This window comes from Vulpes vulpes, chromosome 1, assembly GCF_048418805.1.
Source record: "Vulpes vulpes isolate BD-2025 chromosome 1, VulVul3, whole genome shotgun sequence".
Taxonomy (NCBI): domain Eukaryota; kingdom Metazoa; phylum Chordata; class Mammalia; order Carnivora; family Canidae; genus Vulpes; species Vulpes vulpes.
The window spans coordinates 151,299,146-151,428,419 of NC_132780.1; the positions used below are offsets into that span (position 1 = coordinate 151,299,146).

At 35.8% G+C, this 129,274-nt stretch overlaps 1 protein-coding gene across 1 annotated transcript; it reads left to right on the forward strand.

Annotated features, from left to right (window-relative positions):
- Nucleotides 1-2,716: 2,716 nt before the first annotated feature.
- Nucleotides 2,717-121,206, forward strand: HCRTR2 (hypocretin receptor 2). The gene is made up of 7 exons (XM_025991231.2): nucleotides 2,717-3,287; nucleotides 75,688-75,866; nucleotides 83,007-83,250; nucleotides 90,745-90,860; nucleotides 110,545-110,765; nucleotides 114,236-114,357; nucleotides 116,445-121,206. Exons 1-7 carry the CDS (start codon nucleotides 3,065-3,067, stop codon nucleotides 116,672-116,674), a joined length of 1,335 nt encoding a protein of 444 aa, XP_025847016.2. The 5' UTR covers nucleotides 2,717-3,064; the 3' UTR covers nucleotides 116,675-121,206.
- The last annotated feature ends 8,068 nt before the right edge of the window (nucleotides 121,207-129,274 follow it).

Below are 129,274 nucleotides of genomic sequence, written 5' to 3' on the forward strand. Positions count from 1 at the left end.
AGTAGAGTACCATGTATTTAAAATAAAACACCTGATAAATTATGGACAGAGAGAAATAGAATACTTTTCAAGATGAGGCTTGTCACAATATAAAGCAGTTATTAGAATAAAATCTTGAAACTATTCTCATTTCTCCTTATTTCTACTTTTAATAAAGAGTGATGATTAATTGCAGGTAGAAGATGTAACAAGAATAGACTGAAGTATAAACAAGTTGAAGTGCCACACACACAAACCCCCAATGGCTATTAGTACTTAAAAAAAGAGCATACTGGGTCCATATTGTGGATTGTCAATGACAAGAAATTTGAAGACAGTAATGACTATAGACTGCAACTAAAGTAGCAACAATCTTTCCCATTTTTAAAAGAATTGTACATGGAAGAGGAAAACATAGACATTAATAAATCAGAGGGACACATTATACCACAAGTTAGCAGATTTTTATCAGTGAACTTGAACAAAGCCACAGAAGGCCTGCTTGTCAAATTTACTGATGACAAGAGGTCTGGTGAAATGGCTAATGCTTTGGGTAATAGCAGCAGCATTTAAGATCTGGTTAAACTTCAAATTAACAAAATTAAATTAATATATGCATACATCACGCGGGTATCCTACTTAGCTGTCACCTCTTCACACAGGCCTTTTTGACCATCTGTTTCTAACATGGCCTTTGGGATTCTCCACTCACCATCACTTCACCCTATCTTGTTTTCATAACAGTTATCCCTTCCTATTATTTTCTTAGGTATTTATTAGTTGATTTGTTCACTTTCTAACTTCCTTGGAAAGTAAACTATATGAAAGTGGTAACATTGTTTAATTTGTATCACTGAGAGTGAAATAGAAATACTGAGTAAATATTTGTCAAAGAAATCAAATGCCTATTTATTTTCTTCTCTTAAAAAAATGAAGAGTGTGGATTAAAAATATATATAACAATAGCATTTCTTATGAAATATGACATCTCTAGAATCATAGAAACCCCAAGCTGGGATCAGAAGAACTGAATGGTCTTGCCACAGATTAGTCACTTGACCTTTGGTAAATCATTTAATTTCTCCAGAACAGTTTCCTCACCCGTAAAACAGGCTAATCATGTCAGTCCCTCAGAAGTTTTAAAATAACATGTATGAAAGAATTTTGCTACCTATAAAGTACAAAACAACTGTAAAGAATTATGACTAGGGTAGGGCTAGGGGGGATGACTTAACAGTCAGTATGAGCCAACAGTGTCTTGTGACATTTGAAAAAAATAATTAGATACAGATATTGGGTGCATCCGCAAGATCATGTACATTTGGTATCAATAAGACCCAAGCCAACTTCCTGCATCGCTTCCTAGTTTTATATTATGTAAGACATTGACCATTGTCTAAAGGAAGACCAAATGAGTGGAGGTCTTGGGGATAGTGTCATTTGAAAAACAGTGGAAATAATCAGGCAGAAAGCAGAGGAAAGGGAAGGGGGGTATGATACTTATTTTAAATATGTGACGAATTGTCACGTGGAACATTTATTCCATGTTGCACCAAGAGGCAAACTGGGATTTTAGGTAGAAGACTAAGAAAGTTATATGTCAGTTTAAGACCTTATTTTAATGTAAACTGAGGTGCTCCATCCAAACTAAGTGGGGGAACATCAGCAATGTTATTAGAAGTTTTCTAATATTAACCTAAGTTCAAGTTAGGTGATGTCCAAGTCCCTTCCATGCCCTATCATGAATATTGAGAATGAAAGGATCCTGGACGCACACTATCAGGAATCCCAAAATATTCTTCTTAGACATGAAATCAATTTCATTCCAGTGGCAGATGACATCAGTCCTGAGTCAAGAAGAAGAAAGATCAGTGGGGTGTGATATTCACTGGAGAGCACTTGTGCTTCCACCACTGTATCCTCCTAAGAATCTGTTTAACACGTAGGTGTCTCCTTTGCTTGATAACATTAACTCTGAGAACATTTATGACCCTAGTGCCCTTCAAGCTTTTGCTGCTGTGTTTCTTATTACACTTAATGTTGCAAGTGCAAATTCCAGCTAAATATATCCTTCGATTCAAAAATGGTCTCATTCCCCAATTTGGAGAAGGGGGGGAGCGGAGGCGACATCTCAGATTCAGCAAGTGCTAAGTCGGCAAAGCCAAACAAATATGAAAACGTTCGCCTGAAATGACACTTTTGCATAGTCCTGCTTGAGGAGCAGCGCGCTTTTATGTTTATTACTTCATTACTTTTATGCTTACATTAAAGAGACAAACGCATCAACAGAGCCTGTATTGGGATCCCTGGGTGGCGCAGCGGTTTGGCGCCTGCCTTTGGCCCAGGGCGCGATCCTGGAGACCCGGGATCGAATCCCACGTCGGGCTCTCGGTGCATGGAGCCTGCTTCTCCCTCTGCCTGTGTCTCTGCCTCTCTCTCTCTCTCTCTCTCTCTCTGTGTGACTATCATAAATAAATAAAAATTAAAAAAAAAAAAAACAGAGCCTGTATTAACCATGTGTGGACGTGCTTGCCCGGTCCATAGACCTACACCTGTCCATGTATGGGTTATGGAAACCGCACGTGAGCGATGGAGGGGAAAAGTAGAAGAGAGGGAGATTTAACCCACGGAGAAATAGGTTCAGATAATTTTCATGACCCCCCCCCCCATGCACCCCCCTCCACCTCCCCATCCACCCCCCGCCGGCTTCTGCTCTCCCTCGGCGCGGGCGGAGGCTGTGGGCTGCAGATTCAGCGCTGGAATGAGGAGTAATTGAGCCTGAGCTGAGCCCGAGGTAGCTTGCTCCTCCCGGTGTCCCCGCTGCAGCCTCCAGTGCCGGGTCCCTAGTCCCTCAGCCGCCTGTCTTCCCGGTGCAAAATCGTCTGCAAAGACCGAGAAGCCGCCGCCGCAGAAGTTGCCGGGCACAGGACTCCGGAGGCATTGGCTCAGTAACTTTTCACGTCATTTTCTGCTCCGGAGCCTCCTGTCGCGTCTCCGCGCCGCCTTTCGCACCGCAAATCCCAGTGCTCATGGGGCAGGCGGAGAGCGGCTTGCGGCACTGAGCGGAGCCGGACCCGAGCCCGTGATGTCCAGCACCAAACTGGAGGACTCCCCCCCTTGTCGCAACTGGTCATCTGCTCCGGAGCTGAATGAAACTCAAGAGCCCTTTTTAAACCCCACCGACTATGACGACGAGGAATTCCTGCGGTACCTGTGGAGGGAATACCTACACCCGAAAGAATATGAGTGGGTCCTGATCGCTGGCTACATCATCGTGTTCGTGGTGGCTCTCGTCGGGAACGTCCTGGGTGAGTCTGGCCCCGGGCAGCCCCCCGGAGGGCGGTCACGGCCCCTCTGCGCCCGGCTGCCAAGGCTCGGAAGACCCCTCCCTCCCCCTGGGAGGCAAACAAAGAGGTCGCTGCTCTCGGGGTGGGGTTTTCCATTAAAGAAAAAAAAAAAAAAGTTTTCTGATTTTAGGAACCAGGAGCGAGCCCTGGAACGGTCACCCCTTTCTGTGCAGGGGGAAGCGGGGAAGCGCGTTCTCTTTTGCCATCACCTCGGTTGCAAAGCGCCCAGACCGGGGCAACGCGGCAGGGTCTCCAGGTGGATTTGGTTGGATGTGGGGAAATTAGTCATCCTTTTGTGTAACGTAGCCGGGTGTTTCAGGGGGGGCTTTCTGGAGAGGTAAAGCCGACAGAATGCAAAGCTGGGCTCCTAAGGAGCAAGCTCTCTGTGGCCATTGAAGTCACAAAGGATTTGTGAGCTCGGTAGAGTGCCCTTTGGAGGTTTAGGCTCTGTCTAGAGGTGGGAATGGAACGGCAGGGAGTGGAGACAGAAGCAAAGCACAGAGGGGCACTCACGCACAGAAGCTGAATTAAACAGGAACCATGCTAGGAGCCAGCAAGAAGGAGGGGCATCTGAGAAAAGTACCAAAGAGATCTCAATCATTCATCTGCCTATCCATTCATTCATTCATCCGCTCAACATATATATATGAGCATATATATATATATACACACATATATATATATGCAGAGCCTGCTTGTTGCCAGGCTTGGGGAAATTTTATAATGGGTCTTTTCCCCCCAAAGATGAGAAAAGCTTAACGCTGGACTCCCTGTCTGCCCCTGTCTGAGTTCCTATGCAAAGATAGATATTCCAGTCCGTTTCCCACCTCAGCACAATTTCTGAGTGCTGGGGAGGGGTTACAGAAGGGTACAGGGCTGTAATGATGGAGTTTATTAGGGCTGCTGGGGAATCCACTTAAAAAAAAAAAAAGCTTTGGAAGGGAGGGACGACTTAACATGAATTGTGAATGGAAGGAGAGTGTACCTTGATGAATGGAAAGTGGGAGGTGTTTCAGATGCAGAGGGCAGTGTGGAGGCAATCTCTGCTGAAAATGACAGGAGGAGATGGGGGAAGCTAGGAGAAGAGGCTCTTGATTTTCAGTTATAAAAAGGGAAGATGAGTGAGGGGAGATAGGCTGGGTGGCTTTGAAGTCCAAAGCAAAGAATTTGTAGCTGCACTGGAGGATGATAAGGAACTTACTGGGTTTCAGCACTGATCTGATTTTTACCTTCTCTGCCCAAGTGTGTCAGTCTGGGTAGGAAGCATTCAAAGCAGTCTCTCACCAATTCAGCAGGCAGAGTAGTTGGTAGTATGTGACTGAGAAGCATTCTGTGGAGAGTTAGTAGAATCTTATTTTTCAAGAGAGATATGAATCCTCTGAAAACTTTTTTTTAAAATAATACTGTATTATTTTCAAGCTACTTCTGTTTTGCTGATGTTTTAAAGGTAAACATAAGGGAATCTCTCTCTGGGTGATGCAAACAAGGTGAATGAAGGTGAATGTACACATGCTTAAGGTCCTTTGCTATAAGGATAAGTTTGTTCATAATCGTGCCTTTCTTGCTTCTCTTCCTGGCATCCGCTTTTAGAGTTAGAGCTATTAAAACATATGACCATCAGCATAGAAACATATCACTGTACTATGCCAACACTTAGTGATAAGTAAGTGATCTAAATTTAACATCCAATGAATACCTACCATGTGCCAGACCCCTTCACATAAACCCTCACAGAATCCTCAAAGTAACCCATATTTGACAGAAGAAACAAGACTTAGAGAAATGAAATGGCTCATTAAAGAACATGATTCACATTCAACTCCATTTCTTCTGACTTTAGATCCAGAATTCTCCATGGATACTCCACTCTAGAGCTAGAAAGTATAGAGAGAATGAATTTGCTCCTGTTGTCTGCAAGCATAGAAAATGTACTTCCTGTTCTCTCTCGCATCTATGTCTACTGTTAATAAGTTACCATGAAGGGTTAATAGCTCTGTCATTGTCTCCAACAAAATGCTATCCAGAGAGGAATGTTATTGCATTGCAGTAAAAATTTGACCTGTTTTGCAGGAGTAACTTAACTGCAAATGATAACTATTTCCCTTCCCTGATTTATTTCTCAGGCTTAAATAATGTGATAAAATTTGTTTCCCTTTGCTTTTACTTTATTCTGGTTTTACACAGAATGTTGATGCATAGTCTTCAGCTTCTAATTACATAGTTTAGGGGTACATTTTTGTTAGCCTGAGGAGTGTTTTCGCCTCCAGAAGGAAACACTTCTACCTGTTTCACAAGGTCAAGGAAGAGAGCACTGTCCACAGCCCCAAGTGCTGAAATGGCCAATTCATTCAGCTTAAAAAGAAAAATTTACACAAAGCACTGTGCTCTCAAAATACTGTCAGCTATTTTCTTCAGGACTAAATCTCAGTGAAATCCTCTCTGGGTGAACTGAAACCCTTTCTTTCCTGACATATTCCCTGAAAGTTGATGAAGTTTAAGTTTGACATTTAAACAAATGATCAGTGTGTCATTACTCACAGACAACTTCCTGCTCTTTGATATCACTGTCAAATTTGCAAAACGGATTAGATTGAGAATTGCTTTTTTGCCCCTTTGGTAAAAGTAATCTTATGCATAAAGTGGCAGGACAAGGAATCACATTATTCATGCAAGATAAAGAGGCAACATTAGATATGAAGGTGAAAGACCACAGTGTAGGCAGCAGATGTAATCCCTGACCCTTTGGGTCCATTCACCATTTGTACTTTCATGTAACTGACTACTTGGAAAATCTCAACCTTGTTGAACTTTCAAATACAATATGATCAATTAGAAGTCATTTCCCCCACAATGTCCTTTTGTAAAGTGATGTAACAGGATATGCCCTGAGCAGAATGACAAAGTCTTGATCATCTCCATCTCTTTTTCTTCTCTCCACAGTTCATCTCTCTCATTGTGTCCCTTCTCCTATTTGTATCAGATATTTCTTCCCAGTGATGGAAAGCAGTTTTCTTTGAAAAAAAAATGCAACACAAGTCATTAAAAATAAGACAAAAATTACTCTACATTAAATGTCTTGAGTGTATGTATTCTAATAAAAGACATATGCATGTCTACTTATAGAATTTTGGGTCATAGAAAAGATGATAGGACAGAGTTCTTTTTGGACAGTGTTTTTCCAGTATCTTCAAAATTATGATACATATAACCTATTCCTAAGTATGTCTTGTACTATAGCCAAATAGATGCATTCAATTATTTGACCAGTACATTTTGAGCAATATTATGTTTTTAAAATTGTGTATTGGGGGGGGAGCTTTTCAGGACACTCATAGGAATATATTTGATGTTATTTCTACTTATTTTTCCTTGAGTTAAAACTGGATAGAATGATGGGTTCTATTCAATTCAAACATTAAACAGCTGGAGGAAATGAGTAAGTCTATGCCTCTCTTACTTCTGCATTCAAAGATATCATGATTTTTTTTACCTGGAATACTTCTATATTCCCTGTTGTTGTCTCCATATTAAAAATGAGGAGAACATTCAACAAATGACATCAATCCAGCTGTGCTTCTTGCTTCTTGTGTAACCATTAGCAAGCTCTTGAACTCTTTAAGTCTGTTTTTTCTATTTGAAAATTAAGGTTGATAATGCAGGCCTTGTAGAAATCTTGTAAGAATATCAAATACACAGAGGTACACACACACACACACACACACATCTGTGTGTGTGTAGTTTTATTGACACCTAGTAGACACTGAATGCCAATTTCTATCCCTTCATTCCCATTATTGAAATCTCTCCATGATGTAGTTTGCAACCATCTTCTGCTTCCATGGCCAGTCTGTGGCTCTGTAGCTCTGCAACTCTTTGTGACCTCTGTTCTAGGCTTTCTCTCAGTTGAGAGGCTTCCTAAAAACTATTAGCAAAATGGAGTTGGCAGATGTTGCTCGCTTTTTCCATACCAGCACCACCCACTCATCCCATAACAGGTGTTTAGTGCCTTCATACTACTGCTTTCCTTACTGTCAGTAAAAAGCCTTTGCTAACCATCACTATAAAATTCTCTGTCAGCTTAAATTTGCCTGTACAATGTCCCATTTATTTAGAGTTTTGGGTGGTTGTTGGGTTGTTGTTAGGTCTACCACTATTAATGTTTTAAATAGCATGTGTACACACACGTACACAGGTAATGTGTTGATTTAACTCAGCTGAAGCACACTGCCTATTAAGAAATTTACCTGATAACATTTAAACTAAATGGAGTGGATGAGGAATATCTGTAATGGGTTGCTTCTTATGGAGCTAATCATATGTCCCAGATATGGAACTGGCAGAGTTACAAGTTCCCGCTACTTCTAAGCCTAAGAAACATTTATTTCCTGTTTCTCCTAATGCCCAATTCACATCCGTGGGTGTTTCTAAACCCACCCTTTCCTACACAGGAGACAGAAAGAGGTTAGACACAGGAGACAGAAAGAGGTTAGAGATAATACATTACTCATTTCTGTCACGACCTGATAGAAACATGAATAATGACTGTAAAAGGTAACATTAGCCACTGAGCTTTAAATTTGTGTGTTTTTGGCAACAGAATGTAACATATGCTTATCTGAATAAGAATTAAACTGATGCTGTCACACTTTTACTAAAACCGTAACTACTGTGGGTGCCTGGGTGGCTCAGTAGGTTAAGAGTTTGCCTTCAGCTCGGGTCATGATCTCAGGGTTCTGGGATCTAGTTGCTTCAGCCCCTTAGGGCTCCCTGCTCAGTGGTGCGTCTGCTTCTCTAACTCCTTCTCCCTCTGAGCGTGTTTGAGCTCTCTCTCTAGCTCGAGTTCTCTCTCAAATGAATAAATAAAATCTTACCAAAAAAGTATACCCACCTAGTTTTCCTGAGTAAAATAAACCATGTTTTTTATTTGAACAGAATCTCAGTGATAACTTTTTAAGTGGCTACTGCATAGATAACGGCAACATTTATCATGTACAGACAATAATGAGATAATATGTGCTACTGATAATTTAAATGTAATGAATTTTTCCTATATTTGGAAAAAATGAGGAAAATGAAATAATGAAAATAATACCAATTTTCAAAAGAGGCCAAATTCAACACTCAAATACAAATACAATATTCCAGTCTTTAAAATTTTTATTGATTTCATTAGGATATACATATGCATTTACATTCATTTTCATCCTTCTATATTCTAGAATATATTTGCAAATCCTCATGTACTACAGCTGTGTTAGCATTCCAAAGCTCCTAAATTCTCACTCAGCTCCCCATATTTCAGGAGTATACACTGCTGGTGTTCTTTTGCAAGTGAAAGAGGATTTTTCTATCTTTCTTCTTAGAGCATTATGACATAGACCAAAATTGTAGGTATATAGGTTCTGTTAACTACTGGCTCACTAATAGGAGTCAGTCAGTGACCTGTGATAGGGGAAGCAAGGATTCATCTCTAGTTCCCTTTCTCACTGAAAGGCAAATATTTATTGAGTACTATATGCTAAGTCCTGAATGCTAAGCTCCACAATGAATATATATATTCATTTATTCAGAATGTATCTATAATTGATGCCTTATAGCAAACTTATAAGAAAGAGAGTAATAGCTTTGTTTTACAAATGAGGAAAATGAAATTCAAAAGCTATTTTAACTTGTTCCAAAGTTTAATCAGTTAGGAGCAGAACTAAGTTTCAAATATGGATTGATCAGTTCCCATGATCCAGCTGTGTTCCATTACTTCATCCTGCCTGTCTTGTTTCTAATCTTGACTCAGAAATACAGAAGAAAAAAGAGTGGAAGTGATGCTTAGATGTGCCCTTTAGACAATTTACAGAGTTGTTCTGGCATGTTGCCATGCTATATCTCTGATAGACTACAGTTCTTCAGCTATGTGGATGAGCTCATTTGATAAGCTAATCAAGGTCAGGCTAGGGTTACTTTACAAGAGAAAATTTCAAGGTAAAATAGGTGCTGCCAAAATAATACACTTTTGCCTGTTTGGGATGGGGGTGGAGTGACTCACTGGTAAATGTTAGATAATTGTGGCCAAGGATTATTTTATTATTGAATGTGCTGTCTTTAGATACAGCTTAAGACTGAGAAACTAAACATTTAACATGTCAAATAATCTAAAGATCTCTTTTTTTTCTTCGTTTTTGGTCTTCAAACCACCTACTCACGTATTTTATTTTTTTTCTTTTATAATGACTGTTAACTTTTCAAAAAATCATAAGTTTCTATTGATGTGATTAAATAGTCAATCTTTATATCACATTATGGTGTTCCTGGAGCATAATGGTGTTCTGTATGTCCAAAGAGCATTGCCCATCACACCAGACATGAAATGACCTTTAAATGCAGACAGTGGAACACTTTGAGATGCTATTGGATGAAGTACATGACATATATGATCAGTCTTTTGAATTGCTGACTCTTTGGACTGAATTTATTCATTATACTTTTGTTCTCAATGAAGGATTATCTTTTAACCAAGTAAATGAATATAGGATATATATTTTGAATAGCATTAAATTTGTTTCCAACAGAACTATTTTCTCCTAAAGAAAGCAAACTGCTCAGAATAAATATGTACTTAATTCTTTAAAAATATTTTGGGTTTATCATCACTGAGTATTTTTCTCTCCAGTATTTTTCTTTCAATATCAAATATATATAACAATGTTTAATAATTACATAGCATCTTACCCTTCAGAAGACATTAGTACATTTATATTGTATCACTTACTCTTCACAACAATATTATGAAATAGGTCTTATTTCATGAATCAAATACTTGAAATGATTTAAAAATTATTTTAAAAGTTTGAGTAACTGGAAATATCAAAGCGTTGTGTGTCAGCTTGAGAAAAGCTTGTCAGTTTCTTGTATTCCAGGAAACTACTGTAAGGGATGCTAACCACTTTTGTTTGGCCTTCAGCTATGTCTTTAATACCTGATTTTGTTAATGTTCTGAGTATAGGTGCACATTAACCAAATTCACGAACCTGGCAAAAAAGAAAAGGTAATAATTCCAGTGTTTTGATTTAAAATACGGAGTTATTTTTACAAATCTTAGAATATTTGAAGTTCTTTCAATCATCATAGTCTCTTCCATAATAGTCATATCTACATGAAGAGCTTTAATGGTTGGAATTGCTAGACTATGCCATAGTAGCAAGTAAGCCTGAATTTTCATTGGCTTTATGTCACAGAAGTTTATTTCTTGTCTGCTTAACATTTAATGTGGGTTAGAGAGTCTGTTTCATACTGACTCATGGGTGAAGAGTCCTTCATGATTTATGTACCACCTCAATGTGTGGCCTCCATCATAACTAGCCTACAAACTGGCTACCACCGTTCCCCCGTCAACTCATAGTTACACCCTGTGTAGTTCCCTTTCACACTGTGCCAGAATTGGTCTGGGTGACCAGTAATGTACATCAAAAGTGATAGTGTGTCACTTTCAATATTACATTATAAAAGGTTACAGCTTTTGCCTTGAGTTCCCATTTTCTCTCTCACTCTTGGATTTCTTGATCTGGAGAAAGTAATTGCTCTGCTTTGTGAGCAACTCACAGAGTAAAGAATTGAAATATCCAGCCAACAACCATATAGGAAATGTGGCCTGCAAACAACTCCATATCTTGGAGACAAATCCTTCAGCCAGTCTGAGAGAACATAACATCATCATGTCGCCAACCCCTAGCTTGACTGAAACTTAATAACATACTCTGAGACCGAATTATCTCACTACATTTCTCATAGACACTTTAGAAACTGTTAGATAATAAAGTTTCTCATTTTAAATTTTTAAATTCAGGGATGAGTTATTAGGCCTATAAAGTATCAAGCAGCCTCATAGTAGAAGAGTAAACTGGAAAAATATACTGGCTCTAAACTACCTTTGCCAAGCGTTGACAATGTCAGTCATGCCCATAATCATTTGGTCAAAACCAATCATATTCTACCAACCTAACTGCAAGCAGGACTGGAAAGTATAAAGGAACACTGTCTCTGTTACAGAAAGCATGAGGGAACACTGTCTCTGTCTAACTATGCAATAGTTAAAAGTATTTTTAAAAGTCTTTTTAACATGCATGGAATCTGAACAAGGGGAGTTAGAGGAATCAAGTACCTAATGGCATAAGCCTAAAAGAAGCTGATAAGATATATCCATTTCACATTTTGGATCTCTGCCAATGGAAATAACATAAATATTGGGAGACTTTGTGCCAGTTATTGTGCTAAGAATCAAGGGTATAAAAAGATAATAGAAACCAAGGAGCCTGTACTTTGGTTGAAGAGATATACATGTTAACAGATAATCTCAGTAAATTGTGACAAGTGCTCTGATAGATGGGTAACAGGATGCAGTGGAAGCATATAAGAAGGACACTTAGTTCCATTTGGGGGATTAGAGAAAGATTCAGAAGGAAATGACACCCATGCTGCGTATTAATGCATGAATTCAAGTTACACAGGTGAAAAAAATTGGGTAAGGATGTTCTAAGCAGAGGAAACAACATGAGCAAAATCAAAGAGGCGTGAAATAGAATGGGCTATGAAGAGAATGCTAAGCAATTGGGTAACTCCAGTGTAAGTAAGTGCAGATGAGGAGAGTCTAGGAATGAAGCTGGAGCAGTATCTGAGGACTGGGTTATTAATGGCCTTGTGTATCATACTGGAGATCTCATCTAGCTTTGACATTGCAGTTTAGAGGAGGCTCTGAAGACTTAAAGGATAGCGCTGTCGTTAGTTTGCATTTTTCATAGAGCATTGTAGGTATAATGTAAAGAATAAACCTATTTGTGAATAACATTTGTAAAAGATATTTATAAAAGTTTTCACTGGGATTTGTGTTTTGTTTGGGGCTCATTTAATCAAGCCTGCTTCAATGAAAACAAAAATTGATAATACAGGACATAATCAATATTTTCTAGATAATCACTTGTAGGATACTAGAAATATCACTTTTCAGATCTCATTACAAACGTTACAGCTTTGCCCTGAAGCACCTACTTTCTTTCTTACTCTTGGATTTCTAGTGATTATGTTGCATAAGGAAGGAAAAGAGAAAAGCAGAAAGTGAGAAATGAAGAGGAAACAAAGGAAGGGAAGAGGGAGATGACTAAAAGCAAAAACTGTTGCTATGTTTACTTTGTAGACTATTTCAATTTGAGAAGTAATTTCTCATTTTTTAAAGCTTTTTTTAAAAAATATTTATTTATTTATTTTATAAAGAAAGAGAGCAGGGGGGAGGGGCAGAGGGAGAGCGAGAATCAAAGCAGACGCCACACTGAGCCTGGAGGCCAATGTGGAGCTCAATCTCACAATCCTGAGATCATGACCAAGCCCCAACCAAGGGTCAGACACTCAACCAACTCTGCCACCCAGACAGGTTCTTTAAGAAGCAATTTATCTTTAAAATAATTTTCATACGTCTTTCCTGAAGACTCTTACATGCCATAGCTCTATTAACATTTTCCAAATTCTGTATAGTTTTTCACTGAAATGATTTTCGTAATAACTTATTTTTGAGTTTTGATGGGTCACTATATTCCTAACTATCCATTTTTTTTGGCTTTTAAATTATTTCTGACATACTGAGATACAAAGATAAAAATTTGAGATCTAATGAAAGTTTTTCATATTTTCCAACTAAAGCCCCAAAATTTTTACTCCAAATTATTTGTAACTTTCTAAATATGTTCGTTTGATATTTTATCTTAAGTAGGTATTTCATCATTCAAATAATCGAAGATGATACTATATTGACCCCAGGGCAACCATTAGGGAATTACAGGGAACATTTCTCCACAAATTGACATGGTAACACTTAAAAATTTCTAAAGCTGTTAATTTAAAACCCTTTATTTGCTATTCTAGCTCATAATGGGAATACAACAGTGATTAAAAATTGCAGCATCCTTTTCTAGATTTTCAGTGACTTTTTATTCCTACTCAGTGACTATAAAATGAATTTATAAGATACATGGTTTACAACCATGCCTTTGATGTTATCACTACATTGCTAGAAATGGGGTCAGAAAGCCATTGTCTATAATAATTTATTTTATCAATTTAGAATGAATTTGATGAGTCATCCAGTTTGGTAGAGGACTATATTCCTTATAAATGCCATTTCGAAGCCAATTTGTCTTTCTTAAAATGTGCAGATTATTCTGGTCTTTCAGAGACAGAAGTAGAGAGGTATGGTTAAGTGCTTATGAAACAATTCTGTGATTAGGTGAAACTGAGTCAAATTTGGTTATAAAAGAATGGCTAAAAACTTAATCTCTCCAATGAAAATACTTACTATAAAAGTTCCCCAATCCTAGAAAGCTCAAAAAGAAATTCATTAACAAATTTCACCAGCTGGTTCAGGAAAAAGTCTTCATAATTATTAGGACATTTATGGGCTTGGACTTGATTTATATTTTAGACTCAGGAAAGCCTAGAAAGACCTTGTTCTTTGAAGTCATCAGAGATGGTGATGGTGACTCATAGATTCCTGAAAGTCAATAAGATTACCTAGTTTATAAATCTATGTGTTTTTCCCCCAGGCACGGTGAATTTTGCAACTGGTCACTGTTGGGAGGCAAAACTGTCTCAGTGGAAAAGGGGAAAATAAGAATTTAAAAACTTAAAAACACATAAAAATAAAAACATTAATAAAAACATAAAAATAAAAACATGTGTATCCACACACAGGTATTTGCATTATATGACAATATGATTTTAATGCACAGTAGTTTTTTTCTTGCAGGATTAAGAAGCTACCTTCCAAATTTGAAAAATTCTAAAAACTCTGTATATACCTTGACTTTGATAAACTTAAGAGATACTTTCTACTATTCCCTGAGTAAATGAACTAGCCTTTAGGGAAGCAAAAAATATATATACATCAGAGATAAGTCCTTGGATAAGCATCTGTATAAGGAGTATCCTTTGGACAATCCATCATTGTAGCAACATGTATTTTCCTTGAACTGAGTGAATGTTTTCTAGCTTTAGAGTCTTCACAATGTCTAACTTCCTCTGACCCCCTATAGCTAGCTCCTGCTTAGCTCACTTGTCACACCCTCAAAGAAAGTCTCTAAGAAGGCCTGCTCTGGATCACTCTGAATCCCTCTTCATATCTTATGATACCATCCTTTTTTTTTGTCATAGAACTTATTACTATTTGAAATTATATTGTTGGTTTTTCAATTTCTCTATTGTCTCCCTCAGGTAATGTGTAGTTTCTGTTAAACCAGTTTCTTTATTTTCTTTTTGCAGGTGCATCCTCAGTGTCTAGAACAATGCCAGGCATACAAAAATTTGTAACTACCAAATGAAATACTGGTTTTCTACCAGGAGGAATTCCTTAGGAATAAGTGTGAATAAATAAATAAATAAATTTAAATATTTAAATTTATATATATTAAATATATTAATATATATTATATAATATATAATATATAATTTTTAAATTTATATATTTAAATTTAAATATATATATTTAAATATATATTTAATATATATTATAAAATAACATAACAATAATATAATAATATAATAATATAAATATATATATTTAATATATATTTATTTATTTTTATGTATATTAAAATCAAACATTGCAGGCTTTACATTTCTTTTACATAAAAATTAAAAATAAAACCTTAATAATTTGAGTTTTCAAATATCTTAAGGAACACATGCATTAAAATAATATATGATTATGAGACTAATAACTATGAAAGACCAACTGTAAAAATCCTCTCCAGCACTGAGATCCCCTTGATATTACTATGAAGCTATTTTGCTCTTCCTGTGAAAAGTAAATGGGATTTGTAAACCGTGGCAAGTTTCTTCATTTTTTCTCAAGCAAGTTACACCCAGATCCTTCCAAATAACATGCCATATTTCTGCAATAACTGAGAAGAACGTGTAATATACAAAATCCTTACTTAAGCTGTGTTTGTTTCAAATTAACTTTTAGTTGTCTTTTATGTTTAATAAAAGTCTAAGGAAACTTTTGACCCTTGATGTTTCAGATTAAGTAAGAGAGCTGAGACTGAGTATTATGGTGATTCCCTACTTCCTGCAATTAAAAGGACTAAGCATATCTCCCTCTTAACCCAGGATGTTTCAGAAGTGCCCACAGTCTCAGGTTTAGGAATTCTTTGTCATTCTTTCCCATTGCCAGTGACATGCCAACTCTGATACACTAGACTGTCCAGACAATTGAAAAAAAATTTCTACTTTCAGGTGAAATGTAAAGGTAATATTGGTCAGAGCTGGATCATTCTAGACACTTCATTTAATGGGGAGTAAGGGGACAATAAGCCCTTTTGACTAATTTCAATCTTCAGGTTCCTGAAATATCCATCATATTATAAATTTTTAAAAATTGAAATGCAGGGGCAGCCCGAGTGGCTCAGCGGTTTAGCACTGCCTTCAGCCCAGGGTGTGATCCTGGAGACCCGGGATCAAGTCCCATGTTGTGCTCCCTGCATGGAGCCTGCTTCTCCCTCTGCCTGTTTCTCTGCCTCTCTCTCTCTCTCTCTCTCTCTCTCTTTGTGTGTGTGTGTGTCTCTCATGAATAAATAAATAGAATCTTTAAAAAAAATTGAAATGCAGTCTTGGGGTATCTGGATGGCTAGGTTGGTTAGGCATCTGACTCTGGATTTTGGCTCAGCTCATGATCTCAGGATCATGAGATGGAGCACCATATTGGGTTCCATGCTCAGTGGAGTCTGATTGAGATTCTCTCTCTTTCTTCTCTGCCCCTCCCACCACTCATACAGGCATGTGAGTACACTCTCTCAAATCAATATATAAATCTTCAGAAAAAAACTGTACAAATGTACACTCTTACCCAGGCATGGAAAGTATTGTAATTCTACCAAACCATTGACCTATTGAACCAACTGTATTAATATTTCTCATATTATGAATCAAGTGAATTACAGTAGAATTTACATGTTAGGTTTTTTAAAAAATTGTTACATTGTCCTAATTATATAACTCTTCAACAAAAACATTTACCATCTGTTGTCTTAGTTAATCCTACAACCACCTGTGTGATATGGGTGTTATTTTCTCCTTTTTCCCACGTGGTGAAATTTAATATTAGAGAGTTCCTATCATGTTAGTTGTTTGAATAGTTTTACATATTATCACTTAGCTTCCCCATTTCTGAACAGTAGATAAATATAAATCTCTGTTCTCCATTTCCATTCCTCCTTTGATAGGGCAGCTATGCTAGTATGCATAGCAAGTTGAAAAATATGATGTCCACAATGTAAGGAAAATACAAATTCTCATGCACATTTTTTTGGTAAACTCAGCTGAAGTTTCTGGTTCTAATCACCAGAGCCTTAGTGATCTATAAGTCATTGTTGGTACCTGGCCACAGAGATTAGAGGAGAAGAGCAGTAGCAAGTCAAGCCTGACATAGATTTTCTCTCCTGGTAAATAGGAATTCATTAAGCCTCTCTAAGTGCTGAGTCACCATCAGCTACAATGGCAGTATCTACAGATTATTAGTCTGAAGTTATTCAAATATATTTTTATGATCCGAATGGAGGTAAAAGTAACATAGAGAATCAGTGGTCTCAGTCCAACTGTAACAGCAAAAGGCAAATGCACCAAAAAATAAAGCAGCCTGCACCAACACACTGGTTTTCTAGGGCTTATCTAATTTGAAGCTATTTCCTTTTCTTATTTCATTCAGCAAATATTTATTGAACACCCACAATGTGTAATCTGTTCTATTACATTGTGTGGAGGAAATACAGAAGTGAATGAGGCATGGTCCTTACCTACAAGGAATTTCTAATCTTGTAGGAGAGACTAACATGGAAACAATAGACTATAGTATGAGGGTTATTGAAGAGGCATATGTTAGTTAGAAATCAAAAGCATAAAAGTTGGATCTTACTTAGGGTAGGAGGTACTTCTTCACTGAGGAGTTACCATTTGAGGTATTTTTGATATGAGAGTATAATTTTGAAAAGTTCTAAAGACTGAAAAGAAATAAATTGATGAAGTAGTAAGAGAAAATTTATGATTGCTTGCATATATATATATATATATATATATATACATACATATATATATGTCAGCTATGTTGAAATACCATCCAGTGAATTCCATTAAAACACAGCATTTCATGAACTTTTCTGAGAGGTTTCAAAAAATGACTTTAAATCATCTCCCTTGATGCTTTTCTTTACTCCATGGTCTTCTTTATTTGTTGATATCTGCCCCAATCTTACCAGTAGTGTTACATCATGGTGGATTGGATTTTAAAGTTTGACATCTTGGAGTAATTTGAAAATGAGTTCTAATATATCAGAGCTTCCCAAAGTAAAATTGACCTGAGACAATTGTAACAATGGATTGAAGTTATGAGAGAACAGATACTGGGAAGATAGTTGTAAGTCTGTTGAGACTATTCAAGAAAGTGATTTTGAGGACAAAACCAAAGCAGTAGAATTGAATATGGGAAAAAAAGGAAACAAATATGAAAGACGTTATGGATATAGAAATTAGCAACTCATCAGATGTAGAGATTGATAGGAAGAGTGAAAATCTTCTGATTAACAGAAATTTTTAGATAAAGCAAGTACATCGATTATCTTATTTGTCTTTTTCGTAACATAAGAACATATAGAAAGAAAATCAAGTGTCATTAGTAGAGAAATCATTATGAATTTGGCCAAAGCAGGTTTAAGTTTGAATTGCTAGATGAATATACATGTAGAGCTGTCCAGTAGCCTTGCTCCCTCACATGCCATTCACAATTACTCTGAGTGATGTTTTTCTTTGCAAGCAACGTATACAGTTCATGTGAGAATTTCTAAGGCAATGTCTTTTGGAATAATTTAAAGCTACACAGAATGTAAATTTCTTGATGGGCAAGGCATTTGTTGCAACACTAATTGAATTCATTTGTTCAAAAACATTTATTATGTGCTTACAGCAGCAAACAAAATAGATAAAGCTTCTTCTCTTAGGAAACTTATATTCTAATGGTGATATTTAGGACATATATTGACAATAGAACCAACAGGATTTGTTGAGGGATTACATATGGGTGTAAGAGAAAGAAAGGAGTCAATTTTCATTTTAGGATGGATAGTGGTACTGTTTATTGAGCTATAGGACCCTGGAGAATGGGGCAGATGTGAATCAGGGAAGGAGAATCAAAAGTTTGGTGCTATACATTCTAAATCTGAGATAGTAAAGCTAAGTGTATGATGAGCATTTGAATGTGAAATCAGGAGGTTAAGTAAAAAGTCAAGCCAGGGCATGAAGGAGGGAACTTGATGTAATGACCATAGGTGTTATATGCAACTGATGAATCACTAAACTCTAACCTCGAATAGTTTAACTAAATTTAAATAAATACAATGTATTAAATTTAAATTTATTAAATTTAAATAAATTTTAAAATTTATTAAATTTAAATATTGCATTTAAATAAAAAATCTAAATCAAATAGTAAATAAATAAGGTTCTAATACACTGAATATGAAAATCCTTGCCATAGGAAAATGTAAAGGTAAACCCCCTATTACTTGAGGCCTCCTATTTTTGGAAGCCAACTTGAAAGTCAGGTGCTTGTGCATCTGACCCAAATTCAGTTGTGTTAATAAAGAGATATCAGAGGAAAGAAGATTAAAAGATATGCTTTGCAATGGGATTAGGCAGAGAAAACAAGAAAATGTAGCATGATGGCCAATAGGAGGAGTTAGAGAAGAAAAAGGAAAGGCTGAATGCCCAATTCTTGCAGTGATAACTTTGAAGTTGTAGGGATGGAAAAAATTTCCCTTCTTCCTTTCCAAGTTCTTTGGCTGGTCTAATAATTAAATTCTCATAAAGCAGATTATAAGAGAAAAACAAATTTAATTTCATAGGTATGAGAGCTCCAAAGATATGTAACCCAAGGCCAAGTTGGGCAATTGAGGCTTGCATGCTATCCTGAACTAAGGAATGGGATAATAGCCTGGGACTTCAAAGGGGAAAAGGGTGACTCACAAGGCAATAAGAAGAGCAGATGTCTGATAATTGGATGCTTGTGCTTCCACAGAGATAGGCCTTTCAAATAAAAATTTATCTCTAGTGATAGATTTCTTTCTGGGCCAGGCCCCCTATCCAAATTCTTTTAAATAGTTACTGAAGAGATACAAGTTTTTCTTGAGTCCTCTATATCTTGATTATCATCAGCTCAAAATAATCCAAATGCTATGTGGTATATTTTGGGGTCACATATTCTGCTTCCCATCAAAGTAATATTTAGTTATGTAACATTTTAAGCAGAAATATTAGTGTGCATATTGGCTCAACTTATTATTATAGTAGTCAGTACACAATTTTTGTTATACAGCTTTTCCAAAAAAGGACATTTCAGAAGTTTGACATAATAAGCAGAATTCACTGCTTGTAGAATTCATAATGCAAAGTTTTAGAAAACTTTTAGAAATCTAGAGGAAAATAGAATTAGTAATGCAACTCGTTTTCCTGTATTTTCTAATTTATAATTTTCTGTATGAAATCTTTGCTTCAGGATTAAAATGAAATTTATATTCTTTTACTGTGTGTCCCCTGAATCATTAAATAGAATCTACAGAAATATTGCTAAATATAATAAATGTAGTTAATTAATTATGTCAAGGAAAGGACTGGAGGGTTGTTATGAGAATAAAAGGTGTTTGGTGAGCCTCAGTGGCTCAATCCACTAAGTGGACTCAGGTCATGATCCCAGGGTTGTGGGATGGAGCCCCACGTCAGGCTCTCTCCTCAACAGGGAGCCTGCTTCTCCTTCTCCCTCTGCCTGCTGCTCCTCCTGCTCATTCTCTTTCTCTGTCAGATAAATAAATAAAATCTTTAAAAAAGAAAAAAAAGTATTTGACCACACAAAAGCATGTGAAGAACTAGCTCTGATTTAGAGCTAGTGGTGCTGATTTATTAAATAATAAATATTAGGAATTGCTGGTCACAGAAGAGATAGTAGGATTACATGAAATTCTAAAAACATCAAACACTTTTTGGCAATGATATTGAAGATATGGAAATAGTGGGTAGATATGGATTAAGACAAGGAATAAAAACTCTCCTCCAAGGACTTGTCTACAAGTCTATATCTGTGACTTTAGAAATGCAATTTTTCACTGAGATATCCTTAATCCCCTATATGGAGACAAGGAGGAAACATAAGACTCTTTAGCATGCTCTATGTAATCCACTGCAGACAAATGGTTACTTACCTTTCTCTTCAATATATTGGAGTTTACAAATATTTCACCTCCAAAGAGTAGGTGTTACAAGAGTGTTGTAAAAAGTTTATAAGGCTTGAGACATATTTGGCTATAGTAGCTTAGAGAAGAAACATTTTTATTTTGGACTACAATCGCTCAGATTTGGAACATGTAAGTCTAAATGTTTTCATGTAAATTATATATATGTATATATATACACACACAATAAGACTAGTAGATGTTTGATACTCTTGTACATAAGAACTTATGTATACTAACATGTACTTTAAGAAGTTATTAGTGTCATTAGTTACAGATAATTTGATTCTTTTATATTCAGCTCAAGCAACTCAAATGTAAAGCTTCTATTTTCATTTCTAGATAAATATTTAGCATCCTTTTGTTTCTTAACTATCTTGACTTTTATTAATAAAGGCATTATCCAAAAAAAGAAAGAAAAAGAACAAAAAAGAAATAAAACATTATCTTCAACTTCCCTGTAATTAGATTCCAAGTATGATTTTGTGTTTACTTAGAGTATTGATAAGTAAGATAAATGTAGATTAATAACACAGTTTTAATTAATTCTATACAAAATCTAGCTGTCCTCCTCTTTTGAAGGCAATCTCTAAGTATTATATATTAATCTACATACTCTGTATATAACACAGGAACAGGATAGATGTTATAGTTTTTATGCTCATTTTTCTATTAAGCATTATAATTAAGTGCTTAAATTTCTATTTTTAGAATAGTGTGAGTATAAGAAAACATGATCTGTGCTCATATTTAAGAAGTAAAGAGATTTACTGAAGATTTTTGGGTAATAATTGCAAATTCATAGGCATTGATTCCTTTAGAAGATCATGGAATACCATTTTCTCAAGAGAAAATGTCAGTATCCTGCAGCCTGGATACTGATGTTCTCCAGAGATCTAATCTGGGTGGTATGCTACTGTTGAATGAGTGTAATTAAATCTGAATAATGAGAGAACCTTCATTCATTCATTCATGAAATAATTATTGAACATCTTTTTATTGCCAGTCATTCTCCTTGATACTAGAACAAACAAAGATCAAAGAGATATCATTATTTTCCTCAAAGAGTTAATGATCTCCTGGAAAGGACAAAAATGCAATATATTACATAAAACCACAATGTGTTATCTCCTATTAAACAGATATGAACAGCATACTGAAATATATGAACATCTGAATATCTGTACAAAATTAGCTTAAAGGATGGGAAGGAAACAGTAACACAAAAGATGGGACATCAGGAAGTGAATGACAGGAGGGACAGAAGATGGAGCAAACAGTGCTGTAGAGACACAGTCCAAACAAGCTAAACTTTCACACATTTAGCTTTTCATAAAATGTCCTTGAGAATATTTTTCTCCCTTCCACTCCAAATATTTTTCTCCCTTGGGGTTTAATCACCTCCCTGGCAAACCATTTTATCCTATCTTCCTGTTTACCTATGAGACTTGACTGAAATATCATCAAATTTAATAGTTTGGCTGTTTTATTATTACTTTTTTTAAAATCGATTTTTAAAAAGTTATTAGAGCTAGCATTGCTCATTTTATCAGTGTAGGACTACAATACTACAATGTTAATTCCTTTAATGGCTATGTTAATACCATTTGCTTTCTGACTTTTGCCATGTCCTTTCTTTCTCTATTGCTGTCTTAATACTGGTTCTCAGCTTGTTAGCACCTCAGCAATGGAACAGAAATGAATAAATCTCGAATTCATTGTCTGCCCCTCCAATGCTAGATAAAGTTTTACTTTTTTCACAACCATTTATTTTATTTTTTAAAGATTTTATTTATTTATCACGAGAGACACAGAGCACGAGAGAGAGAGAGAGGCAGAGACACAGGCAGAGGGAGAAGCAAGCTCCATGCAGGGAGCCTGATGTGGGACTTGATCCTCGGTCTCCAGGATCACAACCTGAGCAGAAGGTGGCGCTAAACTGCTGTGCCTCCTGGGCTGACCTCACATTTTAAAATAGTGTCCTAAATAAGGTTTTTGATTCACTTGTTTAAATTCCCTTTATTTTCATGGCCATAGAGAATTGAATTAAAAGGACAATATCTTCTACATTATATTAGTAGCTTAACATTAGGAAAGTGAAATAAAATCTTGCATATCTTAAAATAAAGTCTATATAGCTAGCTTAGACAATTGGGTTTTCCTTATTTGCAGTAACTTTAGGAATCATATATTATTGGAGACATTGGTCATTTGCAAGTTCATTTAATTAAAGTTCTAATAGGAGAAAATTTTATTTTGCATTTTTAAGTCATTATATCACTTCTCTCTATAAGAAAATAATGCTTTATTTTTAAACAACACTAATAAAGGAGGTAGAATTTATCTTAAAGATATACTTTTATATGCTAGCCCATTCTGTTTAAAAAATAAGTATGTCATATGGAGAACCTCCTCATGTAGTGGAATTTTGAAAACAATTAAATATATAATTAAATATAGATATTCATTTTCATGTTTCAATGTAGAAAATATACCTGAGATGCTAACTCTAGTTATGTTATTCCAATTTTACTATCAATACTATAAACCTTAAAATATTAATATTAGAACCTAATTTTATAATAAGCATGATGAACAAAGTCACAGAAATAAATTTGAGATTTACCTTGGGAGATTCTGTTCAGCTCCCTAATATTCAGTTTCTGCAAGTTTGGTATTTAATTTTGTGTCTTTGTCACTGAGTGGGCTGGAAATATGACTATTGAGACACCAAAACAATGAGATATTAATGATAGTTCTTTATCATCGATTCTGGCACTTTTTAAATGAAAGAGATTTTAGCCTCTTGAGTTTCTATAAAACTAAAAATTTTGTTGCTTTTAATGAAAATACAATCATTTGGGACGACAAAATTAGATTAAAAGCAAACATAGAGTGATTCAAAATAAAATATTTAAAAATTTAATAATGTAGAGACACTTTGTTTCTACTAGTCTTGTTTTCCAGTAAAACAATCACCAAAAACATGGTGAAAATGATAATTTTGAAGACATTAACTTTCAGAATAAAAGACAGGAAGAGAAAAGAATGAATGAAGAAGATACTCACTAATAATAGAGAAGAGAAAGGGTAAATGAAAGAAACAAAAATCTATACGATATTGAATTTAAAAAAAATACAGAAATATCACAATATAAAACACCTCAAGGAGGAAAACATTACACACACGGGCATACACACACACACACACATATACACAATAATAAAATGAAAGGGAAAATGTACCAAAATTATTTGAAGACTAGCTTACAACTTTTAAAATGTATTTAGATAGAGGTATTTTGAGAAAAATGTTTTATCAAGTTCTTCCAGGTGCCCACTGAATATGAAACCAGAGGAAATGGCTTAAATTAAAATCAGAAAGAGTAAGAGTAGTGGAAACAAGCATAGAAAGAATATAGAAGTTAAAAAAGAGAGATGCCTAGGTCCCTCAGTGATTGAGCATCTGCCTTCAGCTCAGGTCATTATCCTGGGGTCCTGGGATTGAGTTCCACAACAGGCTCCCAGGGAGCAGCCTGCCTCTCCTTCTGCTTATGTCTCTGCCTTTCTCTGTCTCTCACAAATAAGTAAATAAAATCTTTAAAAATGTAAGTGAATGAATGAATGAAAAAGAAAGTAATTTCTATATATCTCAAAAATGCCTAAAATGGCAACAATTTTAAACATAACTATTACATAGAGATCTGTAATAGATACCTACTTTTTGTCTTTCCAGTAACCACATTTGACCTTTTTTTTGCATATCAGTATTACCCCTTCCTTTTGGAAACTCATTTCATGTAAATGTAGTGGGAGGGAGAAGAAATCATCAAAGTACTACCTCACTCTCAAAATCAGAGTCAGAAAGAGCTCATCATTTTCCATCCCTCAACCATAGTGCTTGGCAAAGGGATGATAATTTGACCCAAATGGAAACAATCAAAGTTTGTCTGTTGGATTTTTCATGTGACTTAAGGGAGATAAATGAACTTTTTTTTTTAACCTAAGATTTTGCTGCTTAGCATGATTAGATCTATAGATGCTAAGATCTTTCCTTTTGCCATGTAGAAGAAAATCATCTATAGTGGGAGAGTTAGGTGCACTTCCAGAGATACAGACCAAGAGATGGAGGGAACCCTAATGATGTTGGAATTTCTAGATCCAGTGAGACTACTCCTTTCCAGTTAGTTGAGCTTTATTTTGTTTATACTCATTAGATTTGGATAGTCAGTACTGAAAACTATGAATTAAAACAGCAACCAACCTGCATTATACAGGAAAGTGAGAAGAAAAAAAGTGAGAAGAAAAAAAGGAAAAAATGAAGAAGGAAAGTGAGCCCTAGGATCATCTTTATTCTCTAACATTGTTTATACCTCAGAGATTGTCCTTCTCTGTTTCTGTAGAAGGACGAAGATGATACATGTACTCACACCTGGGTGGTCTTCTAAGGAGCCCTGACTGAATGTGTCAAGGAGTGTGTTTCCTCAGGAGCCTCAAATCTACCTTTAAGCCTAACCATACTGTAACACTAACAAGTAACCTGATCCTTCCTATATACCTACCTGTATCATAACATTAACAATCCTACCTCTAAGCATAACCTAATGTTAACCCACAAACTAACTCTGATTTTGCCTATAGCCATAACCCCATCCTAACTGTGACCCAAAAACCACCTATAAAACTAAACCCAACCTTACCTCTAAACCAAGCCTGAAAAGAACCACAATTCTGTCTCTGTACCTACTCACAAAACTGGTCCAACCATACCTCTCACCAAAATCCTAAAGCTAACCCTATATCTATCTCTAATTCTACCACTAACTGTAACCCTAATATTAACCCCAAACATACCTAACACAAGCCCTAATCCTAATCACAATCCTAACATCAAATTTAACATTGATCACTCAAATTCCAATGTTACTTATTGGCTCAAAGAACCATAAAATCCAGCACTGCATTTCACAGGTAGCTAGATTCAGAGGTCCCAATGCTACCATTAGGATCTAATCTGTCTCCAACTCCCGACTCCTCTCTTCTCTTTTGGCTTCGTTTTCTAGTTCCCTGTGACAAGATGCTGCCAAGAACTCCAGGCCTATAACACACAAGATTCGATCTCAGTGGGAAAAAAATCTTCCCCTTCTTTTGGTTGCTCATACCTAAATTCTAGGATTGATTTAGATTGAACCCAGTTGACTTTGCTTGGGCCAACATAACATCCTTAACTTATGAATACTAATTTGAAATGAGGCTCTAATTGGCCAGCTCTACATCATGTGTCCAGAGAGTGGAACAGAGCAAAGCAAGGCCACTGGATGCATTCATCTGAAGAGTGAGATGCTTGAGGGGTCCCCTCAAAGGAAAAATCAGGTCACGTACACAGGAGAGAGAGAAATGGATGCTGGATGGCAAAAAGCATAAATATCCACTACAAATTTTGAAAAAGAATTTCCCTTCAATATCATCCAGCCCAAATCTAATTTTTAAAAAAAATATTTTGTTTATTTATTCATGAGACACACAGAGAGGCAGAGACATAGGCAGAAGGGAGAAGGAGGCTCCCTGTGGGGATCCCGACCTGAGCTGAAGGCAGACTCTCAACCACTGAGCCACCCAGGTGCCTCTAAATATCTAATCTTAGAAATGAGGATATTGTGTGTTTTATCATTTTTAAATGTAACATGTCACAAAATTAGGGATAGGTCAGCCTTCTGAAAAAGTAAGGACTACTAACTAAAGATGTTTAGAAAGAGAAGCACTGAATACTTTCAGGAATGTGAACAGTGACCTCTTACTTGGGCAGTGTAGGTTCCTTCTAGGAAAAACTGAGTCATGACTGTTTCCTTTTGATTCTTTAATACTAGCTTTGTTGTTGTTGTTGTTGTTTTTGTCTGTCAAAGTATCTCCTTTCTCCTCCTAATGTATCTACCCCAGATACACATATGCAAATTAATGTATTTTATTGATTTTTCTAGTAATATATCTATCAAGAAAAAAGGCAATGGACAGAATACTACAAAATGCAATTATACATTTAAGGATAATAGTGTTAAATGCCTCTTATGTGTACTTTAAAATAATTACATTTGTTTTATTTTGAAAAAAATAGCAAGAACATGTAATTTGGGTATAATTTAAAGCTAGGGGAAAAAACATTCACTATAATTGATGATGAGAGAAAATATTATATTAGAATTCCAGGTTTCTCCCATTTGTGTGAATGAAATGAAAAATTCATAAGGGAAGGATTTAATCAGTCAATCAAAAATCTAAAACCATCAAAACATTATTCACTGCATACTCTGAATGTGCTCAGGACTTGAATGAATACATTTTAAAAATCTACATCCTGTGTCATGAATGTGAATGAGCAGAGTATAGTGGTTAAGGTTGGTCTTTGGTGCTTGAAAAACCTGAGCTTTGCCACTTACTGCCCCAGGTGAATATTTCCATCTGATTTTTCCACCTGGAAGATCCCTTGATTACAGCAATCAGGATGAAAATGCATATAATTCAAGATACTTTTATAAAGAATTTTAGCTTAATCTAGGTTTTTTTAAAAGATTTATTTATTTGTGAGAGAGTAAGAAATGCAGTGGGGGATGTGGGGGCAGAGAGAGAGAGAGAGAGGGAGAGGAAGAGAATCTCAAGCAGACTCCCCACTGAGCACAGAGCACTAGGTCCCTCTCATAGCCCTGAGATTATGACCTGAGCCAAAACCAAGAGTCAGATACTTAACCCTCTGAGCCACCCAGGCACTTTTAGGAGTTCTTTTACTATATATTTTCTCTATAATTAAAATGTCTTTTCCCCCCTCAATTTTACTATATATGTTTTTGAGTTTATTTATTCTCTTATCTACTTTAAAAAAAAATTTTTTTTAGTGATTTTGAAAGTGGGTTTCACAAGCTTGATTTACAATGGTTGTTTTTAAGTCTACCAATTGCTTAATAAATAAAGGCATTAACTGCCTTCTCTCCCTCTTCCCTGCTTTTGCTTTTTTATGATTCCATATGCTTCTTTACAATTTCCTTGATCCTACTCTCAAAATTAAAATCTACAGAGTAATTTCTGATTTTTGCCATTTATAACAAGACATTACATATAATTTTGACTCTTCTTATCTGCAGTATTTGACTCCTCCTGTCTGCTCACTATATTTTACACAATATTATTATATATTCCATAAAGCTTATTTTATACAATAGCTATTTCCTTTGAATTCTATATACATTTTTCAAATTATTTGTTGTTATTCTATGATATAATTGGTTTTCAATATTCACCTATAGTTATTCACACTTTTTTTTCCCAGTGTTGATATCTTGATTTTGATAAATGTATTGTTTTTGTGAATCCAAATTCTCCTTTCCCTACAGAGAGTACAATTTCACTAGTTTGCAAATGAACATAAGATTGACTGGACATAAAATTCTTCAGTAATAAATTTTAAAAATCTAATTGTATATACACTTTTTTCAAAGGTTTTTGCAAGTCAGGACTGTGAATAAATAATTTTAGCCATTTTTCTTTTTGAGATATATTTTCCTCCCTCCTTGGGAATCATTTATATCTGATGTTATATGAACATATATCACTTGATTTGAATTTTATATCTAGAAAACATTTCTATTATTTCATAAATTCTATTTGCTTATTCTTGAATTTTCTTCAATAGTACATATAATTTTTAAACTGTATATTTGTTCTATTTATTGTCTTCTCTTACGTATTTTTTCTCTTTCTCTTCTGAATTCTGAGATGTTTCTCTGCAGTGTCAGTTCTAGTTGCCAGTACCTGTAGCTTTTAAATTCTTGCATTGAATTTCAAGTCTCATTGTACAGTTTTATTTTGAATTATCTACTTTTTGTTCAGCTCTGCTTTGTTAATGAATCCTTACTCTTCTTCCAAAGAGGACACCATACTCTTCCATTTTTGGAAAAACTCAAGCAAAATGTTTCTCAAGATTTTCAACTGCTTTTAGAATAATTTTAAATTATGCCCTGTTTTTGAGTCTTCAGTCCAAATTCTTTTTTTCTTTACTCATATATTTTTCCTTCCCCTACCATTAACATTCATTTTTAAATTTGAGGAGTAATATGTCCCCCAAGTGCCACCCCCTTCCTGTCCACTTGGTTGCTGGCAGTTTTTCTTTCTCAGATTCAGTCTACAGGGTCAAGTTTATGGGTCCAGTACCTATCTAAAGGTGTGAAATACATAAGGCAGACTTTGGGGAGCTAGTATTAAAGTATTTGTATAGTAAAAAGTATGTTAAAATCTAACTCAACTAATTCTGCAGTTTTTAATACTTGAGATAAAGTTGAACCTAAAAGATAAAAGAGATTATTAAATCACCAAGCAAACATTGATTCTACCTTACTCTTTGCTCTCTACCTATTTGCAACTTTTTGCTTGCATAAATAAGACTCCTATCTTCCTTCTGCTTACTTCCATGTGGAATGCTTGCATGGATATAGAAAGAATTGAGCTGATGAGAGTAGAGATTAAGATAGATGTCGGTAAATTTTCCCAAATTTTAGAGATGACCATCTTTTTTTTTTTTTCTTTCTTGATCACTGAAGCACCTCATATCTTGGAATTAGGTATAGGCAGAGCAGATGTATCAGACTTTCTTCCTTGGTGCCATTTGTCCTATTCTGCTTTAGGTAGAGAAGTACTAGCCCAAGAATTTCCATCGAACAGCATCAACAATGCAATTAGTAAAATTGTGTTTAGACTTAGAACTTTGCTGTTCATTTTTCTTTGTTTCTGTTTAGGTCATGCTAATTATTCTGGAAATCCTGAACAGAAAGGCTTAGAGAAACTGCATCAAAATACACATATGTTCATTTTCAAAATATATTTGTGTGAAATTCTAAAAGTAAATTCCAATGATACAATTCTAATTTACAATGGAAAAATGAGATTTTTGGTGATTTTTTGTGCATTTATGAGTATATTATTAAATACTAGACATAATCCATAAATTATCCTTTTTATTTTTTAGCTGCACTGATTTATCAGTAGCAAAAAAGTCATGGAAAAGTAATTTTTCAAGAGAATAAATGAACTCATATATGACACATACAATGCTTAGGAAGAATTTACATAGATCTAAGAGTTGTATTCCACCTTCTACCTAACTAGAGATTAATTGAATATTCTATACTTCAGGAAAATTTGGAGTGGACCTAGTTTTTTTTCCAGACTATTTAGATCCACATACCATACAAAAATTTTATAACAAGTATTAGAAAATTAAGATAAAAATGTCTACTAACACCTATTTATATTTGTTCAAATTTATGATATGGTTACTGGTTTTATTGGTTTCAAAATTTTTCTTGGCCATAGATTTAAATAATATATTTCTTGAAGAAGCAATTTTAAGAATCTAATATTAGAAAAGAACTTGAGAAAAATTAAAAAGACTATCCCTGCACTCACAGTAGGGAGAAGTTCAAGGTTATATGAAAGCCCATAGCCTCTAAAATCTGGGAAAAAGAGTAGAGAAAATTTTTCAAGTCAAATAATATGTTAATTAAATTTTAAGGAAAAGCTTTGATAATCAGGATAATTTATTTTTTTTTAATTTCTATCTTTGTTTTTCAAGCAAGATATGATGACTACTTGATGTACAGATCTGTTCCTTTTCTTTCTACTACTTATTCTTATTCATTCCTTTTTGCCCAATTTTAAAATTTAATATCACTGGAAATATGTACTGAATATTCATAAGCAAGGTATCTCCTTTTTGTGGAGGTGATAGACCTCATTAAAGGAACAGTCAATCTGAATCCTAGACTTGGTGATCTTTGCCTTATAAATGCCTAACTTCAGGAGCAGATCTTTCTTCATAAGCATGGCTTTTTTCTGGATATGGCCCTGTTGAAAGCATGGAAAGGACAAACAGTATGGGGTGCAACACCCTTATACACACACACACACACACACACACACTCACACACTCACTCATGCCCCTTGAGCCTTGGCAGTTCTCATTTTATCTATGTAGTATTTGGTTGAACATCAAGAGTTGTTTAAATATATATTTAAATTGCTTTAAAATGTGAAAACAACTGCTTGAGAAGAAATAGTTAATTTTTATTATTTAGAGTTCTCCAGATTTTATTGATATGTCAAAATCAGAACTGAGAACAGCATAAATTAAATTATCCTCTAACATTGCCTCTAATGAAGAGATAAACTGTGTGCCCTAAGCTTTATAAAGAGATTATCTCTATATGAGTATATAAAATAAAATCTTTCTCAAATCTTTCTCAAATATTTTCATTTGACCTATATATAAAACCTTATTTGATAGCCTGCAAAGCTCAAGCTTGAAAAATATTTAATTTTTCTTGATTATTGGTTATCTCTCTTATTAAATAATGATATTCAATGGCATTCAATACTGTAGTCATGGTTTAGGCTTTTTGTTTTTGTTTTTATTTATTCTCTGGTGGAGCTATTATGTGCTTAGTTGTGTTAGAAGTACAGGAGTAAAGAAATAAACTAGAAAGAAAAAGTGACTGACCTTATGGAGCTCATTTCTACTGAGAGTTGAGACAGTCAACAAAAGTGATAACTAAAATACGTACATTAAAATTTTAGATGAGGTTAGGTGCTATGGAAAAAAAATAAAATGGGAGAGGAGTTAAGGAATGCCTAGGGAGGCATGGGTTTACCTTAAAATTGGATGGCCAGAGAAGTTCTCCCTGAAAAGTAACATTTGAACAAAGATTTTTTTTTGGGCGGGGGGGGGCGGGGAGTGAGAACTCATGAAGGTGTCCTAGGGAAGAACATTCCCAAAAAAGGAAACAGCTAGTGTAAAAGCTCTGATGTAGAATCATATCTAGGTTATATGAGGAAGAGTAAGGAATTAGTGGTGGGGAAAAGAGATGTAGTTGGGGAAAAGATGGAATATCTGATAAGAATTTATAAAGACCTAAGATTTTTTTTTGTTTCTTCAGGTGAAATGGGATTCCATTAGAAGGGTTTGAGCAGTAAAACACATTTCATAGGATCTCTGTGGCTGGGTTGAAAATATACTGTAAGAACATATCAGATGCTATATTGATTCTACTTGTATCCACTCAATGCTTAATATGGCAACTTAAGGTTTTTTTCTATATTCTCTTATAAGTGCTGAAAGTGCCACGGAGCACAGACCAGAGGCACTCTCAACCTGTAAGTCAAGGCAGTAGGTAGGTAAATAACACTGCTCTCTCTCACTCCTTGGGTGGGGTTACTCTGAGTTGTGTGTTCTACAGTATTACCATGAGAGTAATACTCTTAGGTAAGCTGAGGTTACGGGTATCTTGCTCCATGACATAATTTTTATTAGTTTTCCTCCTTCTGACCCCACTTATCTATTTCTCAACAGTGTTTCTGAGGAACATTTCCCTAATAAACTACATTTACTTGAATTCTTTTCTTAGAATCTTCTTCTATATATATAAAAAAATCTTCTTCTAGGGGAACCTGGGCTATGACTAGAGCCAATACCAGAAGCAGAGAATTACTTCATAGGCTATTACAATGCTTTCAGAAAGAACATATTAGCTTAGGTGAAAGTGGAAGCAATGGAGATGGAGATAGTGAGAACTATCATACTCTGATTATATTTTGAAAGCAGAGCCACCAATATTTGTTGACAAGTGAATTGTGGAAAGTGATTTAAAAAGAAAAAAAGAGAAAGAACTTAAGGATGTTACTAAAGTTGCTGTCCTAAGGAAGCAGAAGCTTGGATTTGGTCAAGTTCAAATTAAAAATACAAAAATTTTATTTTCAGATATTTGAGTTGGATATATCTATTAGCTATCCAAGTGGAGAAGCCAAGGAGGCACCTAAATATATGGGAATAGAGTTTGATAGAGAAGCACAATTTGAAGATATCTTTAGAGAAATATTAGAATGTACTTGGTATTTATTTATTTATTTTTAATTTTTTAAAAAGATTTTATTTATTTATTCATGAGAGACATAGAGAGAGATGGGGCAGAGACACAGGTGGAGGGAGAAGCAGGCTCCATGCAGGGAGCCTGATGTGGGCCTCAATCCTGGGACTCCAGGATCATGCTCTGGGCTGAAGGCAGGCGCTAAACTGCTGAGCCACCTGTGCTGCCCCTGTATTTGGTATTTAAAGTGGTGAGCCTGGATGAAATCACTAAGTAGGTGAATATGCAGAAAAGAAAACACCTAAGGACTAAGATGGGATGTGCTCTAAAAAATCTTAGGAAAACAATAAAACATGAGAGGAGACTGAGAAGAATGGTTAGTGAAGAAGAAATCTAAGGGAGCCAAGATATTTAACTGTTTTAAGGAGAGAGTAATCAGCTCTGTCAAGTGCTACTGAAAAATCAATAGAGATGGGAGGGGAGAAAACACCATGAGATTTAGGACTGTGAGCATCACTGATGATCTTTGGGAGAATGTTTTGGTGCATTATGTGGTAGGAAGAGGACAGGTAGAATGAATTCAAGATAGAATAGAAGAGATATTAGACACATTGATATAGAAAATTCCTTCAATGAGTTTTACAATTAAAGAAAATAAAATAAGAAATAGGAAGTACTTGGAAGGCAGAACACCCTCAAGAATGATTTCTTGAGGTTTTTGTTGGTTGGTTGGCCCATATATTTTATTTTTAGGTAGAGAAATAGAATCACTTGTATTCTTTTTTTTTAAAACTATTTACTTATTTATTTAACGGAGAGAGAGGGAGAGAGAGAGAGAGAGAGAGAGAGAAAACACAAGCAGAGGAAACAACAGGCAGAGGGAGAAGCAGGCTCCCCACTGAGCAGGGAGCCCAATGTGGGGCTCAATCCCAGGACCCTGGGATCATGACCTGAACCCAAGGCAGACACTTAACTGACTGTGCCACCCAGGCACTCTCATCAATTGTATTCTTATCCATGTTTTTATCCTTAATCTGGTTGCCTGGTATAACACATCTCTATTGTTTATCTATTATAGTTCACTTAGCTTGAATTTTCTCATATACTTATTGTTATATTTGCACTTCCATCTTTTTAAAATTATGAACTTTTTACATTTATTAATTAATGTTTACTAACCTTTTCATTTATTGAAAGCATTCTCTCAGTTTTTTGAAGACTGGCGCCTAAATAAATTTTTTTTTCTAAATAAATGTTTATTAAAACTTTGAGAAGCATTTAATAAGACTAAAAAAAGGCCAAGTATTGGTTGAAGAAAATTTCAGGTATTTTGAAAGTAGAAAGGAAAGACTAAAACAATTTTAATATACGTATGGGTGTAGTTTACAAATTAACAATTATTCTTATAAAAATTAAAAATTTTATTTGAATTCATATTTGAAATAATTTGAAAATTAGAGAAATGCTATGAATAATTATAAAAATGTGAAGTTGAAAGACACCTACACACACAAAAAAATGATCTCATGACTGAGGGTACACTTGGAAATTTTCTTCATCGTCTTTGAAAGAAAAATATTTAATCTCCTATTTATATTTATTTTATGAAACTAGCTATGTGTTCAAAAGATGACCTAAGGTAAAGTGTGAGAAAAGATATCGATTTTCTTTTTTGAAAAGATAGATTTTCACACAGAAACTGGAGGTAGTAGAAACTGTGTGAGACTATTAAGAATTTAGTAAGTATTTGTTTTATTTTAAAATAAAAACAAATGCAAAGAGTATGGTAAAAAATAACATTTACCTATCAGGACTTGCAAAAGCCACAGATGCTTTTAAAAATAGCAGCAAACTGAGAATTAAATTTCATGTCCTTGGCTCATCCTAATTATTTAAAAAATAATGGCTGCAAAAATAAGATATGTAATGTTTATGGGAAACATTAAAGGTTTTCTATGCATTATTATGTTAGAAAGGTTTTATCATTTAATTAATTTCAGAAACTTTTAACATGACCTATTCTTCTTAAAAAGATCACATCAGAAAAGGTAAAGATAATTGATTATTATAGAATCAATTTTGTATGTATAACAATTATCATTAACTTAAGGTAATTTTTCAAGTTCAGGATTTATCATGTAGTAAAAAAAAAATTTTGTCGAAAAGACAAGAGATGTCATTATATTCCTCTCTTTACAACTAATGGATATGTGATCATATTAAATACGCTTAACCCTCTTGGCCTTGATCTGCTTTTTTTTTTTTTTTTTAAGATTTTATTTATTTATTCATGACAGAAACAGAGAGAGAGGCAGAGACACAGGCAGAGGAAGAAGCAGGCTCCATACAGGGAGCCTGATGTGGAGCCTGGGTCTCCAGGATCATACCCCGGGCTGAAGGCAGCACCAAACCGTTGGGCCATCAGGGCTGTCCTGATCTGCTTTGCTACAAAATGGGAGAACTGAAGATAACTTCCAAAATATCTCATAAGTCAAATAACCCTGGTATTTAAATACAGAAATTTGTAGATTGTTGAGGTTAAGTCCTCTTACCATACTTTATCGCAGGGTTAAAAATTAATTCTAAATTCTCTCCAATTTATATTCATCAATAAATACATTTTACTAATAAGATAAAGACAGCTTATTTTATAGATGTGTGTGTTCCTAGCTTATAAAACTAAAACACTCAATTATCAAAATGTTTGTTGGCATTCCAAATGAAATATGTAATATGTAAAACAGAATGTTTTCTTTGCCTTGGGCTCATTTAAATATAGAAATTAATAAGTTAAAGATTTTAATTTTCTATAGATTTAATGATTAATTCTCTTTACAATGGCTCCCATATCAAGTCTGAAAAATATGTATGTGATTTCTTTTAAATTTGCCATTTGGAATAAACCTAGAAGTCCTATTTGATTATGAGATGTAAACAAAAACCAAATTCATTTTCTGTGAAGTTGCATTAGGGCAAAAGGGTGGAAACAGCAGGGAGAAAATTGTAGCTTACAACAGAGAACATATAAGAATTAAATGATAGAATGGACAGGAATGATGACATCAGCTCATAAACACTTTAAATGTTTTAACAATCCACTGTAATAGGGTTATTGTACTAAAGATTTTTACCTTGAATGGGAATTCAGACCAGATGACCTGTAAAATTTCTTTTAAGAGTAAAATAGCACAACTCGCTTTTTCTCTTTCTTCGAAAATAATCTAATATCAAGAGAAGTCATGCAATAAACTGTTGCTAGATATCTGTCTGTAGTCATTTAAAAAATATGATACAAGTCCAGATATTAAAAGAAATCGTTTGTAATCTGTGTGATCCTAGAACAAATTTAGCTTTTAAAATCATGCAACCTTTCTTGTTTTAATAGATCTTCCTTGGATCTAGCTGAACTTTAATGTCATCATCATGGGATATGGCTTGAGATTTATATATGTAAGACCTGTGAACAACTATAGATTGCTACCTTAAGCAACATTTAATCTTTTTAACAAGAGCTGCTTTTTTTTTGTTTAACAAAATAAGCAGAATTCTGATTCTATCTGGAAACCACCACTTAAGAATGCATTATTCATAAATTTGCCTCCTTGCTGATTAGATCTAATCCCCAAGAGATATATATTCTGATGGGAGCAAGAGGTTATTCCAGGGTGTTATCCATGTCATCTAATGATTTCTACTCTGATTCATATGGATCAAGTTGCATCTCACATTTTAAGCTGGTATCATTCTTGCCATTTTCTGCTGGGATGTGCAGTTCAGAACCTCCAGATTAAATCCGTAATGATAAATATGTATAGGTATATTTAGATGGACTCAATGATGAGCTATGTTTTAATCAACATTAGGCTTAGATGAACTATGTAAATGAGAGAATCATGCATTAAATTGTCATTTGTGCAAAAGCATTAGTTACTAGAGTTCTCAATGAGCTAAGCAAAGTACTTAGAATATAAGGACTATGTTGAATTACATTGTCATTTTAATCATGTCTTTTGGGCCTTAACTCAAGGCACAAATATGTTTACTGCTGCTGAAGCATCTGTCAGGAAGATGTGAAGTACTGAAAAATGTTTGCAAATTGAAAAATTATTTTTATTTTCCTTACTGTGATTATTTTATTATAGATATATTTTCAAAGTTAACTCTTTGGTATTAAGTTTTGTGCTACATTAACAGAATAATAACGTAAATCAGACTGTTTGCTAAATCCATTAAAGTAGAGCCCTCTAAGGGAATTCTAGACAATTATATCCTTCCATATGTTATTGGCATGCTTCATGAGGTAGTGATTTAATCTCTAAGCCACCTGAATTCATGTACTAATGAGTCAGATAATAAAGAAGGTTTAATCATGCTATTTAAGTGTCAGTGAAAAAGGTTTATTGAATGAGAAAATTGGCTTAGAGAGAGATTATAGAATACTTCATCGAATGGAACAGTTCTGCAAATGTCCTTTGGTTTATTTTTCAGCATGGCACCATTCAAAACTATCTAACTCAGTATAGCTTCTCTTATTTTAACTACTAAAATACATAGACACAGAGGATTATTAGAAATGTGTTATTTCTTAGGCTAACATAATCATAGATATAAGTATGGCTACATAATTTAAATAATTAATATAATTAATAACAATTATTAGAATAGGAGAAGTCTTTAGTTTGTTAGTACTGTAAAAGAATTTTGGGGTTTTTCCTTAGCTCAAAAGAATATCTTTTTGGGGAGACCTTTCTCCAAAACTGTAAGACTGGGTGGCCAGCAGATACCAACTCTGTGGCCCTGTAGTTTTGATCTTCACTGAATAGACCAGGGGTGGACATCTGCCCTGGGGACACTCAGATGTTTTCTTCTTAAAATTTACATATGAACTGAGAAGTTGTAGCTCCTCTCTGACATCACTTACATTAGAATGAGACAAGTACTCATATTCCACTGTTGCAAGGGTATCTGAGAAACCCAGGTCACAGAGAAAACAAAGAGAAAAATAAAATAGTTAAGCAAGGAAAGGAGAGAGAAAAAAACACACACAAATGGCCTTGATAGCTTTCTATTTCCTGATTATAGTCCCTTTTGGTGGCCAGATATGAACATGTCTCTGGGCTGTGTAAGACATGCTTGTATCCTTACAAGCACATTTCTACTTCTTTTCATAGAAGAGTTGTTTTCTTTAACTTACAACAGAAAGATCTTGACTAGTACAACTTGACTTTGTCACATTCTTCTGAACTTTAGAACCCTTTCAGACATCAATTGACATTGTTTTCACTTCTTAAGAGTATTATCAAGTCTATTTTATTTTATAGAATTTTATTGCTTCTCTGCTTTTTGGCTGAGATCAAATGTATTTTATAGAATTTGATCATGAGGTCATAAAAAATAAAGATTTTAAAGGTACAGTAAATTTCAAACTATGAATGTCCTGGACCTTCATTCAATCTTACAAGTATCTTGCAAATGATTATAATTCATCTTGCTACTAAAATGCCTGCAAGTAATACTCTGTTTGGTTCTGGAAAAGACATGGCCTAAATATTGACATGAAAAGATGGGCTCTTTTTTTTTTCCTATTCCTGCAATCTCCATTTTGCTCAATATTACATTTAATTCAGGCTCTATGTGTTGCCTGTCCCTTTCTGTTGTAGGTGGGGAAGAATTACAAATGCCTTGGGTTTTTTTTGTTGTTTTTTTTTTGTTTTTGTTTTTGTTTTTTTTAATTTTTATTTATTTATGATAGTCACAGAGAGAGAGAGAGGCAGAGACATAGGCAGAGGGAGAAGCAGGCTCCATGCACCGGGAGCCTCATGTGGGATTCGATCCCGGGTCTCCAAGATCGCGCCCTGGGCCAAAGGCAAGCGCCAAACCACTGCGCCACCCAGGGATCCCAATTGTTTTTTTTTTTTTAAAGCCTTCATGATCTAGTCCATCTTTCATGACTTTCTTTCCAAACTCTGCCATCCAACCTTATCGAATTTCCCTCATTTCCTTGAATAAACCATTCTTCCCTGACCTTTGAACATACAGTGATCTTCATATGGAGCTGCTTGCCAACGCTTACTTCTCCTTTAGGTCTCATTGGGTATCACTTCCTCTGGGAAGCTTTTAATAATCTCCAAGTGTGCTGGATATTTACAACACCTACCTTATTTTATTGTTATTTGTTCAATGGTATCACCTGACCCATGAGTGTTGTGAAAGTAGAAACCATGGCTATATTATCCTTGTTTAGCACCCGCTCTCTCTATAAGTGCTGAATAACAACAACAAATGTTAAATTCCTCCCCTACACACAGAGGAAATACCTGTCTTTACAGATAGCTGTATGCTGAATGTCCAGCAATTCCCATGCCAGTATTGAGGATGCAAGATGAATATGATATGTACTAAGAAGTCCTCGATGGCTACAGTTCTGAGTATGAGGTTTGTTTTAGTGTGAGTGGAGGAATTTTGCCCCTCAAGGCTATACATCTTTGGAAATGATACTAGGGTGGACATGGGTAGATAACTACTAATGTTGTTCCTCACTTTTCCTAGTATATCATCCTAAGTTTCTTCAAGTAGCAATACGCTCAGCTTCAGTGATGAATTATGATTTCTCTAAAGCAACTGTATCAATCCTGTTTCCCTTTCCCAATGATCGCTATGGAGATGGACATGCCAATAACTTGGCGAATTGGATTTAAATTTTGGAGATTCTAATAAAGGCTTTGCTGTGTAACAGAAAACAAAAGCACCAGGAGAAGAACCTCAGACTCTTCTCAGGCACCTGAGTGGCTCCATCGGTTAAGTGTCTGCCTTTGGCTCAGATCATGATCTCTGTTCAGTGGGAAGTCTGCTTCTCCTTCTCTCATTCCCTCTGCCCCTCCCCCTTACTTGTGCACTCTATTGCTCTCTCTCAAATAAATAAATAAATAAATAAATAAATAAATAAATAAATATCTTAAAGAAATGATAAAAAAGAAAAGGTTTTGGGATCCCTGGGTGGCGCAGCGGTTTAGTGCCTGCCTTTGGCCCAGGGCGCGATCCTGGGGACCCGGGATCAAATCCCACATCAGGCTCCCAGTGCATGGAGCCTGCTTCTCCCTCTGCCTGTGTCTATGCCTCTCTCTCTCTCTCTCTCTCTCTGTGACTGTCATAAATCAATAAAAATTAAAAAAAAAAGAAAAGGTCTTTTCTTCCTGACTTGGATGCAGTTATAAGAAAGTATGATATGAAGATTTGAGGTAGACATTTTATAACTATCTGATGACTAAGTTTAGGATAAAAGTCATATGCTGAAATGGCAGATTTGAAGAATAGAGATTGGGTTCTTTTTATTTCACAAAATGTTGACCCAACCTCGAGACAGAATTTGTCTGGGTTCTTGTTAAATAATAAGTGTCCTTGTGGTTTAAGCTGTTCTCTACTAACAAACATACCGTAATTGATGCAATATTTCCTTGGTCTAATAAAAATGTACCTGATATGGGATTGCCTAGTTTAAAAGTCCAGCTATTTAGGTGTCCTAAATAATGTCAGTGCCTCAAAGAGATACTACAAAAGTGCTCATTTGTTCAATGTGGATAGCTTGCTATGATGTTTCATTGACATTGTAACTGTGAATCTTGGTTTTTATTCCAGTGTGGATCAGATTATGTTTGGGTGACTCTCAAGGAAGAAAAGAAAATTAAAGGACATGAAATGAAAGAGAGGTTGGAGAATACAGGGCAGACAAGAAAAGAACAGCAGAACAAGTTCAAAGCCCTGGTAGGAACAAGAAAGTGTCATTACAGAGTGTAAAGCCCTGAGGTATTAGAGAACTTGGGAAGGTAGAGTAGAATAAAGAAGAAAGAACATGAAATAGCAACCTTAGAGTCTTGGTGGGTACAGAATTTTCTGCTGTTTATTAAAAGTCATGTTTCAATAAGGTGACAATGTTATGGTATCTTAAGATTTTTAACACATAAAACATACAACAATTATTTAAATTAATTGCCATGGGTTTTGCCACATTAAAAATTTGGGGAGAATTTAAAATGAATAAGTAACTGCACAGTGACATCAGCTTTCTATTGTATAATAGAAAGCCCCAGATCTTCCTTCTTCACCCAACAGACATACCAACTGGACAACACATGGACCAATTCCCTTTGTGACAAATTCAGAAACCTGTTAAGAGGTTCACACATCCCAGGCAAACATGAAATGAGCCACATCAAAACTGGTAGGAAAATTTGTGGCACTCCTTCACCATAGCCCATCTTCACAGCATGCCACAGACCAATTGGAAACAAATTTCTTCCCAGAAAGAAAAGAAGACTGAACTGTATGTGTAATATTCAGACTTCAGGGGCCGGCCAATGGGACTTGTTTCTGTCTTGCCTAAATCTAAGCACTGATAGGGAATGGCACCAGGTTGGGGGCCACTGAAAAAAGAGGCAATGTTCGGACTAGGATGCATTTACTCACTAGAGCCCCTCCCCCTAGTTTAGTAGGGAAGGGGCATGAGAAAATTCAAATACTCAGTTTCTCTCTGAGGAAGGAAAAAATTGGAATATATATGTAAAATTCCAGCTTCTTTGGTGACTGCTAGAGGTACTAGTTTTTGCCTCACCTGTCCCAGAGCATTGATAGAATTCCCATGTGTTCTAGATGCCTAAGAAAAACTGAGAACAAAAGAGAGCTTGGCAGCTTGCTACTGCTTACACCAAAAGACCCACAGTATGATACATAGGGGCTAGAAGGAATAAGAGATTACAATATTCTGGGGAAAAGGGGAGGAAGGAATTAGGTATTTACACACACAAGTCTAGAAGATCTTCCATAGACAAGGTATGAGAAGTCCCCAGAATCTCTGGACTGATTGGTGAAGGCCATTCTTTGAACAGAGCCAGTATGTAAAGATTGAGTGAGATTGCTTGTTTTTGTTTTTGTGTGTGTCTTGTTTTGTATGTTGGTTTGTTTTAACATGCAGATGCCAGCATAAAGTTATAAGACACATGAAGAAACAGGGAACATTGGCCCAATCAAGTATATTAAATTAATCCAGAAGCTGACCCTAGAGAAACAGGTATATGATTTTATCAAAGACTCAAAATAACCATCACAAAAATGTTCAATAGCTCAGGAAAACCAAGTATGAAAAAAATGAGAATATAAAAAAAGATAAAATTTTTAAAAGAACCAAACAGAAATTCTGAAATGAAGAATACAATAATTAATTAATTTATTTTTAAAAAAGATTTTATTTATTTATTCATGAGAGACACAGAGAGAGAGAGAGAGAGAGAGAGAGAGAGGCCAAGACACAGGCAGAGGGAGAAGCAGGCTCCATTCAGGGAGCCTGATGTGGGACTCGATTCCAGGACTCCAGGATCACTCCCTAGGCCAAAGGTAGGCCCTAAACCACTGAACCACCCAGGGATCCCCTAAAATACAATAATTCAATTTTAAAAATTGTTAGAGGTGTTCAATAATGAACTTGATCAAGAAAAAAAAGGTCAGTAAACTTGAAGACAGGTCATTTGAAGTTATACAATCAGAAAAGCAAAAAGAATGAATAATGAAAAAGAATAAGGAAAGCCTGAGAGATTTATATGGTACCATCAAACGACCAATAAATGAAAATGGAAGTCCCAGAGGGAGTAGAGAGAGAAATGATCAGAAAGCTAACTTAAAGAATTGACTAACATTTCCCAAATCTCAGAGGAAAATGAACATCCATATTCATGATGCCTAAAAGATTCTCAATAGAAGAACCCAAAGGGGACAACACTGAGAAACACTAAATTGTCAAAAGACAAAGACAAAGAATTTCAAAAGGATCAAGAAAAAAGTAACTTATCATGTATAAGAAAGCCCTGTAAGACCATCAGTGGATTTTTCAGGAGAAATCTTGCAGAACAGAAGAGTTTGTAAAGTATAGACAGAAGGAAACTATCAAGAAAGAATACTATACTTGGCAAAACTGTCCTTCAAAATGAAAGAGAGATAAAGACTTACCTAGAATAACAGACTGAGGGAGATCATTAAAATCTTAAAAAAAAGAAGAAGAAGAAGACTAAATAACACAAAAGCATAAGAAAATATCAAACTCACTAGTAAAGGTTAATAGACAAAAAATGAATAATACAATACTGCAATGGTAGTTTGTAAACAATTTTAATTCTATTATAAGTTGAAAGACAAAAGTATAACTATAAGATATATTAATGGATACATAATGTAAAAAGATGGAAACTGTCATACCAACAATATAAAATATGGGTTGGGGGGAGAATTAAAAGTGTAGAGTTTTTTGCATGCAATTGAAGTTAAATAGTTATTGGCTTCAAATGGATTTTTATCACCCTAAACTGTTATGTAAGCCTCATAGTCATTACAAAGAAAATACTTAAAGAAAATACACCAAAAAAACAAAGGAATCAAAGCATATCACTACAAAAAGAGAAATGAACAAATCAAAAAGGAAATCAGCAAGAGAGAAAAAGGACAAAAGCAAACAAACCCTATAAGACAGAGGAATAATCATATTGCAAAATAGCAATAGTAAGTCCTTTCCTATAGCAATTACTTTAAATATAAATGAACTAAACTAATTAAAAAAAACAGCCGAAAGGATTAAGAAAAAGAAAAACAAACAAGATCCATTTATATGATGTGTCCAAAAGATTCACAGACACTCATGGACTGAAAGTGAAAGGATGGGAAAAGATATTACACACAAATATTAACCAAGAGAGCCTGTGTGTCTGTATTTACATCAGACAGAAGACTTTAAGTCAAAAATTATCACAAAAGACAAAGGACATTACATAATGGTAAAAGGGTGAACTCACCAGGAATATATAACAATTATATATACACTCAACATTAAAAACAAAACTATATGAAGCAAACATTGACAGAAATAAAAGGAGAAATAGATAGCAACATGACAATAGGGTATTTAAGTATCTCACTTTTTTTCAAAGATTTTATTTAATTGAAAGAGAGTGCGTGAATGGGGGGGGCAGATGGAGAGGGAGAGAGAGAATTCTCAAGCAGATACCTCATCAAGTGCAGAGCCCCATGTGGGGCCCAATTCCATGACTCTGAGATCATGACCTGAGCTGAAACCAAGAGTTGGATGCTTAATTGACTGACACTCAGGCAACCCTGTGCCTCACTTTCAATAACAAATAGAACATCCATACAGAACATCAAATAATAAAACAGAAAACTTGAACATTATAGACCAAATGCACCTAACAGACATATACAAAACATTTCACTCAGCATAGCAGAAAACTTGTTAAATGCAATTTGAAACATTCTCTAGGAGAGAGTACATGTAAGACTGCAAAACAGATCTTAATAAATTTGAGACTGAAATCATGCCATGTATCTTTCTGACCATGATGAATAAAGCACAAGATCTAGAAGAGATATTTGCACTCCCATGCTTATTGCAGGATTACTATCAATATTCTCAGCGTTATTCTCAGTAGCCAAGAGGTGGAAAACCATGTAAGTGTCCATCGATGGATGAATGAATAAGGAAAATGTGACATATACATACATCTATTCATTCAACAATGCTCAAGTACCTGGTAATGCCAACAGTATGTTATAATTCCACATATACTTACATTTTTCCAATGAATGAAGAATGATGCTGTAATTAATAAATTGTAAGTGCATTTAAACATTTTATTATAATTAAATTGAAACTTCTTAACAGAAACTAAAATATAATTTCTATTAAGCATAATAACTTCTTTTAATTATAACTACTATTAAATGCTTTTGGCATTCTTTGCCTTATATAAGAGTCTTTGTACTTAAAATGCTTGGTAAGCCCTACTTCATATGCTTATCATTGACAAAACATTTTCATTCGGTCCTTAGGACATTGAGAGACAGGCCAGACGGTTTTGTCCTTACTTCACTGGGCATGAGTGTATAATGAGAGGGGTAAACAAGATGATTTTAAGTTCAGGGACATTGGGTTATGGAATCCTTGGAAGACCTATAAGAGCAGCAGTTAGCAAATGTCACCATGCATATGTTTTTAAAGACTGTGCTGATTCTTACACCTCCTCCATTCTTCTCAATTTTCTCCTTTCTTATTCTCCTCCTTTTTTTCTTCTGTGACTTTATAAGCTTGTTTAAGTTCATATTGTAAGATGAATTACTTTTTAAATATAAGATGAATTAAAGTGCTCTAAAGTGCTTTCTATTTGTTCAGGATGCAGTCATAAAGAAAAAAAAGAGATCAATATGCATAAGGAAAGTTTAAGGACACCTAAATTCATTTTACAAATGTCCAATCTCTGAGCTTTTTGAATTTGTAGAGTGATATCAAACCAGAAGATTGTTTGCAGTATCAAAGACCTGATGAAAACAGGACATAGATATTACTGAAGCATTTTTTCATTAAAATAGCTATTCTTATTTCAAATTTAATGCATCTACTTTATAAAAGTGATAGAATTTAAATTTTAAATATGGGTGAAGTAAAACAAAGAAAAATTATCATAATCTAAAAATAATTATGAATCATGTTTACTGAGTATTTCTTCTATATGTCAGACATTGTTCTGTTACTTGGATTTCTTCACTTAGCCCTTATGGACAGCATCTATGAGGTCAGTACTATATTTATCTCAGGGTTACCTTTAGGGCTTAAGAGATTTAAGTGTCTTCTAAGGTTATACTCTCGTAATAAGTGGTAGACACTTACTCAGTTGGCAAATATTTATCGGCTGTTTACTGGGAGTCAGGCATAGAGAAGTCAATATGTGTTATTTCTGTTAATTTTTACATTAATTCCATGTGGTTTGGATTAGTGTCCCCATTAGTTTTAGATCATTGAAATATGCTGACCAGAGTCACAGAGCTATTATGTATTTGCACGTGAATTGGAATTCAGTTCTGTCTGATTCCAGTTTCTTTCCCTCATTTCTTGAATGTGTGTGTGTGTGTGTGTGTGTGTGTGTGCGTGCGCGCATGGGTGCCCCCCCCAACCCATCCTAATTTTCTGTCATATAGAAAACATTAATGTTATAAAATGTGTGTTTGGACAGGGACTTTGGTACAGCATGAAAGCTATCCTTGCACAATATAGCTAGCCAGTCACACAGAATTAAATATTTGAATATTGATTGTCTTTGGATGTTCCTATAATTGTTTTCTATTCCTATGGAAACTATCCTAAGGACAGGTACTACATCATATACATCTCCAGTTTCTCCATGATGCATAGTACCTGATTCAAATTAGATGCTCTTAGTATACTTGATGACAAAATGGGAGGAATTAAAACTGAAGAGTCGATTTATATTGGAGGAAGGAAAGGAGAAAAAGGAAAGATAAACAGAATTAAACTTAAAATGAAATTGAGATTTAGGAATGTGGATTAAACTATATAATGAAGATATCAACGTCCTGGGACAGAAAGTTTAGAGAAGGTAGAAGGTAGATATACAAAGGTGGACATAAAAATTAATACTATCTAAGTTAGTAATAATTTGACAGTTGGAAGATAAGAGATTATTTAGGCACTGGTTAGAGTCCGAAAGATGTTTTGGTAGGTTAGTTTTGTTTGGGCCTAAGGCACTGTGGTACAAACAGACAGTGAGGGAGGAGTCAGTTAAGATTCAGAACAAATGCAGAAGTCATGGTTGAAGTAGTGAGAGCCCAGGGCAGTGATGAATAACAGAATCATAGCAGAAAGAGCATGTGGACATATAGCATTATATGAATAGTGATAGAGCAGAGGAAGATAAGACAAGCAGAATGAGGGTAAAGACAAAGGTTGAAATTTGTATGTATGAGTTCAAAGAGGTTAAAACCTGGCAAACAGACTTTTTTTTTTACATCCAATTTGGAAAGAAAACAGAAGGTTTAATTAGCAACAATCAAAATGTGAAAACCATATTTTATATTTTAGCGTTTGACCACCCTTAGCTTGTGAATTCATTTTGGTATATTGTTTAAAGCATCACTAGCTTGAAATATAGATTGAAATGTAGGACTTCCCACACTGTATAGTCTGTGACTATTGAGAAGTCAGATTATAATATTGATTACACCCATTAGTTTTCACTGAACCCACAATGATTTACTGATTTCTTCAGTAAACTACTAGTTATAATGTTGATAGACATTACGAATAAAACAAATTTTTTTCCAATAATGTCCCAATGTTTTGCAGCAAACAAAAAGCCCCTGATATCTCATCTACATTCCCCTTATCTGTTGAAGTCCAATTCAACTTGCTGTATCAAATGAAAACAAATTTCTTACACACAAAGGTCACTTGTATTCTTAAACTTTTTAAAGAATTGAATTTATCTCTATTCTAAGATGACATCTTTAACAAAAAATAGCTCTTTTTCAAGATCTCTTTACCCCGTTTTAAATTATGTAGTATAGATCTAAATATAACAAATGAGTCATATTTGACCAATGAACATAAACTTCATAAATGCTTTATATGGATGGTATTTGCACAAGTATCTCTAATAATAATAATAACAACAGTAATAACAAGAAAAGTTTGAAATGACAGGATCTTTAGAGCTTGATTACTCAAAGTCTAGTTCATGGACCAGTAGCAGTCATGACCTAATTCAGAAATTTCAAGGATTTTTTCAAAATGTATTAAATGGATTAAAGAAGAGTTTATCCATTAGTTTAAGGAGGATCCATTTAAATGAACTAAAATGAATTTCACATGTACAGTATGGTTTAGAGATGAGTTAGGGAAATTATATTATTTCTCCTGAATTGATCTATTTCAGTATGTGCAGGGGGAAGTATTGAAGGAATGACATCAGAACATTTTTCACCATCACCCAGCATAATGACTGACATATATTAGTTATTATATGAATTTCCACTTAATATAAGTGGATACTCACATATTGAAAATGGATTAAAATAACTCAAAGCACAGTAATGGTTTTGTATTTTGCATAAAATGAAAATCATGTGGCAAAACATGCCTAAGTTATTTTTCAAACCAAAATATCTTTAATAAATGTGTTGCAATAACAAATTAATGAATAAGAATTCAGGCAAAAACTAATGTGTAGCTCAGTCTTCTGAATGTTACTATCCAGGGAAACAGTACAAAGACTTCCTTTCTAGTTCATTTCTAGCCAACAAGACCAAGGCCCATACTATATATTGGCCTCTATATCCTGATTCAGAACCTGTCACTCCCCTCTAACCCCAACTTGTGTCTGGAATGGCAGAGAATTTGCTACAGTTCTGTACAAATCCTCTGCTAGGGGGTGGTGAGTCAATGAAAAAGATCAGATAATTTCATATTTCCATGGTTAGCCCAGGTAATTGCTACCTCCCATAACTACTATCCCCCTAGGCTCTTTCCCACCGCTTCCACATTGTAGTCTCATTCAGAGATGTGGTATCGGTAAGCACTGAGAAAAAGATGCAATTTTGTTGAAAAACATATCCCATCAGTATACATTAGCATCCATACACACATTTTGAAACTAAGCAAAAATCTATGAAAATTATAAATAGCACTCACTTTTAATAAATAGGCATATGCTTACATGTTCTATTAAGAGTACTTTTAAGGGCCTCTAGGTGGTTCAGTGGGTTAAACATCTGCTTTCAGTTAGGTCATGATCCTAGGGTTGTGGGATAGAGCCCTGTGTCTTTGGGGTCCCTGCTTAGCAGGGAGTCTGCTTCTCCCTCTCCTTCTGCCCCTGCTTGTTCTCTCTCTCTCTCTCTCTCTCACTGTCTCTCAAATAAATATTTGAAAAGAGTACTTTTTAATCTTTAACCATCAAAAATTTTCATTTTCTATAAAATTAAAATGTATAGTAATAAAATTAGGAAGAGAAGCAATAACAAAGTATCCATATGAAATTACACAGTGAATCATTCTCTCTGTTTTAATGGAGAATAGAATTAAAAGAAACATCCACTTTAACTTCTAATAGTGTTAAGATTCTTGATTTATCATTGAAACCAAGGCACATACACTTTTTAAGTAAAGGAAGCAAGAATTTGTACCAACAAATGTCTGCTTCAGGTCCTTTCAAATTAGAAATGTATGACCCTAATATAACAGGTTCAGCTATTTTAAATATTATATGACCAAAAAGAAAGAAAAAAAAAGAGAGAAAAAAGAAAAGAAGAAAATGCAATAAACTTATCCATCAAAGGAAAAAGATTGCCAAGGTTTGCAAAATTATGAGACAAGATATTGTGGGCTTATTTTGACAAGGCTTCCCTTCAATAAATGCTATATCACCTTAGATGACTCTTCAAGCATAGATTGAAGATTCTTTTGTTTGTTGTTGCTCTAAATTTAACTACACCACAGCACATTTCTTGATGGATATTCCTTTTTTTAAAAAAATATTTATTTATTTATGATAGTCACAGAGAGAGAGAGAGAGAGAGAGAGAGAGAGAGAGAGAGAGAGGCAGAGACACAGGCAGAGGGAGAAGTAGGTTCCATGCACCGGGAGCCCGATGTGGGATTCGAACCCGGGTCTCCAGGATTGCGCCCTGGACCAGAGGCAGGCGCTAAACCACTGCACCACCCAGGGATCCCTTGATGGATATTCCTTAAGCACGCCAAATTTAACATTTTCAAAATGAAACTCATAAGCTTCTCACCTCCACCCTTCTTTTCCTACTGTGATTACTTTCTCCATCTTTGTTAATTGTCCACCATCTTCCACAGAACAGATGTGTCCTAACTCATTTTCCTAAACATATTTTTGTGTATCAAATCATTTCCCTTTTTAAATTTCAAAGATCTATTCTGACAGAAACGTTCAGTTTCAGCATATAATTAAAAACTTAACAATACTAATAGTTGTTTCAAAGAGCATCCTCTCTTTGTCAATGTGCAACTATTTACATTAATTTGCATGTGATTCACTTTCATATCCATTCACTGGGGTATGAATATTACTTAGTCAAATGGACAATTAATTAATACAATCTTTACATATTCACTTATTAAAATGCACTACACAATTCCTATTTTCTTGGGAATTCTCACTGAATCTATGGGATGTGAGCTTTGAACAGCTGCAGCCATTTAAGCCATTGCTCTTGTCTAGAGGAGCCAGGTGGATATTCTTTTTTTTTTTTTCCTCTTGCATTAAGTTAAAATAAAAAATCACTTTCTCTGACATGCTGTCTAAAAGCATGTCATCTTACCTTACCCAGTGCGAGTTCTAAAACTAGGACATGTTTATTGATCACTGATTACAGGTCAGATTTTATCTATCCTGTAAAGATTAGAATCTCCAGTAAAATTTTATTTGATTTTATTTTTGTAAAGATTTTATTTGTTTATTTGAGGGAGAGAGAGAGAAAGAGCACTCCAGGGAGGAGGGGCAGAAGGAAAGGGAGCAGACTCCCCACTGAGCATGGAGCCCACACTGGGCTCCATCCCAAGATCCCAAGATGCTAAGATCATGACCTGAGCCCAAGGCAGATGCTTAACTGACTGAGCCACCCAGGCACCCCTCCAGTGAAATTTTTAAAAATATCCAATGCTAAAAGTCTTTGTTTTTGGATAAGAGAGATAACTTAGGGAGAATTTTAAGCTTCACTCTGTTGAAACCATATAATTTTTGTGGACATCTATTTTGCATTTATGTTGTCAACTCTGTGCTAAGAACTTTTATGTTCATTAAAACAATTCTATGAAGTAGATATAAGCATATTGATCCTATACATGTCAAAACTGAAGCAGAGAGAAGTTAAGTAACTTGCCAAAGGTTAAAAGATATTGAAGCTGGGATTTGAATTCGTTTTTTTAAATTCCAAAATGTGTGACCTTTACCTCCACAGCACCTATTTTTTTTTTGAAGAGAAAAATTTCAATATAAGTAGATTGATGATTTAAAAACTAGGCTACTCTCTTTCAGAAAACAATATTATTATATCATGCCAAACTCTTAGCAGCGATTTGGAGAATTGAATGTCTTATGATCCAAGAAAAGTAAGACACATTTTATATAGCCAAGTGGGAGACAAAGATACATCTTTGGATACTAATTAATCAGTTTTTAAAAGCATTATTACACAATGTTATCAAACTTCATGTGAATGTCAGAATCCAGGACAAGCCTAAAATTAGTAATACTTGGAAAAGATGCAAATAGTCCCCTTTTCCACTTCTTTACTCAATTATTGAAAATATATTCAATGGTGGCAAATGAAACATTGTTTTTAATTATTTAGTAAAGTTAAGCATGTAGTAATAAGCAGCAGATCTACTTATGTTCATTAAATAAAAATTATAAATTACAAACAGTATGCTTTGTAGCAGAGTGCACTTTTTATAATTATAATATACCTATGTCCCAGTAGAAAGGTTTTCTTTCAGTCTCTAGCTCAGGTGAAAATGAATTTCATGTGGTCCATCCTATTATCCAAAAGGTCATTCAATTGTTTTCAGATTTTATCGAAGATACTTTCAGACACTAACTCTTCCAAGGATTTATGTGACCATAATGAGATAAATAGTGCCAAAGTATAAGTAGGTAGTATGATTGTGAATTATTTTTTTTTTTAATTTTCTCTTCCATTTTCAAATGGCCAATAAACATATAAAAATGTTTAAACTTGATCCAATGGAATACCTAACATGAGAAAAGACTGAAAATACCAAGTGCTGGTGAAAATATAAAGCAAGTGAACATTCACACCTGCTGGTGGGAGTAAAAACAGGTACTGCAACAAGCGTTTTGGAAAACTCTTTGACAATTATGTAGAAATGGTGGTTATATGCATACTCTATGATTGCAGTTTCACTCTTAGATATGTAACTGACAGAAACCTATACATATGTCTGTCAAAGTAATATACAAGAATATTAATAGAGGCCTTGTTTACAATAGTCCTGAATTAGAACCAACCAAAATGTCCATCAATAGTAGACAGATGAGGGGATCCCTGGGTGGCGCAGTGGTTTGGTGCCTGCCTTTGGCCCAGGGCGTGATCCTGGAGACCCGGGATCGAATCCCACATCGGGCTCCCGGTGCATGGAGCCTGCTTCTCCCTCTGCCTGTGTCTCTGCCTCTCTCTCTTTCTCTCTCTGTGACTATCATAAATTAAAAAAAATAAAAAAAATAAAAAAAATAGTAGACAAATGATAATTTAATTATGCATTGGAATATTATGCAGTAATGAAAATTATATAACTGCAGCTACCCATATTATATGAATGAACTTGCAAACATAATGGTGAGTGAAAGTCAGACAAAATATAACACATGCATCTTGACTCCATTTAAATGTAGTTAAAAATAGGTAAAAATAGTCTGTGGTGTTATAAATAAGGTACAGATTCTTTTGGTTGCAGGGGCATACTGGTGGAGAGGAAATGTGAATAGAGCTAGAATTTTGGTCATATTCTCTTTCTTGGTCTGGGTAGTAATTACAAGGCTTTGTCTAGTGATATATTTTTGGTTATGTTCATTTTCACACTTTTCTTCAGTAAAACATATATTAAAAGCAACAACAAAAACAGAAGCAATAACAAATCCCATTAACAGCAAGAGATAATTATGCAGATTGACCTTTTCCAAATAAATGCATTTGAAATATCTGCTCTCACTTTGGGGCATGTATTTTTATGCTCTTTTGATGCACCTTAACTTCAGGATTGTTTAGCTGATCAAACTTTTCCTTTATGTTCAATATTTATAAGGGAATCTTTTGAAGAAATGCTTATCTATCCCAAGATCATAATGATGGGAGATTTTTCAGTCTTCACTGAAATAATGCTGAAATTTGATTGGAAGTGTATTGACTCTATACAAGTTTAGAGAAAATGATATCCTTATAGGAGTTATTCCTCTATGAATATGGCTTTACCCCCATTTATTATTTTTATTATTATTTTTCAGTTATTCTCATGATATTTTATAATTTTCTGTGTAGAAGTTGTATGAATCTCTCACTAAATCTTTCCTAGATAGTTAGTATTTTAATGTTATTAGTAATGTCATCTTTTTAAATTGCATTTTCTAGTTGTGAATGGTTTATAGAAACAAAATTTGTTTCTGTATTACACATTTTTGTATTGATTTGGTATATTTTATGTATTACTTCATATCCTAATGTGATAAATTCATTTAGTAAAATTAATAGTTTACCTGCTGATTCTTCTATAATTTTACTTGCAAAATTATGCATTCTATGGATAATAGTAGGTTTTATTGCATCCTTTCTAAACTTTTTATTTCTTTTTATTACTTTATTGTGCTAGCTCCAGCACAATGCTTAGTTGATATGGCCATTGGGAGGAATGATTTACTTATTCCTGATCTTTGGGAGAAAGACTATGAGAATTAGCAAATTTTGTTGTTGACATTATTTTTAAGATTGAGGAAGAGCCCTTCTATTCCTACAGTGCTAAGAATTTATTTATCAGTGGATGATGAACTATAACAAATGGTTGTCCTGCCTTTATTGAAAGATCATATAAATCTTGTACATTTTTTCTATTAATATTGTGAATTACATTGAGTGCCTTTCTTGCATTAATTCAAATTTATATTCCTGAAGTAAGCCCCTTATTGGTAGTAATGGATTATTCTCTTTACAAGAATCACTAGATTTGTTTTGCTGACTTTGTTAAAACTTTTAAAATTTATTTCAAAAGAGTTCATGAGATCATGACTTCCTTTCTTGAAATACCTTTTCCAGGTCTTTAGTACCACGATTTTATTGGCCTCATATAAGATTGGGAAGTGTGCTCTTGGGGAGCCTGGGTGGCTCAGCAGTTAAGCATCTGCCTTTGGCTCAGGGCGTGATCCCGGAATCCGGGATTGAGTCCCACATCAGGCTCCCTGCATGGAGTCTGCTTTTCTCTCTGCCTGTGTTTCTGCCTCTCTCTGTCTCTCATGAATAAATAAAATCTTTAAGAAAATAAATGTGCTCTTTCCTTCAATTTTGAAAAATTTAATTTATGCCTTTAGTGTTTAGAATAATTAATAAATAAAGCCATAAGGACTTGGAATTTTTTTTTTTTTTCAAACACACGAGGGTTTATTTACAAGCTCCAGCTTGGGTCCAAGTATACCCGACACAGCGGAGCAGGGACTTGGACCCCGAAGTGGGTTACAGCTGTTTTTTTTATAGGCTGGTCTAGGGGATTTTCAGAAGGGGTGGAGGAATTTCTCAAGTTCTGTTTACATTTTGATATGGGGTTTTCAAGGGCATTGAGCTCTGTTCTTATTCTAATAGGGGCTTCCTGCCCTAGGCTTGGGCTCCGCTCTTATTCTAATATGGGGCTTTCTAGAACGTTAAGCTGTAAGCTGTTTTCTTCCTGTAACTGAAGTAAGGTAAATCTCAGCTCTTATTCTCAGGGGCCTGGGATGGCTGTACTTGTGCTAACGCTAAACTTGAGGTGGAATGGCCTTGATTTTTCTCGACCTCCACATTTCTCCCTCTCAGAGGAACCTAAGGAAGGACTCAATCATGGGTCCAGGTTGGTCTCTGAGCCAGGGGGAATGATTAAATCATGATTCAAACCAACCTTGTTGCTGTTCTCGCTCCTGTTTACATCTAGCCAAACCTTTTCTGACTTTTGCCATAGATTTCTGGACGATTCCTGAGTGGTCAGTAAAGAAGCAACACTCCTCATTTGGGGCAACACATAAGCCCCCCCCCCCCCCTTGCTTGCAAAAGCCTCTCTACAGTTAAGATGCTCCCATCTTTTTAACCCTTAAAAGACTTTAAAAGCAAGGTTGAATTGCGTGCACATTTTTAAATGGCTAACAGGGAAGCAACATCAGTGGGGTAAGTGAGAACGGCACAGTCTTAGCTTTAGGGATTGTCCTTGTCTGGTTGGCCTTTCCATTCTGGAACAAAGTCCTTGAGAACAGCGTGTGGGTCAGCTGGCCAGACGTGGGTGTAGGGGACCCAGGGAGTAATCCTGTCGACCTTGAGAGCGGTGGGACTGGTCAGGATCACGATGTAAGGTCCCTTCCAGCGAGTTTGAAGTGTCTGGTGTTGGTATCTCTGCAGGTACACCCAGTCACCTGGCCGGTATCGATAGGGGCTTGGGGGTGGCCCGGTCTCGTAGAGGGCCCTCAGCTTAGGCCATACCTACTCATGGGTTTGTTTTAACATTTGGAGGGAGAAAAAGAGTTGGTGATCAAATTCAGCAAGCACCTCAGGTTTTAAACTGGTGATAATAGGTGGAGGAAAACCATACATGATCTCGTAGGGAGTCAGTCCCATCTTATATGGGGAGTTCCTCACCCTATATAGGGCGAAGGGGAGGAGAGTCACCCAGTCCCCGCCAGTCTCCAGGGCTAATTTAGTTAAGGTCTCCTTTAATGTTCTGTTCATCCTCTCTACCTGTCCTGAGCTTTGGGCCCTATATGCACAATGTAATTTCCAATCTGCCCCAAGTACTAGTGCCACTCCCTGTGTTACCTTAGAGACGAATCCTGGGCTGTTGTCTGATCCAGTCTTAACAGGAAAACCATGCCTTGGTATGATGTCTTCCAACAGTTTCTTGGTCACGGTCTGTGCTGTTTCATGTTTGGTGGGAAATGCCTCTGTCCATCCTGGCAGACAGTTTGCAGCTGTGGGATCCTTAAGACGGTTTCCTTCCATGCATCCATCCACCATCTTTGCCCATCCTTTAATTTGTACCCAAGGTAGCTCACATCTGCTCTGCAGATCTGGGCTTTTTTAGCTGAGGTCCAGTATCCTAGAGCTGCTATGGTTTGGAGCAAGTCCCTGGTGCTTTGCAGGCATGTGTCCTGGTCCTCTGCCACCAACAGGATATCAAATGAGGGTGCTCAGAACGGAACTCACCCAAGTCTTCATGTAAGGTCTCATTGAAGATGGTCGGTGAATTTTTGAATCCTTGTGGTAGTCAAGTCCAAGTGAGCTGACCATTGATGCCTTTCTCAGGGTCTGTCCGTTCAAAGGCGAAGAGGTCTTGGCTCTTGGGTGCTAAAAGCAGCTGAAAAAGGCATCTTTTAAATAGAGGAGGGGGTATGGGTTTGGGACTGTAGGGTGCATATCCTCTACTCGCCGGTTGACTTCTCTTAAGTCCTGGACTGGCCTGTAATCCTTAGAGTGTGGTTTCTGAACCAGCAGCAAGGGAGTGTTCTATGCCGATTGGCAGGGCCTCAATATGCCTGAGTCCAGTAGTCGCTGTATGTGGGGTGTGATTCCCCTATGCGCTACGAGAAGCATGGGGTATTGGCGGACCCTGACAGGGTCTCCCCCTGGCTTTAGTTCTATGTATATGGCTGGTCTGTGCTGGGCCAGCCCAATTCCCCCAGTTTCTGCCCATGCTTGGGGACATTCCACAGCCAATGGTCAATGTCAGTCATTGGGGCTGAGGGTGTTTGGTGGAGACAATATCCGTCTTCTAAACTCAGGAGAAGCACCTGAATAAGGTGCCCCTCCTTGTTTAGGACTTTTGCCCCCTCGGGGTGGAAACAAATTTGTGCCCTCATCTTGGTGAGCAAATTCCGAACTGACAACAGGTAGGGACACTCAGGGACCATGAAGGAGTGGGATACTCGGCCCATGCCGAGATACCCAGTTCTTCGGGTAGTCCATGAGTACTATTTGGTGCCCATGGCCCCTTGCACCCATGAAGTCTTATTTGCCAATTTCCCTTGGGGTTGTAATAAAACCGAATGTTGTGCCCCAGTGTCCACTAGGAATTCAACAGGTTGCCCCTCCACTCAGAGTTACCCTGGGCTCGGGGAGGGGTGTCGAACCCTGACTCCCCTAGTCATCCAGGTTCTCCATCTCCAAGATCTTGGCAGGGGCCTTAGGTTTTTTGTTAAGACAGTCTTTCACCCAGTGGCCCTCTTCTTTGCAATAAGCACATTGGTTTTTGTTCAGCTCAGGGCACTCCCGATGGGGACCAGGACCATCCTCCTTACCTGTCCCTGAAGCCAGCTTCTTGAGGTACCTCCGTCTTTCCTGTGGGTCATCCATGGTTGTGGCCAGCAGGATCTTGGCCAGGTTTCAGGCCTGCTGGTCACTTAGTTTGGTTTGTTGCTAAACGCTTTCTGCTACTTTAAGTCCTGCAAGCTCTTCTCTCCTAGTATTCTCTCTAGGAAGGCTGCTGGACTCTCGTCCTTACCCTGTCTTACATAACCATACCTCGGCCAGATTGGTAGGCTTGCGCGCGGCAGCCTGGAGACCTGCCCCTAGAATCTGGCGGTGGACCCAGAGTCTCTCCTTACCTTCAGCCGAGTTGTGCGCTTTGGGGAGTAAAAAATGGTTTTAGCCAAGGAGGGGAATTCTCGATCATGTCCTGCCAGATGTAGGGTACCTGGTCAGGGTGGCCGTCCAGTTTGTCCCTGAAGATCAGGGCCTTAACCTGTAAGATAATAGGTAGGTGGAAAGTTCCTTCTTGGGGCCATCCCACATCAAAGGTTGGCCATTCTGGTATGCAATAAATTTGAAATCTCCCTCTCCTTGTGTAAACAGTTATGACAGTTAACAAAGACACAGTAACACAGATAAATGCACAGTTAACAAGGACATAGTAACACAGACAAATGTTCCAATGCGGCCGCAGAGACAAAACAGAAAGTAACCCGAAGGGCTGGCAGCCGGCCCTCCTTACAGAGGAGGACCCCGTCCTGCAGGCGGGGGCAAGGGACGTCTCCTCAAGACCCCTGGTCATCGGTCCACCAGCGTGTCCGCCTAAGCCAATGTCGACCCAATACAGATTGGAATTCCTACAGATAAAAGTACAGTTTAGAGCTCTCAGAAAATATGCACACAAAAGGTGGAAAAAGTGGAGTGCACTCACCATGCGCGGAACCCTTTGGATGGGGTCCTGGGGGTTTCTCGGATCCCGGACAAGCCCCCAAATGTTGTGCCCAAGATTATGAACCCGAGAAACCACCAAGGAGCTGACACCGATGCAAACACACAAGGGTTTATTTACAAACTCGAGCTTGGGTCCAAGTGTACACGACACAGCAGAGCAGGGACTTGGACCGGACTTGGAATTTTCCACATGGAAAGATTCCTTTTTTCCAATTATAGATCCAGTTCTTTTTTTTTTTTTCCAATTTTTCAAATTGATATGACATCTCAGATTTTCTATTTCTTCTTGTGTCAGTTGTGATGAACTATAGTTTTAGGAAAATTATCTCATCTAAAATTTGAAATTTAATGACATATTTTTCTTATATTCTCTATACTTCATAGACAAAAGATTTATAGTAAAATTATATTTTTAGGGGGGGAGGGGCAAGATGGCGGAAGAGTAGGGTCTCCAAGTCACCTGTCCTCAACAAATTACCTGGAAAACTTTCAAATCATCCTGAAAATCTACGAATTCGCCCTGAGATTTAAAGAGAGACCAGCTGGAACGCTACAGTGAGAAGAGTTCGCGCTTCTATCAAGGTAGGAAAACGGGGAAAAAGAAAGAAACAAAAGGCCTCCAAGGGGGAGGGGCCCCGCGAGGAGCCGGGCTGAGGCCGGGGCGAGTGTCCCCAGGACAGGAGAGCCCCGTCCCGGAGGAGCAGGAGCTGCACCGACCTTCCCGGGCGGAAAGGGGCTCCCAGGGAGTTGGAGCAGGATCCCCAGAAAGGCGGGGATGCCCTCGGGCTCCCGGGGACACTAACAGAGGAACTGCGCCCCGGGGAGATGCGCCGAGCTCCCTAAGGGCTGCAGCGCTCGGCGGGACCCGGAGCAGCTCGGAGGGGCTCGGGCGGCGGCTCCGCGGAGGGGGCTGCGGGGCTCCGGGAACAGCTCGGCGGCGGCGGCTCGGGCGGAGGAAGAAGCTCCGCGCTTCATTTGCAAATGACGTATCAGATAAAGGGCTAGTTTCCAAGATCTATAAGGAACTTCTTAAACTCAACACCAAAGAAACAAACAATCCAATCATGAAATGGGCAAAAGACATGAAGAGAAATCTCACAGAGGAAGACATGGACATGGCCAACATGCACATGAGAAAATGCTCTGCATCACTTGCCATCAGGGAAATACAAATCAAAACCACAATGAGATACCACCTCACACCAGTGAGAATGGGGAAAATTAACAAGGCAGGAAACAACAAATGTTGGAGAAGATGCAGAGAAATGGGAACCCTCTTACACTGTTGGTGGGAATGTGAAGTGGTGCAGCCACTCTGGAAAACTGTGTGGAGGTTCCTCAAAGAGTTAAAAATAGACCTGCCCTACGACCCAGCAATTGCACTGTTGGGGATTTACCCCAAAGATACAGATGCAATGAAACGCTGGGACACCTGCACCCCAATGTTTCTAGCAGCAATGTCCACAATAGCCAAACTGTGGAAGGAGCCTCGGTGTCCATCGAAAGATGAATGGATAAAGAAGATGTGGTTTATGTATACAATGGAATATTACTCAGCCATTAGAAACGACAAATACCCACCATTTGCTTCAACGTGGATGGAACTGGAGGGTATTATGCTGAGTGAAATAAGTCAATCAGAGAAGGACAAACATTATATGTTCTCATTCATTTGGGGAATATACATAATAGTGAAAGGGAATAGAAGGGAAGGGAAAAGAAATGTTGGGAAATATCAGGAAGGGAGACAGAACATAAAGACTCCTAACTCGGGGAAACGAACTAGGGATGGTGGAAGGGGAGGAGGGCCGGTGTTGGAGGGGAATGGGTGACGGGCACTGAGGTGGACACTTGGGATGAGCACTGGGTGTTTTTCTGTATGTTGGTAAATTGAACACCAATAAAAATTAATTAAAAAAAATAAAAAAAATAAAATAAAATTATATTTTTAAAATTCTGATTTTAATATTTGTGACTCATTTTATATTCATCTTGTTATGAAGTTAATAATTTTACTGTTTTCAACTTTTGTTTTTTTGATTCTAGTTCTTATATATTTACTATATAATTATTTCAATCCTTTTTTTCTATTGTCTTTGGTTTAATTTTCTGTTATTTTTTACCATTTTGAAATGGATACTTACATCATTGACTTTCAGCTTTTGGTTTTTAATAGATTGATTTAAGTCTATTCATATACTTTTGAGCATAACTTTAGCTTATCCATTTCATGGATTTTGATAGTTTGTACTTTATTATTCAGTTCAAAATATTTAATTTTTATTTTGTCTTAGCTTATGTCTCATGAGTTTTATAGAAGTGCATTATCTAAAATTCAAATATCAATGGTTTTTTTCAAATATTTTGTTGTTGAATGTTAATTTTATTAAGTTCAAATAAGATATCATTTATGATTTTCATCCTTTGAAATCTGTTGACACTCACTTTATAGTCCCAAATATGGTGAATTTTGTTTCAGATACAATGCATACAGTAAAATAATGTATATTCTTCAATTTTGGGATATAGTGTTCCAGAGAATTGAGATTGAGATTGAAATTTACAAATATAAGCCAATTTTGTTATTTAAATAAAACTGAAATGTATTTTGTCGTGTTTATTCTATCATTTACTTATATATTTTATAATGTCTCTCTGTGAGTCCTACTTTGTATTATCTTTAGCTTTGTATATATATCATTGTGGCTATGATATTGGAAATTGTTATATCTTTCTGGTGGATTGATTCCTTCATTATTATAAAACTTCCCTCCTTATATTGAGTAATTCTTGTCTTAAAATATAGTTTGTTCAAAACTAATTTAGTTACATCAGCCTTCTTTAAAATAGTATTTCAAGGTAAATGCTCCCCACCATTGAATTTTTAGTTTCATTGCTTCCCGTTATTAAAAGTATGCTCCTTATAAGCAGCATCTGGTTGAGTTTTCTTTTAGTCCTGTTTGATAATCCTTGTATTTTAATTAAAGTTTCAGATCCCTTTATATTTAGTACAATTACTAGCCTATTTGGGATTAAATTTATCATTCTACTCTTTTTTTCTCTTTGTCCCATATGTTCAATTTCTTTTCTTGACTTCTGCCTTTTAAAAGGTATTTTCTCCCCCTTAGCTTTTTATTTATTCGCCTGTAATTTTTATTTATTTATTTATTTATTTATTTATTTATTTATTTATTTATTGAAAGACAGGTCGGTGAGGGGCAAAGGGAGAGGGAGAGAGAGACTCTCACAACACCGAGATCATGATCTGAGCCAAATTCAAGAGTCAGACGCTTAACTGTCTGAGCTACTCAGGCATACCTTGTTATTCTTACAGAGATTTCCCTGATGATGACAACTGTGTCAATGGCAATACATTTTAATATAAATTAATGTGTTTTAAATTTAATAAATATTAAATTTACTAAATGTTATCATTTTTATATAGTCCATCGTTATTGATGTTCATTCACATATTTATCATTTCCATTATTTTTCATCACTTTCTATATTTTGTACCTACACTTGAGATGATTTTCTTTCTAACTCCCTTTAGTTTTCCTTTCATTTGAGAATGCAGTTGACAAATTATTTCAGCTTTTGTTTGTCTGAAATTATCCTTTAGCTTCTTTTCTTTTTTCTTCTGAAACTTTATTTAGCTGTCAAGCTCATTATAATGCTTTGATAATGACACATTTTTTCCCTTGAATTAAGATTTTTCCCCTTTGTAACTGTTTTTCAACAGTTTTGCTATAATATAATTTTCTGTAGTTTTATATTTCCCCTGGTTGAGTTTGTAGCACTTTTGATATCTGTGGATAGATGTTGTTAGTCTTTTTTTTTTTCAGGTAAAATATAATACATCTAAAATGTCTTTTTGAACATAAGTGCAGTACTACATTTATTTCATAATAGCTCATATTAAGCTTCTCCCATTGCTCCACCCTGACAAGCTTTTGAGTCATGTGGAATCCAAAACATTAATCATTTCTCCCAGTTTTGTTCCATCTTCAAGTTTAACAAATATGCTCTTTTATTACATCTTTCAGTAACTACTAAAATATTTGAACAATAAGTTAATGTAGTATTGATTAATTACTAATTTAATCTGGAATGAGATTTCTAGTGATGTGTCCCAGGACTCTACCTTTGGCTTTTAATTCGTTTTCACTGTTTTTTTGTTTTGTTTTGTTTTGTTTTAAGATTTGTTTATTTAATTAAGAGAGAGAAAGAGAGAGAGAAGGAGAGGCACAGGGAGAGGAAGAGAGAGAAATCCAAACAGGCTCCCTGCCAAGTAGGTGTCCTGATATGGAGCTCAATCTCACAACCTTGAGAACATAACCTAAGATGAAATCAAGAATCGATGCTTAACCAACTGAGCCACTCGGGTGTCCCAGCTTTTCATTAGTTTTCACAAAACTATTGGATAATATCTTTTCCTGGCTACTGTCTTTTAAAATGTGTCATTCTTTGTCTTTTCTCACATATTGAGAATGCATTTACATGTATTTTAGAATTTGTACCATGAATTGTTCACATTCTTTCCTGTATTTTCATTTTTCTCTATTTTTTAGTTTGGATATTTTTCTATTAGATCTAGTTTGGATGGTCCTATTAGATAGTTCTGTCTGTCTAATCTTCTGTTAAATCCATTATCAAGTTTCCAGTTAACACATTTTTAAGTTCTGCAGTTTCCCTTTGAATATTTTTCCAATTCTTTATTAACATTCTATACAATATCATGTAATTTTTTCAACTTATTATTTAAATAATTTTCAAATTTCTGAAAACTTCATTATTTTTCTATAGACTTTGATCACTTGGTATTGATTTCTTGTATGTCTGATGATTATTTTTATTGAATGAGTAACATTTTATATGAAAACTGTAAAAATTATTTGAGGTTATAGATGATATAAACTATAGAGAATTTGCTTTTGTTTTGGCAGGCTGTTAGTGCTGGAACAGAAAACTTCTATTCAGTCAGTAAATGAAGACATTTGAAGTGAGGCTTCATTCCTTAGGAGATCTTGTTTTCTTCAAGTTTATCCTTACTAGAGTTTGCTCTTTGGGGTTGTGGCTGAAAGCCAGAGTTGTTTACCTCGATGGCGGAATTTGAACTCCGATATTGCCCTCTGTTTAGTAAGACTAGTCAAGTTCCTGCTTGGCTTCTCATATTGTAGGCTGCTGCTTTTTCTTCTGTACTTAACTGGAGCTTGCAAATTGCCAAAAGCTTTGAGAAAAAAAGAAGGGCTAAATATCAGGTGAACAGCTGTCTTCTTTTCTTTTTTCCAGGATATTGTCCCTTCCACTTATTGCAAAAGTAGTGTTCCAAGGTCTTAAAAAGATACTGGTTGTTTTAGATGGGAAGCTTGGTCTACAGCAAGGTTACTTGCCATTACCAGAAATGGAAACTGTTTTGTAATAATAAAACTGGTGTTTCCTTCAGTATTATATTTAGTACTTCAGAGGAAAATTGACACTTCTTGGATATTTGCCATCCTAGAATATGTGGCTAAAATTGCACAGCTCTCTAAATATGACTTAGGTCCTTTGGTTGATATCATTTACTCAGTTAGCTTTCATTGCTATCTCTATCCTGATCAATCCCAAATATTTACCTCTAACTGAAATATATCTCCTGAAATATAGACCCATACATCCAAATGCAAAAGAGATATTGATAGTGGGATAGTTCACAAGTGTTTCCAACTCACTTATGAGAAAAGGAATTCCTCATCTTTTACCTTTACTTCCAGATAAGTCCACCTTATTTTCCCTTATTCCATAGCTCAGTGAACACCGTGATCTTATCCCTACCTACCAAGCAGAATACCTGCCTATCATCCTCAGTTTTTCTCACTCCCTCATCCTCATATCTAATCCCTTACCAAGACCTTATATTTCAACCTCATTATAATTTCTTGAATTCATTTATTTTTCCCTGATTCTTTCATTGCCAATTTATTTCCTTAGAATTCTAAAACAGTCTCAAAATTGGTCCCTCTGCTTCCAGTTTAAAGGCATGTATAATTTTTACATTCTCTCTAAATCATTTTTGAGATAGATCAGATCTGGTCAATCTGTTGCTTAATATCCTTCAGTGATTCTTCATAATCTGCAGGACGATGCCTAAATGCTTTAATATGAAATACATACATTTCCTGATCCATGAGTTGAGTGTGAAGTAAAGATGGAAATCAAGAAGATAAAAAAAAAAACCTCGCTACAAATTCTAGTATGAAAATTAAAAAAAAAAGAGCCAAGAACTAGTGTTAAAACTTTGTGAATTGATCTCCTAGAAATGAGAATTAAGCTTGTGAGAATAAATAATAACAAAGTGGAAAGAACAAAAGGACAAGAGGGTTGAAGGTATATATGATGTAAAAGAAGGAAAACATTTCTACAAAGAAGACCCAAAAGGTAAGTTCACTGTAGGCATTGAGATAAACATAAGTCAAACATCAGCAAATGCTTGTGTGTTAAGTAGTGCAAAGAGATGAAAGACTATAGCTGACTCTGTCTTGGAAAAGGTCTGAGGACGGAGTAGAGATCCAGATGCGATTCTGAAAGCCTGTACTGGGAACAGCAACTTTTAGTGATTTACCTAAAGAGTAAAAAGACATAGATAACCATTAAGTTGATACATCTCTCCACAGAAATTCACTGAAGTTATAGCTACCAAATATAGTCATTAATAAAACTGTAGATGTTAAGACCATATTGTCTTTCACCCTCCTAACTTTCCTATAGGTCAGCCATAAAGGCTTAGCAATATCTAATAATAGCAGCAGGGTTTTGATATCTGGCAGCCCCCATACAAAGTCTTGGTTTCAATTTGTGGTAGAGACTCTCCCTGAAAGAAATCATGCAATTCACAGACAGCCAAAAAATCAAATCTAGTTTTCCACTTTTCTCACTGTATTTTTTCTCTCTGAAGAATCCCTTTTGGAATTGATTCCTGTAAATTATTATCTCCTTTGTATTTCTGTTTTATAACATTCTTCTATACACAGTTATTCCCTGCACATTTGTGTTTGTGAAGATACTGTCTTTCTAAATCTCTTCCCAGACAAATTACTGACTGTGATTCCTTAATTATTCTCCACATTACATCACTGGTATCAACACCACAGTGACATCGTTAGTCTCCATGAGAATTCCCCTGCCTGTATTAACATAATGAGCAGGTGCCAATGAGAACACATTTGTCAAATTATAGGCTTTTATATTTTCTTGAGGAAACGAAAACTGAAATACATTTTAAACATATTGTTATGTATGCATATATAGTAATTTTTTAAGTTTGTTCTCTGTTAGTATCAGATAACCTTTTGGGTGGCACATTTCACATACACTGCCTCTTGGCAGTGTCCCCTCTGTCAGACTTGTAGAAAAAAAAAAGTAGCACATTTGCTTACTGTTCTTCTGAGCACAGACAGATTTATAGATAACGGTGCCAAGGTGTGGAGGTGGAGAGTGGGAGATTGAGCCAGGTATATTGGTATATTGGCCCAGGAAGAGAAGAAGGCAAAACTAACAGTAGGAAGATGGGCCAATACCTGAGTTGTGAAGTGCAGTGAAGGTGAGAAAAAGGAAAATACCTCAGGATTTCATGCAGTTTTACCCTTTTAGGATTATACCGATAATCAACTTCCCTGCTTTTTAAGTCTATACTCTTTAATGATTCTGGATGACCCTGTTCTATGACCTGCTTTCATGATAGATTTCTTACAGAAGCTAAATATATACTATCTTCATTATGTATTCAATTCCTTTTATTGTTGTTGTTTACATTTAGAAAAAAAAAAGTTTTATTTCACCTAACTCAATTATTTGTATGTAGTTTAAAAGATATTGGCCATTTTATCCTTTCTCAGAAAATCTTTTTGGTCTAGAAAGTCCCAATGAAACAAGTGTACTTATATCCACATTATAAATAATTTTGCAGATCAGAGGCAGAGCATTTGACTGCATAAAGAATTTTTGCAGATAATTTAATGTTTAAAAGAACCCTGAAATTAACGGAGTAAACAGTTTCAAAGGCTTTCACTGACACTTTGTGGCAAAGAGTGGAACTACACAATTTTTTAAAAGTTTTCTGACCTGTTTGCCCTCTTATATGTATGTAGTATAATCAAGGAATTATCCTCCCCACAATCCTCCCCATGAGGAATTATCATCTTACAAATCCATATACATAATATGTAAATAAATAACCAGGAAATTAACATTTCATTATGATACTATCAAAATTATAATATCACAAAATAATAATGAATTATACTTTTGTTTTACAAATAATAAAAATTGTATATAAAATCGTGATTGTTGTCTTAAAACTGCCATTAATACATTAGAACTACAATATTTGTGAATAATTGTGTTTCATTAGATATTCATTTTTAAAAACTTATAAAATGGGTAATTAAGATTGTTCCCTGGCCTTTTCGATCTGTGTTTAAGATTTTTGAGGCATGTGGATAACTCAGTTGATTAAGTGTTTGACTCTTGATCTCAGCTCTGGTCTTGATCACAGTATCTCAGGGTCGTGAGTTCAAGCCCTGTGTATAAAAAGAAATAAAGATTTTTGAGGTACATCATTATGGTTCAAAAATTTATTTTCCATTTTATGGCCCTTTATATCATGAAAAAATTTTAAATTATCATAAAATATACACAACTTAAAATTTACCATTTTAACCATTTTTAAGTATACAGTTCAGTGGTATTAAATGTATTCACCTTGTTCTGCAAACATTACCATCATCTCCAGAACTTTTCCATCTTGCAAAACTGAAACTCTGTTCCTCTTAAAATAACACCTTATTCTCCCCTCTTCCCAATATCTGGCAATCACTATTCTACTCTCTGTTTCAATGAATTTGACTACTCTAAGTACTTCATATTAAGTGGAATCATACAATTACTGGCCTTTTGTGTCTGGCTTATTTCAGTTAGCATAGTGCCTATTCTATAACTTATTTTAATGTTACAAAAATTAAATAAATTTGAAAATGCTTAAAATGAAGTTGCTATATGCCGTACAGATCTTTTCAAGGTGCTCAGAAATACACTAATTATATATCATGCACAGTCAATATCATAAGACTAACTTTTAGTTGGCATTTCAAGGCCCAACTGTATGTTCAGTAAGGGATACAATCTCACTTACATGGTTTATGTATTCTTAATCAGGTCATACCACCAACAGATGAATAGTAAATCACCTCAGCTTAATTTTTTTCAAGCGTAAATATTGATTGAGAGAGAAAGTAACTTTCCCATGTATGGGCCTGCTAGATATTGAAAGTCAGTTTAAAATGGCAAAGTCCTTACTTAAACTAATATTTTATTTCCCCCCTTTTTTTCTTAAAGATTTTATTTATTCATGAGAGACACACACAGAGAGAGAGAGGCAGAGACACAGACAGAGGGAGAAGCAGGCTCCCCACGAGGAACCCAATATGGGACTCGATCCTGGGACTTTGGGATCATGCCCTGAGCTGAAGGCAGCCTCTCAACCACTGAGCTACCCAGGCGTCCCTTATTTTCCCCTTTGAAAATAAGTTTAAACTTTGACCCATATAATAACAGGCAAATAGCTAAGGTTATTTCTAAAGACTATTTCTATATATTATTTTAAAATTCCATCTTGCATCATAAGCTACAGATGTCCCCATACAGCTTGAGCCACTTTCCATCTGTCAGTCTTGCAGAGAATAAATGGGAGTTGTATATCATCAGATCCTTATCTAGGAGTGATTTCACTGAATCTGCATTCTTGCCTTCTGCTATTCCTTTCATCTCCTCTAGGCTCAACTCTTTCTTATTGATCCTGGGTAATGGAGACTAACTTATAAGTGCAGACTAGCTATAATGGACTTTAGTATTGGTGTGTTATGATCATTCAGGGAACTGAATTCAAAAATAGTACCAAGTTCATGTCTTGGGACCTACTAAAGTCAATCAAAAATTGAGAGTCAAGAGAATAATTGAAAAGCAGATAAGTTCTCTGTAAGCTCCTAGGCTTTAATCGAAAGGAATGAAGAAAATAAATACTCTGTTCTGCTATTGTTCCCCCCCTCCTTTTAAGGGAGCTCATAGTTAAATGTACTGTACCAATGGCAGCAACATTCTATAAGTTTATGAAAAAATCAATTCTATGAATATTTAATATTTATTAATTGTAAGTATTATTTGTATAAGGGGACCCTAATCAAACATGTCTGGTCTCCTTATAAGAAGACAGCTATGTGAAGACAGACTCTGGAGAACACCACATGATAATGAAGGCAGGGATTGGAGTTATACAACTGCAAGCAGAGTGTCAAAGGTTATCAGCACACACCAGAAGTGAGGCAACCATCAAGGAAGGATTACCCTTCATATTTCAGAGGGAGCATGCTCCTGCTAATACCTTCCTTGATTTTGGACTTTTAGTATCCAGAACTGTTAAACTGCCAATTTCTGTTGTGTTAAGACACAATATGTAGTACTTTGTTACTGCAGCCTTAGGAAACGAATACAGGGGCAATGTAAAAAAAAAAATTGATAACGTTTATTCCTTCAGTTCCAGGAAAGAATTAAGAACCCATGAAAATTAAACGAAAGCAGATATTAGCTCCATATGAGCAAGAACTTCCTTACAGCTAAAACCACCATAAAGAGAACTCAAGGGCTATAGCAAGTCATGAATTGCCCACGAGTAAAAATGTTCAAATGGAATGGATCAGGAATGTTGCAGAGATGATTTCTACATCAGATGTCAAGTTAGACAAAATGATCTCCAACTGAAAATTCTATGGACCTGTGTTAAAGGTCTGTCAAACAGTGATGTGACAGCTTCCTTTCCAACTTCTGTTTCAAAGATATATTAAGATAGTTGCTTCCATATCTTGACTATTATGAATAATGCTACAATAAACATGGGGTGTGTATATCTTTTTCAGTTGGTGTTTTCATTTTATTTGGGGAAATACCCAGTAATGGGATTATATTTGATCATATGGTATTTCTATTTTCAGTTTTTTGAGGAACCTGTATACTTTTTAAAATTGTGGCTGTACCAATTTACATTTTAACCAACAGTGCATGAGAGTTCCTTTTTCTCTGCATCCTCGCCCCAATATTTATTTCTTGGGTTTTTTTTTTTTTGGCTGTTTAAGTTTTTACTTTAATTACAGTTAGTTAACATGCAGTGTTATATTAGATTCAAGTGTACAATATAGTGATTTAACAAATCCATACAACATCCAGGGTTCATCACAACATGTGTACTCTTTAATCTCCATCACCTATTTCACCCATCCCCCCATCACCTCTGTTCTCTATAATTAAGAGTCTGTTTCTTGATTTGTCTCTTTATTTTTCCCTTTGCTCATTTGTTTAGTTCGTTGAATTCCACAGATGAGAGAAATCATATGGCATTTGTCTTTCTCTTACTGACTTATTTCAGTTAGCATTATACTCTCTAGCTCCATCTACATCACTACAAATGGCAAGATTTCATTCTTTCTCTGGCTGAATAATATTACATTCTATATATGTACTACGTCTTCTTTACTCATGGATCAATCAGTGGACACTTGGGCTGCTTCCATAATTCAGCTATTGTAAATAATACTGCTATAAACAGAGGGTACGTGTATCCCTTTGAATTAGTGTTTTTGTATTCTTTGGGGAAATACCCAGTAGCGTTATTGATGGATCATAGGGCTGTTTTATTTTTAATTTTTTGAGGAACCTCTATATTCTTTTCTACAGTGGCTGCACCAGTTTGCATGGTTACCAATAGTGCCAAGTGATCATTTTCTCCACATCCTTACCAACACCCGTTGTTTCTTGTGTTGTTGATTTTAGCCTTTCTGACAGGTGTGAGATGACATCACATTGTAGTTTTGATTTCTATTTCCCTGATGATGAGTGATAATAGGCATGTTTTCATGTGTCCATTGGTTACCTGTATATCTTCTTTGGAGAAATGTCTGTTCATGTCTTCTGCCCATTTATTACTTGCATTGTTTTTGGGGGTATTGAATTTTATAAGAACTTCTTTATAGATTTTGGATACTAATCCTTTGTTAGACATTCATTTGCATATATCTTCTCTCATTCTGTAGGTTGGCGTTTTTTTTTTTTTCCTATAGTTTTGTTGATTGTTTCCTTTACTGTGCAGAAGCTTTTGATTTTGATAAAGTCCCAATAGTTTATTTTTGCTTTTCTTTTCCTTTCCTCAGGAGCATATTTAGAAAAAAGTTGTTATAGCTGATGTCAAAGAAATTACTGCCTGTATTCTCTTCTAGAATTTTTAGGTTTCAGGTCTCACATTTAGGTCTTTAATCTATTTTGAATTTATTTTTGTATGGTGTAAGAAAATGGTCCGGTTTCTTTCTTTTGCATATAGCTATCCAGTTTTCCCAACACCATTTGTTGAAGAGACTGTCTTCAAATGGGCAAAAGTCCATTGGATATTCTTTTCTGCTTTGTTAAAGATAATTGATCATATAGTTGTGGGCTCATTTCTGTGTTTTCTATTCTGTTCCATTGATATATGTGTCTGTTTTGTGCCAGTATCATACTCTTTGATTAATACAACTTTGTAATATAATTTAAGGACAGGAATTGCAATGCCTCCAGCTTTGTTTTTCAAGGTTGCTTTGAGGGTCTTATGCGGTTTCATACAAATTTTAGAACTACTTTTGTGAAGAACACTTTTGGCATTTGATGGGGGTTGCATTAAATATGTGGATTGCTTTGGGTAAACATTTTAATCATATTTGCTCTTCCAGTCTATGGAATATCTTTCCATTTCTTTGTGTTGTTTTCCATTTCTTTCATAGTGTTTTATATTTTCAGAGTACAGGTCTTTCACCTCTTTGATTATTCCTAGGTATCTTATTATTTTGTGTGCAGTTTTAAATGAAATTGTTTTCTTAATTTCTCTTTCGGCTGCTTCATTATCAGTGCACAGAAATGTAACAGATTTCTGCACATTGATTTTGTATCCGGCAACTTTACTGAGTACATTTATCAGTTCTAGCAGGTTTTTGGGTGGTGTCTTTTGGGTTTTCTATATATAGTATTATATCATCTGCAAGTAGTGAAAGTTTTACTTCTTTGCCAATCTAGATACCTTTTCTTTATTTATTTTATTTTTAAAAATTTGTATATATATAAATTTATTTTTTATTGGTGTTCAATTTGCCAACATATAGAATAACACCCAGTGCTCAGCCCGTCAAGTGCCCACTTCAGTGCCCGTCACCCAGTCACCCCCAACCCCAACCACCTCCCCTTCCACCACCCCTCGTTCATTTCCCAGAGTTAGGAGTCTTTCATGTTCTGTCTCCCTTTCTGATATTTCCACTCATTTTTTCTCCTTTCCCCTTTATTCCTTTTCACTATTTTTTATATTCCCCAAATGAATGAAACCATATAATGTTTGTCCTTCTCCTATTGACTTATTTCACTCAGCATAACACCCTCCAGTTCCATCCATGTCGAAGCAAATGGTGGGTATTTGTCGTTTCTAATGGCTGAGTAATATTCCATTGTATACATATACCACATCTTTATCCATTCATCTTTCGATGGACACCGAGGCTCCTTCCACAGTTTGGCTATTGTGGACATTGCTGCGATAAACATCGGGGTGTAGGTGTCCCGGCGTTTCATTCCATCTGTATCTTTGGGGTAAATCCCCAGTAGTGCAATTGCTGGGTTGTAGGGCAGATCTATTTTTAACTCTGAGGATTTTTTATTCAAAGAACCAGCTCCTAATTACATTAATCTGTTCTTTCTTTCTTTTTTTTTTTGTAGTTTGTATATCATTTATTTCTGTTCTAATCTTTTTTTTTCCTTCTGATGATTTTAGGTTTTGTTTGTTGTTCTTTCTCTAGCTCCTTTAGGTATAAGATTAGGTTGCTTAGTTGAGATATTTCTTGCTTCTTGAGATAGGCCGCTATAGCTATAAACTTCCCTCTTAGAACTACTTCTTCTGCATCTCAAAGGTTTTGGACCTGTGTTTTCATTTTCATTTGTTTTCATGTACTTTTTTATTTCCTGGTTGATTATTTCCTGGTTGATTCATTCAGTGTTTAGTAGTATGTTATTTAACAACCATCTATTTGTGATCTTTTCAGCTTTTTTCTTGTGATTGACTCCTAGTTTCATAGCATTGTGGTCAGAAAAGATGAAAGGTATGACTTCAATCTTTTTTAATTTGTTGATGCTTGTTTTTTGTGGACTAACCAATGGTCTATTCTGGAGGATGTTCCATGTGCACTTGAAAGGAATGTATATTATGCTGTTTTAGAATGGAATGTTCTAAATATATCTGTTGCATCCATCTATCCCAGAGTATCATTCAAAGACATTGTTTCCCTGTTGATGTTCTATTTAGATGACCTGCTCATTGATATAAGTGGGATGTTAAAGTCCCCTACTATTATTGTATTATTACTTATTAGTTCCTTTTTGTTTGTTATGAACTATTTAATGTATTTGGGTGCTCCTATGTTGGGTACATATTTACAATTGTTGTAGCTTCTTGTTGTGTTGTCCTCTTTAGTATTATGTGGTGTCCTTTGTTTCTTACTACAATCTTTTTTATAAAATCTATTTTGTCTGATATAAGTATTACGACTATGGCTTCCTTTTGACAACCATTTGCTCAATAGATATTTCTCCATTCTTTCACTTTCAATCTGCAGGTGTCTTTAGGCCTAAAATGAGTCTCTTGTAGAACGCATATATATGGGTCTTGTTTTTTTATCCAATTTGTCACCCCCGTGTCTTTTGATTGGAGCATTTAGTCCATTTACAGCCAAAGTAATTATTGATAGACAATTATTTATTGTCATTTTATTACTTGTTTCATGTTGTTTCTGAAGATATTCTTTATCTTTCTCTTTTTCATGGTTTGCCTATTTATTCAGTGATACATTTAAATTTCTTTCTCTCTATTTTTTGTATGTTTATTAATGTCCCCCAGATGCTCTTCAAATTGCTGTGTCCATGCTATATGTCTGCCAGCTATTTGCCCTTCCTTTTCTCCAAGAGCAGCCCCACGTCCTCCGGGCTCTATCCCAGCCAAACCCCCTGACCTTTAAAACTCCAGGCTTTGAGCCCTGCTATTTGAAAGAACTCACAAAATTCGGCCCCTCTTATTTTCCACCCCAACTGCCATGGGGATTTGTTTTTCCTGTGCACTCTCCGGTGTGCTAGTCTGTCTCTAGCTCTTCTACGCAACTGTGGCTCCCTACAATGACCATGATCTGTTTCTCTCCAAACTGCATCTCTGCTCTTTCTTCCTTCCCTCTTTGATGTGGCTTCTTCTCTACCTTTAATTTTGGAGTTTGTTCTGCCAGGCTTCAGGTCAAATTCTGGGGTACTTAGGATGTTTTGATAGTTATCTTGTATTTGTGGGACAAGTTGAGCCTAGGATTCCCTTACTCTGCCACCATCTTCCAACCTCTCTTATATCTTTTGTTTTAGCATTCTAACAGGTATGAGATGATATCTTATTGTGGTTTTGATTTGTATATCCCTGAAAATTAGTGATGTTGAGTATATTTTCATGTATCTGTTGACAATCATATGTCTTCCTTGGAAAATGACTATTCAGATCCTCTGCCCATTTTTTACTCAGATTGTTTATTGTTTTGGTGTTGAGTTGTATAAGTTCTTCATATATTTTGGATATTAACCTCTTATAAGGATATTAACCCCTAGAGGCCTAATTATGGAATGAGTAAGTCATGGGAATAAAAGGCAGAGCCTAAGGAATACAATTAATGATATTGGAATAGTAATCTAACAAGACAGATGGTATCACCACACTTGTGGTGAACATAGAATAATGTATAAATTTGCTGAATCATGAAGTGGTATACCTGAAACTAATGTAACATTGTGTGTCAACTATACTCAAAAAAGATATTAAAATGGCATAGCATTGAGGATAAGATTTAATGTAAGCTCTAGCACTTACAAATTATTTGTCCTTAGGTAGTTTCCTTAACCTTTCTAGCCTGTTTCACACCTGTTAAGTGGGGATAATAATAATAATCACTTACAGTGTTATCATGAGAATTAAACTAGTTAACAATTTACATTGCTTAGAACAGGGCATGACACATAGTAAGTTGTATAGAAATGTTGCCTGAAATTATACTTTTCTCATATTGGTTAGTCATAATACATCAACACTGTATTTCCATCAGTGCTTTTCCTCCAAATTATGGAGAATTGGGAGTCATTCTGGAACTGACTGTATTTTTTTTTCTATTTTTTTAAGTCTTTTTTTCTTTCCTAAATCCAAAATTGCACCATTTGGACCATTCGTTGACCATCAGTGGTGTGACACTTATATCAATTTTCCCATAACAAGCCATGATAATGTGTTAGTCACTGGTAGTGTGCCTGTGCGTGTGTCTGTGTGTGTGTCTTCAAGTGTTTCTGGGAAGCAAACCATTCAGCAGTATTACTTTCAAATAATAAAGACTACAGTTTATCCTAATAAAGCTCATCTGAATTTTTGGGTACTAATGTGCTGGAATTAGAAAAATATGTAAAGTTTTTAAAGATTAAATGCTCAGAAATTCAGGTATTAAGTTAGCCTCTGTTGGTGACTGAAAGGTAATTTCAGTTCCAGAAGCTACTGAAAGGATTTTTAAACATATGAAACTCTTAAATAATACATGATTGTCAAAAAGAAATCTTTATTTAGTGACTTAAATTTAACAAAGTGTGCTTTTATTTCTTCACTCTATAAGGTTACTAATTACTGCATCACTTGGGTGCATAGGTGACAGCTCTGACAGGTTGATCATCCCCCAGGCAAATACAGTTACTTTCAGTGAAGCAACCCATCAAAAGATGTGGGTAGCAGTTCTCACACCTATATAATTCTTGAGCCACTGACTATGTAATCTTTGGATACACCACACAGAGGACAGAGAATTGAGGAACTGGATGTTCTTTCCATAAAGAGCAACTGAATAAGATAGAACAGCTTTTTAATATGAAGATAAACTGAAAGGCAACGAGGAAGGCTCAACTCTGAAAGTATTGAAAAATGTGTTTGATTTGAGGTGATATGTAGAGGCCATCAAGAGTAATAGGAAAGAGGATTGAGTCTCTAGAGTTTATATGTGCTTTGTTATAACTTGCTCATTTTCCCCCACAAAAAAAGAGAAAGAAAGAAAGAAAGAAAGAAAGAAAGAAAGAAAGAAAGAAAGAAAAAAGGATAAAGCATGGTGAAAAGATCAGCTCCTCACTTTGTGTTGAATCCCAGTGGTTGGTGTAATTCTGTGCTTTATGAGCCATTTGTCCCTACCCAAGCTCCACAAATTCCCTGTGTCTCAAATACTGCATGTATAAAATGACGGTAACAATGTCTTCCCTTGGGATTGTCAAGATTAAATGACCTAAGTATATGAACTATATAGCTCAATGTTTGCCAATAATAGGGGCTGAATAATTTTTGGCTTTTGGCTTTAAAACTCTTCATCAATTAGAAGTTTCAAATGCAGAGTTTGGGAGCAGATAGTCAATGTCATGGTTGAGGCAAACACCACAGTTCATTGGAAGTAGCTAGCTCCTAATTCATCTCACTTCAGTAAATATTTCTTGAGTCTCTACTACATGCTGAGTACTGAGGGAATAGAAAGAAGAATCAAAGATTGTTCTTTTAACTGCTGGGAATCACAATTCAAAATCAAGTAGAAATGGAGGCAATCTTATGATCCATTGAGAAATGTCTTGTAAGGTAAATGAACTGATGTTGTGCACGGATTCAGCATTTACACAAACTGATTCAATGAGAACAGTACAGCCTTAAAAAAATCTTTCTTCTTCAATGTTTATTGTGGACTTTGTCGGAGTATTGATTAGCTTGGCTGTGTTTCCTCATCATTACCTATTTTATTTGTATAGTTACTGTCTTCATCTATTTGGGCTGCTATAACAGAATACCATAAATTAGGTAGCTTATAAACCACATAAATTTATTTACCACAGTTCAGGAATCTGAGAAATCCAAGATCAAGACTGGCAGATTCAGTGTCTGGCAAGGCCTTATTTCCTGGTTCATAGACAGCAGTTTTTTCACTGTGTCCTCACATGGTGAGAGAGTCAAAGGATTTCTCTAGGGTCCCTTTTATAAGGTCACAATCCCATTCTTGAGGGCTCTAGCACCAAAATCTATTCACTTCATGAAGACCCACCTCTTAATACCATCACACAGGGTGTTAGGAATTCAACATATGAATTTTGTGAGGATGCAAGTATTTAATCCTTAACAGTTACTATTCTTTTCTCCCCCCCCCCCCCCCAAAATTAGTTTGTGTGGCTGTGTGGAAGAACCACCACATGAGGACGGTAACCAACTACTTCATAGTCAACCTTTCTTTAGCTGACGTGCTTGTGACCATTACCTGCCTTCCAGCCACATTGGTTGTGGACATCACTGAGACCTGGTTCTTTGGACAATCCCTCTGTAAAGTTATTCCTTATTTACAGGTAATTGTTTTTCACACTTCTTATCTAAACACAGAAGCTACTGAAAAAATATTTTCTTTTTTTTTTTAAATTTATTTATTCATAGAGACACAGCTAGAGAGAAAGGCAGAGACACAGCTAGAGAGAGAGGCAGAGACACAAGCAGAGGGAGAAGCAGGCACCATGCAGGGAGCCTGATGTGGAACTCGATCCTGAGTCTCCAGGATCACGCCCTTGGCTGCAGGCAGGGCTAAACCGCTGCGCCACCGGGGCTACCCTGAAAAAGTATTTTCAAGTAAGTATTGAAAGTATTTTCAGTTATAATCATCTGGTAAATTAGTGAGTTAAGAGAAAAATACACTTGCTTAAGGAATTAGCAAACTTAAGAAAAATAACACTTGATACTTTTTCGTAAATAAATTAAGTTCTGTCTAAAAAGTAAAGCAATAGTATACTCAATTCATCATTAGATGCTATCCAAACCTATTATTTCTTTGATCTTTAACTTTTCCGTTGTAAAATAAGGAAATTGAACAAATTGATTGAGCCTTTTCCAGTCTTTTTTTTTTAAGCAGTCTGTCTATTTTTATAAGTGGTTTTGTTTCACACTAAGACATTAAAGCTATATCATCAAAGCAATACAGTGATCAGATATTAGTGTTGGTTCTGAATCAGACTACCAGGCTTGGAATCTCTCTTCTGCTATTTATTTAATATATGCTATTGAGCCAAATACGTAAGCTCTTTGTGATTCACTTATTAGAGAACGGTAATAATTTTAATTATAACTAACTCCTATAGTTGTTATGACATTTTACTTAGCTAATTTCTCTATAAATTACTTGTCATAGTGATTACCCTCTGGAATATGGCAATCTTGTGAAAATATAGCATACTTTCAATAAACATCAGTCATCATCATAATTAGACACTTTATTCTATGTGAAAGTAGCTTTTCTACAATGAATTGTCCTATAAGAAATTGAGAACAAACACTTTCAAAGAATAATTTTGTGATGGATATTCTGATAGTTCTAAAATCTTTGAAAATTTTCAAGCTAGTGGCCACAGCCACAGCCCTCAAAGAGGTGGATTCCCTTTAGCAATTGGACAGTGAATGAGATTGTGCCCACTCTCTGCTTGTCTTCCTGTAACCATCCTCCTCCCCTCATTCCCTACTCCCTCATTTCTCAGATGGTGATTACAATATTTGGAAGGGATGAAAATAGGCTCCCAGTAATGAAAAGTTGGTGCAGGTAGAACAATTGGACATGCAAAAAAAAAAAATCTAGACACAGATCCTTCACCCTTCACAGAAATTAACTCAGAATGGATCATAGACCTGAGTATAAAATGTAAAACTATAAAACTCATAGAAGATAACAAAGAAGAAAACCTAAATAATCTTGATTATGTTGATGACTTTTTAGATATAACACCAAAGGCATGATCCTTGAAAGAAATAATTGATAAGTCATCTTCACTAAAATTAAAAACTTCTCTATGAAAGACAAGAGAATGAGAAGACAAAGACCCAGGAAAAAATATTTTCAAAAGATGCATATAATAAAGGACTGATATGCAGAAGATGCAAAGAACTCTTAAAACTCATCAATAAGGAGACAAATAGCCCTATTTAAAAATGGGGCAAAAAACTTTAACAGGACTTCACCAAATAAGATATACAAATAACAAAGAAGCATATGAAAAGATGCTCTTCAACATATATCATCAGCCAAATGCAAATTAAAACAATAATGAAATACCACTGTATACCTATTAGTATGGCCAAATTCTTGAACACTGACACCAAATGAGGGTGAGGATGCAGAGCAACAGGAGCTCAGATTTATTTCTGATGGTACAGCTACCTTGAAACATACTCTGGGAGTTTCTTATAAAACTAAACATACTCTCTTCATATGATCCAGCAGTGGCATTACCTGGTATTTACCCAAAGGAGTTGAAAACTTACACCTACACAAAACCTTGCGTACAAATGTTTATAGCAGCTTTATTCACAATCACCAAATCTTGAATGCAACCAAGATGTCCTTCAGTAGGCAAATGGATAAATAAACTGTGGTACATCCAGACAGTAGAATATTGTTCAGAACTAAAATGAAATGAACTATCAAGCCATGAAAAGACATGGAGAAAACTTAAATGCTTATTACCAAGCTGAGAAGGCTACATATTATATGATTTCAATAATATGATGTTCTGGAAAAAGTAAAACTAGAGAGACAATAAAAAGATAAATGGCTGCCAGAGGTGGGAAGGGATGAGATAGATTATGATAATATAATAGTAAATACATGTCATTATACATTTTTCCAAACACATAGGATGTACAACACCAAGAGGGAACCACAATATAAGTTATGGACTTTAGGTGACTATTACTTGTCAAGGTAGGTTCATCAATTATAACAGATGTACCACTTTGATGGAGGGATGTTGATAATGGGAGAGACAAGAAGCATATGGTGAATCTCTGTATCTTCTTCTCAATTTTGCTGTGATCTTACATGTACCCCCAAAATAAAGTTTTAATAAAACAAAAAGTTTGGGGAGACACAAATAGCCCATTGCTAGAAATTATACTGATAAAATTTTTTGTTCTGAAGTGTTGTGAAGAGATCTTTAGCTAAATAGTTCTTCAATAACCTCTTATAAAGAGAAGTGATGATTTTTTAGATTAGATTAGAAATCACTGATAGATTGGCAAGTATAAAATGCCATGGACATTATAAGCTGTATTGCAAATATTAGCTGTAAGGTTAGTTTGATCAGTCAGATGAAAATTATGAATGTGTTACATAATTCAGTAATTTTGTTTTGAGATAAATAGTACATTAAGCAACAGAGAAAATTATCCTTATTAAAAAGAATCAGTGGGGTGCCTGAGTGGCTCAGTCGGTTAAGCATCTGCCATCAGCTCAGGTCATGACTCCGGGTCTTGGGATCAAGCCCCCAAGTCCAGCTCTCTGCTCAGTGTGGAGTCTGCTTCTCCCTCTTCCTCTGCCACTCCACCTACCTATATTCTCTCTTCCTATATTCTCTCTGTGTCAAATAAATAAATTAGATAGATAGGTGATAGATAGATGATAGATAGATAGATAGATAGATAGATAGATAGATAGATGATAGATGGATAGATAGATAGATGATAGATAGATAGATAGATAGAATCTTTAAAAAGAATCAGTAAGAAATGGGTCTTATGGTTTTGCATGGAGGCACTGGAAAAATGACAAATAGCCCAGAATTCTAATATTTCACCATCTCTTGGTTCTAATAACTACCCAGGGGAAAATTTGAGAGATCCTCTTAAGTTTCAAGTTCGCTACACTTGTCCAGAATCTTCTATTTGCTGAGCAAAAATATTTTATGCTCTCTCTACAAACCAGAAGATTCTCCAGTGAACTGTGGGATGATGAGGGAGGAGTGTATCATCCTATAATATGTATAGTCCTGCTCTAATACAACTGCTCTAACTTTTTAGACCAGGTATTCCAGACTGTCCTGTGAGTACTCAAAGACAAACTGGATATAGTATGTATCCAGTGAGTGATACAGGGCATGGGTCCCTCTTAAAGTTACTGACAGTACTATTTCATTGAGCACAACTTAGTAGTAAGTCCTACAGTGATGAAACATCTCATTTCCTGAGAGGTTTTGTCTGCTTCTCTATAAATAGTGTCCTGTCTAATCAAGACCTCAACTGATTCTCTCCTCCATAGGCCAAAAGAAAAAAAAAGCAAAACTCCTGAGTAGCCACAAGATCGGAGTCCAATGAAAAAGACTAGATCCATTCATTACCTCAATCTGCACTACTTCTTGATGAAAAGTTATAAAGGCACAAATAACTTGGTGCACTGGTAAAACTAGTATCTCCAAATTTTCTCAGCATTGATTGCCCATTTTTCGTAGAATTTCTTTAAATGGAATGAACAGTATCAATGGACAATAAACCACTCATTCAAATTTGAATATTTTCCCTTAGTTGGTGATATTCTGAAACTGATGGCTTTTGTCCCTGATATGAAACATATGTCCTATTAAATGTTTAAAATCATATTACAAAAACATTTATCCAGCCCGATTTTAAGGTTGTTTGGTTATATTTAAGATTCTTTGGACATGTAGTAATTTTCTATGACTTATTGGTCCTTTCTCTTCTAAATACAACCTTTAGGTTTATGACTGATACACAGTAACACTTCAGAAAATGCCCCCAAATCATAAAATCTCACAAAGGTAATAAAGCTTTGCTGAATAATTCAAATGACCCTTTTATATCTTTAATAATTCTATAAATCCAAGACCATTAACATTTACTGGGCTATTTACTGGATAATTATCATGAATTTCTTAGAAAATTATAACATATTTCATTTTTCTTCTCACACTTAGAGGAGCAGTTGGGTACTGTTTCAGGGTCACTTTTTTTTTTCAACTGCAGAAGAACCTCCACACAACAAAGGTCAGGAAAAGAACAAAACCTGAATAAAATGGAAGTGGTAGGTGGTGGGTGGTGATGGGGGGAGAGGGGAGGGTCCCTCACTCCTCAGTCACACTTTCTCACCTTCCAATCCATTACTGCCCATATCCAAATCTGTGGTGTGGCAAAATTTCTTTTTCTTTTTTTTTCTTTTTAAAATTTTAAAGTAATCTCTATACCCAATATGGAGCTCAAACTCACAACCCTGAGATCAAGAGTCTCATGCTATACTGACTGAACCAGCTAAGTGCCCCCCGCCAAATTTCCATTTTTACCTGCCTTAGATCTCTGAGGTCTTTTTGTCATAGCTATATGCTAGCATAGAACAGACTCATTGGCTACCAAAGCAAGTCTCCAGCATTGCCCTGACCATAGGGTGCCCATAATATGGGTGAAAGGTCAAGCATCTAACAAAAGAAGTTCTCATCATCTTATCCCACTTCATTTATAAAATTCATAATCTCCACTGGATTCATTCACAGATGATTTGCTATCAGGTTGATTTAAGCTAATATCAAACTCTAAATGAAAAAGGCACCCAGAAGTGCACTCCTAGAAGTAAAAGCAGCAAGAAATTGTCATTTGTAATCACCTAATCTAAGATGCAATTTTATATACCCCCAAGACAATATTGTTAATTGAATACTAGTGTGTATTATGCACTAGCAAATACAGTAGTCAAACAGTGGATGTAAAATCACTGGTTGCCAAGCATCCATTAAAATAGATTCTACTGTTAGGTTAACCATGTCAGCATATTCTATCATATTGCCACATAACAGAGAAGCCACTGCTCCTTGGCTCACTGCTGACACTGGATGATGGTCTTTCAAGTGAACTGCTTTTTAATTGATTATTACCGCTTAATAGTAAGGGAAAATGCTAGAAATGACTTTTGAATTTGAGGCATGCTACTTCTATCCCACCCACCCATGTTGATTACGATTCATGAATGATAAATACTAAGCCTTGTTGAGCATTTTACACTTCTGATAGCTAGATTGCATAAATATATCCCCAGCCCAGCAACTATGAAGGTCAGCTGTGCAGATCTAGACTACCACTGTTCTATTCCTAAATTACCAATAGCATTTGAGGGGCCTTGAGTGCTTGGCATATTTGCAGGAAAAGAATGAGAGTTGGGAGGCAAGGGGTTGGTTTAAGAAGGACACTTGAATTAGCTCTAAGACCAAGTAATTCTCAAGAGTCACCGACCAATCTAAACCATCTCTGATAGAGTTCAACCTTTAAGATTACACTCAAAATGCAATTAACCTCCAAGAATTTAGCATAGCTTAGGCCTTTACTTGTAATTTCTATGCTTTTTTTCCTCACTAAAAAGCAATCTGTTCCACTTAAAAGATAGGCTGCCGAGTTTGAGAATGGAAGAGAAAACTAAAGTACAATCATTATCATTGCCATATCATAGTAAGTAATAACAACCACTTACACAACATTTATGCAGCAGGCCAGGGCTAGGTATTTCACATCCCAGTTGACGCTCCCTGTTATTCCATGGTTGGGTCCTATTATCATCCAGTTTTACAGATGAGAAAACTGAGGTATACAGAGGTTAAGGAACTTACCCAGGATCATACATTTATCAAGTGAGATGGGGTTCATGCCCAGGTAACCTTGTTGCAGAATTGATTTCAACTGTACTGTTTTCAAGAGAGAATCAAAAGAATCAGAGTAACAATAATTGTATCTAGTCAGTTTCACTCATTTAACAGAAAACGATATCAACACATATTCATTTGGCTTAAAACTGTAAAATGTGTGGGGTGCCTGGGTGGCTGTTTAAAACCCAATTTGTGATTTCGGCTCAGGTCATGATCTCCTAAATCATGAAATCGAGCCCCACATTGTAATTAACTGACATTAACTATGGAAATCTGGACTAGGTGAATCTATTTGAGTTTTAGAGGCAAGTTGCTTACACCAGCAATGAACAAACTCTGGTGAGGAAATCCATACAGAATTCGCTTCTAACGTAACTTCTGCTTTTGGGTGCAACATGCTGGAAACAAACCAATGTACAAAGAGTATTTGTTATTTGAAAATAGACTAAGGTATCCATAAGTGTTTAAAAATGTTAATTAAATGCATCACAGTCAAATATCTATATGATATTTTAAAAGCAAGATATGTCATATTATCTTTATAAGTGAAAGTTTTCCAGTTCAAGCTAAATATATATCTTCTATTTTTTTGAAGACTTTTTTCCCTGTCAATGCAAAGTTGCAAGTTAAAATGATAGCAATAATTACTTAATTACTTAAAGAATTACTTAATTACTTAAAGAATGGCATATTACAAATTAACAGATTTGGCATAAAATTATTTCGTAGTCTGGCAAAGTTTTCATAGCACCTTTATCATTATATATATATAATATATATATAAATATATTATATATATATAAATATAAATATATTATATTTTTATAAAATATTTTATAAAATATTTTATAAAAATATGTAAGATAGTAAGAAAAACCTTACATGGAACATTTTCTCACAACTTTGAATCCAATTATCTGTGCAACCCTTTCTTTTTTTTTTTTTTTCCCTTTCTTTAATATAGTAAGTATATTAAGAACAATCCATTTAACACCGAGTGCTTCTCTTATCCTATGTTCTTTTTCTTCCTAGACTGTGTCAGTGTCTGTGTCTGTCCTCACACTGAGCTGCATTGCCTTGGATCGATGGTATGCAATCTGTCACCCTTTGATGTTTAAGAGCACAGCCAAGAGGGCCAGGAACAGCATTGTCATCATCTGGATTGTCTCCTGCATTATAATGATTCCTCAGGCCATCGTCATGGAGTGCAGCACCATGCTCCCTGGCTTAGCCAATAAAACCACTCTCTTTACAGTGTGTGATGAACGCTGGGGTGGTAAGTACATTATGGCCCATAAGCTGACATTTATGTTACAGATGCAAACTAAAAATTTGATTTGCAAAGCCATTATAAAGCTGACTTTATTGTTTTATTGACATCTATTAGTACAGTTTTGCAAAAGCATGAAAACGAGGTCAAAACCCAAAACCATTTCACTGACTAGCTCTGCCTATTTAGTCCTTTGGAAATATAATGCACAGTTTTCTGGTTTTCATATTTTTCAGATAGGAACAAAAGGAAAGGCTTTTTCTATAATTCAGAATTGATTATGGCAGCTTTTCTTAAGTTCTCCAAAACAAAGAAGGCTCCTTTCTACAATCCAGATATGTATTCTGGAATAATTAACATTTTACAAAATAGTACAAGGTTATATTGCCTCAAGTGTAAATTCCTTAGATACAACTGGAAATTTTATTTTTAAACCCATGTCCTGCCTGCAAACCTGACTGAAGTTGAGTATGTGGACCTATGCTCTTCTCTGAGTCAAATGATCTCCATATGCTATATTTATTCATAACATATTAAGTTGATAAGCTATCACTAGCATAATTATTTTCTGATTTAAGAATTATATTAATTATGAATCCTTTCTGGTTTCCAATCTGATAGGTATGACAGTTAAATTTAAACGAGTAGAAGTTTGGAGGCCTTATGCTCCTTTGGTTCAAAACTCTCAGTGACAGCCTTTGAGGTTTTTCTATAACAAGGGAAACATTTCTATCAATGTGTGATCAGGACACAAAACTGGACACAGCAAAGAATGACAAGAAATTAAATAATTCTGTATTTTAGTATGTCATGTACTAGTTACAAAATTATTACACTAAATTTGAGGAAACTGATCTGTCCTGTTCTGGATAAGTATGTAACAATAGCTCATAGTTAGGGAAATTAAACATTAGGAAAGAATTTGTTTATTAGGCAGATGTACATTTATGCTTATTAGAAAATTATGAACAAAAGCAGTATATCCTATGGATTTCTTTTTTTTTTTATTAAAAATTTTTATTTATTTATGATAGTCAGAGAGAGAGAGAGAGGCAGAGACACAGGCAGAGGGAGAAGCAGGCTCCATGCACCGGGAGCCCGATGTGGGATTCGATCCCGGGTCTCCAGGATTGCGCCCTGGGCCAAAGGCAGGCGCCAAACCGCTGTGCCACCCAGGGATCCCCTCCTATGGATTTCTTATGGATCTGGTATTCTCAGGTATTTGAATCTTTGCATTTATATGAAACTCCTAACTTGATACTTTGATTTGGAACGCTGAAAAGAAAAAAGTCAGGAATTGAAAAATTAGGCATATGCTTTCACTGTAACAGGATAAAATTGAAAAGACCCTGGGATTATTTTTCATATATTATCCAAAGACCTATATTAACTAAAACTTCACAATTTGCTGTGTCTCTAATCCCAAAAATTAGCTAGCTCTTTTTGAAATTTAGACTTCGCCTTCCTTTCTAACATTGTAATTCACTTGCTATATTTTCTCTGGATTATCTTCATATTTCCCCAATTTTCCCCAGTAACAGTGCAGACAAAAACAAAAGTAATGGAAAATTCTCAAATGGTAGGAATACTCCTTAAGAGTCTTAAGTCTCATTTATTTAATGTTCAAACAAAATCTTGAGTACTTAGGATATACCAGGAATGATGCCAACCTAGAGAGAAACAGACTCTGCCTAGGGGAACACATTCCATGTAGTGAGACTGCAAGGTAAATAAACAAATGTTTATAGTGTGCTTAGTATTTTAATATTCTGATATCCAAAGTGCTAGGCACACAAATGAAAGAACAAACTCATTCCTGGCCATTTGGACCAAAGTTTGTGAAGGAGCTGCTAACATTTCAGCAAAGAATTAAAGATAAGGAGAAATTCTCCATACAGGGAAGAGAGGAAAGGGTGTCCAGAAAGCAAGAAAATTCACTCAATGAGCAGCACCACTTGAAGTAAAGAAGACAGTCCAAACCTGTAGTCTCCACAATGTAGAGATATGCAGTCTAAAGAAGTATGTTTGGAAAGAAGGTGGATTGGGGACCAATTGTGACCTGTCCCTAATGAAATTCTTTTTTTTTTTTTTTTTTGTTTAAGATTTTATTTACTTATTCATGGAGGCACAGAGAGAAAGAGAGAGAGGCAGAGACACAGGCAGAGGCAGGCTCCATGCAGGAAGCCTGATGTGGGACTTGATCCCGGGTCTCCAGGATCACATGCTGAGCTGAAGGCAGACGTTTAACAGCTAATCCACCCAGGAGTCCCTAATGCAATTCTTAATACAATGAGTTCTATCTGGAAAACCCTAAAGATCTCTTGATCAGAATACTTTAGTTAACTAATGATGGAATTGAGCAGGTTATGAAGCAAAGAAGTATATTTAGATCTAAGCCTCCAACTCAAAAGTTGGATCCTTTAAGTTTATGAAAATAGTAATTAGATTAAAATACCTACCTATTATTTAACACGTGTCATTAGTATGTTCTCAAAAATATTTTGGTAATTGGTTTGTAAGTTTGTGGACTGCTTTTATAAGCTTTTCTTCCTTTCTTTCTTCCTTTTTCTTTTTTTTAATGTTGCCCTAAATAATCAAGTAGCATTCATCTTCATTAGCAGAAAGATTGCAGAGCTAAGGAATCCTATCAGTTATTCTGATGAAATAAATAGCCACATCATTTTCTAATTGCTTTGAGCAATAAATATGAATAAAATTCATTTCAACCTTTAGCATTTTGCAATCTAGCTGTAGCAGGGACATTTTCTTTAAAAAGCCAGTAACTACTATTGTTTGTTTGTTTGTTTATTTATTTATTTATTATTTCATTTATTTTAGAGAAAGAGAGAGGGGGTAAGAAAGCACAAGCAGGGGCAGGGGCAGAGGGAGAGGGAGAGAATATGAAGCCCACCTCACATTGAGCACAGAACCTGTTACCTGGGCTCAGTCTCAGAACCCAGGGATCATGACCTGAGCCTAAAACAAAAATTGGTCACGTAACTGATTGAGTCACCCCGGAGGCTCTACTGTTGAATATTTAAAAATCTAAACTCAGCCTTCAGAAGTAATTTAAGAAAACTATTTGGAGATGATTTTATATTAGCCTACAATTACTTAACATGATTATAAAGGCTTAAACTAAGCAATCAAAATTGCATTTATCATCCACACAATCAAACAATAAAATTTACGAAATTGACTTTTTGAATATTAAATGAAATTGTTAATCACTTAATGCTTTCAAGAAAAATATAAAGAACGATAGCAGGTTCTTATCATTTTGATCACTAGACTGCTTATTATAATGATTTTTACATAGCATAAGCTTTGTTGATGTAGGCTATTTGAAAGTCTATGTTTAGATTAAAATGTTAAAACTAAGATATGTTGTGATAGTCACAACCTAAAAAGGCCATAGGAAATTATATTTTACAATGTTAGCTTTCTAAAGTTCAAACATCTTTCAAGTCCAAAACCATTTAGCCCAATTTTTAAAAATTTATTGTGAAATATCTTCTATTTGAGCCTAATTCATGAATTATGTTTCTAATTTTTATCCTAAGTTAAATCAATAATGTGGTTGCAAAAGCAGACGGTGATATCATAATTGTCTTACAACCAATATATTCTAGCATGGATGGAGTCAGTGAACAATGTGGTCATTTGATTCATATCAAATCACTTTTAGGAAAGTCTTGCAAATGCTATCTCACTCATGGTACAAAATAACTAAGAACGCTGTCTTAGTCTTACTGAAAATATTACCAGAAATATTTAATATTTTGTGGATAAATTATTTCTGCAACTCATTGTATTTTTTATTGCTTATGGCTTGTTCAAAAAAATGACCATAAACCATAACTTCTGGCAGACACACTTGATACTCAAAAACAAATAATATGTGTTAATATTTATTTTAATGATCTTTAAAGCATGTCTTTAGATGTTAAATTAATTCACACTTCTAAAATTTTTAAATTATTCTAGAATTTACCCAAAGGTCCTTGTTTGCTTCATAAATGGATAGTTGCACAGAATAGTTCCTATTGGAAGGAAAGTAATTTCTTTTCTGCACTCAAAGATACAATTGTCTCACCAGTCATCCAATGTTTAATGAGCATATACTGTTAGTCAAACATTTTTCTAGACACTGAGGAATCATAATCTGTCTTAGAGTTTACTGCTGGATTGTTCTTTGATGGTCTGAAAGAAATAATAATGGAACTCTTCTTTACAATCAAACTGATTATAGCATCTGTCCTATTATAAGATTTTGAAAATATATATACATATGTGTATATGTATGCATATACTTATGGAAAACATTTATTAGAAGATAGTAAGATATATTAGGGATTCTGGTAAACTTTAATGGATCTATAAACTTTGTAAAAGATAGTCTATATCAAATATATGAGAAATTATATTTAATTTACTTGCCCATTGAGTTCCTGATAGTTGTAACATGAAAGAGAAAGTGTTTGTAGTTTTTTGGATAATGAGATTAATATGTTGGCTCAATAATGTAACAACTCATCTGAGACTAAGTCTTGTCTTATTAATATATTATTCTTTGGTCTCTGATTTCAAAGACTAAATATCCACATTTTCTTCTTACCTATTGGTTTGATATATATGCAAGAATTGATTCACATTGTGTCTATTCATCAATTGAATAAAGACACCAATTTTGAATGATTGCCAATCTTTTTTTAAAAAAAAGATTTTTGTTTATTTATTCATGAAAGACACAGAGAGAGGGGGAGAGACACAGGCAGAGGGAGAAGCAAGCTCCATGCAGGGAGCCTGACGTGGGTCTCAATCCTGGGACTCCAGGATCGTGCCCTGGGCCAAAGGCAGGCGCTAAACCGCTGAGCCACCTAGGGATCCCCTGATTGCCAATCTTTAAGATGCAGTTTTATAGTGCGATTGCTAAGTGGAACAAATTTCCTGTCACTACACTTTAGGTTTCTATAAATGTCTTAAATATATTGAAGACATTGTTCATCAAGTGCAGAGAGAGACTGCAAAGATAGTTTCAACACATAAAACATAAAATTCCAATGGCATTTCTGGGTTTTCATTTAGCTTAGATTGTAAATTGTAAGCATGAAATGAAGAATGTTAAAACTATCATGTTTCCCCAATTATCTAAAATAATCTCTTTATTAAAACATTCAATCCCAGCCTGCATGTGCAATTTCATTTGATCAACTTTTCTCTGTGTGGGTGTTCATTATCATAATATGCATTAACCAGCCAATTACATATTTTACCAACTATTTATAAATATAATGACTGGAGAATAATCTTTCTCTCCCAGCTGTTAAAAACCCAAACTGTTGTCACAGTGATGGTATCCATAGCTGTAATTAAAAAAGAAGAATACTAACTCTCAAATCTACCCTCAACTCACTCAATTTACTCTGAGGTAGGGATATCAGATAGCCATTTACTCTGAAGTAAATCTTACTCAATTTACTTCACAGGTGTGTCAGTTTCAAAGGTGGATTTTTATGTGGGAAGATCAGGTGAAACCTTTAAAACAAAAGTTCGAGCCACTCAGGTGCCTGGGAAGTGCTGAATGTCCTCCTCTAGCTCCTCAGAAAATGGCTTACCAAATGCTGCTCAAGCTGTAGCATTTCAAAGAGAAAGGCTGTCATTCCTCCAGGCTGCTTAGATTCTATCACTTTTTCTGTAACTGGCCTACTTTATAGGATAAGCTTGAAAGAAGTTAGAAACTGATGAGTTAGATGTGGCCCACGTGGGCCACAAAAGAGCTAAACTGATGCTCCAAGTTGGACTCTTAGACCACTGAGCCAGCACAGGCACCCTGCTGTCCTCTCTGGGGATAACAGTGAAGAAAAATATCTGCCTGAGAAATAAGACAGGGTTTTAGAAGGAAGAATTAGGAGAATATCAAACTCAACAAACTCTAGAAGACAAGGCTATGGACTCAAGATTGTGGAGGATATTCAACTCATACATATATGTAAAAAACATTTGCGACTATTAAATGAATGTTCGATGAATGTTATCAATTATTGAGGTCATATTCATAGTTATTATTGGCTAATCCTGACTATAAATCGTCCTTACCACATTTGATCACATAACTGAGTCTTCATGCTTTTATATGCCCTTTCTGAAGCAATGAAAAAAATAAAATGCATGGAGGTGATAGTGTTATCCCTCAAAAATAGTATGGAAATAACCTCTTTGCCACTATCAAAGTTGATTTAAGTTGCTTAATTTTTAGAAGTGGAAAAAAAGAGGGGAAAAAACTTTGTTTTGTTAGCATTCAATTAGAATTATATCTAATTGTTGCATTTAATATCCATGGAATCCATGTAGGATATATTCTGTTTCCTCTTTTGCATGTAAGTAAAAGTGGCTGGATTACTGTGATATATTCAAATTTGAGTATAGGAAAAATATCCTTGAAAGCATTTAAAAAGTTAGTAGGGGAACTCGCTGGCTCAGTCAGTGGAGCATGTCAGTCTTCTTCTCAGGGTGAATTCGAGCCCCACAGTGGATATAAAGGTTACTTAAAAATAAAATATTTAAAAAGACTAGTAAAAACAATTAAAAGTCAGTAATAAATACATTTAGAAAAGCCAAAAAATTTGTGTTAAACTGCAATATTATTTATTATTTGAATAATTGACTCTTTAACAAAGGCCTAATCTGTGGTAGGTATCACCTGTGTGCGTAGACTGAATGATAAGAAATTACTAAAATCCTAGAGTGCTTATGACTAAATAAATGAGAAGAATATAAAAAAAATCCATATTTGTTTAAAAATTAACTTTAAAAAACCATAAAATATCACTTTTATTAAAAGTACATGCATACATACATATATATATATACACACACAGCATTACTGAAAGAGGAATTTTATATTGTTCTAGTAATCCACAAAAAGAATCATTAAATATTCACTGTGTTTAATTTTCCAAAGTTATTCCACGTTTGTATATGGAGGTACAACTGGGAATAGCTTCTCATTTCTCAGGAAACTTCTAATTCTAATGAGGAGGAATCACCTCAGTTTACATTCTTTTCCCAAAAGGATTAGCAATTAGGTTTGATTGTCTTGTTTCTTATTGCAAATTCAAGTACGGCACAATCCAAATTAATTTTTATTAATTAGCCAGAGGTAATCAGACATAAAAAGTTCTTTTTGATAAATGAAGGCTTGACTGTGGATAGCCTATGTTAACACAGATTAAGAAATGGCTAATTGTTATTCCTCTGAGTACATTAAGTTAAATTAAGATTTCACATTTAGTGTGTGTATACTAAGTGTAAGTAGTTAATACTATATTACAATATTTTTGTGTGTGTCCTGTGTGTGTGTGTGTGTGTGTGTATAATATGCCAGTCAAATCATATATAAGTTAATGTGTACTTTTAAGGCAAAGCATTGACAGATATACCTTTAAAAAATTCTGTGATTTATAAAACAAGATATTATTATTTTGGCTTTCATTCCAGGTGAAATTTACCCCAAGATGTATCACATCTGTTTCTTTCTGGTGACATACATGGCACCACTGTGTCTTATGGTATTGGCTTATCTGCAAATATTTCGTAAACTCTGGTGTCGCCAGGTATGTAATTTCAAATAATTTCCTTGTGTTTTCTTTAGGATGTACTCAGAAATAAAATTCAAGAGGAGTGCTTAGGTAGCTCAGTTGGGTGGGTGGCAGGCTTTTGATTTTGGCTCAGGTCATGACCTCAGGGTCCTGAATCTCATCTGCTCTGCGCTCAGCAGGAAATCTGCTTGAAAATTCTCTCCTTCTGTTCCTCCCTGAATATGTACTCTTTCTCTTTCTGTAAAATAATGAAATATTTTTAAAAATAATAAAATTTAAGAGTAGATTGAACCAATATAATATGGTAACCAAAGGAGTGTGTATTCTTCTAAAATAAGGCACTAGCCATGGAAATATCTCTTGTTCTAGACATTTTTTTAGGGTGGTATTTAGGGAATGTATTTTTTTGAACTGCCTTAATGACTTTAAATTTTAAAGCTCTGTGATTAATCGACTTTTTTTGCTAGGACTGATATAAATTTTACTTTGTATGAAAACTAACAAAAATTTCTTTAATGTTTCCTGGACTGTATGTAAAGAATGTTGTCTTTTCAATGAGATTTATGTGATACATTTTTATTTTATGTGTTACGTCTCTGACATCAAAGATCATATTATTTTTTTGTAGCACAGTAGAATTTAGACTTTTAGAAACTGTTTATAATGCTGATGTGGGAGTATTGTAGTTTGTTAGATATTTTTTCTATGTCAGTGAGTGTATTCATTCTCTATTATTCAATCATCAACTATTTATCATATTTTTTCCATGTATATCTGATAAAAAGCTAAAAGCTCCTGTCAAATTCATTGATGAATTCATAGACTAGAGGAAGGGAAGAGTCAGATGCAGAGTGAAAATCATCTTAATAAGTATAACCCAGGGGATCAGAGGAAGACCTGCTGGAAGGGTACCTAATTCAAAGCAGGAAACATTTAAGCTGAACATTGATGATTCCAAGTAAATCACCAACAAACACCGTGTAATGGTTTATAAAAGTTTAGGCAAAGTATACAGCTCATCCTCTTGTATTTATACATTTTATTTTAAAATTCCACATTTTGGGATGCCTGGGTGGCTCAGCAAGTGAGTGTCTGCCTTTGCCTCAGTATGTGATCCCGGGGTCCTGGGATCGAGTCCTGCATTCGGTTTCCCACAGGGAGCCTGCTTCTCCCTCTGCCTATGTCTCCACCCTTCCTCCCCCTCCCTATGTCTCTCATGAATAAATAAATAAAATCTTAAAAAAAATAAAATTCCACATTTTTTGGAGATGTACTTCTCTCAGTATTTTAGAGCTTATCAGGCTCGTGGAAAGTCGTGCCCTTAGTCTGTTTGCTCTGATATATTTTACCTAGTTGAAAGAATTTATTGGGCTAACTTAATTCATTAAAAGTATTTCACAAACTTTGTATTTGGTCCTTGAGAATGAGTCTTAATTTGGGTCTCCTTCAACCTTTGTTAGTCAAAGCATCTTTCAAGATATCTTTTACTGGTTGAATATAGGCCACAGTTTCATTTTTCAACACTGTATATCTTATAATTCCAATTTTTTTCTTTTCCCCTATTTTTGCAAAGAAACAGTTTCTTTTATTTAAAGTTGTAGCCAGTACCAATACTTACTAGCATTCTGACCCCCAGTCTTTTCAACTAAAGTAACAAATGTGTACCATTGTAGAACATGAGCTATGTTTTTCAATCCTAGTATAATTATCTCAACACTCTCTACTTGGCCATGATATCACAAATTTTAGGGTGTCTGTTACCATTGCACCCACCTCTTGCTAAGTATTACTATACTAGTCAGTTTTTGCTAGGTTATTCTGCTGTAAAAAACAACCCCAGTGTGGGTGGCTTACAACAGTGTATCTCACTCATGTTCCATGTCAGTAGTGAGGACAGGCTGTGGATGTTTATCATCTTATTTCAGAACTCAGTCTAAAGGAACAGCAATTCTTGGGACATGCCATTCTGTGACTGAGGGAAAGGGCAAGGAAGTGGGAAGAAATTTGTGATGTCTCTTTGATATTTGCTTTGAACTGGCATATGTTAAGTCTCTTAATACTTTAGGGAAAACACGTATATTTTGGTTAAGCTTGACCATGGAGAAGGAAAGGATCCTTTTCTCACAGAAAGACATTACAACTCAAAGGGCAATAGGAATCTTCTTACAAGCTGAGGAGTGAATAATCAGAAATGATATAGTACAGAGAAGTCAAAAACACAGACTTAAGGTCCAGACTGTATGAGTTTAAATCCTGACTCTGCAATTTAATAGATGCATAAATTTTGTCAATTTTTTAAATTTCTCTGCCTCTCTTTCATTATTTTAAAGTGGGGTTGTGTAACATCTACCTCAAAGAATTATTACACTTATTTGATGAATTAATTCAATGTCTAGAGCACAGAAAGTGCTTATCAATTAAAATACCCTAACATATTATTCATCCTTTCAGTTAATTCTGCTTATATATTAAAAATAACAAGTATATGTTGAATCAATGCATGTGACTACTTTTTTTTTTTAATTATTTATCGGAGTTCAATTTGCCAACATATAGCATAACACCCAGTGCTCATCCCGCCAAGTGCCCCCCTCAGTGTCCATCACCCTGTGACTACTTTCTTAAGTAGATCTCTCCTTCCATAGTACTTAAAAAAAAAAAAAGATTTTATTTATTTACTGAGAGAGAGAGAGAGAGAGAGAGAGAGAGAGTGCAGAAGGGGGAAGGAGCAGAGGGAGACAGAGAGAAAGAATCTCAAACAGACTCCATGCTGAGAATGGAGTTTGATGTCAGGCTCAATCTCATGACCGAGGAGGGGCAAGACGGCGGAAGAGCAGGGTCCCCAAGTCACCTGTCCCCACCAAATTACCTAGAAAACCATCCAATCATCCTGAAAATCTACGAATTCGGCCTGAGATTTAAAGAGAGACCAGCTGGAACGCTGCAGTGAGAAGAGTTCGCGCTTCTATCAAGGTAGGAAGACGGGAAAAAAGAAATAAAGAAACAAAAGGCCTCCAAGGGGGAGGGGCCCCGCGAGGAGCCGGGCTGAGGCCGGGGCGAGTGTCCCCAGGACAGGAGAGCCCCGTCCCGGAGGAGCAGGAGCTGCACCGACCTTCCCCGCGGAAAGGGGCTCGCAGGGAGTTGGAGCAGGACCCAGGAGGGCGGGGATGCCCTCGGGCTCCCTGGGACAGTAACAGAGGAACTGCGCCCCGGAGAGTGCGCCGAGCTCCCTAAGGGCTGCAGCGCTCGGCGGGACCCGGAGCAGCTCGGAGGGGCTCGGGCGGCGGCTCCGCGGAGGGGGCTGCGGGGCTCCGGGAACAGCTCAGCGGCGGCGGCTCGGGCGGAGGAAGAAGCTCCGCGGAGGGGGCGGCGCGGCTCCGGGAACAGCTCGGAGGGGCTCGGGCGGCGGCTCCGCGGAGGGGGCTGCGGGGCGGGAGCGCGAATCCAACAGCGCAGGCGCCGGAGCACAGGGCGCCGGGACACAGCCCAGGATCCGGCCTCTCCCGGGACAGGCAGAGGCCGGGAGGGCCCAGGACAGCAAGGACGCTCCTGCCCCGAGCTGAGCAGATCAGCGGCCCCGCCCCGGAGCCTCCAGGCCCTGCAGACGGAGAGCCCCGGAGCTACTGTGGGAGCTGACTCCAGGGTCCCAGAGCTGCCCCCGCCACTGTGGCTTCCTCCCGGGGCCTCTCGGGGTGAACAACCCCCACTGAGCCCTGCACCAGGCAGGGGCAGAGCAGCTCCCCCAAGTGCTAACACCTGAGAATCAGCACAGCAGGCCCCTCCCCCAGAAGACCAGCTAGACGGACCAGTTCCAAGGGAAGTCAAGGGACTTAAAGTATACAGAATCGGAAGATACTCCCCCGTGTTTTTTTTGTTTTGTTTTTTTTTGTTTTGTTTTTGTTTTTTGTGGTTTTTTTTTGTTTGTTTGTTTTGTTTTGTGCTTTTTTTTTCTTTCTTTCTTCTTGATTTCTGATTGCTTACCCCACCCCACCCCTTTTTTTTTCTTTTTTCTCCTTTCTTTCTTTTTCTTTCTTTTTCTTCTCTTTTTCCCCTTTTTTTCTTCTTTCTCTTTTTTCTTTTTCTCTTTTCTTTCCTTCTCTCTCTTTTTCTCCTTTTCCCAATACAACTTGTTTTTGGCCACTCTGCACTGAGCAAAATGACTAGAAGGAAAACCTCACCTCAAAAAAAAGAATCAGAAACAGCCCTCTCTCCCACAGAGTTGCAAAATATGGATTACAATTCAATGTCAGAAAGCCAATTCAGAAGCACTATTTTACAGCTACTGGTGGCTCTAGAAAAAACCATAAAGGACTCAAGAGACTTCATGACTACAGAATTTAGATCCAATCAGACAGAAATTAAAAATCAATTAAATGAGATGCAGTCCAAGCTAGAAGTCCTAACGACGAGGGTTAATGAAGTGGAAGAACGAGTGAGTGACATAGAAGACAAGTTGATGTCAAAGAGGGAAACTGAGGAAAAATGAAACAAGCAATTAAAAGACCATGAGGATAGATTAAGGGAAATAAATGACAGCCTGAGGAAGAAAAACCTACGTTTAATTGGGGTTCCCGAGGGCGCCGAAAGGGACAGAGGGCCAGAATATGTATTTGAACAAATCCTAGCTGAAAACTTTCCGAATCTGGGAAGGGAAACAGGCATTCAGATCCAGGAAATAGAGAGATCCCCCCCTAAAATCAACAAAAACCGTTCAACACCTCGTCATTTAATAGTGAAGCTTGCAAATTCCAAAGATAAGGAGAAGATCCTTAAAGCAGCAAGAGAAAAAAAGTCCCTGACTTTTATGGGGAGGAATATTAGGATACAGCAGACCTCTCCACAGAGACCTGGCAGGCCAGAAAGGGCTGGCAGGATATATTCAGGGTCCTAAATGAAAAGAACATGCAACCAAGAATACTTTATCCAGCAAGGCTTTCATTCAAAATGGAGGGAGAGATAAAGAGCTTCCAAGACAGGCAGCAACTGAAAGAATATGTAACCTCCAAACCAGCTCTGCAAGAAATTTTAAGGGGGACTCTTAAAATTCCCCTTTAAGAAGAAGTTCAGTGGAACAATCCACAAAAACAAGGACTGAATAGATATGATGACACTAAACTCATATCTATCAATAGTAACTCTGAACGTGAACGGGCTTAATGACCCCATCAAAAGGCGCAGGGTTTCAGACTGGATAAAAAAGCAGGACCCATCTATTTGCTGTCTACAAGAGACTCATTTTAGACAGAAGGACACCTACAACATGAAAATAAAAGGTTGGAGAACCATTTACCATTCAAATGGTCCTCAAAAGAAAGCAGGGGTTGCCATCCTTATATCAGATAAATTAAAATTTACCCCAAAGACTATAGTGAGAGATGAAGCGGGACACTATCTCATACTCAAAGGATCTATCCAACAAGAGGACTTAACAATCCTCAATATATATGCCCCGAATGTGGGAGCTGCCAAATATTTAAACCAATTAATAACCAAACTCAAGAAATACCTTGATAATAATACACTTATACTTGGGGACTTCAATCTAGCTCTTTCTACCCTCGATAGGTCTTCTAAGCACAACATCTCCAAAGAAACGAGAGCTTTAAATGATACACTGGACCAGATGGATTTCACAGATATCTACAGAACTTTACATCCAAACTCAACTGAATACACATTCTTCTCAAGTGCACATGGAACTTTCTCCAGAATAGACCACATACTGGGTCACAAATCGGGTCTGAACCGATACCAAAAGATTGGGATAGTCCCCTGTATATTCTCAGACCATAATGCCTTGAAATTAGAACTTATTCACAACAAGAAGTATGGAAGGACCACAAACACGTGGAGGTTAAGGACCATCCTGCTAAAAGATGAAAAGGTCAACCAGGAAATTAAGGAAGAATTAAAAAGATTCATGGAAACTAATGAGAATGAAGATACAACCGTTCAAAATCTTTGGGATGCAGCAAAAGCAGTCCTGAGGGGGAAATACATCGCAATTCAAGTATCCATTCAAAAACTGGAAAGATCTCAAATTCAAAAGCTCACCTTACACATAAAGGAACTAGAGAAAAAGCAACAAATAGACCCCACCCCCAGCAGAAGAAGACAGTTAATTAAAATTCGAGCAGAACTCAATGATATCGAGACCAAAAGAACTGTGGAACAGATCAACAGAACCAGGAGTTGGTTCTTTGAAAGAATTAATAAGATAGATAAACCATTAGCCAACCTTATTAAAAAGAAGAGAGAGAAGACTCAGATTAATAAAATCATGAATGAGAAAGGAGAGATCACTACCAACACCAAGGAAATACAAACGATTTTAAAAACATATTATGAACAGCTGTACGCCAATAAATTAGGCAATCTAGAAGAAATGGACGCATTCCTGGAAAGCCACAAACTACCAAAACTGGAGCAGGAAGAAATAGAAAACCTGAACAGGCCAATAACCAGGGAGGAAATTGAAGCAGTCATCAAAAACCTCCCAAGACACAAGAGTCCAGGGCCAGATGGTTTCCCAGGGGAATTCTATCAAACGTTTAAAGAAGAAATCATACCTATTCTACTAAAGCTGTTTGGAAAGATAGAAAGAGATGGAGTACTTCCAAATTCGTTCTACGAGGCCAGCATCACCTTAATTCCGAAACCAGACAAAGACCCCACCAAAAAGGAGAATTACAGACCAATATCCCTGATGAACATGGATGCAAAAATTCTCAACAAGATACTAGCCAATAGGATCCAACAACACATTAAGAAAATTATTCACCATGACCAAGTAGGATTTATCCCTGGGACACAAGGCTGGTTCAACACTCGTAAAACCATCAATGTGATTCATCATATCAGCAAGAGAAAAACCAAGAACCATATGATACTCTCATTAGATGCAGAGAAAGCATTTGACAAAATACAGCATCCATTCCTGATCAAAACCCTTCAGAGTGTTGGGATAGAGGGAACTTTCCTCGACATCTTAAAAGCCATCTACGAAAAGCCCACAGCAAATATCATTCTCAATGGGGAAGCACTGGGAGCCTTTCCCCTAAGATCAGGAACAAGACAGGGATGTCCACTCTCACCACTGCTCTTCAACATAGTACTGGAAGTCCTCGCCTCAGCAATCAGACAACAAAAAGACATTAAAGGCATTCAAATTGGCAAAGAAGTCAAACTCTCCCTCTTCACCGATGACATGATACTCTACATAGAAAACCCAAAAGCCTCCACCCCAAGAATGCTAGAACTCATACAGCAATTTGGCAGCGTGGCAGGATACAAAATCAATGCCCAGAAATCAATGGCATTTCTATACACTAACAATGAGACTGAAGAAAGAGAAATTAAGGAGTCAATCCCATTTACAATTGCACCCAAAAGCATAAGATACCTAGGAATAAACCTAACCAAAGAGGTAAAAGATCTATACCCTAAAAACTATAGAACACTTCTGAAAGAAATTGAGGAAGACACAAAGAGATGGAAAAATATTCCATGCTCATGGATTGGCAGAATTAATATTGTAAAAATGTCAATGTTACCCAGGGCAATGTATACGTTTAATGCAATCCCTATCAAAATACCATGGACTTTCTTCAGAGAGTTAGAACAAATTATTTTAAGATTTGTGTGGAATCAGAAAAGACCCCGAATAGCCAGGGGAATTTTAAAAAAGAAAACCATAGCTGGGGGCATCACAATGCCAGATTTCAGGTTGTACTACAAAGCTGTGGTCATCAAGACAGTGTGGTACTGGCACAAAAACAGACACATAGATCAATGGAACAGAATAGAGAACCCAGAAGTGGACCCTGAAATGTACGGTCATCTAATATTCGATAAAGGAGGAAAGACTATCCATTGGAAGAAAGACAGTCTCTTCAATAAATGGTGCTGGGAAAATTGGACATCCACATGCAGAAGAATGAAACTGGACCACTCTCTTTCACCATACACAAAGATAAACTCAAAATGGATGAGAGATCTAAATGTGAGACAAGAGTCCATCAAAATCCTAGAGGAGAACACAGGCAACACCCTTTTTGAACTTGGCCACAGTAATTTCTTGCAAGATACATCCACAAAGGCAAAAGAAACAAAAGCAAAAATGAACTATTGGGACTTCATCAAGATAAGAAGCTTTTGCACAGCAAAGGATACAATCAACAAAACTAAAAGACAACCTACAGAATGGGAGAAGATATTTGCAAATGACATATCAGATAAAGGGCTAGTTTCCAAAATCTATAAAGAACTTATTAAACTCAACACCAAAGAAACAAACAATCCAATCATGAAATGGGCAAAAGACATGAAGAGAAATCTCACAGAGGAAGACATAAACATGGCCAACAAGCACATGAGAAAATGCTCTGCATCACTTGCCATCAGGGAAATACAAATCAAAACCACAATGAGATACCATCTCACACCAGTGAGAATGGGGAAAATTAACAAGGCAGGAGACAACAAATGTTGGAGAGGATGCGGAGAAAAGGGAACCCTCTTACACTGTTGGTGGGAATGTGAACTGGTGCAGCCACTCTGAAAAACTGTGTGGAGGTTCCTCAAAGAGTTAAAAATAGACCTGCCCTACGACCCAGCAATTGCACTGTTGGGGATTTACCCCAAAGATTCAGATGCAATGAAACGTCGGGACACCTGCACCCCGATGTTTCTATCAGCAATGGCCACAATAGCCAAACTGTGGAAGGAGCCTCGGTGTCCATCGAAAGATGAATGGATAAAGAAGATGTGGTTTATGTATACAATGGAATATTACTCAGCAATTAGAAACGACAAATACCCACCATTTGCTTCAACGTGGATGGAACTGGAGGGTATTATGCTGAGTGAAATAAGTCAATCGGAGAAGGACAAACAGTGTATGTTCTCATTCATTTGGGGAATATGAATAATAGTGAAAGGGAATATAAAGGAAGGGAGAAGAAATGTTGGGAAATATCAGGAAGGGAGACAGAACATAAAGACTCCTAACTCGGGGAAACGAACTAGGGGTGGTGGAAGGGGAGGAGGGCGGGTGTTGGAGGGGAATGGGTGACGGGCACTGAGGTGGACACTTGACGGGATGAGCACTGGGTGTTTTTCTGTATGTTGGTAAATTGAACACCAATAAAAATTAATTAAAAAAAAAAAATCTCAGGACCCTGAGATCAAGACTTGAGCTGAAGTCAAGAGTCAAATGCTTAACCAATCGAGACACCCAAGCACCCCATTTTCATAGGATTTTTAAAATAACATTACAATGATCTTTTGTATTTGCCTGTCTACTCTAGCCTTTATCTTGTATCCCTCCAATTTGTGTATGCTTAGAGCATATCAGTTGCTCAATAAGTACTTTATAAGAAAATAAAATGAGTAGAAGAATAAGAGAAATTCTGGGAACATTTCAATAGAAGAAAACATTGAGGAATCCATTGCTTAACTACTCAGAGAACAATTCATAGAAAAATTGGAATGTGAAAAATTTCTTGAAAGAGTAAAAGCATTTAATGAGCATGTAGGAATGAAGATATTTTAGACCGAGACTGAGATTTGGGCCAGAAATGTTCAGTGTTAAAGGCATCCCCTACTTCCATACTTTTACTAGTAAGTGTGCATTATATATAATAGATATTTTTATTTGTTTATTCACTTATTTACAGATTGACATAACTTTAAACTTCTGTGGGTACCTAAATCTGTCTTGTTCATCATTGAATTCCCAACACTTAACAAGGTATCTTGCACTAAGAAAGTATTCCAAAAAATATTGAATAGATAATTACTAAACTCCAGCTACTTTATTTCTCCCTATTTAAGCTTATAGTTCTTAATTTCTCAAACTTTAAAGTAACTTCAAAATTGTATTACAGGTTTAGAAATCCACATTCATTTGATGAAATGTTCTAGCACCAACCATATGATCCAGAAGATTTGCAGTAAAATGCTTAGGGTGTGAAACTAAAAACATTTACAAAACAGATTGGAATGGAAAATGACAAGTTCAGCTAAGCTCATTTTAGCAGCCACAATAAAGTAAATTAACCCCAAATGGGTGATTATGTAGAATGCTGCTTGAGCAACTCTCAATTTCCAACTGTTAATGTCTATAAACAGAGTTCCAAGGCATTTTGTGTGCCATAGGCTACATCAAGTAAGCCATCAAATGGAGGGCCTATCCTATTTGCTTAAAATTACAGATGCATGGAATCTGTTACATACTTTGGAATTTGTAAGATTATTAGTGAGCAAAGTGTGTGACCTTGTCTGACTTTCTCAAAAGCTTTCAGCTTTGTTAAAAAGAATTAACCAGTGCTTTGCTATAATCAATGTCTTAATTTCCTTTTTGAGAATGTGATTCAGGGAACTCAGTCAATCTAGAAATTCTACAGACTCTTTTCTAAAAAATCTTTTTAAGACCCACTTAATATTAGTTTATGTGACTCTATCAATATTCTTTTCAGGTTTAGGCCTCAGATAATTCAACATTTAAATTTCAATCATCATGCGAACTCATACTAACTCATTCCAAAAGTATTATTAAGTACTATGTGTCTTGTACTGTGGGAGGAACAGGCGATGAACCATAATTGATATTTGAGTCTGAACTTAATTTCAATTTACCAAGGATTATAACTTTGAAAAACTTTTCCTGTTTCAATTTTTCTCAGTCTTTTCTACTGCTCTTTATTCTTCAACATTCTTCCAAGAAAACTTAAAATAATTAATGTTAGGTGATGACAAGTAAGTCTAGTGGGAGGAAATAGCAAACTGTAATTGCAAAGGCAGAATCAAAAGGTGATAACTCAAGTCCACAGAGAGAGATAAAGAGCACTAATAAAAGTAACTACTTAGGTAAACAAGGAGAGTATAAATGTATTTTTGTTTGTAATTCTTTATTCTCCTATTTGCCTTAAGAGACAACAGCAGAAAACAATAATTATAAAACTGTAGAGATTCAGCTTATAATGTAAATATGTAATTCAAAAGCAGGAGTTGGAACTGAGGCAAGATTGGAGCAAAATTTTTATACACTATTGGAATTAAATTGCCATTAATCCAAATATTGTTTAAGTTGTTAATTACGACTCTCAAGGCAACCACCAAGAAAATAACTCAAAAACCTATAGTGAAGGGAAAAAAAAAAAAGATGGTATACTAGAAAATATCTATTTAACACAAAATAAAGGAGCAATAGAGGAATAGAGGAACAAAATAAACATTATATATATATGTATATGTATATCCACAAAGCAAAATGAGAGATGTAAATCATTCCTTTCCAAATATTTAATTAATTAAATAATTAAATTAAATAATTGAATGTAAATGGATAAAACACTCCAGATTGGCAGAATAGATCAAACAAACAAACATAAAATAATCCAACTTTATGCTATCTACAAAAGACACATCTCATATTCAAAGACACAAATAGGTTAAATATAAAATAAAAATAAAAATACTCAACAAAATACTAGCAAACCAAACCTATTATGTAAAAAAAATGTTATATATGATGATCAAGTATGATTTAGCTCAGCAGTGCAATGAGGGTTTAACATATGAAAATCAATCTATAATAGAACATTAACAGATAATAGACAAAACTCACATGATATGGTCGTGCAGCAAAAGCATTTGCCAAAATACAATACCCTTTCAAAATTAAAGCACTTAACCAATAAGGAATAACAGAGACTTCTTCAATTTGATAAACAGGTCTGGAAGACCCTTTGGCTAACATCATATTTAATAGTGAAAGACTGGGGCACCTGGGTGGCTTAGTCGGTTAAGCATCTGCCCTCAGCTCAAGTCATGATTTCAGGGTCCTGGAATCCAGCCTTGCATTGGACTCCCTCCCCAGCAGAGAGCCTGCTTCTCCCTCTCCTTTCCATTCACGCTCTCTCTCACTATCTCTGTCATGATCTCCGTCTCTCTCTCTCTTAAATAAATAAATAAATAAATAAATAAATAAATAAATAAATCTTTAAAAAAAATAGTGACAGAGTTAATATTCCCCCGCGAGGATCAGGAATAAGACAGGGATGTTTGATCTTATCAGTTCTATTTAATATTGAATAAAAATAGATTCTATCCCAGTCAATTATTCAAGAAACAATATTAAGAACAATAACAAGAGGCATCAGGCTTGAAAAGAAGTAAACTATCTCTGTTGGTAGATTACATGAACTTGTATATAGTAGATCCTAAAGAAACCATATGCAAGGGACACCTGGGTGGCTCAGTGGTTGAGCATCTGTCTTCCACTCAGGGCATGATCCCAGGGTCCGGGATCAAGTCCCACATCACACTCCCTGCAATGAGCCTGCTGCTCCCTCTGCCTATGTCTCTGCCTCTTTCTGTGTCTCTCATGAATAAATAAATAAAATCTTTAAAAAACAAAAGAATCCACGTGCAAAAAATTGAAAACAAGTTTAGTAAGTTTTGAGAAAAATAGTTCAGTAAACAAAAATTAATTTCATTTCTATAAACTAGCAAAGAACAATCCAAAAATGGAATTAACAATTTCATTTAAAATAGCACCAAAAAGAGTAAAACACTTAATAAGTCTAAGAGAAGTATATAACATATACAACTACACAGTATCATTTAAAAATTAAAGAAGGACTATGTAAATGAAATGACATAATTTTGTTAAGACTTAATATTGTTAAAATAGAAAAATTCCTCAAATTGATCAATGGATTCATCACAATCACTATCCATCACCCAGCTGTCTTGTTTGTTTTTGCACAAATTGGCGAACTACTAAAATCATTATGGAAATGCACGAAATCAGGAATGGACAAAATAATCTTCAAAAAGATGAACAAAGTTGGAAAACTCACTTCTCAATGTCAGATGTTATTATAAAGCTAGAATAATCAAGATAGTGTAGTATTTGCAAACAGTCATATAGATCAATGAAATAGAATCAAAGTCTATAAATAAACCCTTATATTTATGGTTAATTGATTTTTGACATGACTGTCATCACAATTCAATGGGGAAAGTCATAGTCTTATCGGCAAATGATGCTGGGACAATTCTATAAACTCAAAAGAGTGGAACTGGATGTCACCTTGCACCATACATAAACTTTTAACTCAGAATAGATTATAGACGTAAATGTAAGGATTAATACAGATCTCCTTCAGCTTACAGTGGGGTTACATACAAATAAACCCATCATAAGTTGAAAATAACCTAAGTCAAAAATGCATTTAAAGTACCTAACCTGTATAGAACATCATAGCTTAGACTAACCTACTTTAAATGTGCTCAGAACACATATATATTAGCCTACATTTGGGCAAAATCATCTAACACAAAGCCTACTTTATAATAAAGTGTTGAGTATCTCATTTAATCTATTAAATACTTACTAAAAGTAAACAATAATGTTTGTAAATGTATCAGTTGTTTACCTTCATGAGTGCATGGCTGATAGGGAGCTGTAACTCACTGGCACTGCCCAGAATCATGAGAGAATATCACACTACAGTTACTATCTAGGAAGAGATAAAAATTCAAAGTGCAATTTATACTGAATATATATTACTTTTGTACCATCATAAAGTTGAAAAATCAAAGGTCAAACCATTATAAATCAGGGACCATCTGTGCTACGAAACTCTTAGAAGAAAACACATTCATTGTATGTCGGTAGTCAAACATCATTATGATGTTGGTTTAGGCTAATGGTTTAAATGACACCATCACCACAAGCAAAAAAAAAATTTTTAAATAGGTAAATTGGATACTATTGAAATAAAAACATTTGTACTTCAAAGTATACCATGAGGAAAGTGAAAAAGCAACTCATAGAATGAGAGTAAATATTTGCAAATCACACATATGATAAAAGACTTGTATAATGTATAAAGGACTCTTATTGTTCAACAATAAAAAGAAATCACCCATTGAAAGTAAGTAAAAATTTGAATAAACATTTCTCCAAAGAAGATATACAAATGGCCAATAAGCACAGGAAGAGATGCTCAGCAATATTAATTGTTAGGAAAATGAAAATCAAAACTACAGTGAGATACTTTTTTATACTGAATAGGATGCCTAAAATATTTTTTTTAAAAGATAAGTATTGGTGAGAATGTGGAGAAATTAGTACTCTCATTATATGGCTGGAAAATGGAAAAATATAAAAGTAGAAGTTGATGCAGCTACTTTGGAAAATAGTTTGGCCATTCCTCAAAATCTTAAAGGATTACTGTGTGACCTAACAGTTTAATACTTAGGTATATACCCAAGAGAATTGAAAATGTGTCCACATAAAAATTCATACATTACTGTTCACAGCAGCATTATACATAGTAGCCAAAAAGTGGAAATAAACCAAATGTCCATTAATGAAAGAATGGAGGTGGTATATACATACAATTAAATAATATTTAGTGGTCAAAAGTAATGAAATATTGATACACACTACAACATGAATGCATCTTAAGATTATTGTTAAATGAAAACTAGACACAAAAGACTACATATTTTATGATTCTGTTCACATGAAATGGAGAGAATAAGCACATTTATAGAGCCAGAAAGATTTATAGTTGCAAGGGGTAGTAGAATGGGGTGATGGGAAGTAACTGATAATAGATTTGGATTTTCATTTCCAGGTGATGGTGTGATAAATGCACAGTTCTGTGAATACACTAAAGCCTACTTAATTACCCCATACAAGGTGAATTTATGGCATATAAATTTATTTATTTATTTGAGAGAGAGAGAGAGAGAGAGAGAGAGAGAGAAGTGGAGAGGGGGAGGGGCAGAAGAGAAGACTCCCTGCTGAGCAGGGAGCCCTATGTGGAGCTTGATTTCAGGATTCCAGGATCATGACCTCAGCCAAAAGCAGATGCTTAACCAACTGACCCATTTCCCTAAGGATTTCTTGCTTGATCATTCACCAGCATTGAACAATGCTGTTCATGGTTTCACTGATTATATACTACCTTCCCATAGCTCTCCTATCTGTCTTTCTGCTTCTCTTTGTTTTGAATATTTCTACACCCTTCCCTGACTGTTAAGTGACTCTTTACTAGGTTCCTTCATAACGGTACAGCATTTTTTAGGTGATGTATTTTCTAGGCATTTTTTTAATGGGGTGATTTCCCAAATTTTATTTCTCAGACTGGTTCTCTCTTTTTTTTTTTTCTGAGATACACACAATCCCATATACATACATATACATTATGATTTTAATGTAAATCTCAAAATCAGATGATATGAGCTTATTAAAGGATATGCTAAAGGATATGAATCAATAGCCAGATAAAGAGATACACAGGGCAAGGAGCTTCCATGTCCTCTCCAGGTTTGCCATTCACCATACATCTCCATATGTTCACTAACCTGGAGGCTTTCTATAACCCATTGTCCTTTTGGATTTTTATAGAGATTTCATTATGTAGTCATGATTGACTAAGTCATTGGCCATTGGCTGATACAACTCCAGCTTCTCTCTCCTCCTCAGGGGTCAGAGGGTCGGACTAAAAGTTACCATTCTTTAATAGTTGGTCCTTCTGGCAACTAGCTCGGGACCTTAGGTTACCTTTATTAATAACAAGAGACCCATTACACCTTTACAACTCTGAAGCATTTTTAAGAATCGTAGATGGAGATCGGATCTATCTGGGAAATATATTTTGGTCATCTGAATGATTGATTATATGTATTGAATGATTGATTATATGTATATATATACATATATATATATATATATATATATATATATATATATAAAACACCATTATATCACAAAAATACAACTGATTGTTTATTGATCTGGGGTTCTGCTTATGGCTCAATTTACATATTAGTTCTAGTGGACTTTTGGAAATTCCTTAGGATTTACTTTGTAAACAATAGTATATCCTTAATAAAATCAATCTATATGCCTTTTATCTATTTTTCTTGTCTTCTTTTCCTGGCTAGGATCTCCAGTGTATTGTTGAGTAGAAGCAGTGAGAAATATCATTGCTTTTTTCTCAGTCTTAAAGTGTTCATCTTTCCCCATTAGGTAGGATGATAGCTAAAGGCTATTTATATATGACTTTTACCAAGTTGATAAAGTTTCCTGCTATCATTAGTTTACAAGTTTACTGAAATTTTTATCATGAAAACGTGTTGAATTTTTCAGATGATTTTCCTTTATATTGAGATAGTCATATTTTTCTTATTCTGTTAATATGAAAAATTGCATTAATTTTCGAATGTTAAATGAACACTGAATTGCTAGAATAAATCTGATTTGTTGAGTGAATTTTATTAATCTTTCTGTATGTTGCTAAATATGATTTGATGATATATTTTAATCAATTTTTTATCTCCATTCATGAGAGATAGTCAATTGCTTTCTTTTGTTATCATGTCCTTGATTATTGGGGTAACTATAATACTATAAAATTAGTTGGAGAGTATTATTTCTTTGAATTTCAGAAAGAGTCTGAATAAGAAGGATATTATTTATTTTGTACTGTTTGATTGAATTCATCACTGGATCTGTCTGGGCCTGGAGGTTTTATGTAGCAAAGTTTGGTATGATAGCATCAAATTTGGTCATCTTTAGTGTCATTTTCGGTAATCTTTGTTTTTCAAGATATTTATCCATCTCACTTAAGTTTGGAAATTTATTCATTATTCATAATATTCTCTATTCTTTTAATGAATGCAGCATGTTTGCCTTTTCTTATAACTTAATCCTGGTCCAAATACTTCTTATGAAAGAGCAGGTTTCAAAATCCATTATTTATGGGCCTTGATATTTCCAATTCATAATTGGAATGGAATTCATACCTCTTCCAGGATGATCAAAGATGATTTTAAAATTTATAATAGTGGAAGGAATAAAAGTGGGGAGAGAGAATGTGTGTGTGTATGTATGCGTGTGACTGTGTGTGCGCACGCATGCATGCAGATGCTTTCCACGTTCGGATTGTTGAGCTCTTCCTGAGGTGACAGGGAAAGGCCTTCCTACATGGACAGCTTTCCAGGCTGGATTTCTCAGTGCCCTTTTGTATGACTATTATTTCGTGTAACTAAGCATATATTTAAAAATTTACTGACTTCCATAATACATTGTGTTGAAGTTGATAAATGGAAGCCTTAGTGAGAATGGGAAAAGATGAGCTTTGCAATCAGACAGACCTGAGTGCCAATTCTGACTTGTTAGACATAGACATGGACATTTTGTTTAAACTTTCTCACTGTCTGCTTGATCATCTCTAAGTGGGATTTATAATAGTTTACATTTAGGAACACATTAGTAATTACTCAAGACTATACAGTGTTCCTGGAGCTCAATTAGTATCAGTGATTTCTATTATCATCATGCTGACTTTCTGTAGACATATACAACTTCTCAATGGGGACATTTGTAGGTCTCCTCAAGATGAGTTCAGGATTAAACATCTTCCATCCTTTATTTAGATCATCATCTAAAAGAGGACATTACGACTGATTTTGCTTCTTTGTTTTTCCTTCTGAGTGCAGGGACCATAGCCATACTCCCACTGGCAGTTTCCCTTCATGAGGATTCTGTTTCTGAAGGTTGAGGAAGTTACCAGATGCGTAATTTTGTTTCTTTCCTTCAGGGGAGCACTCAGTGATAGATTTGCCAAAGTTTCATTTAGAAAACAGTTCAAGATCATTTAGCAGATATCTATAGGGTTACTCATGTTAGAGTTTTACTGGAACTTTTCAACATCCATTGCAGCTTCTTCTTAGTTATTTTTAAAATGACTATTTAAAAAGAGACTCACAGAGGAAGAAGGATCCTCGGTACCTCCCCACACATGCCACCAGGAAGATAGATAAGAAAATGTATAAGATCACCATTATGTGGAAAGATGAGTCTACATGACAGAACACATAGATCCAGAAGAGATATAATTTATCAAATGTTTTTCTATTTAAGGGCAGATTTTCATTAATTTTGTTTCTTTTTGAGAGAGAATAGTTATGGTCAAAAGAAGCTCCATATTAATTTGTGTAGAAATCAAAGTAAAATTCTGTTTGCAAAGATTATCTAACACACCTGGTTCTTGTGATGTATAAAGCAACAGAGCCCATCCAATGTGCATTCTTAGAGAATACAGGAGTGCATGGCATCTGTGCAGGCTAGCTGCACAGAGATAAAAGCAACAATTGAATAATCTTAACAAAACAAAGAGGACCATGGAGTCTTAGAATGAACACAGGGCTATGGTGTTCTTGTTGGCACATTTTCCTCTTAAAAAATTATGTGTGCTGAATTTTATTGTTTTGCTCACTAAACCCTATCAATCTTCGTGAGCTTGCAATTAAGAAAATATTATAGTTGGAAGGACTCCCTGCTATTATCAAATAACTTTGAAAAGAAATGGAAAAGTACAAGTTGTATAACTGTTATTACAAATTCCAGCTATTTGAAATGTTAATGTAAGACCACAAGGGATTCTCACTGTATTTGTATGCGTTTTAAAGGCCAGGCTGGAACACAAAATTGGTTTCAAGCAATTTCATAACAAGAAATAGTAAGCAACAGAGAGTATTTTATTTATTTATTTTTTATTCCCTCATTCAAGGTTTGCCTTGGCCAAACCTGAGAAATAAAATCTAATAAAAAGCACTAGGTATTTAAGTCCTATCTGTCCATCTGGCAGCAGATGGCAGTATTGATGCATGAAAAAAAAAAAAACCATTCAGGTTATTTTGCAATTACCTGTTGGGTTTTCCCCTCTCTTTAAACTGAGGTATTTGAGCTGAGCCTGTTCCTAACAAGATGATATTGTTGTCCTTTTACAGGTCTTTGCCAGTTTTTACTTCTCTCTCCTTTTAATTAAGAGTTGTGTTTGGTTGTTGTTTGCTTGCTTTGTTTTGCTTTTAAGAGCAGTTGTAAGTTCACAGCAAAATCAAGTGAAAGATACGCAAGTTTCCCAAATGCCTCCTACCTCCACTCATGCAGTGTCTCCCCATTATCCATATCCCTCACCAAAGTGATACATTCATTACAACTGATGAACCTATAGTGACATAGAGTCATCCAAAGTCCATAGCTTACCTAAGGGTTCACTCTTAAAGTTGTACATTCCATGGGTTTGGATAGTGTATCCAAATACATTGTATAATGTATAATGACATTTAGCCACTGCCCCAAGAATCCTCTATGCTCTGCCATTTGCCCCCCAACACTCCCTCACCACCACCGGCTGGCTACCACTGACTTATTTATTGTCTTTCTGATTTCACTTTTCCTAAGATATCATATGGTTGTAGCCTTTAGATCTGTAGCCTTTTCAGATTGGCTTCTTTTACTTAGTAATATGCATTTAAGTTTCCCATGTTTTTTCCTGGCTTCACATTTCATTTCTTTTTGGCACCGAATAATATTCCATCATCTGGATGTACAACTTTGTTTTCGGTTTATAAAGAGCTATTTGTAGCTCTCTTTAGACCTTGACAAAAATGGGATGTTCAGCTTCTTTTCCAACCAAACTCCTAGTTGATATTTAACTGTATTACTCCAGAACATATTCAGCTCAGCAAACGTTCTAGGGAAACAGGCCCTCACGGCTCCCTGGACCACAAGTATCCGGGACACTCTCCTTCCTGTATTTTCTAGTTAGTTTTCCAAAGTGGAACTTCCCTGAGTCAGATGGCAATAAAGAGTCTCTGTTCCTTTTAGATCCCTGGAACATCATCTGTAGTTCAGAGAAAATGGAAGCCCCTGCAGCCTGCTTCACAGCCTCGAGGGCCAGGACAGCAGACCAAGTCCAGGATTAGCGCTGTGGCCGCTGAAATAAAGCAGATCCGAGCCAGACGGAAAACAGCCCGGATGCTAATGGTTGTACTTTTGGTGTTTGCAATTTGCTACTTACCAATTAGCATCCTCAACGTGCTAAAGAGGTAAAGTTCATGTATTCTTTGAAAATAAAGTGACTGTCATTTCTTGGTTCTTAATGAAAACCTTTTTCTTGTTCCTCTTCTTTTTCTTCTTCTCAAACCAGAGTAAAACCCTAGCTCTTTGCCCAGATAGTTTGTTAGGCCAGATAACTCAAAGTGCTGTTGTTCCCAACAGGTAAGGCAGAGAGCCTTTTAGAATGCTCAGACTCCACAGGCTCTTGTCCTGGAAATTCTGTGTTGAATGGCAGACAAAAAACAGATGTTCCCCTGACCTCTTCAAGCTAATTGCTGAGCCTTAGTTGCAGAAAAAGTTCTAATGCAAAAAAACAAAAAACAAAACCAAAAACCAAAAAACAAACCTCATTTACAGCTTGGGGTTCTTTTTTGATCAGAACAAACAGGTTTTCCAAAACTTTGTCCTCATACATAGGGAATTATGACAGAAAGATAAAAAGAGGGATGTTTTGTTAGCATTCCAATTATACTTAAAAGTGCATTTGTAAGCACATACAAAAAAATGGAATCACAGCTCAAACTGTGTTTTGAATGTTTAAATAGGGGAAAAAAATCCATTTCCTGAAGGCACTGAATCAAGGGCTCAGGGTGACTATTAATAAAAATTAGCACAAAACGTTTCAGTGAGAAAGTGTGTTATTTGTTAGGCTACAGATACACTGTTCAGTTAAAACAATTGACCAACCGAACAGCGAACAGCGATGCAGGGGCCACGGCACACATGAACTTCACAGCCAGCCAACTTTATTGGGAATTATCATAACTGTTGCAAACAGACTGGCCCCAAGGTAATAGTAATTTTGTTTATAATAGGCTTCGAACTTAAACTAGGATTGCTCCTCTCACTTTTCCCTGATTCAGAGTCAATATCATATTCCTCACAGCTGGAGGCTCTGGAGAGCCGGCAGCTTTGGCTGGAGTCACACACAGTAAAGGTGGTATAACCAGCTGCAAAGATCTCTCATTCTTCTTGGCCCTTGTTTTTGATTGCTTAATAACTTTTTTGATGGAAAATGAACTTTTGTTTGGAAGTATTATTTAGGACAGACATAGCCTTAAAGGCGTCAGATTTTCGGCAGTGTGAAGCCTTGAGATAAATACTGGCTCACGAGAAACTGAAAGCTACTCTGCCTTCCACATCTCTTCCTAATTTCTGTCTGATTTTTCTGGACCACAGAAATCCCATACAAATCTATTGTGATCTTTGGCTAGATGCTGTTTTCTACTTTTACGAATCTTGTAAACATGCTATACTACTGAATGACTTTCAGTAGTCATTTAAAAAAAAATTTGTACTTTTATGGTAATCTGTCTAAATTCAATGAAAGTTAGATTCACTGCTCTCTGCACTGCTCATTTGGATTCCCTGCATCTCAGCACTTGTACTTGCTCTTTAGTTAGTTCCAAATATTTATTTGTCCATAATATTTTCCTTATTTTTCTAATTTAAAGACCTCCCTTTCCAACGAAAATAAACAGCTAAGAAGAAAGTCTATGTCAAATTATTTTCGTTTTTTTTGAGCATTCTGCTCTTTTCCACAAAATTTGAGAAAAACTTTAAATAGCCTTGGAAATTGTTTTTCTTTCCCACACACATTTTCTTCAAATGCTTATCCCTTTGCTTGCCCTTGTACCTTATGCTTGTGTTTCCTCTTACCAATACATTCCTACACTGTTTTCCTTAAAACAGTTTTTTGTCTGACTCCTTAAAACCAGCCTCTGTAAAGCAGTTCTAGTTTGTCTAGGATTTCAAAGACATATTATGCCAGAGGGTCATAACATACCATTAATTCCATTTGTCCATGTTATTTCCCTCCATATCGTATTTTTGTAAAACTCCAGTACTCCACAGAGCATCACTTTATTCCAGAAATGCATTTCTATCATGGGCACCATCACATGTAATCGAATTACACAATCAGTGATGGAGCCTCTGGCAGGAAATGCATCATAATCTTCAGCCTATAAAATTTATTGGGTAGTTACAAGTGACCTGCTGTTGGCTAGTGAATAGAATTTGATAGATGGAATATTTCTGAGTATGGAACAAATCTTTAAAATGATATACTTCTTAAAGATTTTATTTATTTATTAATGAGAGACACAGAGAGAGAAAGAGAGAGAGGCAGAGACACAGGCAGAGGGAGAAGCAGGCTCCATGCAGGGAGCCTGATATGGGACTTGATCGGGGGTTTCCAGGATCAGGCCTTCGGCTGAAGGTGGCGCTAAACCGCTGAGCTACCGGGGCTGCCCTTAAAAATGATATTTAAGTTTAAAATAATGAAATATTTTTCAGAGTTTAAATAATCAATGAAAATACTAAAACCCTCTCTCTCTCTCTCTCTCTGTAACTATCATAAATAAAAAAAAATTAAAAACTCTGCCTCTCTCTCTCTCTCTCTCTGTAACTATCATAAATAAAAAAAAAATTAAAAAAAAAAAAAAAAAAAAAAGGGATCCCTGGGTGGCGCAGCGGTTTAGCGCCTGCCTTTGGCCCAGGGCGCGATCCTGGAGACCCGGGATCGAATCCCACGTCGGGCTCCCGGTGCATGGAGCCTGCTTCTCCCTCTGCCTGTGTCTCTGCCTCTCTCTCTCTCTCTCTCTCTCTCTCTGTAACTATCATAAATAAAAAAAAAATTAAAAAGAAAATAAATTGTTTAAAAAAAAAAAAAAAGAAAATACTAAAACCCAGGAATTTTAGGAAGTTACCATAATTTTGCCTACTGAAAACTAGTTTCTCTCTGGCTGTAATGAAGTCCCAGAAGGCAACTTACAACAAGGCTGGGAAGATTATACTTTGATCAATGCACAAAGGCAGGTAGGAAGTAGTTCTCAAAGACTGCAGTTTGGGAGTGCTCTTTAAATGACACACGAGGGCAGCCCGGGTGGCTCAGCGGTTTAGCGCCGCCTGCAGCCCCGGGGGGTGATCCTGGAGACCCGAGATCGAGTCCTGCATCGTGCTCCCTGCATGGAGCCTGCTTCTCCCTCTGCTTGTGTCTCTGTCTCTCTCTCTCTCTGTGTGTGTGTGTCTCATGAATAAGTAAATAAAATATTTTAAAAAAATAAATAAATGACACCCAAAATGGAATAGTAACAAACATTGTTCAGTCATATTTAGAAACGAAAGAAGGGACACAGATATGCATTCAACTTCTGTACTCTTACCCATCAGAAATAGTATTATTGCATTTATTGTTTATAGGAGCGAAAGATCATTCTCTGACTTCATTTGGCCTTTGATTTACTAATTGTGCGATGGAGATTTTGTTCAGGCACTGAAATTTTTCTAAACCCAGTACAGTGGCATACATCAATGCCTGCTGCCGAGGAAGACACAGGTTAGGCAGCTTCCATCAAGGGCTGTGTTCACTCATGAATTTTCTTATTTAAAAAATACTTCTCAGAATCACCCTGGATTTCCCATCATTGTTTTTTGTTTTGTTTTGTTTTTCCCACAGAGTATTTGGGATGTTTACCCACACGGAAGACAGAGAGACCGTATATGCCTGGTTTACATTTTCACACTGGCTTGTATATGCTAATAGTGCTGCGAACCCAATTATTTATAATTTTCTCAGTGGTGAGTTTTCAAATGTTCCTTCAACATAAGCCACAATCCCAGCTAAGCACAACGGATCGATGACCAAAAGGTTTTGAATGCTCTCGGAATATGTGAAAAGCTTAATTGCTATACAATGAGATATTTTTTTCCCCTCGATCTAATTCATCTTGAGGTTTTTCCCTTATGAAAGGGAGCACATGTTACCTAACTCATCAGAGAAAATCATCTAAGTTTTTCGCCCGTAAAATTTAAAAGAAATGTTGAATAGGAAGAAAGTGAAAATTGTAGGAACTGGAAAACACAGAATCTTGCTTGTCATATATTAAACTTATGATTTACCAAAATGTAAATGTAAATAATTTTGTCTGAAAAAAAAGAACAGGCTTGCTATATTATTTCCTTTGCCAACACTGAGATTGCCTCCTTGAGACTGAATTGGAACCATTCCACTTTGGGGTATTTTTCTGTATTTACATTTCTCTTGTGAGTAACATCTCGTGGGGTTATCTCAAGATTTCTCACTGACCACAAAAAATGATATTACTTCTAAATAACACACAAGCTAAATGACACACAGAGACACACATCTGTAACCGATTTAATCTTTCTCTGTTTATGGAACCTACAGAATTATAAAAAATCATTTATCTAGTTGTTTTATTTACAAACATTTTGCCTGACTGACCTTTAGAGTTGTGTTTTAATTAGCTACACCTTGACACTGTCTTCTCTCACTGCTCGGCTATTTCTGTTTCATTGCTATCTCCAAATATATGATAATTTGATATGGAAGAAAAGGCAATTCGTTTTATTGCATACTTAATAAAGTATGTGTATTTTCCAACTTCATCTTTGGCCTTGTAGATTGTATGGGTTATTTAAAAAAAAAAAAAAAAAGGACCAACTACCCAGTCAGTGAGATTTTTTTTTAACAATTTTTTTTTCTCAATCATGACATGTACCCTTAATATACCTGCTTTATTTCACCTTCCAGAGACTCGGGTGGTGTATATGTGGGGTTTGTTTTGGATTGGACTGCCCGTTTTCTTGCCTTCCCCTGCCACATCCAACCCATCTCCAGAATAAAGACATCATTAGATCTGAGATAACCAAATTCCACTCACTGCTCATGTGCTTCCTTTGAGGGGTCAAGGGGCCATGTGGAATTTGTGGCTTGGAAAGCAGTGGAGAAGCCACTGGGGTTAGAGATGACTACAGCTCTGAGCCTTGCACTAAGCAGATCAAACCTACAGAAGTCTATAGAGAGAAGTGTTTGAAGTCAAAGCAACAGAACCAAGTCAAAGTGCTATTGTGGGGTGGAGTGAGGCAGGGTAGGTGGCTGAGAATCCCTGGGAACTTGATATGTGTCTGTGATTGTCCAAGTCCCTTGAACATTCTCTTCTTGTGTAATTACTCAATCACCCAGTTTGGTAATGGAAGCTCAGAGAAGAGAAATGATGACCACCAAAACCGTTCATTTATCCTTAAAAAAAAAAGACTTTTATTTTCATACTTCTCCAATTTCACATCAGTAATGTAAAGATAAGAAATAACTTCTAAAATTGGTAGTTTTTACTTGTTTTTTCTACTGCCTTACAGAGATTATGAAACTTTAGAAATTTTCTATATATTTTAAGATGTTTTTTCTAGATAACCTTGTTGAACTGAGTATGCCAGTAGAACAGTTTCTTCGGAGTCTAATGTAGGGGTAATTTCAAAATATTCAGGCTCTATCCAACACAGGTTTCCTCATTTTGAAATTATTAAGTATCTCTGAACATCCTACCGATGATCATTTTTATTATAGCTATCTATAATAGCCCCCAATCACAAATATAGAAGATGGGACTCTCAGAGAGTGAAACAAACTCCAAACATCCCACATGAAAGGCAGTCAGATTACTTTATGGAAATAGCTTATTGTTTCAAGAGTCTAGCAAGCTTCCCGTAATGCCATTTCCTCTTCCCATTTCCCCCTTTTTGCAAAATGCTGCACCTCATTGCTAGTTTGGCTCAAGGGAGCAACTGGGTGGTACCCTATGCACAATTTGTTGAATCATATTTACACATAATTCTTTTTCCTTTCTTTCTCCCTGGTTTGCCAGGAAAGTTTAGAGAGGAATTTAAAGCTGCATTTTCTTGCTGTTGCCTTGGAGTTCACCATCGCCAGGAGGACCGGCTCACCCGGGGCCGGACCAGTACAGAGAGTCGGAAGTCTCTGACCACCCAGATCAGCAATTTCGACAACGTATCAAAACTCTCAGAGCAAGTTGTGCTCACCAGCATAAGCACACTCCCAGCAGCCAATGGAGCGGGGCCACTTCAAAACTGGTAGAACATTCATTCATATGACAGGGATATCTGAGGAGAACTACTCTTTTCTAAAAATCTCTGTGTACACAAACTTTATTACCCTAATGATCTGAAGCTAAAATTACGTTGTGGACCTTTTTTGTTTTTTAATCTATTGCTTTTTGGAAATAAAAAAAAGTCAGTTTAAAATAATTTCTCAGCTTTGGATTTAAACATGTTAGAAGTTTGACTTTCAACTGAATTTACATTAGGCTATTTCACTTTTAGCTTCACGTATTATGATTTATGTCCATTAAATGTTTGAATATTTTAAATTCTAATTGTTATTTTAATCTCTCACCTGCAGATTGTTTGCAAAAAATTACCAAGAGTTATCCAATGATTTTCTTTTGTCTACTAAAAGAAGTAGCAATTACTAACTCTGAATTTACAACAGACATGTTAGTCGACTATGTAGTTTCAAAAATCACAAAAGACTGTCATTATGATGTGACATCTGGGAGAATATTTATATACAAAATAGTATATTATATGAGATAACTCAAAAGCTATCTTTCAAAACTATTTAAAAATACATACTATTAAACTTTTATTTTCCTTGAATTTTATCACCCATTTACACAATTTTCTCAGGTTTGTAACCTTACCACTGCTAACATTTCTCATCACAACAATGGCCAGTAAGACTGTATTAAAATAATAATTTTGGAGTAACTACAAATACATAACAATCTCCATCTCTAAGAAAAGACTTCAACATTTGAAAATAAGATAGGATTCTTCTAACCAATAAAAATGATGTAGTTGTCCTTGCTGGATTAAATTAAGAATGCAATTTACAAAGAGAAAGAGTAGTGGACTACTGAGTCAGAGCTGGGTCCCCTATGGAACAGTTACTACTGCCATGGAGATTTGATGGTAAATACTTACATTTATTTAAATTTCATAAACATTTATTAAATATGAGCACCCACTGTGCTAGGTGCTGGAGAATGAGGTACATCTAGGGAAGATGTACATGTGCCTTCAAAAGAGCTCTAAGTTACTGAGGGAGACATGTTGATAGAGTTCACCAGACAGCAAACCACTCTTGAGGACAGATTCAAATGTGGGTGGGGCAGTGAAGCAACTAACATGAGACATGAACAGTAAAGCTTTCCTGTTTTGTTTCTGATTCTTACAGTGACACGGTTGATGTCATCAAATTCCATGTAGGCCTACAGGTGATTAGGCTGGAAGTACTGGCTCCAAACTCACACACAAATGAGTAGCCACATAGAGTGTTTTGTACAAATGTGAGATCTGCAATCCAAAGCACTGAATATTTCAAAGTTGTCCCTCTGCAAAATTTTTCTAATTCAAATATTCATTTTAAAATTGAACTAAGGGACACCTGGGTGGCTCAGTGGTTGAACGTCTGCCTTCGGCCCAGGGTGTGATCCTGGAGACGCGGGATCAAGTCCCACATCCAGCTCCCCGCAGGGAGCCTGCTTCTCCCTCTGCCTGTGTCTCTGCCTCTCTCTCTCTCTCTCTCTGTGTCTCTCATGAATGAATAAATAAAATATTTTTTAAAAATTGAAGTAAAAGAGATGTTCATGAAACTTGCTGCTCTTCTTATATTACAGCAGCAGATATCCTTATTTTTATTGAAACAAAAGATATAGAGAATAATATTTAAGAAAGATTTTTATAGAAGATAAAAATTATCTCATTCATTTGCATGCTATTTTCCAACTCATCATTTTCCAAAAGAAGTAACACAAGTAAATTGTCCACAAGTTGTTTTCCTATTTTAGAGTATGGGACTACCTTGTGTTTTTTCCTACTCAAAACAAAAACCACCCTCACATATAAGGTTCATTGAAATTATATTGCTAATTAACAGAAAGATAACAACAAAAGCAAAGTATTATAACTCTCTCCTTCCTTCCCTTTGCACATTTGGGAACTTTCTTGTTTATGCTGTGTGAAAGGAGTGTTTTAATACTCAGATTGTGATGAGAGCTAGCATTTTCAATAGTTTGAGTATCCTTCAAGTAATATTGATAATATGCCTTAATGTCTAAGTGGTATCTCAGAATAAGAGCTAAATTATTAAGACTGTAATATATCTAGTTTTTTTTATTGTTTAAGAAGGAGTGATATTGAAAGAGGGAGAGCAAGAGAGAAGGAGAGAGAGAGAGAGAAAGAGAGAGAGAGAGAGAGGATCCAGGAGGCAGCATTGTATGATTGCCTGTGAAGGACAGACTCATAAGTTAAGATGCCTTTGCTCTAAATAAGTGATTCTCAAAATGTGGTTCTGAACCATCCACATCAGCCTTATCTAAGGACATATTAGACATGCAAAATTCCATCCTGTCTTGGATCTTCTGAATCAGTAACTTCGGGGGTGGCGTCCAGGACTATGTTTGTTAACAAACCCTACAGATTATCCTGAAGCACCTGAAAACTTGAGAACCACTGCTCCAAATAATACCACCTGGCACCTGCTAATTAGCCCATGCAAAATTAAGTATTTTATTGCACAGGTATCTGTGCAGGGACCATCGTCATCACTACTGTCAACCTGGTTGGAGGTCTGGAAAAAGAGGCTGAATATCAATGTTAAATGTCACGCAGTGTCACCTCAAAGAGATAGATATGAACCAATTGCCCCTGAGTGATAAGTGCAATGTGAATGAAGACTGGTTTTAAAGCCCTTGTGTACTTTACAGATACCTGGATGACTTGAGTTTCTAACTAAAACTTTTAAATCTCCAGTTTTACTTACACTTATGAAAGACTGTCTTGTGGAAGTAGACAGTTTCTAAGAATGATCATTGCCTGGAAGGAAAACAAACACCAGGACTTATAAGAAACTGTGGTAATGGAGTAGCAGACTGTATGTGTTGCTTGCTTTCAACATGTTGATACTGGAACCCCCTACTAAGAGGTCTGGATGAAGTATGGTTACCTTCCTAGGACAAGGGGTAGAGAAGGTGTTGTTTCCAAAACCTGCCAATCTTATGGAACAAACCCCTCGTTATGCGCTAATAACACAAAAGAGAGACTTCTTATGTAAAGACTATGTTACAAAGGTTTTATGCTATACATATAATATGCATCTGTCTTTTTTGCTGTATTTCAAAGATTTAATGTAAGATGTCATTAATGTTACTGAAATTTTGTTATCAATAAGGATGAGATAATTTTATCGAGTATAGAATACATTTGAACTTCATTATTTCTGAATTTCTACAAACCCATGAACACTTTGATATTTGAATTCATTCATTCTTGGCAAAAGATGACTCCCAGTTTCTGAGGAAAATGACTTTTAAGTGCTCCAAGACTTGGAGTGATTCTTAGATATCAAATAATTATTACAAATCATTGATGAGTTAACTGCAAAAGTATTAGGCATAGTGATACTGAATTTCACTCCCAGTGTGCATTTTTTTATCAAAGAAGTAAATATGCTTGTAAAATGAGTTCTGAATATACATAAGCCTGAACTATCACAATGTTAAACACCTAAACATGCTTATGGACACAAATTGTGAGGAGGGCTATTATTGTTTTCTTACCAGTATAATAATAGAATCTTTCATGCTTGATAATAGTAATCAACTGCATTTCAAAAAAAAAAATCGGGTTAGTTATTGCAAATTAGAAAGTTTTTCAATTCCAGTTAATTTTACAATAGACAACTTTTCTACTTTCTACAAGTTACAGGTCAGAAAAAGTAAATTCCATTAGGTTATATACAATTAGTTTTCAAATGGCATGAAGTAAAATAATTGATTTTTTAGTGATAATATGTAAACAAAAAATATTGTTAACTTAAATCTATTCTACTACTTCATGTACCTCAGAAAATGAAGTGCAAAGGCATGGAAAACAGTGTTATCTCCCCAGATTCAAAGAGGATTGTATTCTAGAATACTGCTGCAATCAAAGAGGGAGCAAAACAAAACACTCCCTCCCATTTGCCACGTATTTCTATTCTCTTACAATTTCTTTATAAGCTTTGGGGTTAGAATGTCTTTTAAGTTCCTGAAATGTATTTCTATAATTGTTGTATCCCATGTATGTAACATCATGTCACTTGTTTAATAGTTATACATTTAAAGTTCTTTATGCCTGATTTACTGTGTGTTCATGAAGAAATTTCTTATCAAATCCAATGGGATTACACACCAACTACTGTGAAGGATGCTTGTCATGTACTTTTTAAGTAAAAACCATATTGAGAATTCGATAATCACATTTACACTGCCCTCTCTATTGTATGAAAAATCTTGTTTTTGTTGATTAGATACGTTGGATATTTACTCATAACTAGTGTCAAATCTTCACAGTTAAAGATTAAATTAAGCCCTCTGGTGTGGTACTTAATGATAAAAATATTTTTCCCAATAAGTTTATATAACCAGGGATAATCATGATATAAAAGATTTTTAATGTTGTTTTTAAGAGCAGGTACTAAACTAAGGATGGTTAAGATTTTACAGAAATATTTCATAAAAATTATGTTAAGCCACTGACATATATCATTAAATTTTGGAACTTTTATCAGAGTCAAGAGACTGAATATTATTTGTATTTAAAGAAAATGATGACCTTGTGATTTTCAATTTATTATTAGACTAATAAGTATGGCAAAATTAAGCAATTTTTTTCTTGGTCATTATATATAAAACTTTTAGGGTTCTTTTAAGTTAATGATAAATTTTAAAATGTATATTTTCTGCTTCTCATTTCTTAAATGATTCTGATAAATGACAGCATCAACTGCCAAGGATTTTTATTTAAAAGTTCATTTTTATTCACTACTCTTTATTCTAGCTTGTATCAAAAATGGAGTCAAAGTAACTGGGCAAGGTACATACTTGACTCCATCTAGGGAAATGTGATTTGAGTATGGGATGGTTTCTAAAGACAAAGTGAAACAGAGTAAAATCCCAAGACTAGCTATTTCAGGGGTGAGGGTGTTTTGCTTTGAGTAATCTATTATCATAGACTAGGTACTTGGCTACTTCTCTCAGAGTCAGCCCTGAAGAGATGTAACTCATCTCCGCTTTCATTTAGGCCAGTGGCCATGAATGGGAAATGGGTAATGAAGTAAGTTTCTTGAAGCACCTCTTTGATCTTGCCCTGATTTTACTATTTCCTTACTCTCCAGCTTTAGTCCTTACCCCAGCCTCCCCGGAAGCTAAGCATGAGCAGGCCTCTCCCTACAGCCCACCTCACCCTACGGAGTTCCCTGTCTTCTTTCAGACCAGCCCCAAACAATAGGTACGACTCAGTGCCTCTTGTTATCTCTTGAAATGAACCATGACACATGGCTAATTTAAGAACAAATGAAAGCAGAGCTCAAGGAAAAAGGAAAAAAAATTTGCATTACTATAGCCAAAAATTTTAATTTTACATCCTCCCCAAACAGACCATTTATTTTCTCTCCTGAATATCTGTGTTTATCAGTGGTCTATTGGATCTGTATCAGTTTCCATTCCAAGCCCTAGCTAAGCTTGCTGCTTCAACTTGGAAGGGATCTCAACTTTGAGCTTCTTAGGCGAAGGCCATGGCAGGTCACTGGGGATTTATGCCAAAAAAGTGGTACTTGTTTCATCTTTTAAAATAAAATATCTATTTCATCCATTGCTTTTCATAGGTCCAGCCCCAATGCAATAGCGGAAAGATAATATTCAATTTGAAAAAACTATTGCTTATTATGTAATCAATTTCCAATTAATTTCACAAAGTTTGAGTTAGACTGATAATTTCCAAAGAAAGAAGGATACAGACAAAGTATTTGTGGAACTGGGAAATCCTTATGGCAACATGAAGTTCAATTTGTTGTAGATGTGATAAAAGATCATGCCCAGAAAGAAGTTATGTTCTCTTTTCACTAGGACACAGATTGAAGAGTTCTCCTTATATGGTATAGATAGATGAAGTAGAGAACTTGCTTATGAAGTCATGTCTATATCATGAAGAGTATTCACTAAAGAATGGGGAAAATTGTCATTTTAAAGTATTACCAACACATATACACATGTGTATATATATGTATGTCTGAGTGATTATATATATGTGTATGGTGTGTGTGTGTGTGTGTGTGTTGTGTGTGTGTGTGTGTATCTGAGTTAGGGGTGCCTGGGTGGCAAGGTCGGTTAAGAGGCCAGCTCTTGATTTCTGCTCAAGTCATGATCTCAGGGTCCTGGGATTGAGCCCTAAATCTGGGCTCTGTGCTCTGCAGGGAGTCTGCTTGAGGATTCTCTCCTTCTCTATCTCCTCCCACTATCCCACTTCTCACACACTCTCTTTCACTCTAAAATAAATAAATCTTTAAAAAAAAACCCTGATATATATATATATATATATATATATATATATATATATATATAATTTAGTCTGAGAATAGTACACAATGTGTGCTAATTTCATGCCTCAGCCTTTTAAAGATTTCCTTTCTTCATCTGGTTTACTCCTCTCTTCAATTATATTTCTTAGTTTGGTGGCTAGTTTTCCTCTCTTATACAAATATCTAGGTTTCATATTTTTTCTATTCTAGACAGCATTTTCCATAAAAATAATCTTTCTCTTTCTTTCTTTCTTTCTTTCTTCTTTCTTCTTTCTTTTCTTTCTTTCTTTCTTTCTTTCTTTCTTTCTTTCTTTCTTCTTTCTTTCTTTCTTTCTTTCTTTCTTTCTTTCTTTCTTTCTTTCTTTCTTTCTTCTCTTTCTTCCTTCCTTCCTTCCTTCCTTCCTTCCTTCCTTCCTTCCTTCCTTTCTTTCTTCTTTCTTTCTTTCTTCTTCCTTTCTGTATTTGTTTATTTGACTGGTATTCATATGGTTATAACAATTTGGGACAAGTGAAAAAAAAAGAAGTCTATAAACTGCCAGTTCCTCCAAAATTCCATATAATAAATAAGAATATAAGATTCTTGATGCCACAGACCTTCTCTGTGTTATTTACTACTATATCCCTGGGTTCTAGAATGATGCCTGGTATATAGAAGTCACTTGATAAGTACCTCTTGAATTAATGAATTAATAATAATCACATGGCAATTCTTTCCCCAACTCATGTTTTTGTTTTATTTTTTTCTCAATTCTTTCCATGTACTCTCCGAAACCCTTTTTGCATTGAGCACAAAATGCCCTATATTCCCAGAGTCTACACTGTTTTGATCTTTTTTTTTAAATCAAAATTAAACCATACATTGGGAACACTAATTCCCCTTCTCCAACCACCATGGATTTGGGAAGTAGCACCAGCATTCTCCCTGTCATTCATCCTAGGCCCAGATGACTACTCTTCTATTCATCAGTAAAACCTGGCCCTTCTGAGGGCTTTATCATTATTTACCTCTCTCTTTCTTTGCCAGCATTGTCAGCCTTTTTTTATCTCTCATCCCCTCATTCACATACATTAGCTCCTGGATTGAAGTCACACTCTCCAGCCCCAGGTCCATGTAGATGATGTACCCAGCATCCAGCTGTACACTCCCTTGGTTACCTTAATATATACGACTTTGATTTCCACTGTTCTTCACCGAGCCACTCATAGGTTTGCATAGTGCAGTTTGTAGTCTATGAATTGCACTTTGTGCCTTATTATCCCCTATGGCAACATATCCTCCTCTGAAATGCAAAACTCTGATAGTTTATTCTGAGCTGACAATTTATTATCCTTTAATCTCACGCTTGTGTTCCCATACCTTCCTTCAAACCCAAACGGACCATTGGATTCTTTACCCTTTTATTTTTATCCTCAGTTTATTAGTCACATCTTGGATTTACCTTCTTCCTCCCCCTCTAAAGAAAAATGAGTCCTGAACTCATTACTAGACATTATTTAGTTCGAAAAAATTCTGTTTGCTTTAATGAAAATCAGGACATTTTCCATACAAGAGTTCCTGCTCTGCTATAGTGTTGAAAATAAATAATTCAAGCAATGCATAAGAGACTTACTGAGTTAGACTGACAGGCCATCAGCACCAGTCACCCTTCCCTTATTTGGGATTGCATACCAGAGACTCACATCTCCAAGTGGAGAGTCTGCATTGGCATGAATCACATGACTTACTTTACACTCTCTCAGCTTTCAGGGGCCCTTTATGTTTCTGATCCTGCATTAGAAATTGTTCTGAAAATAATTACGTTACTTACCAATTATCCTTAAAACCATATAAATGTGCTTAATGTGACCTTGTAAATTCTCTACAGCTCTTCTTACTGTCCAGTCTTTGCTTTTAACTGTGTATGTTTGAGGGCAGGAGTAGGTCATCCCACTTCTTTTCTTGCCTAGCTATTAATAATTTCCTATTGATTCATCTTATAAAAATAGTAAATTAGCCACTTTGAATATCTCTGCAGATGAGGCCCTTTTACTTTATAAATCCCATGGCTTTATTCCTTCTGTTGAGAGCTCCTGTAATAGTAGAACTTACCACACTCTGGCATCACGAAAAGGTAGCAGAGCTCCCTTCCTTGGATTATAAAGTTAATCATACTGCATTTTTCCTACTCTAAGAGGAGGGTTCTTTCTCTGTCAAGCATTTTGGCTTTTAAGAATTGACTTAACTAAATATTTCTTATTAGAAAACCATCCCTTCTCTTTACTAAGTATGTATCCTCCCTTGCAGCTATATTTTATCATATTTGTTTGAAAATGTCAAATCCACTTAAATCCTTTCCCACCTGGTAGGTTTCAAATCCTGATGAATAACTCAGTTCTGGTGTTCTTAAGACTGAAAAGGTAAACATTTTTTAAAAAGTCTTAACAACTGTCCTCTCAGAAATTATTAATTCAGTAATGTATTAGAAATCCTTTCAGAATCCTGCAGTACCAGTTCAGTAAGTTCATTATATTAAGATATTAATATTTCTCAATAAATTGAATTTGGATCTTTTGATTTAGAGATTTTCTTTCCTGGTAGCACATAAATAATTTGAAGGGGTGAACTAGGCTATATTTATAAGATTTGTGCGTCAGCCCTTGTGCCTCACAGTGCCTCAGTTATGAGCATTCAATAAACCTTTGTTGACTGAATCAATCAATGAAGAACCCTTATTGTACTTGGGGGTTCAATGTTGTACTTTTATTTCACTCAATTCTGAAAAGTGTTAGGAGCAATATGAGCCATTGGTCATGAAGAACAAAACTGAATGTTTACAACTCACTTGAACACTATTACTAAGAATGGTCATACAGTTGAAAAAGACTCAATCCCTGCCCACATGAAGCTAAACTTTTTGTAAGGAGGAATGTAAACAAAGTGAAGAAAAATCAATTGTTAGGTGCTAGATATCAGACAAAATGATATCTTTTGGTTCTGCCTAAAGAAAGGTAGCTTTGGAAGCCAAAGGCTTTGCTGGAATTTGAGGGCAGAGATGAGGGAGGCATTCTGAGCAGGAAGGACAGATCTACATAGGCATAGGCATGTCCCACAGCATGACCCCTTCAGGATTTGCACACAATTTAAAGGGAAAATGGGGGCCAGTGGTTAATCAAAAATGGCATTAATGGGTGGGAGAGGGTAGATGGTAAAATGTTTTTTATAATATTTACGGAAATTTAAAACTTGAGTTATGTAATGGAGAACAACTTAGGAATTCTACCTAGAGGAGTGATGTGATTAGGCTGAGGTTCTGGAGAGTATATTAATGGCCCTGTAGCTGATGGATTTGAGAGTTGGACACTGTAAGTTTAGATCTCAGATAAGTTTTTATAGAACTATTCATCCTCAAGATTAACGACTGGATCTAAGCCAAGGCAGTGGCAATGGGGCTGGAAAATAAACATTAGATTTAATATCTAGATGAAGATTTGGGGAGTAAGTGAAGTCACATTAATGTTTAATTCTATTTACAATGGATCTAAGCCACCATCCACTTTAACAGAGGGAGTGCTGTTCTGTAGCTGAGGTGTTTAAATACATTTGTGAACTTGTCTTCCTCTTGTTAACAAGCTTTTTTTCTGACTGTATGTGTTTATGGGAGAGGCAAAGTTAGGTAGACATTCACTCTGTGAGCTGTCCTCTTTCTCTTTTACTCCAAACCAATGACACTCACCCCCTCCTTCTGGCCTATGTTGCCTTAGGCACCCAAACACTGCTGCCAGTTTGCTAATCTTAGTGCCAAGAATCTGCCACCACCTTGAACACCACAGCATGCTCTGCTAGCTACTCCCCTCCTTATGTCAGCCTTGGTATAAAAGCACAGATATGGAGGATTCTCTTTTCTCCTCCCCTATCTTTGAGTGTGTGCTTGTGAGTGTGTGTTTGTGAGAATGGGTGTGTCTACTACAAACAGAAGAGAGCAAGCTACATTTTCTCCTCTTGTGTTATTAATATCTAAGGGTGTTCCACATCAAAACCTGTCCCAGGTCCAAGTCTTAGAGGCTATTTAATGGTGCAGCTTATACTTGGGCTGCTATTTCTGAAGGGGCCACCTGCTGTGAAGTGAAAATCCCATTTCAGTGTCCCTCAGACCTTCTTGAATTCTTTGCCTAGGTAGAAGCAGAAGTCAGCTAACATCATAGTCAAGGGTAAAAGTTTGAAAGCTTTTCCTCTTAGATAAAGACTAAGACAAGGGTGTCCACACTCACCTCTTATTTAACATAGTACAGGAAGTCCTAGGTAGAGCTATAAGGAAAGACAAATAGATAAAAAGATTCTAAATTAAAATGGAGAAGTACAATTGTTGTTAATTGCAGATAATACAATCTTACATATAGGAAATCTTAAAGATCAACAAAAAAGATGTTGAAACTAATCAATGAATTCAGTAAAGTTGCAGGAAATAAAATCAACATACAGAAATCAGTTGCATCCCTATGTTGTAACAATGAAACATCTGAAAAAAATATAGAAAACTATCACATTCACAAAGCATCAAAAATTAAAATATTAAGACCAAATTTAACCAAAAAATGAAAGCTCTGTGCCATGAAAACCATGAGACTTTAATGAAAAACATTGAAGAAGACACAAATAAGTGGGATATGATGTTCATGGAATTATTGTTAAAATGTCCATACCTACTCAAAGACATTAATACATTCAATGGAATCCCTATCAATGTTCTGTTGACATTTTTCACAGAAATAGAAAAAAAAAAGCCCTAAAGTTTGTATAAAACTACAAAAGACCCTGAATAGGCAAGGAAATCCTGAGAAAGAAGTAAAAAGCTGGAGGCCTCATACTTCTGATATCAAACTATATTAAAATGTTGTAGTAATCAAAACAGTATGGTTCTGGCACAAAAAAAGACACATAGATCATCATCAAAACAAAGTAGGAGGTCCAGAAATAAACTCACACATATATGGTCAACTAATATTTAACCAGGAAGCCAAGAATACTCAATGGAAAATGTTTAGTCTCTTCAACAAGTAGTGTTGGGAAACTGGATAACCAAATGCAGAAAAATGAAATTAGGTTTTTTTATTACATCACTCACAAAAATTAACTTGAAATGAATTAAAGACTTAAGTATACGACTTGATACTATAAAACTTCTAGAGGAAAATTGGGAAATAATTTCCTTGACATTATTCTTGGCAATGATTTTTTGGATATGACACCAAAGCACAAACAAAACCAAAAAAATTAACAATGGGACTACATCACTCTCAAAAGCTTCTGCACAAAAGAAACAATGAAAAAATGTGAAGAGGCAATCTATGAAATAGAAGAAAAATATTTGCCAACCATATATTGGATAGGGGTTAATATCCTAACTATATAAGGAACTCTTACAACTCAAAAACAAACAAACAAACAAACAAACAAAACAAAACAAAACAACCCAAGCACTTGGATTTAAAAACAGGGGTGGGGGCAGAAAAAGTGAATGGAATTTTTCCAAAGGAGTTATCCTGATAGCCAACTGATACATGAAAAGATGCTCAACATTGCTAATTATTAGGGAAATGTAAATGTTGAGGAATTAAAACAGAAAATAAGAGAATTTTTTGTTAGAAGCAGACAAAAATTTCTGCTGATAGGCAAGTTATGAAAGGGTACATTTTATAAATGCAGTAAATGTTTGCAATAGCCATCTTTGAGAATGGGGAAGATTTTAAGCAGTTGACTGAATGCTGTCTGCAATTGTCAGATATTCTAGTTGAGGACTGAAAGTAATGATAATAATAATTTATGATGTTGCCTCCAACAAACATGGCCATATAGTTTTCTCCAGTATGATTCAGTGGCGCAGACGCAGAGCTCATTTGACTTGGGGATGGACAGCTGCGTTGTATTTAAGGATCATAAGTAGAAGCACCTGATGGTACTAAAGATGTGAAGAAATATCTTAACAGTCTTCAGGAGGGAAGGCAAGGAAGTGAAGCCAGGAGAGTAATGAGAGAATAAAAAAAATAAAGCCTGTAAAACTGGAGATTATGTCAGATAATCGTATTGGAAAAGAAACAAGATTTGAAAAGGAAAGAAATTGGTATGCTTGAGAGGTGTGTAGATTCTAATATTTCGAAGATGGCTGCACCAGTGTATATCCTATCCCACATGCTATTTTTACAACACCAGCTTGATATTTCCCCATTAGGAGGAGACTAAGGAGAACTTTGCAATTGCCTGGACCAATAGCATGCAGTGGAAGGGATGCTGGTTAAATA

Bases quoted from the DNA above. Each gene is read 5' to 3' on its own strand.
- HCRTR2 (XM_025991231.2), top strand. From the start codon at position 3,065: ATGTCCAGCACCAAACTGGAGGACTCCCCCCCTTGTCGCAACTGGTCA. The intron at 3,288-75,687 runs GTGAGTCTGGCC...CCCCAAAATTAG, and splicing joins TCTCGTCGGGAACGTCCTGG to TTTGTGTGGCTGTGTGGAAG. The intron at 114,358-116,444 runs GTGAGTTTTCAA...CTGGTTTGCCAG, and splicing joins TATTTATAATTTTCTCAGTG to GAAAGTTTAGAGAGGAATTT.